Genomic DNA, 143269 nt, shown 5'->3' on the forward strand with positions numbered 1-143269 from the left:
CAGAAATTAATCATGTTCATCTCCTCCTTTCATGAACTTCATCATCGTCTCCATGAGTTCTGAAAAAATCCCAGAAATCATCAATTCTCAAACAAAATCAATCTCTTCAACACACACCCAAAATCAATCTTTTCACACAAACAATCCTCGGACCAAACATATGCAAGCACAAGTACAGTTGAATTAAGAATGAAATTAAAAGCCAGAAGACAAACAAACGAGCGAGGATGCGATCTTAGTTTTGAATTAGCAATAACATCTCAGTATCTCAGTAAAAACATAGGAATTTCAATGTTACAGTTAACGAAAAATGAACCACAAAGAATGGACATGCCCAAGGGAGAAAAAAACTTATAGAAAAGAATCAAACAAATTAAAAGATGCGTTGAGTTCTCTGATTCTCTCTCCACTCTTCATCTCCATCTCCAGATGCCCACCATCTCCACCACCATTCCCACAACTCTCTTCTCAAACCCCTCTCTTTTCTTCTTCCACCGCACCTCCCACTACAAACACAACACAACTTCTTCCTCCTCCTTCATCTTCTTCTTTCCCACTTCCCCAATTTCTGAAACCCTAAATCTTCAACATGAACGAAATCTGAAATCAAATCAATCCCTATCAGTGTTGAGGAAAAACAGAGATTTGTTTGGTTGGTTGAGATTTGGCTTTGAAGTGGGAGACTAAGAGAGAACGAGGGAGAGCAAGAGAGAGCGGCAAACAACTTCCAGCTGTTGAGAACGATGAAGTTCATGAGAGGAGAAGATGAACATGATTAATTTCTGGGTTTTTTTCCAGTCCCCGTTGAATTTTTAACGGAAATTGAACCGAGTACCAACGTTGCACACATGAGTTAACGTGGGGGACCATCCATGTAATTAAATTTAGTGGGGGACCAAAATCGTGGATCTGGTAAATGTGGGGGACCAAAGTTGTAATTAAGCCAAAGATAGAAAACATAAAGTGAGAGATAGTAAAAAAATAGAAAATATAAAGTGAGAAATAGTAAAAAAAATAGAAAAATAAGATATTTGATTAATGTAATACGAAAAAAAAAGAAGTAAGAAAAAGTGAATAAGAATGTGATGGAAGACAAACCATGGTGTGAATTATTAGATTTAGGAAGATCCAACCCTACCAAAATGTTAGGTCTAGAGTTAAAGATTGTTCTAATATTTATAAGCACTAATATGATCACATCTCTAGTCAATGTGAGCTTCTAACATGAATAAATCAAAATCGGCTTAAATATGTTGGAGGTCCCTCTAAAATAGGGGTCCTTTGGTTAAGGCCCCTACAAAATATTTTGGGTGGAATAAGCCCCTAATGTGAAAATAATATATAGTGATAAGCCCCTGCCGTGAGGTTCCGTTTAATTTTTTATGATTCTGCAAACGGCGCTACGTGGATTATATTTTGTGAAAATTATTAGGGTGCCACATAAGTAAATTAGGGTTGAAAAAAATAAAAAAATAAAAACTCAAAGTAAAAAGCCCAAGTAAAATCCCCAAACGTACTTGGGTTTTTTTACTTTGGGTTTTTATTTTATTTTTATTTTTTTCAACCCTCATTTACTTATGTGGCACCCTCTTTAATTGAATAATTTTCACAAAATATAAACCACGTCAGCGTCGTTTGCAGAATCATCAGAAATTAAACGGAACCTCACGACAAGGGCTTATCACTATATATTATTTTCACATTAGGGGCTTATTCCACCCAAAAACTTTTGTAAGGACCTTAACCAAAGGACCCCTATTTTAGAGGGACCTCCAACATATTTAAGCCATCAAAATCTTGTAATTTTTAGAGCCTTGTCTTGAACCATGTTATTGGCATATGGCACGTGGACCTAGCACAGATCAAAATCATGCATATTTTATAACTATAGGCCATGTTCTCAGTTAATCTTTATGTTTGTATGAATGGTGAAAATCAAATTGATACTATATTTTGACCCAAGAAGAGTGTTTGTCGGCAAGGGTAAATTTTAACCTTTTCAAATGAATCAAAATTTTGACTAATATTGCAGGGGACATGGTTATGGCTGGCACAAGGGCCCAAAGGTCGGCGTTCTAGGACATTTTTATTGTTCTTCCCCTCAAAGGTAAGCTTGTAATTGTTCCTGTAATTATTTTTTTGACAATTTCTTTCGCTTCCTCTTTCTTTTCATTCTTAAGATACATAATCATTTCCCTTCTTTATCTTTCATCAAAATATCCCTGGAACGGTAGCTGTGAGTAAGATTGACAAATTGATCCATGAACCTATTATCCATCCACAACTAAACCCATTCAATTCAACTCATCTAATTGCAAAATTAAAATTAAATGAATGGATAATGACCCATTCATTTAACTTGGTGGCTTAATAATGACCCCATAATATTTTAAAACATTGAATAATTTAGTTAACATAAAAAATTCGATGCATTTCAAAAAGATACATGGGTTAAATGGCTATTTTTTTACATTACTAAACCAAAATCCAAAATCTCTAAACGGGTTAGGTCGACTTGAACAGGTCGGGTTGACCTCAGCGTTAAATTCGCTTTAAAGGGGACAAGCTTACCTGAACTAGCCTAGGCAACTTAAACCCTAATCCTTAAATTCTAATCCCTATATATAATTGACACTAAACCCTAATCTTTAAACACTTAACCCTAAATATTAAACTGCCCTAAACCTTATAATATGTAAACCCTTAACCTAAGCTAGGGGGAGTATCACGTCAGGCGAGTCATCTTCGGGTCGGAGCCTAATATGATCATAAACCTAATCTCTAAACCTGGCCCTAAACCATAATCTCTAAACATTTAACCCTAAACCGACCCTATTTAAAAACCCTTAACCCTAGACACAACGTGAATGGACGAAGCGAGTTGACATAACTCATTTTTCACTTACATTCTTTCCTCTTAAAAGTTTTCCTCTTATATTATTCCCACTCATTTTCACTTCTACATTCAAATAGAGCACTAAAGTTTGGGAGGGAGAGCGAGAAATAATGGGGTCACCATCCCTTTTAACTCTGTATCTGCAGCAGATAATGAAGCTTTAACTGGAGGATTTGATTTAGAGGAAATTCAGGAAGCAGTTTTCTCTTGTGATGGTGATAGGTGCCCCGGCCCGGACAGTTACAATTTCAAGTTTCCGAAACATTTTTGGGAACTCCGGAAGTCCGACTTTAAAATGGTGTTGGATGATTTTCATGCGAATGGGGTTTGGCCAAGGGGCACTAATTCCTCTTTTATAGCTCTTGTCCCGAAGGTTGATTCCCCTCAAGGCTTGAATGATTTTCGTCCAATCTCGCTTGTGGGATGCATGTATAAGGTTGTGTCGAAGATCCTTGCTTCAAGATTGAAATTGGTGCTCCATAAGCTCATTGATGAGGCTCAATTTACTTTTGTGGGAGGTCGTAGTATGTTAAACAATGTGGTTGTTGCTAATGAGGTGGGTCATGAAGCAAAGAGGAAGAAATCCCCAACCCTTATTCTCAAAGTTGATTTTGAGAAGGTGTACGATTCGGTTAGTTGGGATTTTCTTGTGTACATGCTTAGAAGAATGAATTTCAGTGAGAAACGGATTAGGTGGATTCGTGGGTGCTTAGAGTCTTCCTCGGTTTCAGTCCTAGTGAACGGTAGCTCCACTGATGAGTTCAAAATGCAAAAGGGTCTTCGTCAAGGAGATCCTTTGGCCCCTTTTCTATTCATCATAGTTGCAGAAGGCTTGAATGGCTTAGTTATGAGGGCTATATTGTGCAACAAGTTGAAGCCAGCACGGGTGGGTATCCCAAGTTCAGTGGAGGTTTCTTGCTTATAGTTTTCCGATGATACTCTTCTTATTGGGGAGGCTACAGCTCAGATTGTGACGGTTTTCAAATGCATCCTAAGATCCTTCGAACTGGTTTCGGGACTCAAGGTGAATATCCATAAGAGCAAGTTGGCGGGAGCATCAGTGGAGAGCAATCAAATTGGAAGTTTTTCTGGCTTGGTAAATTGTAGGACGATGACGGTCCCCTTACAGTACCTTGGTCTTCCTGTTGGGGGCAACCCTCGTCGCTTGTCGTTATGGGATCCGGTGGTGTCTAGGTTGCAAAAGAAACTCTCAAGTTGGAGGAGGAATTCCCTTTCCTTTGGAGGTGGAATATATCTTTTAAAGAGTATTCTTGAGTCCATTCCGCTGTATTTTCTGTCCATGTTTAGAATGCCATTAGGCATTCTCAAGAAGTGCAAAAGTAGGATGAGGGAGTTCCTTTGGGGTGGGAAGGAGGGTGAGAACAAGGTGGCTTGGGTGAGTTGGGATTCCATTTGCAAACCGAAGGCCATAGGAGGTTTGGGTTTGAGAGAATGTGGAAAATTCAACAAACCTCTGCTCGGCGAGTGGCGATGGCGATTACTAACGGATAGGGACAGCTTGGTGTGCAGGGTATTAACAAAAAAATATAAGGGTAGAGTACCTATTTCAGCCTCTGTGTGGTGGAGATCTGAATAACATGTGTGGAATTAATTAAGAAGGTGTGTGGTTTGGGGAAGGTGTGGAGAGAAGATTAGGGGGAGGGGATTCAGTGTTGTTTTGGAGTGATACTTGGATTGTAGGGGGACCTATGTGCGATAGTTACAATGCCTTATTCAATCGCTCCACTCAGAAGAATAGGTTTGTGTGTGACTATGGTAGTTGGGTAGAAAGGACTTGGCGTTGGGAACTCAATTGGGACTGCGAGTTGTCAGTGGTAGAGGAGGACCTGCTTGCAGATTTATTGAGAGTGGTGAGTGCCTTCGTGCCTACTAGAGATAGGGCAGATCGATGGGTATGGGTGAGAGAGGAGTCGGGTACCTATACTGTGAAATCGGCTTATGAGACTCTATAAGGCCAAGGTCATTTGCTAGAGAAGATGTTTTCAGGGACCTATAGACTGTCAAGGCTCCAACTATTTGGCTCTTGCGTGGAGAGTTCTCTTGGGAAGAATCCCAACTAGAGAAAATTTGAGATTTCGCCATGTTTTGCCCGCTAGTACTGATGTTTCTTGCCCATTATGCGTACAAGAAGAGGAGAGCACCTGCCATTTGTTCTTCGCTTGCTGTGTATCGTGGAGGGTTTGGATGATGATTCTGAACTGGTGCGGAGTTGAGACATTACTACCAATGGGGTGTTCATAAAACTTTCTGCAATTTATGCAAGGTTGCGTAAATTCAAGAAGGAGGCGCGGTGCGTGGCAATTTAGGTTGCTGCAATTGGACTTATCTGGTATAGAAGGAATTATGTAATATTCAGAGGTGAGGAGTTTGATATCTCAAACGTGGTGGATATGATCCAACTCAAGTCATAGTCCTGGCTAAAAGCAAGGTTCGAGGGTTTCCTATACTTTGATTGAATGGAAACAAAACCCGTTACAATGCTTGGAGGTGCTGTGAAGGCAGTTGTGTTCTCAGTTCTGGTTTTAGGCCCAAGTGGCTCTAGTCTTTGTCTTTTTTTTTTCTCTTCTCCCCTGTGTTTCTTTTCTTCTGTTTTGTTTTGTTTTTTTCCCTCTTTGTATTAAGGGTTGAGGCACCTCTTGTGCCTCCTTTAATGCAATTCTTTGGCTTATAAGAAAAAACCATGGTAATTGAGCTTCTTACCCATTTTTACCACAACTTCTTGTTGTTGTTATAAAAGCGTTATAAATGTGAAATCTGTAGTAGTAAAGAGACAAAAGAAGTAAAGGTGTTGGCAGAATGACTGCACCTTTCAGAATATTTTTCCAAAAATATTGAATTGTAGACACAATCATGCCCATCTTTAGTTTTGAGTAGCACATATTAGAGTTAGTGGCGGAAATTTTTGAATTTAGCATATATGCCAATATGCAGAGGTGGAAAAGGGCCACCGGGGCCACATCCCTTCCATCTTTTAAATTTTCATCTTAATACTATGTATATTTTTCTTATCACACCTGTAGTCAATTAATTTAATAAAAACGTCAAGTAGTAAAGAATAGCAAACTACAAGGTGTGGTAGTAATTAGTGCTTTTACCACTCCTTTAGGCGTCGAAGGCTCACATCCTTCTTGCACTATGTTTACATTAACTTTTGTACTAAAAATGGTACTCCCCTTGTTCTTTTTATAAGAACTAAATGAGGAGTGGAGGTTGTTCCTTTTTATAAGAACAAGATAAGCCTTTGTGCCGCATTAATTATTTTTTTCACAATTTTACCCTTATTTAATTCTAGAAATATGGAAATGCATTAATGATGGAAAGAGACTAAAATGAAGTATGTTAAGAATAAAAACTTTGGAAATTTAACAACATTTGAGAACAAATTTAATGCAAAAAACTATACTAACCAACTTTCTTAAGGGATGTGCAAAGTTAGTTTGGTTCTTATAAAAAGGAACGAATGGAGTAATATAAAAGGGCAATTCTTGTCTACAAGAATCAACCTCGATTTCTTCACCAAATCCTTTAGCAGCATGAGTTACCATTGAGCTAGACACAACTTTACTGTCCAAATTGATATTTTAGTATATTTATACATATAAATAATATCAGAGGAGGCATCTAATGATTCCAGGAGTCAATTAAAAAACATACTCTTGATCAGGGGGTGAGTGACCAAAACTACCCAGGGGGTAGGTGCTGAGAAGACCGGAAAGATCATGGTTGAAAGGTCTGGAGAGCTGAGTAGGCCTGGGGTGTGGAGCATTGGTCAGAGTCAGATGGACTAGGTGGCTCGGCGTGCCCGGAGGGGGAGACCTGCAGGGACTCTGATGTCAAAGTTAGTCCAGAGACTTAGGAATATTCGGAGTGTATATGCTATTGAAACCGTACCTTCCCAATGAGAGAGAAGGGACCTTTTATACTCCATCTAGGATCAAAGGGTCCTAGGGGAATGGTCATGAGAGCCTACGTTACTAGGGGTTCCCTCACCGTTGGATCTTCCTGCAGCTTGTGCTGCGTTCAGAGATCTAAGAGCCAAAAGTTCCTAGTATCTAGCGGCTAGATCTAGGGCAGTCCTACACGCCATCGTGAGCGGGGCCTAGGGGTGGTGATGTGATAGGTGGAGACGGGGGCCAGACCCCTCGCCTGGTCGGTGGCAATCACCATCAGAGTAGCCGGGGTCTGGGTCGATCGGCATCGAGGGTGCCCGATATTGAGGGTGACCGGTATTGAGGGTAATCGTCCAAGTGGGTCTCGACCGTTTTGGCTGAGCCCCAAAACAGTAGTCCCCCCATTCAGATCCCCAAGGGTTGCGAATCTCGAACTAAGACGTTTCATGTTTATCCCCGGTCTCATCTTGGTGGGTTGGGTCGATGTAGGTCGACTACCCGATTCTTGGTTTCCACCGGTCTGATCTTGGTGGGTTCGGTTGGCGTAGGCCGATTGTATGATTCCCATAAAAACTCTCAACCTTAACCGTTGATTTCATTAAAATATAACGGCTGAGATTAAAACCTAATTAAACCCTTCCTTGCTTTGTCTGGCTGCACACCCAAGAGGAAATGTATCAGCTACGGGAACAATATTTGCACCTAACATTTCATTTTTCTTTGTGGTGAAGATCTTCCATCAAAGTAATAACCTCCGACAGAAGAGAAATATCGATTGTTTCAAAACAAATGAATAAGCACATCCCTGGAATTTTATCCCGTTCTTCTTGAAATGCCAATTCACAAGCTTAAGCCAATTCTCTATTGGGTGGAAAAGTAAACGATCGTGAAGATTTATTAATTCCCTTTCTGTGTTGTGCTCTTGTGTTGTGGCTCTCTTACAAATATCTAGGATGTTGGACCCGACCCGCCTAGAAAGAGCATGAAGAAGACGCGCTTCGTCCTTAGGCATTAAGGACTCGATGTCTTGCAGGCATGTGGACCGGACCCGCCCTATGTGGTCTTGGCGGGACCTCTGATGTATACCTCTGTGTGGGACATGAAAGATTGAGATACTTGTACGTGTGTCGAGATCATAATTGTATGGGTATCGAGACTATAACTGTACACATGTTGAGAATATGACTACTGGGTTGTTACCCTCAAGGCCCAATAGACTGAGAACAAGGCCTAAATGTAATAGGTTTAGGTCAAGAGTCAAGCTCAACTATAAAAGGCTAGGCTCCTATTGAATAAAGTAGGTTCTCTCTTATACTCAACAATGGCTACCATAAACCCTATATGAAGGTCTTCCATGTTCATGTAAGAACATTTTTGGACTGACGTCGTCAAGTTATAGTCTCAGTTCCACTCTGATTACGACGCTTTCTATGAATGCATGTAGTACCGGATCTGGAACTCGACAAACGACATTTTTCTCTCGTCGGTTTTCACTGAGTTGTACTCACGATTTGAATGCGAAGAGCAAGTACTCGCCATTTTGTATCCTCTTGAGTTTTTATCGCCATGGTTGTTTGTCGCCATCACCATTTGAATGAAATTTCCATCTCCAAACACGTGACTCTAGTCACGATGTTAGACACACGTTGTTCAAGCTGATGCATTTTCAGATGAAGAGCATGTGCCATTATTGATGGTCCAAGACCACTTACGTGACACTCGTCACAATAACGGAAACGAGTCGCCCAAGGCGCAGCTTGTCACGACAAAATACGCGTGCTCAAGCTGATGCATTTTTAGATGAAGAGCACGTGTCGTTATTGTACGTGACACTCGTCACAATAACGGAAATGAGTCGCCGAAGGCGCGGCTCGTCACGACAAAATACGCATGCTCAAGCTGAAGCATTTTCAGATGAAGAGCACGTGCCATTATTGATGGTCCAAGACCACTTACGTGACACTCGTCACAATAACAGAAACGAGTCGCCGAAGGCGCGACTCGTCACGACAAAATACGCGTGCTCAAGCTGATGCATTTTCAGATGAAGAACACACGCCATTATTGATGGTCAAAGAACCGCTTACGTGACACTTGTCACAATAACGGACGCGAGTCGCCAAAGGCGCAACGAGCTACTCAATAAAATACGCGTGTTCAAGCTGACACATTTTCATATGAAGAACACGTGCCTTTATTTATGGTCAAAGAACCACTTACGTGACACTCGTCACAATAATGAAAAGAAATCGTCAACGTGATGTTCAAGCTGACTACATGTTAGATGAAGAACATAGCATACGCAAGTTGTACAAATTAAAACGACGACATATGCACCGCTCATGTGACACGCGTCACACCAAACATGTTGGATTTTTTATGGACAAAGGATGGGTGTTGATCATAACAAAGTTTTTGCTATCTTATTTATTTTCAGAGTTTTTGGCGGCTTGATCTTGCCATCTTTATCATTGTCATCTTAGAGTAATGACGCGCTTTGTCCTCATGCTTCAGACTCGACGTCTTGCGGGCATGTGGACTGTTTAGATACTCCCCCCCACATATGATGTCGTCAGATGACCTCTTCAGGCATGGATGGTTGCAAATGTTTTCTATTCGCCTATTTCGGCGAGTCGTATGTAATAGACGGGACCTAGTGCTAAAGACACGCTTCGTCCTTCTGCATAAGGACTCGACGTCTTGCGAGCATTTGGACAGGTCTCGCCCCATAAGGGCGACTCAACCTCTACTCAGGCGGTGACGACCTTGGTGGGTCGGGACCTAGTGCTAAAGATGCGCTTCATCCTTCGGCACAAGGACTCGACGTCTTGCAGGCATGTGGACCTGACCCGCCCTAGAAAGAGCATGAAGAAGACGCGCGCGCTTCGTCCTTAGGCATTAAGGACTCGATGTCTTGCGGGCATGTGGACCGGACCCGCCCTATGTGGTCTTGGCGGGACCTCTGATGTATACCTCTGTGTGGGACATGACGGATTGAGATACTTGTACGTGTGTCGAGATCATAATTGTACGGGTGTCGAGACTATAACTGTACACATGTTGAGAATATGACTACTGGGCTGTTACCCTCAAGGCCCAATAGACTGAGAACAAGGCCCAAATGTAATAGGTTTAGGTCAAGAGTCAAGCCCCACTATAAAAGGTTAGGCTCCTATTGAATAAAGTAGGTTCTCTCTTATACTCAACAATGACTACCATAAACCCTAGATGAAAGTCGTCCATGTTCATGTAAGGACATATGTGATTTTGATTTCTTGGCAGAGGATGTTGGATGGGCTGTGAGAGAGTAGGAAAGGCGCAAGATTCTAATTGAGAATCATGTTTCTCGTGTGTGCAGCCGGTTCCAGCAATAGAGCAGGGAAGGGTCACATGAGAGATTAATTAGGTTTTAATCTCAGCCGTTATATTTTAATAAATTCAACGGTTAAGATTGGAAGTATGTTTTTTAATTGACTCCTGGAGTCCATGAATCTCTCCTCATAATATCGTCATTGATTACTATATTCCTTATTTGTTATCATGTGTTATTTTCTACTATTTTTTGAGAAGGCAAACACAGTTGTTGAATTTTTATTTATTCTAACTTTTAAGTTTCGACAAACTAATTATCAGTACTATATCAATTGATTTGCCTTTATAGAGTTCCTTTGAATTACCATTTAATAAAATAAAGTATAAAAGATTAAATTTTTGTTTGAAAAGTAAACGCAAAAGTAAGTTTTAAAAAAAAATGTTTTTTGAATTGAACAAGGAAAATTTAATTTTAGAAATGAAATTACTAAAAAGAATTCATTGGTAAGAAGAAGAAAAATATGAATAATAATGAGAGATAGATGTGAGTAATTTTGTAATTGATGTGTTCTAACGAAAAAATGAATTAGAAAAAGTATCACATATTTACTTTTCATTAATTTGATGTTCACGTTAGTATAACATATTTAATTGCATTTTTTTTCACCGGAAAGATAAATTACACCCTTAGTGATTGATCCCTGAAACTCAACCTATATGTCCCTTATCTCTTATTACTTGAGCTATCATTCGAGAACACTTAATTTCATTTGCATTTCTTTTGCCAAAAATAAGATTAAAAAAATATAAGTACATTTTGCTCCCTTAACATATTTGATGAATAATATGATTGTACATTTTGCTCCCAAACATACTCTTGTATTTATTAGAAAAAAAATTATTTTTCTTTTAAGTCATAATAAATGTTTAGATGCACAATAAAAATCACAGTGAGTCAAAATATTGTTGGAAAAAAATAAATTCACTTTACTTTCATGCAGGGGCGTATCTATGGATGGGTTGACAGGGGCCATCGCCCCCCCATAATTTTAAAATTTGTACAGACTATAGGTGTTTTTCCGAGCTAGAAAAAAGGAATTTGTCGTTCCAACTTAGACATTATCATTCAGATGTTTCTCGAAATCCTAATTTAGGAAATTTTCCAGTTTAATTTATCCGAGTTTTACCATAAATTAGTTGATACTGGAAGAGCAACAATATTTCCACTTGTTGATAGATTGATACATCTTGTTTTGACACTTTCTGTTTCAACAACTTCTACATAGCGATCTTTTTATTCAATGAAAGTTGTTAAGACTCGGCTTCGACAAAATTGAAGATGATCTTCTCAGAAATTTATTAGTTGTATATATCGAGAGAGAAATTGCTGAAAATATTTGTTAATACAATAATAGATAAACATAGTACTATGAAAGAACGAAGAGTTATATTTAAATAATTTTTTATCATTTAAAGTTTATATAATATTCAATGAAGAATTTTTTAGTCTTATATTTTACCCCCAACAAAAAAATCCTAGATACGCCTTCATGCACATATAAATACTTAATTAATTTGATTTTTTGTCTTCGGTACAAAAAAATCCTGTCTTCGCACTTCAGATATGCATACGTGAAATTGCTAAAATTTTGTGGTGGTAGATAGCTGTGGATCCGTCCCCTTATGCATGTAGTATATGATCATGCTATATATATATATATATATATATATATTGTAAATGTATTCAAACTTTAATGAACGCACTTTTTTTTCAAAGAGCATGCCATGATGTAAATGAAGAAATAACAAGATGTCACATGTCAACAAAAGTATATAGTGGTTGAAGGAGTTGTGTGGTAGGTTGATGAGAGTGTTTGCGAGTTGGGAAACAGAATGGGACCGACCTCATATATACACAACCCACCCACAGTTCATATTTCACCATTCTCTTTGTTGAAGGGTCAATCTCAAAGCCTATCTTTTAGCCCCATCAAAGCTCCAACACCACCCATCATCATTTGTCAAAGAGATGAACCAAAATTTGAACCTCTCCCAGACAAAGGAGAGAAGTGATGAATGTTAATTAAGGTGTGGACGCAGGCAGCATAAGCATGTTAATTTGTCTGCAACCCTTTTTGTCTATGTTTTGATTCCTTTCGATCTCTCCAGTGTGGAAAGTTAGATTATCAAAACTTACATTGCATGCTTGCTACTATCATTGGTTTTTCTAGATGCACACGTGTTATGGGTACATTCAGCCTTTTATCTTTCTTTAATTTCAATTTATTCCTACTGCATTTTTACCTACACATTTCAATTATATTTACTTTCTTTTTCTATTTTTTTTACTTATCAAATCATCCATGGTATCTCTTAATTATTTATATCTTATCTATCTCATAAAATGTAAATGTAATGAGTGTAAGGATAGAAATAAGTGATATATATAATATGTGATGTAATCAAAATTCATAAAAAAATATGAAAAAAGTGAAAATGATATGTGAAAAATATTAAGATGTATATGAATCATTACTGAAACTCCCTTTTCTTACAAAAGTAATTCATTCACGATTGAGCCGGCACGATTACGAATACGTTTTCTTTTTTCTGAAAAGCAGTGTTAATTATTTTTTCTACAAAGCATTTGAAGACTTTGACTCTTGACGATGGATACCTTAGCGTATACTGAATTCATCATATACAAACAAAAAGTATATATGTCAGACAATAATTTTGTATTTTGTATGTTTTCAACAACTTTTTCGATTATGGATCTCGTTTAATACTTAATTAGTACCACATGATTTTCATTCGGTGCTAATTGCTTGCTATTTTAATTTCATGTGTATCACATGTTGTTGAATATATAGATTAGCTAGGTGTCATTATATTTTTGGCGTGGCAGTAAAATTGTGCTGCTTCTTATTATGGAAGAAACACTTCCCAAAATCTTATTACAAATTGATTTCTCTTTGTTCAAATATAAAAATAACAAAATAAGGCAAAGCAGATCACGTATCTTGATGAGCGTATACAAAAAACATATCTTGATGAGCATGAGCAGTGACACTAGAGAATCTTGTCCAGTTATCTTTGTCCTTTCAGCTAATTGAAACACAAAGTTTCATTGTATTTAACTTCTTCCTTCACATAATTATGTTGAGAGTCTAGTCACATAGGCATGTTAATTAATTTTATCTATTCTAATTTTTTTTTAAAGACCAATCAATATATTATATAAAAATATAGCTTGAGATCAGCCCTCTCAATTAGTAGGTACATAACAAAGAAGAAGAAAAAAGAGAGAAGGAAGAACTACATGCATGAACACCAAAATAAACCCTTAGAAGAGGGTATTAATCAGGTTTGCCCTACAGCAGCCTAATTTGGCTAAGTAATCGGCAGTTGGCCTCTCGTATCAATCAAATTAAGAACGCTAACCGACTTCCAATCTATTTTAAAATTTGAATTGATACATGTGTATGATTTTTAAGTTTAGCATGTCTGCATTTCTATTAATTAAACTCAATTAAGATTCATGTTTGAGTTAATATGGTAAAATTTTACTTCTCAATTGATGTGCTGAGATATATATGTGTTTTTCTTGTTGCATAAACAAGAAATGATTAATGTTGCATTACACTCAATGAGTGAAAAAGGGGTGAAAAAGAAGAGATGGGAAGAAGAAAAGTAAGAGAAAAATTAAATATGAGATGGGAAGTTGATAAGGGATAAGAAATGAGGTGAGACGTTAAAACAAAATGAGTATAATAGATGTACATTTTTTTTTATCGGCAATAAGATATATATTGAAAAAAAGTACGAGGGATACTTCAACCCAATATAATAGAAAAGATTGAGAGAAAAGATAAAGATTGAGATTACAGCCTAGAGCTGCAACTTAGTTATACATAATCAAGCCCACCCAACTAAGTACCATCTCTTTGAAAACTAAGACAATAAAGAAAAATGTCTCATTAAAACTTTACTAAAAAAACTCAGTTTGGGATAAAAATCTAGTGAAGGAAAAAGAGTACAAGTTTCTTAAAGTCTATAATTAACCTCCAAAAAGATGTGAATAAGTTAAACTCTCACATTAAATGGACATTGAATAATCATACATGATGGTCATGGCACAATTTAGAATAGCAGAGACTTTTGTTGTTGCTTTCTCCCTTTTAACCATTAATTATTGCGAAAGTTGTGGCAATTAATTAAGATTTTCAGAGGTGACTTTTCTGTCACTAGTTTAGGTAACAAACCACATTTACTAGTGGTGATACTATTACAAACCACATAAGGGGGTTAAAACTAAAAGTTAGAGCGATTACTCCCTCTTGAACAACCACCCCACCCCCTGGTCCCAAACAAATTAAAGAATCTTTTTTTTGCTTCAATTCAGTGGAAAGTTGACAAAGGATAAGTTCATAGACTTTGCTTCAATTCTGTGAAGAGATGACAAAGGGGATAAGGTGATTTTTTATCAGGAAATTAGAAAGTGCAGCAAATTTGATCCACACAAATTGATTACCCCAAAAAAATTAAAGCGAAAGAAAAAGAGAAAGCTAGGAGGGCATTTGGTTTTTACTTCAGCTGTAATCTTCATTTCATGATTTGTGGTTTTACTTAATTAAGCATTATTATGCACCTTTTTATTTGTACAGAAGCATGATTATGCTCTCGGAAATTTTACCAAAAAATATCAAATCAATGTACCTGATGACACCACTGGAAAATACAGACCATTTACCGATAATTCGATATAATGGTGAACCGTGATAAAAATTGGTTCATATATTATCACTACTACTATTATTTAGTATATATTATTTATAAATATACTTCTTATGGGCTAAAATTAATTTACAAATTTTAAAAAAAATGTTTTAAGTCTGGTTAATTTTAATTACATACTTTATCTAACTAGAGAAGTACTAAGTCCACTTTTTTAGCTTTAGCTTATCCTTGTGAGAAATAGGTTATGACCCTATTTAGAAGTCATATATTTTTGAAAATGTTTGAAATATTTTATGTAAATAGTTTGAGGTTGTCTAAATGACCCATGATAAAGATTGAGTTAAATAACCCATCATCCAATCACATTGGAGATAAGTGAGTTGGAATTTCTATATTTTATTTATTAATTTATCTCCAATGTGATTGGATGATGGGTTATTTAACCCAAACTTTATCATAGGTCATTTAGTGAAAAGTGCTTAGCTTATATGAATTTCATGGCATTGAAGCTGATAATGGGCAAGGAGTGTTTGGACTATAGCTATAAGTGTTTTTTAGTCTAAAAGCTCAAAGCAATTCAACTTCCCCACTTTTTAACTGTATATTCTTTCCTTCTTCATTCCATCCATGTGAGACTTTTTTAGTTTCAACAACTAATTTTAATCGATTCATTCATTCCCACATTATTTTTCAATATTATATATTTTCACTAATTTTTTTAATCACATAACATCATATCTCACATCGAGATAGAGATACTGAATGAATTGGGTGGTTAACAAAATTGTTTCCTTCTAGAAACAACTTGTTAGATACGTCAGCTATTGCTCTAGAAGTGAAAAAAAAAAAAATCAATATATAACAAGCTATATCTATATATATGTTCCCACCCTGAAATGCTATTTGTCCTTGCAATAATAGTGTAATTTCTAAAAGCAGGCACACCACCCATGAAGGCAACACTGAGATACCTAGCTGGAGTTGCAGGCCCTAGTGGTTTTGGCTCCAATTCAACTGCTGAGCAAGTTACTCAAAATTGCTCTTGCTCCCTTCCTTCCCATCTAACTGCTCTCATCACTGGTAAGAGAAGAGAAAACAAAACAACCATATATGGAAACCTTAATTATCATCCATCCATTCAATGATCTATTTAAATTTTATGACCAAATATTTGGCCTTTCAAAAAAACAAAGACCAAATATTATGGTATATTAAAAACCCGGTTTTTTTTTTCTTCAAAACTTTGTTTGAGTAAGTCGATGATCTCTTGAAGCTGAAGGCCCGGCCATGGCTGTGCTGATAGTGATTACTTTGGTTCTACAGATTCTCGAGGATGATCTTCTATACATTTTTCAATTTTTCTTGTATTTCATATTTGTACACTTTTTCTGGGAGGAGAGGTCTCCACTTTTTTTCTGTCAATGAAAATTTAATTAGTTTAATCTTTATTCAAATTTGTGCTAACATAATTACCCAAATTTATGGAGATGTACACATATTTGGATATACAGTATAAAATTACGGCGGAACTAAAATCATGATGGACAGAAGCAATCCCTTAACTTTTGCAATTGTCGACTATGGTTTTAGTATCACTTTTGTGATTTTCCACCGTGTATCCTATACATACTAATTTCATGGCATTGAAAAGTGCTTAGCTTAATTAGTGGCTCTCGTACATGAGCCACATAAAAAGAATGGTGGTTCATTTTAGCCGCAGAAAGATAGGATTTTGTCTCTTTTTTTGTCTTCATTGGATTCAGACAAGATAATCTCATCATGTACACCAGAAACACATAATCTCATAGTCTCCCTTTTCCCACATAAAATAGATATCCTGCTCCATTTCATTTACCCTTATTTAAATATTTGTATGGTTAGCTAATTAATTAATGATGTTGTTAATTAATTATATATTGTTGTACTTGAAGGGGCCAGTTCTGGTGTTGGAGCTGAAACAGCAAGGGTATTAGCAAAGAGAGGAGTGAGAGTTGTGATTGGTGTGAGGGACTTGAGGAAGGGAAAGGAAGTGAGAGACAATATATTGAAGGAGAGTCCAAATGCTGAGGTTATTCTGTTGAAGATTGATCTTAGTTCTTTTGCTTCTGTACACAGATTTTGTTCCCAGTTTTTAGCTTTAGATCTTCCTCTCAATATTCTCATGTAAGTTTTGTTTAGTCATCATACTGTTCGATCCACCTTTTCATTTTATATAATCATTGTGGAAGAATAATGAAAATGGCATGGTGATATTTTATGATATATGCTAATGGTTAGAATAAATAAATTTTGCAGAAACAATGCAGGGATATTCTCTCAAAACTTGGAGTTCTCTGAAGACAAAATTGAGATGACATTTGCTACAAATTACTTAGGTACTGTTCTAATTCCTGTTGCTTTCTTAGAGTTTACATGGTCTGCATGATTTGGATAAATCTCCTTTTTTTTAGGTCTTAATTAAACTCAATTATGAATTAATTAAGAAAAGTCTCGGCAACACATAAGAACGATATTGTAAATAACATGTACTAAATGGTAAACCAATTTTAACATGGTCTACGATAAAATTATCCCTTTAATTAATGCAAGAAACAAGCAACCCCCAAATAAAAAGTAGCTTGGATAAAGAATGAAACAATCCTTAGTGACCATCGTTCAGTTTGGGTGAGAAGCCTCACATTAATTAGAGCAATGACCAAGATAACTATTATATATGAGAAAACAATCATCAACTCTTGAGTTAACTTTTGGGTTGAGATAGGTCTCACAAATTCTAATATGATACAAGAGTCTATTCTAAATTTGTTAAGTGAAGACTACCCATATATGAATCACCTGCATATTCCTACATATTTCACACTCCAGATGTCCAATCCTCAGCGTAAGTGCGTGAGTAGAGGTGTGTTGAGAAGACTTTACATTTGATTTCATTTTATCATATTTTTAATGAATTTAAAAATGAAACCCAGTATTATTCTATTTTGCCATATATTCTATTTTTGTTTTTGGAGAAATATCCAAACATATATTCAAGGTCCCCCACCAAAAAACAAGATAGGGTCCACGACTAGGAGATGAGGCTTCATTTTGGTCCACAGACAGAGCACTACACATGCTCTATTCTTTCTTTATGGGCTCAAACTCCAAAACCCTTCGTGGCCCATTTCTAAAAGTGCCATGCTTTTGTTTTTGACAGAATCAAAATGTCTGTTTCCATTTTTCCTTCTAAGTAAAAAATTGGGTCACACATGATTAACTAATTAATAGCAAAAAATACGAGATTTATTTTTTAATTTCATAATAATCTACAATAGACAATAACTTTTATTTCATTTAATTAATGTTTTTGCTAAGACAAAAATGGAGGTAATCATTCTTTTGAATGGAGGTAATTAAGAACTGGGAAGGTTTGAATTCTTTTTTAGAATTTTCATGTTTTCTTTCTTCAATTGTAGGTCATTTTTTGTTAACAGAAACCTTACTAGACAAAATGATAGAAACGGCAGAGAAGACAGGAGTTGAAGGAAGAATAATAAATGTTTCTTCTGTCATTCATAGCTGGGTGAAGAGAGATGGTTTTCATTTCAACGATATACTCAATGGAAAAAGGTGCACTTTTTTTTTTACTGTCTCTTCAAAACTAAATGGTAAATATTACATTAACTTTTAATACTGATGATTGCATTTCTGTTTCTGGTAACAATTGTAGTTATAATGGCACACGCGCTTATGCTCAGTCAAAATTGGCCAATATTTTGCATGCCAAGGAAATAGCCAGACAACTCAAGGTTAGAGATGGCAAATAAACCAAAACTTTCTTGTAAATGGTGATCATCATGCTAATAAGAGCAAGACTTTGTATATATATGCCCCAAGAAGATATTCATGACAAATTGGAATATAATTACAGGAAAGGAATGCAAGAGTAACTATAAATGCAGTACATCCAGGCATTGTGAAGACAGGAATTATTAGAGCTCATAAGGGCTTATTAACGGGTAAGTGACAAGTTTCATTAGTTAATCAAGCGCAACTTAAGCTTTTAAGTATCTCTCGAGCGCAACTTAAGCTTTTGAAATAGTTTATTTATAACATCACAACTTTTATGAGCGACGAGAGTTACTAAAAAGTTGAAGTGCATGAGAAAAACACTAACAATTCGTGAAATTTCCACGCAGATTCTCTATTTTTCATCGCATCAAAGTTACTCAAATCAAAATCACAGGTTGGTAACAAAGTTCATTTAGGTCAATTATGAGTAGTATAGTAGTACTATTCATATTAATCTAGAACTACGGTGTGTATGCAGGGTGCATCAACAACGTGTTATGTGGCTCTAAGCCCAAAACTAGAAGGTATAAGTGGGAAATACTTTACAGATTGCAATGAGAGTAAGTGCTCAAGCCTAGCAAATGATGAATTGGAAGCTCAAAAACTATGGAACAATACCTATGCTTTACTTCAAAAACGACTACGCCAAGCAACACTTTGATAAACTATATACTTTCTTCAAGCAGGATCAAACATCAATTGTAACTGTATATTACATAATTATACATTCCCTGTGTAGCTCCACTTTGATTTTGTTGTACATATAAGAGTGCACAAAGCATATAATCTCTCTGCTATAATAAAGATATATATAGCTGATATATACTCTACAAATCAAATATGAGAGCAAAATTAAGCTTACCCTCATTGTAATACAACTGCTCCTTCAACATGAAGGGGATTATTTTTGCACACTATTTTATTAACATTCAACTTTCACACATTTTTTCTACCTGTTTCCTTCTTATCTCACATGTCTGATGTCTGATCTCTTAGTATCACATTCACATTCAAGAAAAAAGAATGCAAACACTTATTAGCACAAAATTATATGATACAAGCTAAGTCATGGCAGAAATACAAAAACAAGTGGACATGAACCACATACCCCAACTCACATCGGACACTTCCATTAACTGTAGAGATCATCCTCTCCATCTGCGGTAACAGACGAGAAAGGATCAGAGGCTGTTGCTGTTGCAGTGTTCTCATTTCGGTCAGGAAACCGAAACTCCGTTCCGATTCCACGAGACTGTTGCAAGGTCTGAGCAAACACCTGGTATTTCCTGATGTCAGCATCACTGACACTCCGGCGAGCAAACTTCATTGACTCTTCAAAGTGAGCTGGTTTTATCTCAGCTACCTCCTCTTCAGTCTCATCTTCTTCCATGGCTTCTGGGTTCTCTCTTTTTCTTCTTTCCTGCTCTATACCCTGTTAATGCCAGAGATTAAGTACATATCAAGCAATTAAACAAATAGGGTTTATTTTATTTACGGTTAAAAAGTATGAAAACAGAAAAATAACACATTTCAATGTCTTTCTTGTTGAAGTAACAACCTGCAACTTCAACTATAAGTGTTAGGAATGAATGCGTTATTTACTCATTTTCATACTTTCTGAGAGTAAACCAATGGGCTCAAAAAAGCTCTAAGTCTCTAACTTCTACAAAGGGGAGAAAATAAAATTATCTGTAACAGAACATTTATAAAAAACTCATACTACAAATATTGCATCAAAGGGATCATGTTAATTTGTCATATGAACCATTCTTTTTGCAGCAAATTACAGAGAGTGAAAAATCATTTCCAGACATGTTTTAAGAAATTGTACTCAGACAGGAACAAAGGTTATGGATGTTATTGATGGTTTATCACATGCTTGGTTGTGAATTTGCAGTATCAAACTAAACTATGTTTGGTAGAAGTAGCTTTATCTAGCTTTTGTGCAGATAAAATCCAAATTAAAATCATTTTACTTTAAATCAAGCTGGACCAAATTAATTCTACAAAAAATTCAATCCATTCAAAACCACATTTAGCAAACTCACCAAACACATACTTAACTCTTAAGTGACTTGAACTTCAGAAAACTTAGGGACATATCCAAGATTTTTCAGAAAATAATTATGATTCATAGCATACTTCAATCCACTTTAACCAACCTAATTGTACAAAATTTCAGTTCTTTCAAATTCACATTTGACAAATGCGCACCCAAATGCATACTTAGTGACTTGGACTTTAGAAAACTTAAAAGGCATATCCAGAACTTTCAGAAAACAATTATGATCCATGACTACACAAGGTAAAGCCCTTACAACATATAGCATGTTTGGCTTCCCATGGTCTCCAAACCCCTTTTGAAAAAAGCTACTCTTGTAGCTTAAACGGTGAGAAAACCAAACATGTAAGCATTTGCACATGTGCATCCCATTCCCATCATATCATACCTTTTCAATATCTTCTCTGATGGCATATTTGCAAGCTCGTTGACAAATTTCAGTAATATCAGCACCACTAAATCCCTGAGTGTAACGGGCCAGAGCAGCCAGGTCAACATCCTTAGAGATTGGCGACTTCCTCAAACACGCCTTGAAGATTTGAAGGCGTGAACTTTCATCCGGTAAAGGAATGTAAATCAGTTGGTCCAATCGTCCCGGCCTGAGCAATGCAGGGTCTATGATGTCTGGTCTGTTTGTTGCGCCGATGATGAAAACCGTTTTCTTAGCAGTCATACCATCCATTTCTGTTAATAGTTGGTTCAACACCCTATCTGCAGCACCGCCAGCATCCCCTACAGAACTGCCTCGCTGCACAAGAATGGAAATGTTAAGTGCATGTTTGGAAATCATGGTTCTGGAGCCAGAATCAATTCTGAGAAGAAACTTTTGTGAGTAGCTTTTGAATTTAAAAATTTATTCTACGGAATAAGTAAAGACTAACAACTAGCATCCATTGAGTCATGAACAAATTAATGTTCATAGAGTTTAGTATAATTAATTAATACCTGGGTTGCAATTGAGTCAAGTTCATCAAAGAAAAGCACACATGGAGCTGATCCCCGGGCCTTATCAAATATTTCGCGAACGTTGGCCTCGCTTTCACCAAACCACATTGTCAGCAACTCAGGGCCCTTGACACTTATGAAGTTGGCTTGGCATTCATTAGCAATTGCTTTTGCTAACAGGGTTTTACCACAGCCAGGAGGTCCATAGAAGAGAACACCTTTGGAAGGTGCCATGCCGAATTTCTCAAACTTTTCAGGATGTTCCACTGGGTATTGAACAGTCTACAAGCAGCAAAACATTTCTTACTTTTGTTTGAAAATATGAAAACTTGCTAAACTAAAAGGTACATATACAAATAAAACACAATTTAAGACTCAAGATATCAAAAGCAAGTTTGAACCTCTTGAAGCTCCCTTTTGACATTCTCTAAGCCTCCAATATCATCCCATGAAACATTTGGAACCTCCACAACCTACCAAAAGCAACAACTCATGTTATGATTCTTGTAATAAATTGCTCCATGAAAGGTTAAAATAAATTTACAGAATACTTTCATTAAGTTCTGTCATTGAAATTATTGCATGAGTTTTCGGCATATATGGCAATGGGTGGGATGAAACAGAAATATGCTAAATAAGTATTTTTTGTTTTATTTTAAAGCTTATGCAACCCAAATTAGAGTAATCAAAGCCAAAACTAAAGCAGTTTGAAAGTGTTTTCGGTTAAGAATAAAGAAGCCAAACTCACTGTTTCGCGCAGGGCAGATGGGTTTGAAGAACCTAAAGCAGTTTGGAAGTGTTCGTTGGTCACAGCCATGGAACTCAACACCTCGGCATCAATTGTTTCATCCTCTAAGTCAATCACATCCATTTTCTCCCGGATACACTGCAGTGCAGCCTCTGTGCAAAGAGAAGCAAGATCTGCTCCAACATAACCATGGGTATCTCTAGCTACTCTTTCAAGATCAACCTGAAATTAACACAGCACAAAATTGCAATTGTGAAATGCAAGATACACATGTTTTATAGTGTAATAGCGAAGTTATGAGTGGAATCTTACATTATCTGAAAGTTTCATATTCTTTGTATGAATTCTAAGAACCTCCAACCTTCCAATTTCGTCCGGTGTGCCGATGTCAATCTCCCGATCAAACCTTCCGAACCTTCTGAGAGCAGGATCAATACTATTAGGCCTATTTGTGGCTCCAATTACAATAACATGCGATCGAGACTTGAGGCCATCCATTAGAGTTAAAAGCTGCGAAACAATACGCCTCTCCACTTCACCGTGTGTCTTCTCTCTCTTGGGAGCAATCGAGTCCAACTCATCAATAAAAATGATGGAAGGGGAGTTATTTTCAGCTTCTTCAAACGCCTTCCTCAGATTGCTCTCGCTCTCACCGGCCAGCTTCGACATGATTTCGGGTCCATTAATCAGAAAGAAGAATGCACCTGTCTCATTAGCCACTGCTCTTGCAATCAGAGTCTTCCCAGAACCAGGTGGTCCATAAAGCAATATCCCTTTTGGGGGCTTAACGCCAATTGATTTGAAGAGTTGCGGGTGTCTAAGTGGAAGCTCTACAAGCTCTCGAATTTGCGCCATTTGCTTCCTAACACCACCAACATCATCATAGCCAACTTCATTCAATTTCTCCTCATCTTCCCTTTTGATGGGTTCCCCCTCACAGAAGATTTCAGTATCAGGTGCCACAATACAGTATTCTCCAGGATCAGTCTCTATTACTTTGAATTCAACGCTTCGCATCCCGCCCCTAACGAGGAACAAGTCCCCTTTCCTCACTGGCCGGTATGACTCCAGAAAATATGCTGTGAAACCAGAACATTATAGTTATATATTTACATTCACTACGAATGCAATAAGGAAATGATGATATTGAACTAACTGCATGTTTGGCTTCACATTTGCAAGGGTTAGAATTGATTCTACACTGTCAAAATCAATTATGTTTTTGGTTTAGATGTTTCCTCTCACAATTTATTACAATTGAAAAATCAATTTTAGGATGAAGCTACAAATCCTAGCTTCTGCGGTAAACATAATCAATTGTGAGATTTTAAAACTGGATTTCACAGCACTACGCTATAGAGATCACTTTTTACATCCAAAAACGAATCACTTCACTTTCAACTCAACTTTACCATATTCATTTTTAACAAAATCAATTCTATTTCACAATCAGTTCTGATAAAATTATCCAACACGCACAAACTTAACTTACGCTTTAGATATGCATCAAACAAGTTGCCAGTGACACCCTCAATAGTATCATCAATTGGAAGGATGTGAACTCGACTCCCATACTTGACATCAGGACATTGATGAACAGAGACAACATCTCCAAGCCGCACTCGAAGATTAGCCCGAACAACCTTATTCATCCTTATTTTTGGCTCATCACACAGTTCATCAGTAAGAACAATGCATATTGTGTCCCTTCTCTTCTTTCCCTGTGTCATTCAATTAATTTCTTAGAATTGCATTCCACTTGCATTAAACCTATATAGAAGATGGATGCTATAGCTAGGTACCTTTATCAGAACCGTGTCACCCCGGAAAAGTTGAAGCTTTTCCATTGTAACAGGGTGCAGAGTAACCACTGAATTATCATCATTAATTGCTTCATCAACTACTAGACGGTTAGGGGACTTCTTGCGTTCTAGTATTGCAGTGGAATAATCCTTCTTGTCACTTTTCCTACACCAAACATACATTGTTAACAGTTAAGACCAATTTTTATCCCTGAAATTTTTCAAATGATATTTTAAATTAAATCAACACTACTATAAATAATAGAACCACACTACGTGATCCTAATTTAACACAATTCTATTTACAGTGACTCGAGTCAAGACCTCTACTTAATAGAAAAACCCTACATATCTATGCACTTGGTGGTTTGATTCAAAGTATATATTGATGTGCAAAATCATTCACCAGTTGAATAATATTCTTCATAACTTTAAATTAAAAGAGTGCTTACAAATTATGTATACACATCCAAATCTAAAGTTGGTTAAGAAAGCATATCAGCTGGGAAACATTAAAACAAAAACAAAAGAGGAAGTGTAAAGAAACTCACGGGCCAGCAGAGGATTGAGCCTTATCAGGGTTGGGTGAGGGTGAGGTTGGATTCGCCATGGAGTTGATATCAATGGTAAGTAGCTTAGCTTAGCATAGCTTAAGGGGAACATGGAATATCACAGGAAAATAAGAGAAAAAACAAAGAGAGATAGTTTAATTTGGGACATGATATGATGATGATATCAACTCCAATGAGCTGCATCCGAGTGTCCATGAACATTTTCGGGAGCAGCCACGTACCAGGTACCACCTCTTACGCCGCCATCCTCCATGTTTTTATGCTTCCGTGTAACACTCTCGTGATGCCACCACCTCATGCACTCACACAGTCTACTGTTGACAAGAAATGACTCGTTTTAGTGTCAAAAACTAGCATCCGTGTAATTTGCGCCCTTTAGCATTGGCTTTGAGTTAAATGATAAATTAATTACACTTACCGATATTGTACATCAGACAAACCGTTGCCATTAGCATTGGCGTGGACGGACGCTAAAATTATCGACCAACTTATTGCCCAACATCAATTAGAGGCACTTCACAATTGATACTTACTTCACCGGCCAACTTAGCATTGGAACTGGGTGATGCCAAGTTGAATTCGGCCCGACCCATCTTGTAGGTTGAAAACTTAGTGTTGGTTTAGTCGACGTAAAGCTTCGATGGTCTCTCCAACCTAATGATCTTAATTCTCTAAATCACCCAAGCTAAATAGCTAAATTCATCCTAATTTTAGGTTGTTCAATATTATTTTGACTTGTGTAATGAGTTAGAATTTTTTAAAACACACACAACAGATGATGTGTTTCACTTCCATGCCTTAGCATCAGACTTTCTGGAGATTAAGCAGCTCCTTCAGCGTCCGTGGAGTGTTCAGCTCCAGCATGCTTCCCGCAGTGCCAATGAAGTGGCGGATTGCTTAGCCGGTTTAGGTCTGCCTCAGCAGTGTGACTTTCTTCGATTAGAGGACCCCCCTCCTCAGCTTGATCCCATCTTAGCTCGGGATCTGTTAGCTTTGTAGTCTTTCTTTTGTCGTTTAACATTCCGATGTACAAAAAAAAAAAACACATGTCAAAATATTATTGACTACCTAAGCTAAGATGATTTTACCAAAACAAATATTGTGTGATTTAAAAAACACAAATAAGAATTTGGCTAAAAAGCATTTTTGGCTCGTAATGTTTCAAGTTTGTGCAAATTCTGCCCCTATCTATTTTGTCGATGTTTCTACCCCTCATGTTTTCAAACAGTGCACCGTCTACCCCTGACGGAGGGGTAGACGGTGCACTGTTTGAAAACATGAGGGGTAGACGATGCACTGTTTGAAAACATGAGGGGTAGAAACATCGACAAAAATAGAGTAGGGGCAGAATTTGCCCAAACTTGAAACATCAGGGGCTAAAAATGCTTTTTAGCCTAAGAATTTTTGAATAAAAATTGATTTATTATTGCCTTGATGATATACTGAAAAAATGATCATACTTGATAAATAGGGGATGAATTTAATGTGTGTGCATTACCAATGAAAAGTTTTTTTACACATATAAAATGATCAGTTGACAACTTGACATATCAAGAAAATAAACTTTTAACTTAATTAAAAGTGAGAGCTTGCACCGACGTGTTTGGAGCAATCTTCCATCAAATGTCTATGCTTCGCTTTATTTAGATGCATCAGGTTAGTTTTGTTTTGTCTTTACTCTTCCTCTGTAAAAAAAAAATGATACCAATAAATCATTATATATTAATACTATTATTCCTCGTTAAAAAAAATATTATTATTCCATTGAGGGTTTAATTTATCTCTGCATTGAAAACTAATTATTTAAATGCCTCATATTTAAAAGCAGAAAAAAAAAATTAACAATTAAGGTAGAATGTTTCTTACACAATGAGTGTTTGGATTGATGGTGAGTCCATATAATAGATTATTTCTCTAACGTGCTTCTCGGTTCTTCGTCTTCCTCCCTGTATGATTTAGGTTAAATAGCAGAGGAGTTTCTCAGCAGAAGCAGGTGGTTGAGAATTCTGAACTTTGTGAGAGAGAATGGGTATCAACATAAAGGGACAAGTCGAAAAGGTGAATGGAAAAGAACTGAGTTACACTGAATTTGCAGAGAAATTTATGAAGAAGAACCAGCCTGTGGTGCTCACTGGACTAATGGACCATCATTGGAAAGCTTGCACTGACTGGGTCACCCTTCATGGCCAACCCAATTTTCAGTTTTTCTCCACTCATTTTGGAGCTTCTAGAGTTCAGGTATCCATTACTTCATGTTATTGACAAGATAACATAACACCTCCAATCAATATTTTAAGTACATTAATTAGAGCAATAAAATGAAGCAAGTTGGGATTAGTTTTGGTGTGTTAAATTCCTCTCGCAATTCTAACCCGGGTGTGATGAAGGCGAAAGATCTTCCCAAGAGCGGCTCCTAGGAATCGAACTCTCGACCTAGGTTCAAACAGTCACTTTTTACCGCTGTGACCGGCACCCGTTGGGTCAAGTTGGGATATTTTGAGTTGAGTCCAATTGATTGCGAAAAAAGGAGGTTTTTTTGTTACTAACTGGATTCTGGAATGATATGTTTCTATTGTTTGGTTTTGAAATTAGGTTTGTAGGAGATACTAGATTAGTGATTTTAGGTGAATGTGCTCAAATTATGTAAGATTATGATTCATTTAGTTCGTTTGAAAGGAAAAAGAAAAAAAATGAATGGCTATGAGCTGATTAAAATTTTGGCAAATGAAGGTTGCAGATTGTGATACCAGAGATTTCACTGATCAGAAAAGGGAGGAGATGTTGGTTTCAGATTTCATAGGACGTTGCTTTCAAGTTGAGGATTCTGCAGTTCAGTGTAATAATGAAAATGATAAGAGTGATGGTCAATCTGTGTCTGTACTTTATTTGAAGGATTGGCATTTTGTGAAGGTACCCCTTTTTAGCCTTTTCATCACTTCTTCATTTATTAGTGTAGTGCCTATCATATGCTGCCTAGTGTAAATAATCTTTGAAGGGTCAATTTGAATTTGGTGTCCCCAGACAAATTTAGAGATGGACTTTGTGTGATATATTGTATGCAAAACCCATCTTTGATTTTTTTTTTCCTACTCATTTTTAAGGGGATACCAAACTTTCTATAAAATTAAAGGTTTTATGTTGTCTCCTTTACAAAGATGTCATCGTTCTAATCATCAAACCTGATGATAAATTAACTTGGGAATCAGGGGTGGAATAGATTCTAGATTACAAAAATTGTCCAATTTATCATTCTTTAAGTTTGTAAGGCTACTTGGCAAATGTGCATTGGTACTATAGCTTTGCATGAATCCAATTTTAAATAGAGCTTTTAGGTTTTTGTTTTGAAAAAATAGAAATTCTAGTGCAAGCTCCCCTTGTATATAATTAGTGAACACATGGCATTGGCATGTTTAGATAAACCCACACCATTCGCAAGAGCAAATAAAGTTAATAAATAACTAACATTGGGTCCTTTTGGCATAGAGAATTCTATTGTTTCATCAGAATTGTCATCTGTTGTATTCTTGTTTACAAAGATGACATTTTACTAAGTAATTCCCTCTTCTCTCATTATGGTAGGAGTATCCAGAATATGAAGCATACAGCACACCTATGTTCTTTTGCGATGATTGGCTCAACTTTTATCTTGACAACTTCAGATTGCATACAGATTCAGACACTGACCAGCAAAATCAGGAAATATGTTGCTCTGATTATCGATTTGTGTACATGGGGGTAAAAGGTGTGACTATAGGTGTAATTAATTCTTCATGTAGCAATTAAATCAGTTGATTATGTACTTCACTTTACAGAGAGACCCACTGGTAACTTCTTGCTTTCATTTCATCTGGCAGGATCTTGGACTCCTCTTCATGCTGATGTTTTCAGGTCATATAGCTGGTCTGCAAATGTCTGTGGAAAGAAGAGATGGCTTTTTCTAGATCCTTCCCAGTGTCATCTTGTATTTGACAGGCATGAATGCATTTGCCAAATAGCAATCATGACACTTTTTTTTCCTGAATAAGAAGTTGATACACTTGGTCTGAAAGCATATATATTGAGATGATTTATTTTTTCCAATTAATTATGATTCATGAGCTATGCTTTTGGCTTTACTTTTGACCTCTACATTGACCAAACTTTCTATTCTTTGAAGTTGGAAAATGATATTCCATCATACCTCCCTTTTCCAAAGTTCTGGCTCTATCTTTTCAAAAATTGTGTGTTTTTCTTGGAGGTGAAGGGTAGGGATGGAAAATCTTTGATCATTGTCTTTTTGCATGATTTTCAGAACTAAGTGTTTTCTGCTTCAATTCAGGAATGTCAAAAGCTGTGTATATAATATCTTTGATGAAGTATCTGACTCAAAATATCCTGGTTTTAAAAATGTAAATTTTTAGTTATCTTCTCATAAATCTTATTGATTCCAATAGCAATTTTCTGCTTAAACTTCAATGGGTTTGCATAATGCAGGCTACCTGGTTAGAATGCACGCAAGAGGCAGGTGAAATCATATTCGTTCCCAGTGGATGGTATCATCAAGTTCATAATTTGGTATATTCTGGTTCCCTATCTGGATTTCTGTTATATTTCTGCTTCACTTTGAAAGGCTATCCCCACTCTCTTTAAAGAAGGGATTTTTGATATACCAAATGAAATAATGATTGTGTTGAAGTGATACTTAATTCCCGCTTCATAGATCAAGCAGACTGCAAGAAACTTCTGTTGCTGCTGTTTATATTTTTTCTGTGTTCCAAAGGGAACTTGTGTTTGATTTATTTCATATCTGTTAAATATGTTGTTCTCAAGGAATTTTAACATGCTCATTGCTCTCTATGTTATGCGTACCTCATCATAATGTGTAAATGAATGTTGATTCTTGAGTAGAAAACCCAGCAGAACTAGTAATAAGGAATTGTGCGGCTTCCACGAGTTTGCTCTTGGGATCACTCCCATAAAGTAGCTACTTCTTTTTAATTATTAAAATGACAATGTGTAGCATATTGATTGGATTAGATGGTTAATGGTATAGGCAGGACAGTAACACAATTAGGATATAATCTGATATGACATGGATTTCCAGCACAAATTTAAAATTTTTAGTCTATTCCAGCTTTATCATTTGATAACTCTGTCCAGGATATTTGATCTGATCTGATGATTTGATGGTATCTCTTATGCTTTCAGGAGGACACAATATCTATAAACCACAACTGGTTCAATGCCTATAACCTTTCATGGGTGGTAAATTGAGCAATGCAATTGAGTACATATCTTAAAATCAAGCTCATGAACAATTATAGTTGAACTAAGTTTTCTCGTGATTTTCATGCTATGACAGTGGAATTTACTTTTAAAGGACTACAATGAGGCCAAGGAATACATAGAAGACATAAGGAATATATGTGACAATTTTGAAGGTCTCTGCCAGCGCAATCTTGCTGCTAACACAGGTGCAGTGTATTATGAAATATTCATATGCTCTTGGGGAGAATTACTGTGGGTATCTTCAGCTAAAGATCTAACTCAGATATGATATAATTAGTGGTCGTCCTATATTGATATATTCATTATTAAAGGATTTTCTGATTATCCACTATGAAATATGAAAGGAGGGTCATGACTTGCAATTTCCTACCACGTGTTATGAAATTTTCACATGCTGTTGGAGCCTCCTAATGTGGATATCTTACGTTAAAGATCTAACTCAGGAATGACTTGATCAGTGATCATTCTATAAGGGGTCATGGGTGTTTTTATATTCATGTGACTAGTCTGTTAATCTCAATTACATTTTTGTAAGTACTAATGCTAACGGAAGCAATTAACCTAATCACATACTGTGTAACATTTGTACTAACTTTAATGTAAACTGTATTTGCATAGTGTACTATATCTTAAAGATACTTTTGCCGATTACATAAGATGAACTAACTTTACTCTTAAACCAGGGATGAATTTTTATGACATCTTTGCTTTCATATCATATTTCACCTTGGCCAACCTGGTGCTGCTTTGCTATATAAATGGAAGAGGTGGAAGTACTATAGGAAGTTCATCAACAGTAGCTCAGCATTTATCTATGAATCTCGGGTCTGTAAGGAAGATTGCCTCAGATATGAAACACGTGCACGCTCTGGAAGGGAATCATGATTGCATCGTGGATATGATCAAAGCACTGGAAGATCCTAGGTTTTCCAAATTGTGCATGCAAGTGGGAAGAACATATTTAATGATACATGAACAAACTCATTTGTCCTCTGATCTTGAGAGCACTTCAATGGTTGATTTGGTGGGTCTCAATGTTTTGAAAGCATGCCTTCCTTCTCAGGTCTACACACCTGAAGATCTCATTAAATTTATAGACACTGCTGTTTCATGTTGCTACGTTGAGTCATCTGTGCTACATGTTGCTTGAAAATGCCTCATTGAAATTCATGTTTGAGTGATGTTGGGTCCAGCTACTACAGTCTTGCCATTTTTAACTCTTGCCAACTGATCCTATGAGGCAACAGTGTGATCATCAATTTGGCACCTGTCTTTGTCCTCGCCTAAATGCAAGTTTGAAAATTCTTGTACAATCGATTCTGCAACAAAAATCAATTTTCGGAAGAAGTTTCTTTGAGTAGCTTCTGAGTTTTTGAATTAATTCTGAAAAAAGAGACGGGTCCAAACATGCTATAACTAAGCTTCCCTCATCACTTGTCTTTTAATTGATCTGTACTTGTCCTGCTATCCTGCATTTTCTGTCCAATTTAATTTTTATTGACACATCTTGTAATAGTAAAGGCTTATAATCATGTATTTTCCTATGTACCAAAAAAAAAGCTTAGAATCATGTAGTTATTTTTCATTTTTGTTTCAAAGGTTTTTTATAATAGAAATGAATAACCGCAAGGACAATGATAGACGACAGTATTATACCAAATACAATGGTTTGTTTAGAGGGGGGTTGAATTTTGTTGAGGGTGTGTAGTGGTTGGTTGAGGTTTGTTGAAGATGAGGTGGATGAGAGAAGTGTTGAGAGGAGTCAACAATGTTGAGAGGGGAGCCGGCTGCCATGTGGCGGCTTTAGATTGGGGAACGCCAGGCGCGTGGGAGCCAGAAGGAGGAGAGAGAAATTGACGGAAATCTTATAGTGTGACACGTGGCTGGCTTTGATTGGGTCGCTGGATTTTTATCATCTTTATCTTTTGAACTCAATTATTTCATCGAAAAAAAATTTTAATGGAAATTTTTTTTAACTAAAATTCATGATTTTTTTTCCTCTATAAATAGAGACTTGGTTCGTTTGATTTGGACACAGAAAAAAAAAAACTAAGTTTTTCACCATCTTATTAACCTTCTCACCATCTTATTATCTTTCTATTAGCCTTTGTTTTGAAATGGATTCCAACAATTATCATTTCAACACCCAGAATTCTTCTAACTACCCATTTAACTACCAAAATCCCAACAATTATCAAGATCCAAATCAATTTCCCAACCAACGTCCTCAAAACATACATAATTTTGGTTTTGCAACAAATTTCAACTAGTCATCCTTTCATCCATCTTATGGATCTATGATTGTGTGTTTAGTTTGTTGTCTTGCATTTTAAGTTAAGAAAATAAAATAAATTATAGTCTATATTTTAAAAAAAATTAAATTGTTAAGTGTTTATTGTTTTAATTTAATTTAAATCGATAATTGTAATTTTATGTAATCATAAAAACAAAAATATAAAATTAAATAAAATATGAAATAAAAAAGTGGTGGGGTAGGGTGAGTGGTGGGGTAGGATGTTGAATGAAAAACCATTGGAGTGGGTAAAAGACTAAAAGTTGAATGAGTGTTGAATTGGAGAGAGAAAGATGATGTTGAGTGTTGGGAAGAGAAAAAGTGGTGTTGAAAGTAAAAAATTCAACAAACCATTGTATTTGGTCTTAGAATAGCACATGTCAAGGGCAGGGCCAAGACCCCAAAAATATTTTGATTTTTTTTAATTAGTCACGGATAAAATATGTTGTCAACTCTTAGTTTGATTTCTTCAAAGTATTTTGCAGATTCATAACTCTTTCACTTGATTTCTTATTTTATTTTATTATTTAATCATCATAAGTATTTTGTATTTTTTAATATTTATTTATCTTTTTATCCATTACTACATGTGTTTATCATCATAACACATGTGGTTAAGCAACTCTTTGTAGATTTGGCTTCAACCATGAGTTCTTAGTTCTTAGCACTATTCATCTAGTCTCACAATACCATTATATTAGTAATATTTTTTATTTTCATATAATTTTGATTTAAATTTAAATGCTAATTCAATACTTAAATTAAATCAGTTAATGAATGAGAGAAAAATATATTTTTTTTTATGCTAAGAACTCAAAAAGTAAAACTCCTTATATAAGAACTATTTCTTATTGTTTAGAACTAAAAATTTAACGTCGGCCCCTCCAATGGTTAAGAACTCAGTTCTTAGTTTTAGCTAACAAATAAGAATTAAGAACCTTGCATTAGAGATGCTCTAAGAGGAGTGTGTCTTTAGCCAGACATGGTGCGCGCTAGGAGAGCGTTTAATCGTCATCTTGTCCCCTCTTGAGGGTGCCAAGGAGAGCGTTTACTCAAAAATAAAATTCATTTAAATATTCATATCGTAAGGGAGACATTACTCTACCTATTCATATGTTTTTAGTTGATTCAAAATACCCTCATTGGGACACATAACTGTTTGAGCTAAAAATATTAATATAATGGTGGTGTTATGACAAAAAACATGTTTAAAACTATGATAGCGTTTGGTAGACACGTTTGAACGGAACGGAACGGGACATATTGGTTCGGTTTTATGCATTTAAGGTGGAACAGAACAGAACAAAAGGCTCATGGAGCAGGACATTTTGGTAAGGGTGGAACGGAAGGGAACACTCTTTTAAAAAGTTTAAACTTACAAAATTGGGTTTGCCTAGCGTGGGTCAGTTCGGTGGTTCAGTTCACCTTTTCACCATTGGATTTAATATTTTTTATTTGAACGGTCCAGATCAGCTAATAATAATAATAATAATTCATTAATTAAATATATATAACTTTACTAAAATACTCTTGTCTCTTGCAATGCCTCCTTCAACCCCACTACCGTCATTTCTCTCCTACCTCTGAGAACCCATAGCCGCCACCACCCCTCTCCCTCCCATGGCAGCGCCGCCACCACTTCCTTTGCGTACCGCAACCTCGCCACCACCACTCAACACAACCAGATCCGGTTTGCTTGCAGGAAACGGGTCGGAGATGCATCATCCTCTTTCAAAGCCTGAAACAGCCTCAACCTCCATGAAAACTCTCCTTCATCTTCCTCAACCTTGACCCATCCCCATTATTGCAAAGCCCAGCCACCGTAACCCCCATCCAAAGCAGAAAACCCACCATCAGAAGCCCCAAATTCAGTACTAGAAGGTGGAGAAGAAATAATGGAAACCTGAACCTCCAATCCAACACTCGAAACCGCACCGCCGCCACCTCAAGGAGGAGCGCGCAGATGGCGAATCGACGCGAACATGGCATGAGAAATTGGGTGTGTGCAGCGATTGATGAAGGATTTACATACAAGATGATTGAATTGAGGGTTGGAAAGAGGGAGGAAGAGTTATCAATCTTCACCGATCTATAAACGTCTCCATTCTTCTCCTTCTCTACTGTGAGTTCCTCCTCACAAACCCAGGAATCTCTCCTTCCTTGAGCCAGATATGGTGCCACCGTTACCCAGATCTGAACCCTCTTGCTCTAGTATGACACCACCAAATCTGTTTCAGTAATCAAGTCTTGTTCTGCTTAATTTTATCATGCAATATAAATTAATCTTCAAGTTTTGGATCTTTGTTAATATCTTACTATATCTCTAGCAAGGGTGTGCAACGTCTTCTAAATGTGAAAATTCATATTTATGGCTGCAAATATAAATATCTGCAATGATTCTATCTACAAAATATAAATATGAAAAATATGTTATGTTGATTTTCGTTTTTTATTCTCAATAAATATTACATACGAAAGGGTTATATGTGTAATTAAACTTATGGTTCTGTTCTAATGATCTGAAATTACTAAACACAGTACATGAAACATTATTGTCTTGTTTCATTTTGTTATGTTCCGTTCCATTTTGTTTGTTCCATTAACAAACGCTACCTATGAGTGATCATCACATCATCACATTGGGATAAAGAGCAAACACAAGTGTGTCGAACATTATATCTTTCACCAAAAATCTTAAGACATTAGATGTAAGAATCATCTTATAGACAACTCAAAGTTGTCATTTTCTTTCTATGTGAGACTTACTCACACTTGATAGTGTCTTTTATAATTATTTGAATAAACATAATAAAATTAACACAGTTTTTTTTTAAATTACACACGAAAAACAAAAATGAATCATCGTGCATCGCACGGGTAAAAGATACTAGTGTGTGTATATATATATATATATTATATATATATATAATATGAATAAAATAATTTATCATAGACATTATATAAGATTTTTTAAATATATGTAATTCTGAAATTTTTTGGAAGGGTCGTGGTGGCATGAAGGTGGAGGTGGCCTTTGCGGTGACTCTGAAAATGGTGTGGAACAGCATGGTAACTGTTGGTGTTCTGGGAGACGTTTAGGCACCGACCACCCCACTACCCGACCGGGCTCAAGCACCGACTTGATACTCAAACCGATCGTGCGTGACTGACCACGCAGGTCAGGTACGATTGTCACCAACTGGAGGTAAGATCCGAATCACCTCAGTCATCCCATTGCTGGCCTTTAGTAGCAGAGGACTAGGAACGAGGTTCGAGGTTTAGTTCCTACTAGGAACCCCTGACTGTCAAATCTCTAAAGATAATAGGAACTCCAGAAGGATCCAACGATGGAGGAGTTCCCAAAACCTAGGGACTCACGGCTTCACCTAGGGCTACCCTAACCCCTCAGACAGGTATATAAGGCTTTCTCACTAAGGGACTCTATCTGGTATTCAAAACTCTAAGGGCCCGTTTGGTGCGACGTATAGTATAAGGCCTGATAGTATAAGACCTGATAGTATTAGGCCTGATAGTATAAGCCCTGATAACTTTCTTATACTATCCAGCGTTTGGCCATACTCTGTATAATTTACAATATCATTTAAATTAATGCAATTTTATGTTTAGTGAAATATTGAATAATGATATAATAAAAATCAAATATGGAGATGATTATAACGGTGGTGGCGGTGGTGATGGAAGTGGTGGTAGGTTGGTGGTGGTGGTGGCAATGGTGGTAGATTGGTGTTGGTGGCGGTGGTGGTGACAGTGGAGATAAGTTGGTGGTGGTGGTGGCAGCGATGGTGGTTGTGGTGGTGGCGATGATAGGGTGGTGATGGTGGTGGTAAGACGGTGGCGGCTGCGGTAGGTGGCGGCTACGGTGGAGGGTGGACGCAATGGTGGTGGTGGTGGTGATAGGGTGGTGGTTGTGGTGTCGGTGGTGGCGACGATTATGGTGGTGGTGGTGTCGGTGGTGACAGTAGGGCGGTGGTGGCGGCGGTGGCAGCGATGGTGGTTGTGGTGTTGGCGACGATAGTGTGGTGGTGGTGATAAGGCGGTGGCGGCTGCAGTAGCGCGGCGACGACAGTGGAGGGTGGAGGCAATGGTGGTGGTGGTGGCGATAGGGTGGCGGTTGTGGTGTCGGTGGTGGCGACATTATGGTGGTGGTGGCGATAGGGTGGTGGTTGTGGTGTCGGTGGTGGTGGTGGCGGCGGCAGCGATGGTGGTTGTGGTGTTGGCGACGATAGGGGGAGGGTGGCGGCTGCAGTAGCGTGGCGGCAACAGTGGAGGGTGGAGGCAATAGTGATAATGGTGGCGATAGGGTGGTGGTTGTGGTGTCGGTGGCGGCAATAGAGTGGTGGCGGCGATTATGGTGGTGGTGGTGGTTGTGGTGTCGGTGGTGGCGGTAGGGCGGCGGTGGTGGTGGTGACGGTTGGGCGGCGGTGGTGATCAGGTGGTGGCGGCAACACCCGGTGGTGGTGCCAATGGTGGTGTAAGTTGGCAGCAATGGAGGTGGTAGTGATGGTGACTTATACGTCACAACCTTATCATGTCTTATCCATCACTCACATGATGGATTAAATAATACGTCATTTTAACGTATAAGGGGACTTTGATGGATAAGCTTATACAATACAATGTCATCACCAAACAATGGATAAACTCATAATGTATTGTATAAGCTTATACTATCATGCCTAATACGGCGTGCCAAACGAGCCCTAAGACTTGAATTCTCTACCATGGTTCGTGAGCTAACTTAGGCATCGAAGTGCCTTTCGAGGAACCCCTCATGGGCTCAACTACGATGCTCAGGTTCAACCTCTCAACCTTCCCGATCCCAGACGCTACATCCCCCTCTCTCCTCAGCTCAACATTGCACCATCCCCTTTTCCTTCAGCCCCTTCGCGAGTGTTTTGGTCGTTCCCCCGATCAGTTGCTTCGTAGATGGTTTGAAAGGTAGGGGCTTGACATGGATTATTGGGGTCCACAAATGGAGGAATGGTGAAAGAAGAAGATGAAGATTTTTACGTGAAAGGAAAAAATTGGAGGATGAAATTGTTCTCTCTCTATTGCCTGGGTGTACGAAGCTCTTTGAAGGTAAAGGAAATAGACTATTCAAGGTGGGTTCAGCGTTGACTTGGAAGACCCAAATGAAAGCCCAGGTAAAGGATCCGAACCGGCCCATTAAAAGAATGATGAACAGTTGATTAATGTTGTGTTTGTTTCTAGTGAAAATGGCGGGAAAGAGAGGAGTGTAACGATTATGGCTGGAAATGAGGTTGCTATGTGTTTGGATGAGTCTGGAAAGTGAGGGGAATGGATTAAAAAGATGTGGGCCCCATGATTTCAAAAATCACCTCTAAGATGGTGAGAAAGTTGACACATTGAGCTTAACTCAACGTCTTTCCCGTTCTGTCCTTATGATCTCAATTTCGTTATATCACATAGGTGGGTAACCCCTAATGTGCACGACTTTCAGAGTGATGCAATTATACACCACTTAATTTAACTTACTATAACATGTCAACACATATATTTTTAAAAAAAGTTTAACATATAACAATTTTTTTTAATCTGCGGTAACCGGTCAAAACAAGTAGTGTAAAATTGCACCACCCAAAAAGTGGTGCATATTAGGGACAACCTATCACATAGGCTAACTTCTGGTATCTTTATTGGAATATTGGACAAATAGCTACCTTCCAGTATCTTGATTTGCATTTGGAAAATAATGCGTTGGGGAGATTTGTTTTGTTTTGTTAAAAAACATAATTTTATTAAATTTGTAAAAAAAATTGTTTTCAAAAAGTTTAATAACCAATAATTATAATATATAATAAATTTATTTTAAAAATTGATTTAATATATATTTAAATAGTGATATAGAAATGATTTTAAATATAATAATATGTAAAAGTTAAAGTAGTTTTTTTATAAGCAAGCAATATATATTGAAAAGAAGCACAATGAGTACTTCAACCCAATACAAGTAGAGATAGAAAAGAAAAGAAGCTATGTACAAAAAATACAGGGACACAAGAACCTTCAACTATTAGCATTCTCCCCTCACCTTCTTGGAGGTAAGACTCTAGAAAATGTCTCATTAAAACCTTACTAGGAAAAACCATTGGGAAAACCTAAAATGAAAAAGAGTACAAATTCTAAAATCTAAAAGAGCCTCCAAGAAGAACAAGAACCAAAATAAGTGAAACAGAATCCAAAATTCCAACGCATCACTCCCCACCAAAATAAGTCTGGCTCGCTGACTGCAATTGAGAAATGGAAAACCTTGATTTAAAGAAGATATATATTGGTTTAAAAATATATATATATATATATATATATATTATTGATGGGTTAGTAGATTGGAGCCGGTGGAATGGGATAACCATGAAGAAAACACGAGAGCAAGAAATCCAAACAGCTTAACTCCCAATAGCAAATTTCAGAAAAGGTTCAGCTACTTCCAACAAGTTGATCGATGTCATTCCAACGTATATATACTCAATTAAGTATCATAATACTAATTTTATTTGACATTAATTTTTAATTTATTTATGGTAGTGTTGTTTCAAATAAAGAAAGATAAAGGCTATGTAACTACATTAAGTCCATAAAAAAATTAAAACTGATAGAATGATACCTTAATAATTGGGGAGGGGGGCAAACAGAATGATTTAATACCATTAAGTCTATTGATATTTTGTACTTGAAACAAGTGATTGGAAATTTTGATGAGTTAAGGAAGTTAATTTTCACAAATATTAATGTCCAGTTGATTAAATTAACATGTAGTTGAGTTAGCAGAGTGATGGAATCCCAAACAATTACATTCAAGGGGATTTTAGTTAAGCTTGCAAGTAAATAATAAAAGTAAAAGACTAATACATATATTTTTATCATTACCTTGTCTAAAAGACTAATGCATATATTTTATAAATCTAATAAATAACTTTTAAATATAAACTAGTTGGAGAATTATATTGTAAGTAATTGAATGTTTGGATTTACTTTATGTGCAAGTAAAATCGTATCTCAGCTTCCACTTATAACTTCACCCAAAATCATTTTTGTTTAGATTAGAAGTTTTCTTTTAATGGAACCTAATTGAATTACTCAAACCAAAAAGTAAAACCAAAATACATTAGCGTTTAGGAAAGCTGAAATCTTAGCAGGATAATCCTCACCCCAAATCGTTTATGGTCTATTAGAAGAACTCTTAGCTAGACAATCAACTACACAATTTCCATACCTAGTGTAAAAGAAATCACAAAGAATTCAAACCAACGTGCCACCAACTTGCAATCTTGTATGAGACCATCCAGGTAAGAAGCATCACCAACACCCCCCACCTCTTCACTATGGTTTGGGAATCAACTTCAAAGATTACCGTCGGAATCCCAAGTCACGAACAATCCTCAAAGCCCAACGCAACGCAATAGTCTCCGCCACCACCACTGAGATACCTCCTTGTTTCATTGCCTGAGCTGCCCCAAAAGCCAAAACATTCCCCTTCAGCAACCCGGATAGTGATGAAGTGGAATCTAACTAAATTAAATTATCCACGTCGTTGCAACGTCAGCAAACATTGTGAAACATTGGATGAAATATTAACTAGAAGACCAAATTAATTCAATTAAAAAACTTTGGGGGACTTGAATCAAGTTAAAAAGAGCATAGGGACCAAAATCAATCACCCAAGCATCATCATCCTAAAAATGCATTTAAGCCAAAACAAAATTAATTAGGGAGGAAGAACAAGAATTATTACTCTAGGATATAATAGATAGGGGTGCATGCCAGGTGTGTGACTAATTTGCTTTCGCTATCATCTTGTGATGCTCGTTTAAATTAGGGTTCTATGCACTTGCAATTCCCTTTTCAAAACCCCTTTCTTCCTTCGATTCCTGACACTAAATTCAACAATTTCGCTTTGCATTCCAATTCCTCATTCCAAAAATCGAAACATTTCTGCTCTTTCTTTGGATACGGTACCATGTTTCCCCCTCTTTCCCTGGGTTCTGTAGATGAACATATTCAATAATGAAATTGAAATGATGCACTCACCCTTTTTTTTCAATTTGGATTCTGGGTTATATGTATTGTTTGAGTTATGTCTAGCTTTAGTTTAAAGTTTTTATTTTTTATGTATGATTAACTTGGTTCTTGGTGCTTGTTGATTAGGTCTTATGTACTGGGTGGATTGGATAAAGGCATAGAATGGCTTTAGTAGCCCATCAACCTCAGGTACTTGGGCTGCTGCAAATTTATTCATTTCTTAGTTTTGTTTTGAATGCCTTTCACTGTATTCAGTTTCCAATTTTATCTTCTCATTGCCATGAAGTTTTATGCTTATTATTTGGAACGTGTCAAATAACCGGCTTGTAGTAATGGCAATGTCTATTTTTGCTTATTATGAGGTTGTTGTCAAATTACTGGCTAGTGTTTTCGCAGTGTCCACTGTCCAGTGATGTTTATTGTTGTCAAAAGAAAGGATGCTGGATAATATTTGCGTCATTGCTAGCCAGAAAATGGTTATGAATAAAGATTGCTTTCATTGCAGAACGATGCTCTCAAGTATCAAAATCTAGTTCCAGAACAATTTGTATACCCAGCAGTGTTAGTTGGATACGTATTCTTGTGGCAATGATTCAACTGTATTATCAATTTCAATAATTGGAGTATCAGTTTTGTCAATTGGAGCTTCAAAATGCCAACCTTAAATTTTGAAATATCCTGTGTTTTTAAGATCAAAATTTTATTGAGATATGAGGATATATAAATCACTCTCTTTTTCGAAGTCTTGCCTGATCTGATGTTTAATAAGTCTTATCGTCGTTCTTACTTGGTGTTGTCTTTTGTTATAAGATTTTGATTTTTGCAATCACTAATTCCAATGTTGACATTTCAAACACTTGGGGTATTTGAATTATGAACTTAAAGAAGTTTTGTGTTCTTGTCTTCAGGGTTTGTACATGATATCTCCCTCCAGGCATTTGTCATGGAGCGAAAGACTGAAGGTGAAGCAGCGTTTAACAAAACATCACATGATTGGAAGAGCAGACTTGCATCACCAATTAAAGCAAAATATTTGTTTAAGGTAGAGCAATTTTTGTGTCCTTGTGGTGAAAATTAAATATGGTCTTCGATGCGTGTGTCACTTTATGAAGTCCAGTTTAGAACTAGTTAACATCAAGGGGAAAATGCAATAGGGAGTGAATCATTTTTTTTTTATCATAATTGACTAAATCGCATATGTCCCAAACTTCAAGGTATGCATTTATTTCCTAACATAAATGAAAGGAGTATCTACAAGTGGCCCATATGATAAGAGACTTTACTTCTCTACTATCATACTATGAGAGATTCAATTTAGAGAGTAAAGTATGGAGTAATACCCGTTAGCGATAATAATAAAATATTGGTTGAGATTGTAATCACATCGCTTGCATGTGTATAAATGTATAAAAGTCTTGCTTAAATTCTTAGCCATTATTTTTTTCAATGAATGACTATTGCTCATTATTTTACCATCTAAAGTGAACCCCTCGTCAGTAGCTAATCCTTGTGATAAGCTCTAATTAAGATTAAAAGAATTTAAGTCTTGAGGAACCAAATATATTTATAATATGCAAGTCTGGAGTTAGCGTAATTTTTTTTGTCCTCAGTTTTTTTCTGCTTGTAGATTGAGGTTCATAATATGCAAGGAAAACAACCTTTTCTTTTAAATCAAATGTTTGACAAAGTGCTTGTGTCTAATTAGTTCTTTTCAATTTATTGATTTCAGTTAGTTTTTCAGTTGCATGCCATTGGGATTGTTGCTCATGTAGAAACATGCATGACCTGAATGCACATAACCTTTTATTTCTTCTTCTTGTAAAGAGTTTAATGTTTCCAGCGTGGGGCCTCCTTGTTTTGGCGTATCCAAGCTCAAGCCTTTAAGGATTTCAGGCTTCAAAGGCAGTACCCAAAATGATTATTCAGGAACCAGGGCTAATCGATGGAAAGCACCTAAGACTGCTATTCGACTAGAGGAGAGTGGTGAAGCTCACGATGTTCCACTATCTTATGCATCCGAAGCAAATGATAGCCTTGTGACATCATCTGCTATTCATAGACTTTTCAAGAAATGGCTGACAATGTTGGGCACACAACCATCAAGTCAAGAAGTGGAGAAAGTTTTTGCTCAACCAACTGCAGTGATTTCACCAGAAACTCTACAAGGTACTCATAGTAAGGAAAGAGTTGAGGTTTTGAAGGTGGCATGGTCTCATTTTCTGGCCATGGATGCAACAATGAAGATTCCTTTGTTGATATTGTAAGTATCATGTTTTTTCCTCCCTGCATTTATGCTATCTTTGTGAAAGGATGTGTGCATTTTTTACTGTACCATATGCATGCTTTGTTGTTTGATCTTCAAGTTAATCTACTATCTTCTTTTCCATTTAATTTCATCATGCATCAACTTGGATGTTTACTGTCTGCTTTTCACATGTAACTTCATCATGCATCAACTTCTATATCTTGTTTGAAGCAAGCTTAGGTTTTATGGAGAGAAAAACAACTGAAGGGGATCTACGACTTGGTTATTTGCTAGTCAATATAGTATTTTACTAGCTTCTTCATCACTTTCCTACTTTTCTTGCTTTTTAATGGCTGTCAACAGCATTGGTTGCTAGATAATGCTTTTGTTTTATCTTCTATCTGCAGTGTTCCTCTTTACATGGCTGTTAATGTAAAATATGGTGCTGAAGTTTCAAAGGAATTAACACCTTTATGGGTTTTGGGGCCACTAGTTGTGGCTATCTACATTATGATAATCCGTCGTCTGTGTGCACTCTATGCCTTCAGCTTCAATCAGACTGTCAAAATACTTAAGAATTCACCCTCTTACTGCATTTTGGCCTACAACTATGTTTTCTGCGGCAAGCTCAAAGAACATATTGCAGCTTATCTTTTGCAGCCTATATTGAGCATAAAAAATCTAGATTATAAACAGCTAACAAGTAGAAAATTGAAAGAGATTCAAGAATGGATATTGGAGAATTACCTTGATTATGTGGAATCAATATGGCCATATTATTGTCGGACAATCAGATTTTTGAAGAGGGCTAATCTCATTTAGGTTGGAAAGTATTTTTCAAGGGTAGTTTTCAGAAAGGTTAAAGTGGGTTGAAAGGAGGTCATATTCTTTTATCTACAAATTTTCAAATGAGATCTGCCAAACCCATTTTCTGCTGGGGTTTTGGTGTTTTGAGCAAGCTAATGGTCATGAAAAAGTAAGTTCCGAATTCATGTTATCTTGAATTTTTTTTCATTCTTAGATTAGAATGTAAATTTTTCTTGTTTCAAGATTGATTCCATTCCGCAATTGGTTATTCGGCAGAGTATACCAAGCTTCCTCATTCATCTGCTTAAACGAGCTTTGTAGCATCTACCACTACCATCTTGTTGTTTAACATGGGAATGGGCAAGGCTAGGCTGAATGTTCAACATTGTTAACCACCGCCCACCAGAATAGTCCAAAGATGGTTTCTGGGTGCTTTGTATGTTGTGGGCTTCTTTGTCCCATTGGTTGTATTGTTTTGTTGTAACATTTATCTGAGAATCTTAGACTATATTGCTTGTAGAATGACCCACCATTTTTCAAGGGAATCAGAATCACCCCGCTGTTTCAAGACGTTTTCATATTTACTCCAAAAGTAACTCTTGCAAAGCTACTCCAAATCCCCACCATCTGTTTTATTAATGATTAAATGATTCATATTAATCCTTTTATTTCCTCACGTGATCTATTTTCACAGTTCGTTCCCAAGCGCTTGCCAAAAGAAGTGTGAGTTGTTCGATCTTCCACATTCAATCACTAAAAAGAGAAAATTGCAGACTTACAATCTTGCAAGTACTCGGACGACATCATATTTGAACCCAACTCGTCAAAGCCAATGAGTCCAAGAACTTTCCATTGCAGATTCTAAATACGCCACATATGAGCATATAAAATTACAAAAAGAGAAAGATAAATATATTAATCAATAAAATGGTGATGAGAATTGTCTAAAATTAGATTAGCTAATATAAAGGGATAATGGTGTGGATAATTCTTAACATAAAATAGACAAAAAAAAAAAATGGTAGAACGGAGAAAAAACAGCTCCAGACTATCGGGCAGGGTGTCAGTGGCATTCTGGGGAGGCCAGCAGGGGTTCTCCCCGAGAAGGTTGCCAACCAACTAGGATTTTACTGACTCCAGAAGGATTCGAACCTTCGACCTATGAGAAGCTGAGAGTTAATCCCGGAACTTGAAACCAGTTGTGTCAACCCATATTGGCTTGAGCCTAACATTTTAACTAAAAATGTTTTTGAAATGACATTGACCTTAAATGTTTATTTTTAAAATAAAATAATATATATATATATATATATAAAAGAATAGAGTTGAGAAATGTCTCCTCTCAACATGGGTATTATAACCACGTCAACATAAGCCGACAACAAGCTTAGTCACTGTAGCTTAAACCTCCCAAAAACCCACATGCATAAGCACTTTCCCCTTATGTTATATCCTTACATGAGTTTGAAAATTTAAGTAAACAACACACTTCTCTTAGGTGATAAATGGAAACAATGTAGAAATAACCGCAGTCCGCAGCTAATGAGAAAGTCTGCCAAATTCATGTAGCAACCATCAAATCTCTGCGTGTCCATGGTAGCTCGGTGGACCCTCAGCACCAGACCAGCTCCCTTTTTCCTGGAATTAACATTAAATAAAAATAAGACAATTAAGAAAAAATCAAGAAATAAACGACATCAATCCTAATAAAATCTAAAATTTAAAAAGGTACTGATTAAAGATAGATAAAAACTATCAAAATCTAGCAAATCACAATAAAAACTTATAAAATCATAAATTAAATAAAAATCCGAAAATTCAATAAAGACACCATAAAAAATTGATACTCTCAAAATAAAATAAAAGACCCAAGATAAAATCAAGATATAAACAACCTAAATCATAATCAAATCTAAAATTTAAAAAGGTACTAATTAAAGATAGATAAAAACTACCAAAATCTAGCAAATCACAATAAAAACCCATAAAATCCTGAATTAAATAAACATCCGAAAATTCATTAAAAATACGATAAAAATTAATCAATACTCTAAAAATAAATCAAAAATAAAATAAAAGACCCACAGATAAAATCAAGAAATAAACAAACTAAATCATAATCAAATCTAAAATTTTAAAATGTGCTAATTAAGGATAGATAAAAACTACCAAAACCTCACAAATCAAAAATAAAAATTTATAAAATCCTGAATTAAATAAAAATAACATAAAAATTAATTAATACTCTAAAAATAAAATAAAAAACTCACAACAGAAGAGAAAAACAAACATAAATTTTTCCTTTAGATTCAATACAAAATTGTTGGATGAAAAATTAACTTTAATTTTTTGTTTGAATTAAAAAAAATTGAAAGTTATTTTTTTTATTTAAAATTATTTTTCATAGGGAAATAATGCATTCAATGTGTTGAAGAAAACGTTGTAAGAATGCAAGAAAAATATCATAAAATCATCCAAAAACACAACAATATGGTTGGTATTTCATCTATGTTCTACCAAATTACAACATCGATGTTCTACATGAAGTCTAAGCCTACAATCTGAATCAGACACCCATCATATAGTAGGACATATGTTCCTGTTGAGATTTGACTCATTATATTTTGGGCTAAAATCTTTAGTTTATTATGATTTGATTTAATGTGGATTGTAAAAGGTTTTAAGGGATTGTTATAGGATTTATTAGGATTTTATTGTAAAATAGAGATCAATAGAATCCACTATAAATAGGATAACAATGTAACCCTAAAAGTTGTACTTGGCACCACATGCTTCATGCCACAAGTAATACAAAGGAGCTATAGTTACTCTATAGCCGCAGAGGTAGGCAATTTGGCCGAACTGCGTGACCAAAGATGTTGTGTGCTTTATCTGTGATTTCTCGTTCTACTACTTCGTGCAATCGATGTGCTTGAATCCCCTACAAGCGGTATCAGAGCCGATGGTTCGTGTGACCATGGTAACAGCTGGACAACTTCCGCAGAGGGGCCGATGGTTAGTAACCATGGTAACGGTTGGGTAACTTCTGCGGAGGGGCCGATGGTTAGTAACCATAGTGACGGCTGATATCTTCCGCTGCGAAGGGAGGTCAACAAGGATTGCAGAAGTCGTTGTGAGAGGAGAAACCGACGGATCTGAAAGACACGGAACAAGGTGGAGATCTGTCTACTTTCACGAGGCGAATGCCACACCAGGGAAGAAGAAGTGGATGGATACCAAGGTGGAGGAGTGAAGCAACAGGGTGTTGAGCAAGGTGGAGTTCAATCCCAGAAATCAGAATCAGGAAACTAAAGCAGCAGATCTTCATAGGGGGAGTCCGGAATTCGCCAAGATGGAGATTGTTGAGATTTGACTCATTATATTTTGGGTTAAAATCTTTAGTTTATTAGGATTTTATTTAATGTGGATTGTAAAAGGTTTTAAGGGATTGTTATAGGATTTTTTATGATTTTATTGTAAAATAGAGATCAATAGAAACCACTATAAATAGGATAACAATGTAACCCGAAAAGTTGTACTTGGTACCACATGCTTCATGCCACAAGTAATACAAAGGAGCTATAGCTACTCTATAGCCGCAGAGGTAGGCAATTTGGCCGAACTACGTGACCAAAGATGTTGTGTGCTTTATCTGTGATTTCTCGTTCTACTACTTCGTGCAATCGAGGTGCTTGAATCCCCTACCGTTACCTTAGCACCCATAATTACTAACTAAACACTTTGCAGACTGTTTATAGAAGATGCATATAAAGGAAAAGACAATCAATCAATATAAATGGCCAGAAACATAGAATAAAAATGCCTGAATGATAAGTATCCTTCATCTCCCAACATAAGAATCAATAATAACAATTCCAATAGGAACTGAAAGATCAGATCTTTGCTACACAAATGTTAGACAATTGGACACATGAAAACATGAGACAAACAACGAAATTAAGCTATCAACTATATATTCTTCTTCTTATGTATCAAACTTTCAAATTAACTTCATTAAGAAGCTAACAATATAGACTTTTTCTACTTGATAATCATGTTATTCTTTGAGAAGCATATAAGGAGTGATAAGTTTTTCTTTTTAGATACTACAGTCAAACATATAGGGGAATGAAAAAAGGGAAACATATAAGCATAACCTTTCTCTCTCGCCCTGAAATTAGCTTCTCAAAACCCAGAAACCCAAATCAAATTCTCTCTCACATGTGCTAAGGAGATTACTACTTTTAAGGCATGACATGAATCTAAAGACTAAATAGTAAATGTCATGTAAACTCCAAACTTTTCAATGATAGCATCACATGCTCCTTCTTCTAGATATCCCCATCAACCTTGACCTGTCTTTGAGCCATCAAAAAAATTTGAAAATAGGAAGAGAAAATGATATCACTTTCAAGAACCATAAATCTAAAAAAAAGGGAAAAAGTAATAAATGATGAGAATCCATACATCAATTTTTCCATCATAGATCGTAGCACCAACCTGAGCAATATCGTGAGTCTCAAAGGTAACCACACCGCTTTGCCATGGGATTAAGCCCGTCATTACGAATACTTTCTTCAACTTACAAATCAAGGAGAAAAAATCACAAATGTTATTTAACCCAAAAGTCCTGAAAATGTATAGAAGCCAAAGATATATAAGGACTCTCTGTTGAATATATGTTAAGATTTAGTTTATTATTAATCTAACAAAGAGATAAAAAGAAAATAAATCTATCTAAACCTCTCTCTATTTAAATAGATATTATCTCTATTTAAAAAATTCAATAAAAATTAATTAATACTCTAAAAATAAATACAGATAAAATCAAGAAATAAACAACCTAAATCCTAATCAAATCTAAAATTAAATTTTTTTTATGAGAATTAACGTGAGAATGACACGTCACTAAATCAACGTGATGGAAGTTCTTCTCTTCTAAAAATATATATATATATATATATATATATATATATATATTGATAACCTCTAAACACCTCACACCAACAACAACCAACAAATGCCACAAAGCTCGAGCTAAGACCCAAATCCTTAGAGACCAAAAACAAACGGTAAAAAGCAGAAATAAACATGGATCAGACCTTATATGTTTATTAATTTGGTTTGGTCTGTCATAGGTTTAATGTATGGTAGCTCATAGGTTCTTGCGAACGCCTTGACCTATTTCCATAACATCACCCTAAATTATGACTAAAAAAAGACCTAGTACCTTGTGTAAGTTTCGGTTCAGGTATAATTTTATTTTGGCACAACTATTTATATTTAAGGCGGATGAAATTGTTGGAAAAAAACCTCATGAGTATGATCTAGTAAAGCATGACGCAGTCTCATACTTAATCATCGCAAATTGAATCCCCGCTGGTCCCCTTTTATTAAAGTAAATGTAAGTCTCATGTAAATGTTTTTTGAGTCACCATCCTAGCATCCTTTCACAGCAACACCAAAAAAGTGTGAACCCAAAAATAGGGAATAAATTTGTTCCGAGTAAATTTAATTAAATTTAATAAGAATGGAAAATGTTCCCCTCGTAGTACTACTACTACTACCTTGGCAAGAATCCACAACAAGAGCAGCGGTTTTCTGAGAGAGTCAGAGTCTGCGTTTGAGTTTCCCCAATCCCTTCCTTCCTTCCTTCTTATTCATTCTTACTAATCTATAACCCTATTCATTCTTTATTTACGATGATGCTTTGGTTCAGTTGTTGAGTTCTTCTTGCGATTATTTTTAGCTTGTTATCCCCTTCGAAAACCCCTATTGGCTATTGGCTATGGCAAATTCTCGAATTGGTTCGTCATTTTCTTGTTCAGCGGCTTCCATTTCTTCTCCTTTTCAACGCACAAGAGCTCCCGCTTCCCAGGTACGTTTTATCACCCAATAGAATAGAATAGATTGCGCTTTGTTTCATCACTTTACCTCTTTTGTTCATTCTTCTCAAGTTTCTTCCTTTTCTCTCTTTTCTAAATGAATATACAAAATAAAATTGTGGGTAATTCTCCATTTTCCAATTCCAAATAGTTCTTACCTTTTCACTTTTTGTTGGCAATAGTATAAGTTTGTCTGAATAAGTGAAAATGACCCCATTAACTAGATTATTATACATGTATTTTGTTCATGCTGTGCTGAGTTTACTATTTCATTGGTTGTGTTTGTTTTGTTTATGTTTTCGCTTGAGGCACTGCCCACTATGGCTCTTACTTGGTGGAACTTGAACTTCTCTTCATGTCAATGTTTTGTTTTTATTTTTACAAAGTTTGAAGTTCCTGGATGAGAATGTCCCTGCTATTAATTTGGCTTCCGTAAATGCGTGTTTGGAAATTCGTTTGCATTACAATTGATTCTAAGCCTGAATCGGTTCTGGGGAGAAGTTTCTGTGAGCAGCTTTGATCTCAGAATTGATTATGAAGAAAGAGAAGCCGGTCCAAACATACTATAAAATGAGTAGTTGACTTTAGAGAGAAAAGTAAGAACATCAAAGATGAAGACTTTAACAAACCCATCACGACTTATTAAGCTTTTAATATCAAGTTATCAACCATTTTTTTTTCTCATTAATAGTTGAGATTATTCACTTTTTCTTCTGACGTGGGTTGTCACTTAAGATTAGCGAAACCCCCCTGCGTGTTGGACCTAGATATAGGATAGGGGTGCAGCTGATTTTCACTTCATTAGTTAGCAGGACTTGTTATTGTTGTTGTTGTTGAGTTAGTAGGGCTTGTAGAAAAATTGGAGCTCAAGATTAACAATCATTGATGGAAAGACCGAAAACCATCTTCCTTCATTGCATTGTTTAGACTTTAGAAAGAGTAGCTAGCTCTATGACTTTTTATTCTGATTACTGAGTTCTGGTCAAACATAGAAGGCCTGCGGGAAAAAAAAATCTTGATATTCTGCTCACCTTTGACATTATTGATGCTAAAATCATCATTCTTTAACAACTTTGAAAAACCCTAATAAGTTCTATTCAAACAATTGCACCAATTGTGTATTTAATGGCTTTGGAAAGAAGAAAGAAAATTAAGGAGGAGCTGTTGAATATATATATGATAGGTAGGAGCAGAGAATTGGGGAAAAATAAAAATAGCAGAGGAAACAGAATAGGGATAGAACTGAAATGTCTTATAAAGAAAAGAGTTAGGTATAATTTGCTCCGGGTATTTGAGAGTTCAGAGAGCTCTCCACAATATGAGTTCACCCAAAAGGTACAACACATCCTAACTTCCTTCCCTTTTATGTCCCAACAGCTAATAGAGATAGACTGACAGTTGCCAGTTACAATTATCCCCCAACCAGTAAAACAACAGGTTAACTAACTAATTGGCTTCCTAGGGTTCCTAACATACACCTTAGTGACCAGTGGCCTAAAAGCCACTCTATCAATATATTTGATGCTTGGATCTTTCCTAAAAATAAGTCTTTTAAAAAGATCATAGACTCACATATGTGAACTCAGGAATTTGGCTTTTTCTTATTTATTCTACTGATAGTAATGTAATCACCAACTGAAAATTATCAATAACCATTGATGCAGTAAGCATGTGATATAAATGGAGTTGAACTTGTGTGGGATCTGCTACTGCAAAGAAAAAAGTGTTGCATTAGTTATAAGGGGCTTATGGGATGTAGAATTATTTGATATTGATCTGTTTGGGGTGCAAGTTGACTAGTTAGTTGAATCATAGTTCACTCAGTAATTCGTTTGATGAGTTTCCTAACTATGATTGGTTTGGATGAGTACCAAACTCCCGTCTCTTATTTGTATGTCTCCCTCACTTTAGCTCGTTAATTAGTTTTGGTTTATTTTAAACACAAATGGCACAGTAAGTTGCTACAGCATAGCTGCATAGGTCTAATGGAGTGCATTTACCTGAGGCTGAGAAGCAGTCAATGGGTGTATGCATCACGATATTTTTTCTTGCATTAATTTGATCAACAGATAATGTTTAACTAAAATTTCAAGTGAAATAATTTGGGAATTCATTTCATAATCACTTGCTCAAAGCCACAAATATTGTGGAGTTAGAATAAATTGCAACTATTTTCTTTTTTATATTCATTATTTTTATGAAAACTTAGTCCATGACTTATTGAAAATAATTTTTGTCAATCAATTAATTTCACATATAAATAACACATGTTACAGACTACTGTGTGCATTTTTTTCTCTCTGAAATTTGATGATGATAGGTTATAGGTGTGATATGTATAAATCTTTCCATCTTCTACTGTGGTCTTCTTCTAGATATTTAGATCTCCAATCAAGAAAATCATGCGATTTTCTATTTGAGTATAGCTATTTGATTAATTGTATGGCATTATACTGTCATCCAAAATTGTTTACTACATATATTTGGGTATAGCTTTATTTACTATTCCTCTTACTTGGTTTCTTGTCATTTAATATTCAGTTGAGCTTATCACAAGGGGTGTTTGTCAACCAGCTATCTGTTGCTCAGCTGAAGATACACACTAAAGGTATGCTTATTTATTAGTTGATTCCTCAATATCTACATTCTGTACTAAGTATCCAACTCAGTGGTTATTTGCACCCTTCAAATCTTAAGGTTTAATCTGCATATGGACCGAAGTTGAAGGGTGTGAGTTGCAATTTGCCCAATATTTAAATTCACTCCTCTGGAAATGTCTCTGTTAACATTCTTTTGATTAAGTATTACTATTGTGGTTAGACAAATCATGGCGGTTTAAATTTACAAATGGAAAGCCAAAGTTAAAAGGAAGGTTCCAGAAACAGCACAGTGCTCTTTTTGTTGTCTCTGAGGACCAGTCAGAACACAGTGAGCTTGAAATAGCTGCTACAGTGCCTGAAAACAACAATAATATTGTTCAAAACTTCTCTCCTGCAAGCAACTCTTCTTATCATTTGTCAGGGAGTGACGGAAAACCAGGTTTAATATCATTTTATAGTCGTCCATATGGAAGAGATAATGAGGTCCTTTTATCAAATCCAGAGAAGAGTCAAAATAGCATATTATGGTTTATGGGCCCTACGGTCCTCGTTGCCTCTTTCATTTTTCCTTCACTATACATGCGTAAATTGCTCTCCATCATTTTCGAGGACTCTTTATTAACAGGTAAATTTTCTTCAGATGAGAGACTCTCATGTTTGTTCATTTTATGCATTTGGTTTAATATTGCTTTATTTGCTGTAATCTGCATAACGTACTATTTCTATGTGGAGAGTTTAGTATCATTTTGATATATTCTGTAGCAAGCTGCCAGCATCTTTTATTATTATGGTTAAAGTATCTGATGATGAAAAACTGCTGCGTAAAAGGGGGAACTAATTGTATTTAGGACTGTTAGTAAAGTGTTGCTAGGGAAAACATCTTGCATGTTCAGAACATGAATATGATTCTCATTGGTTGGCTTGGAGTTATCTATATCATGACAAGATGGACGTGTCAACAATCGTCAGATGGTTGGATAGAAATGGAGATTGAACCATACTGACAGCACAATTGATGATAAGTTTTGCAATTTCAATGTCTATAATCAGTTAAACATTTACGAAAATCGAAATTGGTTTAGAAATTCAATTTGTTTATGGAGTGGCAGGGAAAAGTGTTTGTAATTAGTGAACTTTTTGTGAATTATGTGCTACAGAATTGGCAGTTGTGACTTGAACTGTACTCATACACCAGAATGTCCAATTGATTGCTCTAAATCATCTTTTTTATTATCATTCATTCTTTCTTAGCTCTGAATTGTGTTGTCTTCTGTAAAATCTAAACCCTGAAGTCTGAAGTATCTTGTTTCTTCATCTCCAGATTTCCTCATATTATTCTTCACTGAAGCAATTTTCTATTGTGGTGTTTCACTATTTCTTTTTCTACTGGACCATTTAAGGAGACCTGTACAACTGGATATTGTTGCAAATAATGGCAACACTCTGCCCCCTCAGATGGGACAGAGAATCTCTTCTGTTGCTACACTGGTACTTAGTCTTGTAATTCCTATGGTCACTATGGGTTTGGTCTGGCCATGGACAGGCCCTGCAGCCTCAGCAACTCTTGCTCCATACCTTGTTGGCATAGTTGTCCAGTTCGCGTTCGAGCAGTATGCTAGATATCGGAAATCGCCTTCATGGTGTGCTATTCCATTCATATTTCAAGTAAGGACAATCCAGCCCTTGTTGGTTAATTTTCTGTATCTTATCTTCCTGATAAAAAGTGAATATAATAAAGTAAATACATCTGGTTTTGATAGTCTAAATTAACATTGGTTTTAGCTTAGGTCTCACTGATTTATCGGATTGAATCAAACTATAATATTTCAAATATTCTTGTAATCACTTTTTCTCAATTGATTATTCATATAACAAACTAGTAAATTGTCATTAACAGGTGTATAGGCTGCACCAACTAAATAGAGCAGCACAACTGGTGACAGCTTTATCATCTACCGTAAGAGGAGCTGAGATGACCTCGCACAACATGGCCATAATCAGCTCTCTGGGTACCCTTCTAAATGTCCTCCAATCTCTTGGTGTGATTTGCATTTGGTCCCTGTCAAGCTTCCTCATGAGATTTATACCTTCTGCTTCCACAACCATGCAGTGAACTAAAGAATTTATTGTAAAGTTTGTTAACAATGTCATGTGTCCCAACCCATAGTTAATTTTTGTGGCAGAATCTGCAGATGTACTTGTTATTGTTTTATTTTGTGGTCTAAACTGTTAAGTCTAATTGGACATTTAAACACTAATCCTTTGACTCGTCTAGACTAATTTGTAATTGAGGACCTTGGATACCGAAGAAATAACAGGAATACTTGTAGTTTTACGGCATATGAAATGTGTTTTTTCTAATAGTCTGATTCTTTTAAGAGGGAAAATGTTGTTTCTACAAAATTAAGAAAAAAAAGGGACAGTTAGATTGGTATATTATGTATTATCATATATATAGAAATGTATGAATTTGATCTGATATAGAGGGGGTCTAATGATGAATGTTGTTGAAGAGGTTAAACATTATTTTAGTTAAATTTTATGTGCTAATATTAATATTTTGATATATTGAAAATTCAAAAATATTAAATGTTTTTTCTTTAAGTATTTAGATAATATTTAATGTCGTCGGTGTGAAACATTTTTACACAAACTTCAATGATTGAACCACATTTTAAAATAAAAAAGGGAGAAATATACCTATAGTACCATGAGGAACATCAATACCTCACAAATGTAGGGCGAGGAGGGAAACTTAACGCCAAGACCATGAATATGTAGGTACACGTAGAAAAAAATGGAGGTAGGGATCGCTTGAACCTTTGCTAAGACAAATGAGCTCGTCCTCACCACAAGGTTTGAGGACAAGTTGGTCGTCATATACCTATCGGGCGAAGCCGGTTGTTAGACTCTTGTAGGTGTTTAATAGAATAAAGATTGTGGTACATCTAGCAACCCTCGAGCACCTTAGAAGCAACAAGGGCGGTCTGGAGGGGGCAAGGAAGAGACTTAAAGGTGTTATGCGCAAAAGTTTGCAAATAGGGCGGTGCAGGGGGAGTGACCCCCTCCGCCTCGTCACTGGAGTTTGAGACGAGATTCAAACTGACCATGAGAAGACGAAGATTTACATGACCCATTTTATTTTAAAGCTTTTCTTATTTTTATAAGATGAGTAAATTACACTCCACTAATTTGAAGTTTCATTGTATGACACTAAACTCCAAACTTACTTAAATATTACACTCCACACCACCCACTATTAATTACCTGCAAATTTATTTACCAATTCATTTTACCAATATTTTCCTGCGAATTTTTCTTCAAATTTGAGTAATTTTTTTGCAAAACTATACCTGCAAGTAATTCCACAAATAATTAGTGCAATTCCATGCCTTCCCAAAAAAAAAATAGTGCAATTCCATTTTTCATTCTATTTTTTTTTTTTAGTCTTTCCTTCTTCTTATATTCTTTTAACATGATCCTTAAAAAAACTTTATGTGAAGCCACCTGTGATAAATAAGTTAGATAATTACGTTTTTCAATTAACGAATGCATGATATTTACTTAACTTCTCATTTTAATGGTTTAGTAGTTGTAACTCATTTTCAAGGTGGCCGAATTATTAATTGCTTAGATTTTCAAGTTGGCAATTTGAACGAATCCTCCCACCTTTTAAATTAAAATTAGTCATTCAAATTCATTGAAACAAAGCAGAAACGTTTTGAAAATAACACAATAAAATCGATTCGAAATTATAGCAATTAATAATTTTTAGTCTTCACAAAACTAATCTAAAGCAAACTAAACTTCAACTCTCAAAACACTTATTTTTTTTAAAATATCATTTTAAAAGAGAGAAAAAGGAAAGATTAAAAAAATAAATGGAAAAATTGGAGAAAATTTCACTAATTATTTGTGGAATTACCTACAAATATAATTTTACAAGAATTTTACTTAAACTTCAAAAGAAATTCACAGGAAAATATTGGTGAAATAAATTGGTAGCAAAATTTGTAGATATTACCAACAAAATTCAGTACTCAAGTTGTGTACAAGGGAATAATAATAGTAGTATAATTTTCTGTCTGAATATTTCTTTTTCAATTTTTAATTAGTTATATGTTAACTAAATTTGGTTAATTTTAAAAATGTATGACCTGTTGATATTTTGCATATTATGAACAGATTCAAATGAAAGCAGGGGTAGGGGCAAAAGGTTTCGTATTGTTTCTTTTTCGATACATCGGAAATACAATTCCTATTGTTTCTGATTCAAATTCAGTAGTTCCACATAAAGAAGGAGATACAAGTGAGTGTAAATTATAATGGTTACTTTGTTTAATTTAATTTAAATGCAATTCTATTTCTATTGAATTCCATGTCAGTTTTATGAGTTGTTTGGTTCTAGATGAGAAAATTTTAGGAGAGAATATGCTAATGGAGAAAGAGGGAAGATAAAGGAATACTATATTTTAAAGGTTTTTCCCGTTACCGAAAAAATAGAAGAAAGGGGAAAGAAACGAGAAGTAGTATGATTCATACTTACTATTTTACCCTCATATATCACCTTTTGTACTATTAATTTAGACAATAACTACTCCCTCCGTTCCAAAACTATTGTAGTTTTAACTTTTTTATTTTGTTCCAAAATCATTATTGTTTTACATATCCAAAACACTTTATCTCATTCTCTTCCATTCATGCCCTCATTCAATATTACATCACCCAAGTATCACCTCTTAATTCCACCAATCACAATTCTCACCAATTAGTTGACCAATGATTTTCATTCTCTCTCTTTCATATAACTCATATTAAATAAGGGTATTTCAGTCAAATTATAACATCAATTAATGAATTCTTAATTTTTATGCATAACCCTTAAACTACAATAGTTTTGGAACGGAGGGAGTAGTTAAGTAACCCGTGCAATGCACAGGTGACTTTTGTTATACAATATCTGTAATTTACGTAATATTATATTTTTTAAATTTTTTATATTAATTTTCAATTGCACAAATAGATAAATCTTTGTTAGAAATGTTTTTTTTTTGTGTAAATTGTTTTCATAATCTTAATCTGAGTGTGGTGAAAGTCAAAGGTATATCTAAGAGTGTAGTCCGTAGGGATCGAACTCTCTTGGATGATAAGATGTTAATGTTAATTGAGAAAAATCTCATAAATGATAATTTTATGTAAGATATTTACATTTGAAATCATGATAATAAGTGTTAGTTTAGTACACCGTATATGCATGATATTATAAGTTTATACAATATACATTATCAGTTTATTCATTATTTGATGCTAACATTGTATTCTATGGACTTATCCATCAATCTACTCTTATACATTAAAATAAGGGTGCACATGGGCCGGGTAGATCCAATGAACCCGCCCGATCCAACTCAATCCAATGACAAAAATGCGGGTTGGATTGGGCAAACGGGTCAATCAGACGGATTTTATTACGATCCAATCAACTTCGGATCGGATATCGGATTTAATAACAATCCACCCGATCCAACCCAAAATCCAAACATACAATAATAATATATTGTTTAATATATATTTTTAATAGTTTTACCTAACATACATGTAAATTCTAAAACCCTTATTTTATTTCACAGTTTCACTTTTCACATTCTTCACTTTTTGTTTCAATTTTATTTGGCATGTCGGAGAATTGAGACAATTAAATTCCAATGTCATGCCATTATCGTATTGATTAACTTGATTCCATTGCCGCAATTATTTTTCGCGGTATTTGGCTCTATGTCATTTATGTAATACTATTTCATGCTATTTTTTTTTTTGATAAAATAGAGGGCTTAAGCCCGAGAACTAACAGGAGCTAGAAGCTCTAGCATCATTTCCAAGCATAGGGAATAACCATGGAGGGGCATTCTCTCCATTGAAAACTAAGTTTTGGGCTTGATGTCCCATGTTGGCTAATTTGTCTGCACTCATATTTGCCTTCCTGTTTAATTATGTTATGGAAAGTGACCTTCACCGGTCTTGAAGCTAGATTGTGAATCCGCTCAACTATCCTGTAGCAATGGTGGTCCCTCGGGCAGTTGATAGTAATTAGTTCCACAGCTACCTTTGAATCAACTTCAATTTCCAAGTCTTTGGGCTGGAGATCCTGGACAACTTCAAGGCCTTTCACTACCCCAACCAGTTCAGTTTTGAGCGTGTTCCCTTCAGCAATTTTGCAGCAGAAGCCTCTAATCAAGCTACCATTCCAATCACGAATCAGACCCCCACATGCAGAAGTGGAGTTTTGGTGCCTGAAAGAGCCACCTGTCTTCAATTTCCAGACGCCAAAAGCCGGTTTGGACCAGGTTTCTGGGTTGTCATTGAGAGGGGAACTTAGGATGTTATCCATAAGGGATAAGTTTTTAGTTACCTCTGTTGCATAGTTAGAGATTATAATTGAGAGATTGCCCGGCATAGTAATGTGGTTGTTGAAGATAAGGTCACACCGGTCTTTCCAGATTTGCCAAGCAGTGATGCCAAAGAGAATGTTCCACTTACTACCTTCCTTGTGGACATTACTCATTTTGAGATTGGATTCAAGCCAGTTGGAGAGTCCTTGACTATAGAATCTGCTCCAATCTCTAGCTGGTAGGAAACAGTTCCATGTTTCTTGGACATAAGGGCAGTCCCTAACGGCATGCATGATTGATTCCTCTGTTTGAAGGCATCTCGGGCAGATAGAAGAATTAGTCATGTTTCGTTTCATTCTTTCATAGTTTGCCAGTAAGCGTCCATGAGCTAATTTCCAAAGGAAGCATTGGACACGGGGTGGGCCTTTATACTTCCAGACTTGTTCGAAGGTTTTTGATGGGTTCTGCAGTGTCTCATCTAGGAAGAGAGGGTAAACAATGTTGATCTTGAATTTACCATCCTCTGAGTATTTCCAGAATAGGTTATCATCACCCTTTTCTGGTTTCGGAGGCTCCAATAGAGCAATTCTGTCACAAATGTCTTGAGGAAGCCATTGCTTGATTAGTTGCCAGTTCCACTCATTATTTTCAGTGAAGTGTGCTACAGGGAGATGAAGATGCGAGGTGGGATTCTCAGTTGGAAGATACTCCATGAGGTTTGATTGGAAAGTAGCCCAATTGTCCCTCCAGAACAAAGTGGTAAGGCCGTTTCCTAATTCCCAGTGTCCTCCTTCCTCTGCATACTGCCAAGCTTGGCATAGGCCTTTCCAAGTTGGAGAGCTACTCGGTTTTGGAATGGGATAGTTTCTGTTCCTGGAGGAGAAATTGTATTTGGCACGTAGCATCTTTGCCCAGAGGCAGTGTTCATCATGCTTGATAGTCCAAGCTAGCTTCACCATGTATGCTTTGTTGATAGTTTGTAGAGTTTTGAATCCGAGACCACCTCTTTCTTTTGGAGAGCAAATAGTATCCCATCCAATAAGGTGACATTTCCTCTTGTCTGCAGTTGATCCCGAGATGAAGTTTCTACACAAGGACTCAATCTCTTTGCAAATGCCAATGGGAATGGGGGTGGTTTGCATGATATAAGCAGGAAGACTAAATAGACAGGATTGAGTGAGAGAAATTCTTCCTGCCATTGATAGTGTTTTGCTTTTCCAATTAGAGAGTCGTTTCCTTACCTTATCCACCAAGAATTTGAAGTTGTCTCTGGTCATTCTAGTGTGAAGGAGAGGGACCCCTAGGTACATGCCCAAGTTTGATGTTCTTTCAATTCCCAGGTTGGTAGAGAGTTGGTTGGCCAAAGAGTCATTGACATTCTTGGAGAAGAAAACCCTTGATTTAGCCAAACTTAGTTTCTGACCTGAAGAAGCATAGAAGTTTCCCAGTGTTTCCTGTATTAAGTGAGCCTGGTCTAGTGAAGCATCAGCCAGGATAATTACATCATCAGCAAACATTAGGTGAGAGACATTAAGGCTTGGTCTTCCTATTTTGAAAGGTCTCCATTTTCCCTCTGTACATGCATCAGTAATGGCATGTGATAGTCTTTCTATACATAGAACAAATAGATAGGGGGAAATTAGATCCCCTTGTCTAAGGCCTCTGTGGGGTTTGAAGGAATCAAGATACTCCCCACGCCAAGCAATGGCCATAGTGGAAGTTGAGACACATTTCTCTATCAGAGTTATGAAATTCTGGTCAAAACCAAAAAACTTGAGAGTATCAATAATAAATGGCCATTGGAGTCTGTCGTAAGCTTTTTCCAGATCCAATTTAATTTCCATATAGCCCTTTTTACCTTTCCTGATCCTCAAGGTATGAATGATCTCTTGGAAAATCAGCACATTATCCACAGTAGATCTTCCTTTAATAAAACTGGCTTGGTTATGAGAGATCAGGTTGGGCAGAACAACACTCAATCTGTTGGAAAGGATTTTAGTGATTATTTTGTAGTTTGTATTGCAGAAGGAGATTGGTCTAAACTGGGATACTTTTTTCGGGGCCTTTATTTTTGGGATCAAGGCTACCACTGTACCATTTACCTCTTCAATCAATTCTGGTTGGAGGAAGATCTTTTTCACAAGCATACAGAGAGAGCCTTTAATGGTTTCCCACTTCTTCTTTAAGAAGATCGCATGGAGACCATCAGGTCTTGGTGATTTCAGATTCCCTATACTGAAGAGAGCTTGCTTAATTTTTGTCTCATGTACAAATTCACTCAGCTTTGCTCTTTCCATATGATTTAGCTTTGGAAAGAGGGAAGAAGTTTGGAATTCACTCTGTTGGAAGTTTTCAGAGGAGTAGAGAGCCTTGAAGAAATTAGTAAGGAGGGCCTGGATTTCAAAGCTATCATAGATCCATTCCCCTCTATCATCCTTTAAAGCTTCCACCCTATTCTTTTGTTGTCTTGTAATGGTGCTTTGGTGGAAAAATTGTGTTTCTGTCCCCTAGTCTCAACCACTTGGTTTTTGCTTGCTGTGCCCAATAAATCTCTTCCCTCCTGAGAATGTCATCATAATCTTTCCAAAGACTCTTCCTGATTTTTTGTAAATAAGGGTTAATTGCTTCTCAATTCCATCAAGTCTTGCAAGAATTCTTTTCTTGTTGCTAAAGATATTGCCAAAGACAGTTTTGTTCCACTGCTTTAGATGTTCAGTGCATTTGTCAACATTATTGCTCCATGTCTCTGATTCTTGCCAGTGATTCCCAACTTGCTGTAAGAAATTTGGGTGCTCCAGCCATGAAACCAGGAATTTAAAGGGTTTGGGCTTCCTGAGGTCAAGGCTCATTCTGACCCAGAGGCCACAATGGTCAGAGAAGGGGAGAGGGATATTTGTGACAGAAGCCTCTGGGAATCGGTTCCTCCAGGAAGAGTTTGCAACCAGTTTGTCTAATCTCTCTCTGAGGGTACCTCTTTGCCAAGTGAAAGGTGTCCCTTTAGCTCCAATGTCTTCCAAGCTGTAAGTGTTCAGGTAGTTTTGGAATCTGGTAGCAGAAGCTCTATTCATAGGGGCTCCTCCAGTCTTCTCTATATCAAATAAGATGGAGTTGAAATCCCCTGTCACACACCAGGCTCCCTGGAAAAGGTTGCTAGCAGTGGTGAGTTCCTCCCAAAGAATCTGTCTCATTCTCTCTTGGGGGTTTGCATAGACTATGGTTAGAAACCATCCCCCTTGGACTTTTGGGTTGATGTGGAGATGGATGCATTGGCTTTTGACAGCCACAACAGTGATAGAGACTGCAGCACTGTTCCAGCAACACCAAATACCTCCTGAAAATCCAATAGGATCAAGTTTAACAACACCATCAAAATTAAATTTATTTAGAACAGCATCAGCTCTATTTCCACTAATTCTAGGCTCTAAGATAGCCAAGAACTTCAGATTGTATATCCTTGTGTAATCATTTATGAGGCTGGCAAAGTTTCTTTTACCAGCTCCCCTACAATTCCATATTAGACTATCCATAAAAACAAATAGGAAAAGGTGGTGCCCCAAGAGATCTCTATGGAGGCGGTGGCCTGTTGACCTCCATCAACACTGTCTCATTCAGAGATGCATCATACAACCTTTGTAGGGAATTCAGATCCTTCACCCCCTTCTTCTGGAGTAGGGCATACATCATTCTTAGTTCTTCCTCATGTGGGTCATAGGATTGTTCTTGTGGGTCATTTGCTTTGCAGGCCACATCATGGAACTTATCCCCTAGATTTACTTGGAGTTTCATCAGGGATTGTGGCCACTCTTTGGTTTGTGCTCCCACAGGTTCATCAGGGGTTATCTTCATTTGTTCTTTTTCTATTCTGTCTACCTGCATTGAGGTGGTCGGGGGAGAGTTTTCCTTGTTCTGCTTAGGATTGTTTGCAGATTTAGCAGTCCTTCCTTTATTTGTTGGTTTTGCTTGCTTAATTGTAGCTCCCTGTTGTTGTTTGCCTCTCCTGCTCTCCTGGTTTCCTGTGCTCTGCTTATGCTGCATATCTTGGGTTTTCTCATTACTTTCTGGTTCCCTTGAAAGAACATCAAATCTGGTCCCATTCTCCCTGAGGATTGTCCCTTGATTACTGGCCTTGGGAGGTTTCCTTTTGGGTTGTCTCTTGGCCATCATCCAAGGTCCAAAGCAGCTTTGAGTCTCTGCACTAGGGGTTTCCTCATGAACAATTCCTGGGTTTTGATTAGCATCAAGGTTTGTTGGTGTTGTCTTTGTGGCGACAGGTTCTGGGGGACAAGAAAGTGGGGCAATGAGTTCAGGGCAGTATTCCTTCTTGTGGCCATACCTACCACATTCAAAGCAAATAAAATGGAGTCCCTCGTATTCGACGTTGCATTCTGTTCCCAGAGCTGTTACAGTTGGAACAAGTTTGTAGCTAAGGTCAATTTCAACACATTCGTGCATATTGGCCTCTCGAGTGGAAGGAGGTATGAGTGTCAATCTTCAACATAGTACCAAGCATAGATCCTGCTCTCCACAGAAAGGTCTCATTATACAGTTCTTGAGGTAATTTGGGGAAGCGAACCCATACAGCAATTTTTCGGACTTCATCATCCCCCGGCTTGAACATTGGTCGCCATCTTTGAACCAAGAGATAGTGATCAGCGATTCTCCAGGGGCCTTCAAATAGGGCGTACAGGTAGTCCTTTTCAGAAACAAATCTCACCAGGAAGTAGTCATCAGTGAGGTCGATGACTTTCAGGTCGCCTTCGCGAGCCCAGAAATGGTGGATTCGCTGGTTCATCCATTTGAAGCCTATCCTCTTGCCTAGGAGCTTAATGACAAGAGAGTATTTCCAGGGCCTGCACCATTCCTCGTATTCTTCGAGAGAGATAGGCACTACTGGTTTCGGATTGAAAGCTCCTCTGTCCGTTTTTGGTTCTTCAGTTTCCGGATTTCCCACCACCAGTTCATCCCTCACCAGGTCGATGATTTCTTGCGGTGAGAAGATTGGTCTAGCTTGTTCTCCAGCAATGAGTTTCTCCTTGTATGAGAGTTTTGCTGGGTATGGCATTTCAGTATCCTTCTCTGTTTTCTCTAGCGTTTCCACATCCTCAATGTGTTGATCCATTACAGCGTCGTCTTCCTCGTTTGGGGTATCCATACGCACTTTCTTTGTGATGCGTTTTGGTTGTTCGTTCTCTAGGCGTTGAGAGCGGTGGTTTTCTCCACTTGCCATGGCCGGCTAGTGGGGAGGGAGAGCAGGTGCGGCGGCTGGTTCTAGGTTAGAAGGTTACGGAGGCAAAGTTAGAGAGAAGGCAGAGTTTCTCTCTCTAGGTGTCATGACATGCAACTTCTTCTATTTCATGCTATTTAGTACAACGTTTTGTGTCTTTTTTATGCTATTTGGTACTATAACGAATTTACCAGTTTTTTTTTTGTTTTTTTTTTAAGCTTTGATATTTTTTTCAATATTCCAGATTTATTGTTATTTTAATATAGTGATCCAATCAACCCATCCGAACCAACCCGAAGATCGTCGGATTGGGTTGGTTCGGGTTTGAAGGTGAAAACTCACAAAATCCAACCCAACCCAACCCAAACAATTTTGATTGGTTCGGATCCTGATTAGCCTATAAATTCATCCAACTCAACCCATGTGCACTCCTACATTAAAATGAATAAGATTGTGATATAAACTACTAGTCACAACCACCACCAATTCCACTTCCATAATCACCACCACTCAGTGCCACCACCACCCTTCACCACAGCTACTGCCACCTTGCAATACTGTCGCCACCACCACAACCAATTTCACCACCACCTCGACAACCTTCCACAACGATCATCGTCACTGCCATCACCACTGTGCTGCCACCACCACCACCACCACTGTCGCCACCATCACCATTACCACAACCACCCTTCGCAATCGCCGCTGTCGTTGCCGTCACTACCGCCTCTATTGCCGTCACACCCGCTCTACAACACTTTCATGATCGCTACCTCCACTACAACCACCACAACCAACTCCACCACCACCCCTTAAATTTCCTCCACCAGACCACCACCTCCCATTGCCACTACTACTGCCACCACCACTATAACGTCTCCACCTTTGCCACCACCACCTCCGTTGTCTCCAACACTGCCATTCGTCATCGCCACACCATTGCTACCACCACCGCCTTACAACACTGACACTACCACCGCCACCACTCTGTCACTTCCGCCACTACAACCAACTCCACTAACACCCGTACAATCGCCTCCACCACCATCATCGCCATTACCATCACTACCACTCTACCGTCACCACCCACCTCCAGTACAACTATTATTGTCACAACTACCACCCTCCATTGCTGCCACCGCCATCTCTACCACCACCATCCATAAAGCATATGATTGCATCAATTTATATAAACGATATGATAAGTAATACAATGTTTGACCAAACATTGTATATTATTTAATTTTGATCAGCCTAATACTATCAATCTTTATAATATATAACACATAACATACCAAACAACCCCTAAACGAAATAACATCAAAGGTTTCCTTTAGCAACGCTGTGAGGCGAGCTTCTTGTTCAGCTGACAATGCACTCCCAATTTTCAACATCTTATCCTCCACTTGAATAGATTTTGTGTCCTCAGCCGGCTGAGGTCGTAAATCTCTTGTGTCATCCCGAGGATCCAAAGTGAAGCCTTCTTGAGGGAAGATCTCAGTGATCCGATGGCTCTCCTTGGCCGTCTTTTTTCCATACAAGGCCAAACTCTATAAATAACATTCCCTCACCACTTCTTGATCCACACGCAGTACCCCAATCTTTCCATTGCACGTCGGATACTTAACAGTCAAGTGAGTAGAGGAAATTACTGCACACAACTTGTTAAGCATATCCTGACCAAGCAACGCATTACAATTCGCCTGACAGGCAATGACCAGGTATTTGACTTGAATTTTTTTCACAAATTCTCCTTCGCCAAAGGGAGTTGAGATTTCAACATACCCCCTCACGTTTACCCAATTGCTAGTGAAACCAACCAAGGTGTCAGGGCAAGGCTTCAAATAAGATTATTTAAGTCCCAACCTCTCAAATGCATCACCATAAATAATATATGCCGAGCTTACCTGATCCAGAAATACCTTCTTTGTTTTGTAATTGTCGACCCTGATAGGAGAGTGATTAAGCCAACACACCCCTTCGTACGCATTGTGCGCTGAGTTGACCGTCGCAACATGCCTTTTTCTAACCTTGCTTGATAGCTGCCCACCGCTGAATCCTCCAGCGATGGACGAGCATTTGCCTGATGGTTCTCCTAATTCCTCAACGATTTCCTTACCTTTAGAAGTAGTTGCTTGCGTCGCCTTTGCAGGTTCAACCTGGGCGAGCTCATTTCCAACAAAATTCGTTAAGTTTCCGGCCTTTATCAATCGGTCGATTTCCTTCCGCAATGTCCAACAATTATCAGTGGTGTGACCGACAGCCTTGTGAAAATCACACCACTTAGTTGTGTTAACATTGGCAGGAAGTCGCCTGAGAGGTCTTGGGTATTGCACAACATTTGTTTGTCCAACGGCGCGCAAAATCGCACTTAACGAGGCGTTCAGTTTTGCTTGCTGCCCGGAAGTGGGTACATTTGGTCCCTCGAGCGCCTGAGCTGGCATAGTAGCTTGTGCATTTCTATGACAAGTGATACTTTGTGGTCCTTGTCTTGCATGCTGATAAGGCGCTGGCCGCGGTTGGCGATGCGTTTGGGCTGGTCTTGAATCTTTGCCTGAGCGAGTCTTATCAGAGGGCGTGACGTCTGGCTGAAAGTCCTTGCGCCAATCCTCTCTTTCCTTCTTTGTCCGATCGTCCTGCTCTACCAAAATAAACTCTTGGACTCTAGCCCGCAGATCCATCATATCACGCGCTGGGCGCCTAGTTAGATAACTGTTTAACGATCCCCCCGAAGACCATTTTTGAAGGCCGCCATGCATACCTCGGGACTGTCATCTTTCAATAGCACTAAGACTTTACTGAAACGTGCCATGTAGGTTTTTATTCTCTCGCTCAGTTGCTGACGAATGTTGAATAAGTCAGCATTGGTCACCTTTTGAGTTTGATTGGCAGAGAAATGAGTCAAAAATTTAGTGGATAAATATGTGAAGGTACAAACAGAGTAAGGCGGTTGTTTAATGAACCACGTCATCGCCATGCCCTTAAACGTAGAGGGCAATAAAAAGCAACAAAACACCAGTATAGAAGCCAACTTGACTGTAACAAAATTATCCCATGATTGATCTTATTCACCCACCATTACACATGTACATATATAAGCTTTCCCCCTCCATCGAGCCAATATAAAAAATTGAATTTATTTACAATTAGTTATAAATATAAAAAATATCAATAACTAATTAATATTATTATTAATGTAAAGGCGGAAAATTTAATTATTATTATTATTTAAAAAATTCCCTCAAGTTGTAAGTAATAATTAAAATTAAAAATCAACTAATATTAAAAATAAATATGAGAAATTGAAAAGTTTAACAAAGGTAGTCAATTATAGTTATTTATTATTATTGAAGAAATTTCCTCCGTTGTGATTAATAGTTAAAGTTTAAATTTAAATATTATTACTCAATGAGACTAACATAGCAGATGCATGCAGTTTTTTCTTTAATTTTTTGATTTAATTTTTTTAATGTATTACATAAAAGAAATTTTTTTACTATTGCTTTTTTTTGGTAGATATATATATTTTTTACTATTTCTAAACGTATTTAATGCAATGGTTGAAGAAACTTTTACACACATATTGATGAGTACTAATTGATTGATATTGATTTTGCAATCAGAAATCTAAAAACGGCAACTAATGACTAATGAGCATCTGAAGAACACGAAATGTACCAATACATTTAAGTTTTTTCTTTGGTCAATCCAAATACATTAAGTGAAAAAATAATGAATATTAAACATGTATCAAGATGCAAAGTAAGACTTGATACATTCACTTTCAAAAAAATGACTTGATACATTGCAATTATTTTTTAAGAAAATACATGAAAAGACAAACTAGGTAATAGATGAAATTACTTATTTTATCCTTATTTTAACCTAATTGTCGTCATTCTCAGGTCAGCTCTTGTTCAATTTTGTAATCTTTGTCTCTCTGACAAGGGGAGGAGCGGCAGCCATGGAACCACCGTCCTCCGCCGCCACCACCACCACCACCACCACCACCAAGTCCCGAAGCTACTGGCGGTGGAGCAAGCAAGACTTCTTCCCTGAGCCCTCCTTCCAGTCCGGCGAATCCTACCGGACCGCCCTTGCCAACACCTGCCCCCGCCTGAAAGACCGCCTCCTGAACCGCTCCACCGACTCCCACGAGCTTCTCGTCCTCCCCCGCGCCAGCGAGAATCCCTTAACCCCCTGCCTCACCTGGTGGGACCTCATCTGGCTCGCCTTCGGCTCTGTCGTCGGCTCCGGCATCTTCGTCGTCACCGGCCTGGAAGCCCGCTCCACCGCCGGCCCCTCCGTCGTCCTCTCCTACGCCATCTCCGGCTTGTCCGCGCTCCTCTCCGCCTTCATCTATACCGAATTCGCCACCGACGTCCCCGTCGCCGGCGGATCGTTTTCCTTCCTCCGCATCGAGCTCGGCGATTTTCTCGCCTTCGTCGCCGCCGGGAACATACTCCTTGAAGCCCTCGTCGGCGCCGCTGGCCTTGGCCGGTCATGGTCCTCCTACTTCGCCTCCATGGTGAAAAACGACCCGGATTTCTTCCGGATCAAAATCGGATCCTTCAAACATGGATTCAACCTCCTCGACCCCATCGCCGTCGCGGTCCTCCTCATCACCAACGGCATCGCCGCCAGCGGCACCCGCAAAACCTCCGTGTTAACATGGCTGAGCTCCATCCTCACAACCCTCATCATCGCGTTCATCATCGTCGTCGGTTTCATCCATGGCAAACCCTCAAACCTGGTGCCGTTCTTCCCTTACGGCGGAAAGGGCGTTTTCAGCGCCGCCGCGGTGGTTTACTGGTCTTACACCGGTTTCGACATGGTTGCAACCATGGCTGAAGAAACCAAGAAACCTTCAAGAGATATTCCAATTGGGCTAATTGGTTCAATGACCATGATCACTGTTATCTACTGTTTGATGGCTTTGTCTCTTGTTTCTATGGTGAATTACACTATGATTGATCCTGATGCTGCTTATTCTGTTGCATTTGTTCAAATTGGAATGGGTTGGGCTAAGTACCTTGTGAGTGTTTGTGCATTGAAGGGAATGACTACTAGTTTGCTTGTTGGATCAATGGGTCAAGCTAGGTACACGACGCAGATCGCAAGAGCTCACATGATTCCTCCATTTTTCGCGCTTGTTCACCCGAAAACCGGAACACCGGTAAATGCTACATTGTTAACCACTCTTTCTAGCTGTGTGATTGCTTTGTTCTCGAGTTTAGATGTTTTGTCTAGTGTTTTCTCTGTTAGCACACTCTTCATTTTCATGCTCATGGCTGTTGCATTGCTTGTGAGAAGGTACTATGTGAGAGAGGAAACTTCATTGAGTGATTTGAGGAAGTTTCTTTTGTGCTTGATTGTGATTATTGCTGCTTCTGTTGCTGCTTCTGCGCTTTGGGGATATGGTGTGGTTGGTCCGGTTGGTTACGCGGTGGCGGGTTCTGTTTGGTTTTTGGCTACATTGGTGTTGAGTTTCCTTCCCAAGCAGAGGGCTGCGAAGGTTTGGGGTGTGCCTCTTGTTCCATGGCTGCCTTCGTTGTCGATTGGGACTAACCTTTTTCTGATGGGGTCGTTGGGTTCTGAGGCTTTCTGGAGGTTCTTGGTCTGCACTGGTGTGATGCTTCTGTATTATTTCTTTGTGGGTGTTCATGCTACTTATGATGTGGATCATCAAAGTGGTCAAGAAGCAAAGAATGGTGAGGGAATGGGAGATAACAATCAGGGGGCACAGCATGTTTCCTAGTTTGATCTATTTCGATTTCTTTTTTTTTCTTTTTTTTTTTCTTGATAGACATCTATTGAGATTTGGTATATATTCTTTCAATTGCTGGGTTAGGAAGTTGGTTTAGCTTTTCCTGTTGTGGTTGAATCTATATGAGAATACAATCCTTGTGTTTGATGGGAAGCAACTACGCAGGGGTAGTCAATTGTAGAGTTACCTTGCCCATTCATAAAATGTGATGGTATACGATTAAGAAAAAGCTCTCGAGTGAAAGTTTATGTTTTCCCCATTATTTGCAAGTTTCTGGATGAGAAAGTTTGTGTATACCCTTGCTGATCCATCAAGTTGGTCTTGGTATTGCTAAAGCCTAAAGCTCAGTCTCAGAACACACAACAACTTGTTTGGTTTCTAATAAGTTTGACGGGAAAAAGTTCAATTTAGAAGGAACCAGGAGAGAAAGAAACCCATTTTGATTGAAAAACAAACTGACTCTCTCTTTATGAGGTCCAATGGTTGGTCATTATTAGTATATGTTAATATGATCCACTCATTTCTCAATGTTAGCAAATAATAGCAATATTCTATTTTCCCATGTGCCAAAAAAATGCTAGCAGTATTATGCATCGAGTCAAATTCTTTGTATTTTAAATTGTGTAAGTAATGAGGTGCAAAGGACAAAATAATTTTACTTGTTGAAAAAGGCAAAAACCTATAATGTATTGCACTTTTGAATACAAAGTGAGTCAAAATTATAGTAGATACAATTAACTTTTGTGGTGGTTTACCATGATTTTGGTTTTATCATGATTTTCCCATCTTATATCAAAACATGCATGTAGTGACTAGTGACACTCACCAAAGCCTTCTTGTACCCATTCCTTCTTGTTGGTACTTATTTTCTATTGGTGTCGCATAAATCTAAATTTAAGGATTTTGATTCATTAACACCATTTTTCTCTTTCATTTCATTTTCATTTACTTTATCGTCTTCTTTTTCTATCTTATTTTCACTTACTTTCTCTTCATAACTTTCTCATTTCCATACTACGTCACCTACAATACATTAAAATGATGAATTATTTAAACATTCCACTAAAATTCTATTGTATAAACTTGGCGAAAAAAGAGTATAGACCAAGTTATGCTTGGTCTAGTATTTTGAAGGCAGGTGGAAAGATTGAGGGGGGTTTGAGGTGGCGGGTGGGGGATGGTTCCCATATCAATTTGCTTAATGATAAGTGGCTTCCAGATGGTTCATTTTTGGTGTACAGGCATGACGCAATTGCAGATCTGAGATTGGAAAAGGTGTCGGATTTGTTGGTAAATGGGCGTTGGAACTTAGAGCTTTTAGAGGAGGTCTTTAGTCCTTCCACAATTCAGAAAATTGTGGCCATTCCACTTTCCAATCAAGGTGATACTGATGCTCTCTATTGGTATGACACCTCTGATGGTGTTTATGTGTGCAAATCAGGTTATAAATATCTCAGGGATATGGTTATCCGTGAAGAGGCGTCGTCCTCTTCCGCACCACTCTTGCATGCTTCTCTTTGGCGGAAGTTTTGGGCTAGCCCAGCTCTTCCTCGGTGTAAAGAGTTGGCTTGGAGAGCAGTTCAAGGTTTCATTCCGGTAAGAGGTGCCCTTGCAAGGAGAGGTATGCTTCTAGACCCTTGTTGTATTTTTTGTGAAGCAGAGGTGGAGACATGTGAGCATGTTTTCCTCAAGTGCCCAGCTGTGGAGAGAGTTTGGTTTGCCTCTGAATTGGCAATACGGATGGAGAATTTCACTTCCATGGTTGCGTTTATGGTGGTGGTATTGCATGAAGATGAACCTGAGTTCACAGCTGCTGTTCAAACTCTCTTGTATGCGACATGGGAAGCTCGAAACTCAATGGTTTTTAGGGGGAGACGCTTGGATGTGGGGGAGGTGCTTCGCAGATGCTCTACTCTCCATCCTAGGGACGACGCACAGCCCATTAACCGTCCAGAGGTAGGGGCTCGCGCAGCAACATGGAAGCGGCCAGATGTGGGTTTGATCAAGGTTAATGTGGATGCATCCATCAAGGATGGGGTGTGTGGTTATGGTATGGTGGCGCGAGATTCAAATGGAGAGGTTTTGGGAGCTGCTGCTTATTATCCAGTTAATGTTATTTCCCCCTTGCTTGGAGAAGCTTCGAGTCTCCGTTGGGCGATGCAATTGGCTGTGGATTTTGGATTTCGTTCGGTGTGCTTTGAGACGGATTGTCTTCAGCTCTTTACTTGGTGGAAGAAGGAGACAACAGGTTTATCTTATTTAGATGCTATTGTTCGAGATTGTCGTACTTTAATTCCTGCTTTTAGTTTTTTTGATTTTTCTTTTGTAAGACGCTCTGGCAATTATGTTGCGGATTTTTTAGCGAGGAATGCTTCTGATTTCCCCGACTCTGTTTGGGTGGAGGAGGTTCCTCATGCTGCTGATCCTTTGGTGATCAATGATGTAATGGCGTCATCGCCTGCTTTGAGTTAATTTTTTTATTTGAAGCCAACTTCAAAAAAAAAAAAAAAAACTTATCAATATCAATCCCTCTTGTACAGTAAAATAATGTATTATCTAATCCACCCTATAGATGATGGATAATGCCGTATAAGATTATGACATATAAGTTATTCGAAATTATTTAATCCACGACCACCACCACCACCACCGCTGTTGCTGCCATTGTTATCGCCACCACATTGCAACCATCACCACCACCACCACCCTATGTCACGCCATTCTCACCCTATAACACTGCAGCCACCACCAGCACCACAACCACCACCACAACAACCAACCCCACCACCACCATCCACCACCACTGCCGCCACCACGACTACATCCACAACCACTACTATTGTCACCACCAACATTGCCACCACTACCGCTCTACAACAGTACCACCACCACAACCAACTCTACCACCGCCTCACAATCCCCTCCACCATCCTCCACCAACATTGTTACCACTACCACCACACCACTCTACCGCCACCATTGTCACTGCCGCATAGGGATGGCAATGGGTAGGGTTTGGGTAGGGTACTATAGTACCCATCCCCATACCCGCGTTTTCAAAAATTACCCGTACCCGTCCCCATACCCGCGTGGGTAGCAACTTGAATGCCCGTCCCCGTACCCTCTGGGTACCTATATGCCCGTACCCGTACCCATTACCCGCAATTTAGCTAACCAAAATATATTTTTTCACTATTTTTGTTAATAGAAAACAAAAAATACAACTAACTTTTTAAATCAAATAAAATCATTCAACTAAGAATATTTTTTTTTTAGAACGAATAAGCAAGAAAGATATAACTTAATTTTTAATTTTGGATTTATAATATAATCCTAAAGTTGTAGGTTATTAACTTACTAATTAAAAAAATAAGTGGGAGTAAATTAACAATGATTATGAATACTTTAAATAGTCACATATTTTTTAAAATAAGTAAGTTTGAAAGCTATAGCTCAAGTTAATTTGTTCATATAATACTAAATAATAATAATAATAATAATAATAATAATAATATGTGTGTGCGGGTGTGGGGCGGGTTGGGTACTATAGTACCCACACCCGCACCCATACTCATGATTTTTTGCGGGTAATTACCCATACCCAACCCCATACCCATCTAGCGGGTTTTTACCCTACCCATAGTTGGTATTTTTTGCGGGTACCCTATGGGTCCGAGACCCATTGCCATCCCTACTGCCGCAGTACTACTACTGCCACAACTACCACAACTACCACCGTCCACCACCACCACCATCATCGCCATCTCTACACCACCACCACCACCACTATCCACTATTACCATCGTCGACCAAATATATGATTATACCAATGATATAATAAGTTATATAATATATGACCAAACATTGTATAACATTAAATTTGTATCGGACTTTATTCTATTAGGTCTAATACTATGAGACCTTATACTATACAACATGGCAAACGAGCCGTAAAATAAAACTTATAAATCCTCTTAAAAATTAAAAGCCATTATTCTTGAGATATGTACCACATGTTCATTTCAACAGCCATATCAATACTTAATGAAAAGCTTTGAAGTTAACCAACTATAAATGGTTAAATTTATTTCTAAACTTGCAATGATGAAACTACAAGTTAGTCTCTCAAAGGCACTGGTTTAGCAAAATGTGAACCACTTTATTTTATATTCAAGATGGCCAAACACCCTAGGCTACATGCTATCTAGAAGTAGTGATTGGTTCTTGTCTGGTGGTACATTTCACATAGCATGATGCAGATCATTTTCAACATCAAACAAGAACCATATTTCATTCACCCTGTTATCATATTCAAAAGGGGCATTGTACTGAGCCACAGAGTAAACAGAAGCATGACCAGCTCTGTGGCTTTTCTCAATGGCAGCAGCCCACTTGGTACCAGCAATACTTGCCTTCAATGCTGCGGCTTCCTCCCCAACACTTGCATCACTGACAAATCCACCGAACTGCCTAACTGCTACATTCACAGGCTTCCATCTTTGAACATGGAGGCCCTTTGCAGGAGGCGGGTTCGCTTGGTTCACTTTTGGCACAAAGAAGCTCACAACAAATGAGGACTCACAGAAGGGTCCATCACTTGGTGAGACTTCACTGAGCACAGGTGCTGTCATCTCAATTTTCTGACTGTAGTCGTTCTTTCCTTGAATATAATTGAATAGCCTGAGGAAAACAAAAAGGTTACTCAAGCATGATTAACTCCTTGGATAGAACTATCCAGCTCAATAAGCAGTAACTAAACTATGTGCAGTGCAGATGAACTTGTGATATATCAGAGTTTTAGTTAAACTATATAGTAATTTAATGTGTCTTTGAATGCCACTTGAGTGCAACAGACATTCATCCCAATTCATAACAAGAGTCTCATTCACTTTTACATCCTTAATCAGTTTATTCTATGAGACATTGTTTAAGGGGAATCACACATGTACCACTTGAAACAATCACCCCTGGTAATCAATTAATTCTATAAAAGATATGAAATCAGCTTATGAAATAGAAAATTATTTTCATCCTACAAGATAAAGAAGGTGTTCAATTTGTAGAAAGTAAAAGCACTAAATTGATGAAACTAAAATTTAGTTGAATGCATTTTATCTCTATCGATTGGCCAAACTCATGTATTCAAACTACCATATAATCTTTAGTTTATTGAACCAAACATGCAATTCAAAGTTTAAATACCAAGCTAAATTCAAATGTTGTAGCCCAAATTATGGTGAAATTCTAATTTTACCAAACAAAAAGGCACTTAACCTAAATCGTAAAGCAAAGATTTATTAATAACAAAGAAATCCAAAGAATACCCTGAAAGTAATAATATTGTATCAATGAAAAGCATGACTGTAAAATACTTGACAATTACACATAAATTAGGCAAAAAAGAAGAAGATAAGTTACCTCAAGAAACCAGTTCTTGTAGCTTCAACAAGAGAAATGTCTTGAATGGGGGAATTTGAGATCCACACAGTTGAATTATAGCGACGGATTTCATAGCCATTGCCCACTTGTATAACATCATAGCTGGGACACTCTATGCGCTTGCATGTTGGGGGAATTGACCCTGCATTCTTAAGCGTAAGTGACCCTGACCTGACAACACACAAGGATGAAACTGAGAGGAGGATCAACAACAAGGAGAGCTTAGATATGCAGGTGATAGCAGCCATGGCTGAAGTTGCTGAATAGAATGCTACAGAGTTAACAAAAGGTTAAGCTAATAAGATGTTACATTCTATGGCTACCATGAAACTGAGTTTAATATCCACACATTGAGAAGCGTGCAGATAATATTTACTTGATTTATTTTTCTGGGGTTAAAAGTTCTTCTTGTTTTGGGTCAATAAAAATTGCAATTTTAGGTCCAAATCAGAATTCATATATGCCAGTCAAAAGACCATCTAGGTTTTTTTTTGGTTGAACAAGGCCCAATTATTTTAAGTGTATTAAGTTTAGGGTAAAACTTTTGCTGACATTTTGTCCAAATTTTTGCCACCATCCACTTCTTTTATCTCCATCATCTCATTCCTTTGGAAATTTTAAATATACCCTCCGTGATGCACAACACTTTTATCAAAACATGTAATTTTACAAGGTTCAGGAGGTTAATTTCCGGAATGCAAAAATTACATTATGGAAAACATAAATTACATTTCAGAAACTAGTTTCTTAAATGTACAAATTGGATTTTGATTAGTAATGCAATGTAGTTTTTTTTCATTCTGAAAATTAATTTGCAAAACTTAAAAAATGAGCATATTCTAGAAACCAACAATGATATATACACACCTCATTTTTTAAACACTTCATTTCCACCAATTTTTGTTTCTATCTCTCTCATTTTATCATCTATCACATATCATATTTTCTCTCTCTTATTTTTTCTATCTCTTTCCTCATTCCACCTCTTCCCCATAAAAAAAAAGTGTGTAAGTAACATTATTGTCTGGCAACTATATTTGTAGCACATCTTTCAAAGTGACAGAAGAGTAATGTGTTTTTTTTTTCTTTGGATATTATTTTTGGAGAGCTAAATTGGAGATGTTGGTAATAAAATATATGTGGATCACCCTTAAATATATGAGGGCGAGTATGTTTACTCAGCAACATACTTGTCTGGATTGCATTGATTTACGACTAGATTTGATTGACGGACAATTGAAGCAACTAAAGGATACTCGCGTAGAGGAGCGACAGTGGGATGGTAGCTCGTGAGAGAGGGCAAGTAGGGGGAGCGGCTCGTAGAGGAATGACAATGAGGCAACGACTCACGAGAAGGTGGGGGTGGGGGTGCGGCGGAGCAACAATGGGGATGTGGTGCGACAATGAAATCAGATGGCGAAGGTGGAAGAAGTGAATTTGCTAGACAAAGGAGAGGGTGAGGGTGGGAGAGGAGGAGGTACAAGGGAGGAATATGTAGCTCCGTTGAGGGAGTGTGAGGATCAGTTAGGGAGAGTGGCAATCACAGAGACGAGATGATGACTCATAGTCTGGAGGATGCGTGTGAGGAGTGGCGGTAAGGGTGAGTGTGATGCTAAGGAGCAGTGGAGGAGGGTGATTGGTGAAGGGTGACATAGGGTGAGCACCAACGGGTGATAGAGAAGGGTGACGAGGAGGAGCGGAGGAGCAAGGAAAGAGGCGGGGTGTAGCAAACAAGGGAGAGGGAGAAGGAGGGTTATATGGAAGTCTGAGCAGAGAAATCTATGGTTGTTTGTGTTGGTTGGGCCGAGGCTAATGTTCTCGCTCCTCGAAGCGAGTCGTACATACACGGAGTTAGCTTCGATGTAAGTCGACACTAATAGGGCCAGTGATCGTAGTGTCGGCTTGTAGGTGCCACTATTTACCTGAGGGCGGATATGACGTTGGGCAGTGATTTAGAGTTGGTCGTAACTAACACTAAAGATGTAAAATTGACACAAACTTGAAGTGATGTATTTTTATTATATTTTTTTTCCTTTTTTTTTGGGTTTGCATCGGTTTCATAGACGCAAAAGAGTCAAATTCAGCATTGGAGTCGTGGCTGATGCTAAATTTAGACGCTAAATCAACATGTTCTTTTATTCAACTACTACCAAAACTATGCTACCATTGGATCGTTAATCATCAAAACTTAGAGGGTGATCCTTAGGTTTCAATAGAGAGACTATGGTCTAAGCTATGTATTGAATTCTTTAAAATTGTATACAAATCTCATTGCAATTTTGGAATTGGACATAACTTTCTGGTGGTGCGAATATTAATCATTTTTAAATCGAATGTGTTATCTTCTCAAACCATGTTCTTTTAATTTATGAATTTACATATTATTTGATTTGAGTATTTTGAAATTTGGAGTTCTCTATTTAATCACATTTATATATCAAGATTCACATGATTTGAGTTGTAATCATTAATTCTTAATTAGTTAATCATGGCTTGATTATTGGTTAATTTCATTTCTGTTGTTGTAGTATCCGTTAATTCTTTGCTAATTACTAGGGAATCAGTAAATGGAGGGAAGGGTAGCTCACTTGGTGAGCTAAGGGAATGAAGGGTGAAGGGCCAGGGTTCGAATCCTGGCGAATTAATTAATTTACTAACAATTAACAACTAACATTTGACCTATGAAAAAAAAAACTAAGGAATCAGTAACAAATTACCTCAAGTTGATCTCAAGTTTTTAAAATATGTTATAATTTGTGAATAACTAGGTAGCTTTTGGTGACAGAACGGAACAGGACAGAACATGATGGAACATGACAATAATATTCTGTGTGTTGTATTTGGTAACTTCAAATCTTTAGAAGAGAATCATAAATTAATTTACACATATAACCCTCTTATGTTTTGGATTTAATTCCCCATAAAAATACTATATTGATCAAAAGTTGTTGGACGTAATCCATCTTTTGTAACAAAACATATACTTGTAAAATGAATATTTTTTCATCAAAGATATCCTTTGGTATTGTTGAGTATGGCTCTCATAGGCTGTGTCATTGGGGCAATGGGTCGGGGTCTGCGTAGCAGACTCATGTGGTACAAGGCAGTCTCCAAGGTAGTGGAGACTGTATAGTTTGAAGCAGTCTCCAAGGCAGTGGTACAAGCGCTTTGATTCATACATGCTCTGGATTGGCTATAGAAGGTGTGTGTGACTATGATTGCTGTGTTTATGTGAGGAGCCTTGATGATGTCTCTTTTATTTATCTGTTACTTTCTGTTGATGATATGCTGATTGCTGCCAACCATTTACATGATGTAAATGAGTTGAAAACCAAGTTGGGTAAGGAGTTTGACATGAAGAATCTGGGTGCTGCAAAGAAGATTCTTGGGATGGAAATTCATAGGGACAGAGGAGCCAAGAAATAATGGTTGTCTCAGAAAAGCCATGTTGAAGGTGTTTTGAGCAGATTTGACATGAGCAAGGCAAATCCTGTGAAGCAAGGCAAATCCTGTGAGTACTCCACTGGCGAACCACTTTAAGCTCTCTTTGGAACAGTGTCCGAAGACAGACTCAGAGATTGAAGGTATGTCTAAGATTCCTTATGCCAGTGCAGTTGGTTGTTGGATGTATGCTATTGTTTGCACTAGACCGGATTTGACACAAGCAGTTAATCAAGTGTGCAAGTTCATGTCCAAGCCAGGGAAGCAGTCAAGTGGATCCTAAGGTACTTGAAAGGTATAGGGGATCGCGGTATCATGTTCAGCAGGGAGCAAGGTGCTGTTCCATCAGTTGTGGGATATGTGGATTCTGACTATGCAGGTGATCTGGATGATAGGAGGTCTACAACAGGATATGTCTTTACTCTTGCAGGAGGACCTATATGTTGGAAGTCATCAGTTCAATCCATAGTAGCTATGTCTACAACTGAAGTAGAATACATGCGTTTGGCCCAACTGTTGTTGGGGGGGGGGGCGATTAGGGTTTGGGGGGTGCGAGGGGCTTGCCTCCCGCGGTACGGTTTAGGGGTATTGTTGTAAACTGGATTGTTAGTATCCCTATATAAGCTTGTAACATTGTAATCATAATTATTGTATTCAGAAGAGAATCAATAAACGGAACTATAACTGCTCTATAGTCGCAGAGGTAGGCAATTTGGCCGAACTGTGTGAACAAAGATTTCGTGTGTTTCTCTCTACTCTTGTTCTGTATTCGTGTTGCTGTTCCAACAGTCTATTGGAGGATGTAGGATTTAGTTTTTTTTTAATCGCTGAAACTCCATAAATTGTTGAGCGGTGGTCTAAAATTGCAAAAACATCTTTAATTTGAAAAGAAAATATAAACAATTTTTATTTCCCTTCATTTTACTCGGTTCAAGATCAACTCCATTTTGTGGCTAAGAAAATTGATTTTTAATGTGTGTCTGCAACAAAGTATAAAATAGAGTGTAGAGACAATGGAAGAATACCAGTAAAGTTGAAGTTGCACCGCTAATTTTGGACAGAAGTTTGGTAGAGGAAGGGAAAAAAAACAAAAAAAACTCAGGAAGTGCGATGGAAGTTTGGCTACGGCGTTGTTGGTGGCTGCGGGCTCCAATTTTAGTTCTGTGAAGATGAACGAGGAATCAGGGGAGGGGTGATGTGAGATTTCATAGTATAAATTAATGATATTTTTGTCTCTAAAAGTTTTTAATGAGGGTCGGTAATTTCTTGTTGTCTTTGGTTCCACCCTTTTTAAGGGAACCAAAATGTACTGTTGGAACAATCTTTTGTCCTGCTCCGTTCTATTTTAAAAATACACCAAACAAGGAACATAACAGATATATCTCGTTCCGTCCCGTTTCAGACACATCTACCAAATGCTACCCTAGTGTAAATAGCATCACAAAGGGGAAGGGCATGAAGAGATAACAAATATATGAAGGTATTTGTGCTAGGATTTCATTGAAAGTAAAGATATAAGGAAAAATCTAAACTACCCTTCTATAAACTATATAAAGGGAGAGTTTTTGCAACCTTGAGGGTAAAATTGTAATTTAATATTTTAATGCATATGGGTGGAAAACTTTCCATGGTCAAATAGGTAAATTTGTGAGTAACTCAATATGAAATCAATCTTGACCATTCATTTTTTCTAATTCTAACCGTTGATCATTTTCTTATGAAATTCTTTTTACAACCTTTTCATATTCTTGGCTGTTTTATTTATTGCTTTTGTAACTCATGATCATGGATTATGGTTACAAAATCACCAAGAGTCTCTTCCTTCTTCTCTCATTTATAAAACATCTTTCCATTCCTCTTTTAACTTATTTTTATCTCTCTCATTTTGATATTCAACATCTCCATTCATGTGCAGGAAATCTCTATAATTTAGATTCTCTAACAGCATCATTTCAGTACAAGAATATCTTCCATCAGGTTAGAAAATCTTCTTTTGCATCTTTTTCCTCTCCACCGGTCACTTCTTCTTAACCACTTTTCATTCTCAGGCATTGAGTTTTACTTCATCATCATCTTCCATCCGGTAAGTGCCCTTCTTTATTCGCCTTATTTATCCCTTTTGATTTATTTGTTATGATTTCGCCATCATTTCTTCTTCAGATTTTATTCTCATGCTACGGTTCTTCCCAAACGGTCTTAATTTTTTCTCATTCTTCATCCCCCACTCCTGTAAGATTAGTCTTTATTCGCAATATGCATTTTATTATCACTTATTCAATAGATGAAAGTTACACATTATATTTTACTTTTGTAATTTATGCATGTTTTTGTTCTTTCCTATTGATTATCAATATTATTATGATATGTTCATAACTTCTATTTCGTTTCAAAAATATTTTTTCTACATAAACCGTTAAAGTCATCTTCTTGGTTATTTCTCTAATTGTGTTTCATTATTTTTTTTGAACAATTTTATGATGTTTGCTTCCATTTTTTTGATGATTTAAGCTTCAACCAATGTAAGTTTCTTGCTTTTTTTTTTTAATTTTGATTAATTTATTATGAACTTAGTTGACCAAATGACAATCTTTTCTTCTAATGTGGTACAATGAAGCTTTTTTTCTCCTTTTACATTTCATTGATTTAGTTTCAATTTGTTTTTTCTTTCAGGTTTTTTTCAATGTTGTTTTCCATTCTTCCAATGTTACATCTTGAAAATATGTAAGTTTCTTGCATTTTTCGTAATCTTTATTGTTTCATTATGAACATAATCGACTAAATGAGAGTCACCTTTATTTTATTTTACAACTTGGTGTGGTGTTGTTATCTTCATCGTCTACCTTAAGTTTAACTCAATTTATATCATTTTATTTATTTCATATGAGTTATGAAATTCGAAAAGTTGTTTATATTTATATTTATTTATATTTATATTTATATTTATATTTATATTTATATATAATATAAAGGAGAAGTTTAGCAACCTCGAGGGTAAAATAGTCTATCAATAAACAATGTTTCATATATTTATTTTTATCTATGAGCTTTTAAGTAATTATACATATTATTTCATATGTGATTTTTAAGAACCGTTCGATATTCAGCAGACTTTTAATCTCAATTGTTTGATATTCCTCTTGAATTTCCTCTATCAATGTAAGTATATAACTTTCTAGTATTAAGCTCAAAATTATGTTAAATAAATTTATTATTATTTAATTTATATGAGTTATGGAATGTCATAGGTCAAAATTAATATTAAATATGATATAAGTTATGAATTTCATAAGACACTTATTATTAATTTAAGTTTGTTGAAGTATTAATCAATTAATAATTAATATTAATAATAAATCTTGAAAGTTAAAGGTCACTCAATAAAAAAAACTCCTATCTCTTCCTCTTGAACTTCATTCATCAATGTCATTTTATAGACTTCTACTATTAATTTTTTTAGAAAATAACTTATACTATTAATTGAAAATTACTTAAAAAAAATATTATTATTTATTTTGTATGAGTTATGAAATTCAAAAATTTATGCTTAATACTAAATAAAATCTTACCAAAAGAAAAAAAAGACTATCTCTAACCCTTTTTTCTACAACTATATAAAGTAATAAGTGTCAATACTCATTTAACATATGCACTTCACATAAGCTTTGTTGAGGTATTTGCCTTTTTCTTTTCAAAGGCTCACGCTTCAAGATATTTTTTTAAGGTACATATATCCAACGACTAACTATTGATGGACTAGCCTATAATGTTTACGTGTGTTTTAACATGGTTTTTATTTCATGATGATCTTCAACTTGATTTCATCATGTCAAATTGAAACACCTAAAAAATTATTTTCTTTTTAATTTTCTCAACTTTTTATTTTGTAGGATGACTCAAATAGTTTGTGTACTTCATGTGTGGAAAACAAGAGATTTCAAAAAATCTCAAATTGTGAATAGTATTGAACGGCTCTTAATCGTTGAAAATGTATTAAATTTCTTTGTTTTTCCCACTTTCATGGTACCTAAACCAAACTATTTATTGTTACCATAACTAAGTGAATTTTTAAAATTGTAGTTTTTCAAATGCTACAGTTTAGTGACACACTTTATGTATGACAAGTTTATGCGATTCAACATTTTAAGGTTCAAGCATCTGCTATAAAATATAGAGTCACAAAGCACAAATATAAGATTACTGGAATGAGCATCTCAAAAACTGAAGAGGTTGCAAGTGACACTGCTCCTACTGCAAAATACGATTTTGTACAATTTAATATAGTTGACATCATTTTCATGTAATCGATCATCTCTGAAGAAATCAAGGTTTATAGTGATAATTTAATATGGACTTATACTGTTAACTTCAAATTATTTTAAATAAATTTATTATTATTTATTTCGTATGAGTTATGAATCTCAAAAAGACAAATTTAATATTAAATAAGATCTTACAACAAAATTATTTTTTCACCTTTTCATATAAATAAATAATTTTAAAAAAACCATAAAAAAACACAATACAAAATAAAATAGAAGCCCCGTGCGGGTAAAAAATACTAGTACGACATAAATAATTAAACCAAGTTATATAATCTGACTTTAGCGACCAATATTTAGCGGCAATGACTCTATTGTCGGTAACTTGATTAACAAAATAAAAAATTTGGGACAAATAGAGATTGGTCCTTATTAATGATAATTGCCACCAAAAGCTCCACTTCACAGTTCGCGCCCCATTGCGTTTTTCCTTCTCTTTCCGATTCTTATTTTTTACCCATACCATATGTCCATATCTGACTGCGAAGGTGACAGATTCTTCTTCCCTTTGAAATTGGGAAGCAATGGTGAGAGAAGCGGAGACGGCGGTGAAGGCCAGCAGAGGCGGTGGCGTCGAATTCCGACGGTGCCGTCCAGAGGAAGCGGAGCTGCCTGTTCACCGCGACGGTGTGATTCGATCCCGTGGTTAATTGAGATGAAATTAGGTTGATTCGTTCCTAAACCTAGCTCCAAGGTATGCATTTCTGTCAATTTACTGTATCTCTCTAGCTTTCCGCATACCCTATTCTCTCGCTTACAGAGGAGTTGAAGGAGCATGTGGTGGAAAATGAAGTCACAACTTTGAATGATGGCGACTCCCAGGATGAAGTAGACGATGAATATGATGACGACAATGAAGTTGCGCGAAGAAGAGGTAATTGACTTGTATTCGATTAATCAAATTCTAATTTGATGAATTGTTATTGTTTTCATGTGTTTGAAAATCTGAATTCTGTATTGTTTATCTTTTATTCATCAATTTCATTGTCTCCTTTGAATTTGTTTTTATTTTTCAATGTTGAATATGATTATTGTTAGACCTGACAGATTTCTCTTCTATTTTTCTAGCTTGATACATTTTTTCTTGGTAATGTTACTACTTTTCCTTCCTATTGTGGCGGGAACTTTGTTAGTGCCGATATAAAAAAGAGAGCCAGAAAGAGGAGATTCATTTTTCTGTTTTCCTCCAGGTGGGTGAATCTAAGTTTGTATTTGAAGTTAAAACACTACAAATGATGGAGCTTCTTATATTTGGTATACTGAGGTGTGCAAATAATTAAGCAGATAGAAACTAGTTTGGATAGTTTGGATTAGATAGAAATAGTTTGGATAGAAATAATTAAGAAATAGTTTGGATAGAAAGATTTTAAGCAGATAGAAACTATTTGTGGTAAATTGTTATGAATAATAAATTTTAGTAATATTGGCTTTGCAAAATTTATGAAATAAGTTTATACGTCTGCTGTCAGCATCCTAGTATATAATCAAATATAAAAATAGCTTGGTTCTGATTAGCCCATCACTAGCTGATATATGCAGGGACGGAACTAGAAAATTTTAGTAAGGGGGGTAAAAATTCAACACATATACACTTCTATATAAATGAAAATACAGTAGAAAAAAATATAAAAAGAAAAGAGAGAAAGTAAAAGAATCAACATATAATATAATTGAAAAAGAAAAGAGATAAATCAAAAATAAAGTAAAAATAAGATAGATGTATTTCAACTCCTTCTATTTCAAAATATAAGTTGTTTAAGTTTATGCACGGATTTAAAGAACTCATCATTTGATAAATATTTTGACTGAAATACCCATATTTAAAGTAGTTATATTAAGGGGAGAGAAATATGATTATTGATTAAGTGCATAGTTTGTCATAAGTGAAAAATGAAGGTGGTAGGTAAGAAATATAATATTAAATAAAGGTATATATGGAAGAAAATGGGAAAAAATACTTTAGATTTACAAAATAACATATATTTTAGAACATAGTATGAATATGTTAAAACAACTTATATTTAGACATAGAGATAATACCTACTAATGAATGTTTGTTAATTAAAGCTAAGAAGAAAACCTGTTTTTTTTTTTACATCGGTAGAACTAGAAGTGTGGCTCTCCCAAATAGAGTTATGATATATAAACACATCTCAACTTCTTTTCCACCTTCATTTATATCTATTTCTCTTTTCTCTATCAATCAAATCATTTATCACATCTTTACTTTTTCTCTCATTTCTTCCTATCTCTCTCTTCCTCCACCTCTCCACACATCGAAAATGATGTGTGTACATATAATTATTCCTCCCATATACTATATTAATATACCTTAGTTTTTTTCAAGTTAATATAACAAGAGTAAGTCCCCGTCAAAAAAAAATACAAGAGTAAGCATTCATGAATATCAATAAAAAAGCATGAGTAACCTATGACTTTTCTTATCATATCAGTCACTAGGGGCAGCTTTTTCTGAAATTTACTTTCCTTTAACATAGTATAATGATATAAAAATGGAAGAGGTTGTGTAGATTCAATTAGTAACTAGCCATAGGTTTTTATACAGGGGGCGAATCCATGATATATAGTACTACTATAAAAGAAATTTTTTTTGAAGAAGGGGGCGGGCGCCCCATATGAGATGTACCTGGGTCCGTCCCTGGATATTATTGGGGGAGACAGGGGAGCCCATGGACCGAGGAGCAAGACACCAAGAGATCTCGACGCCACATCTTAACCCAAAACCTTAAGGCAGTAAGTTTATGGGTCACATCTCTTATAAAGTCTTCTCCTCACCCAAACTTAACCAATGTGAGACTCCAACTCCGCACTTGAATTCTCAACAATCTCCCCCTCAAGTGCGAGTCACCTCCACATTATCATGGCCCTCCTCCGCGGAAGCTTATCCACTCTTGCACCGCCGTTCACTTGCCAACGGAACCCGCCACCTAGCCACACTGCTAGGAAGACTTTCGACACAAGGAGCCGTCATGGTCCCACGAACCATCGGCTCTGACACCACTTGTTGGGGGAGACAGGGGAGCCCATGGGTCGAGGAGCAAGACACCAAGAGATCTCGACGCCACATCTTAACCCAAAACCTTAAGGCAGTAGGTTTATGGGTCACATCTCTTATAAAGTCTTCTCCTCACCCAAACTTAACCAATGTGGGACTCCAACTCCGCACTTGAATTCTCAACAGATATATGCAAGGCTTGGTTTAGATGAGTTCTAACGCTTATCTTATTCATGCCAGTAGTATACAGGTAAGGATATGATGACCATCCATGACCATGACATGGGCAAGGCTTGATTTGGTATCAGATTATCAAGTGAGTATTTTAACTATTCGAAATGGAGATTAAGAAGCATTGCTTTGTGGTATTTTTGGCTTGTGGGAGTGTCTGTTAGATTTAATTTTTCCATGGTTCATTTATTATATGATAAGAACCTTGGGAGAACCACACCACAAAAGCTAGCTGTTGTAGTTGGAGAGCCCAAGGCCTTATAAACCCCACATTAGAATCCCATACTTCCTATGTGGGACTCAAATCCCATACCTTGCAATGGGGTCCTAACATTATATTTCCATCTGATGGCTTGTCATGTTTAGTGATGCATCTGACTTTTTTGATGAATTTTCATACACAGATTAGGTTTGCAATTGAAAATAGAACTTCTGATTATGACAAGGAAAAGTTACTGGAAAGGTTAGCCAAGATTTATGGTGGTGTTGCAGTGCTAAAGGTATGCTTACCTGTTTTCATCTTGGTTGTTACTGGTTTTTTTCGTCCTAGGTGTACATCGTAATGAGGTTCGTAATATTTAATAACACGTTTCCTATTTCATAGCTTATAAAAAAAACGTTTACTATTTCATTCTGTAATTTCTGTTTTTTTGTTTTTCTTGTGCCATGTAGTTCAGGATTGGTGATTTCGATATATTATTCTGATACACGGATTTTATTTTATTCTATTTGTGCAGCTTAGAAGAGCCATCTCCCCTTTGTATTTTTCATCATCTGCATTTATTTTCTAAATTTTGGACTACTAGAATATATCCTGAATTTTGTAGTTTCACATGGTAGTTGATTTGAGTTAAGTTTGAAGGAAAAGGGCTTTGGTTCTTGCAATCTTGGACTATTGCAGCAATGCTCTATTACTATTAGTTTTGGATTTCATCTTATTTCTTTCCCATAATTGTTGGTGTTTAGGGAGGGCTGAACTGACCTGAACATGATCATACGAGCATTGTATACTACTGTTATTTTTGTTGGAATTAACAACTACCAAACTATTCAAACAGTTGTGGCCATTGAAAGAACAAAATTCTATAGAGAAAGGGCTGCTGGAATTTATGCTCCTTTGCCTTATTCCATAGCACAGGTTAGAGGATTGATTCACTTCAGAAAACTATAATGTCTCCTTGTATTACATGTTTCTTGTTATGATGTCATTACCTTGTTACCTTGTGTCATTACATTTTCAATTACAGGTTGTTACTAGTTACTACCATTTCTTCGATTCTCCACCGGCCAAAGGAGAAGCATGATTCACCCTGGCAAGCCTCTTTCCGCCATATATCACTCTTCGTCATTGGTTGTTGGTACTCTCTTTCTCTATTTCCATATCATTGTTTCAGCTCTTGTTCTTTGTTGTCAAGAGCCTTCTATGTTTGATATTTATTTATACTGTTCTGTTACTTATTGTAGATCCAATTGTAAATTTTGATTTTTGGCAGCATTGGGAGCGATTTCTGGCGGCCTAGCATCGACACGAAGTGTTTTACAAAGCAGCTATTGCAAACTCTATAGAATATGTTTCAGCGGAAATAATAAAAGCCGCCGCTACAAGGTGATATTTTTTTCGGCGGTTCAAAAGGTCTTTACTGGCGGCCGGTTTAATTTCCAGCACAGTCTTTACTGACCCCCAATGCGCCGGCGGAGATGGAATTACCGGTAAGTCATAGCTTAAACTCACATGCATCAACATGAAAATGTACATGCATGTCTCTTACTCTCATATACCAAGAATCATAGTCAATCATGTCTCTTTCTCTAATGAAATCTTTTCTATTAATGCATTCTTTAAAGTTTAAACCCCTGTTTATTTTTAATTTCTTAAGCTGAGAGTAGTATTCAATATTCATGTGCTAGGTAGACGATATCTGGAAACAAAACTTCAACAATACAGCAGCTAAAATTTGTCTAAAAGCCTTGTAATTTTTATCAATTGGCAGGACATATATAGTAGCATGGGAGAGTTACCCTAGCAAAAAATTCAATCAGATATTGATACGGAAAATACTTAATCGTACTAAACAAAATGAAAAAAATTTAAAATACTTCATCTCAAATTTTCACCAACTACTAGTTTTTTCTGCCACCAAATCTTCTCCTACGTTTCGAACTTCTTTCATTGTTCAGTGTGGCTGGATCCACAAGAGGATGGAGCACCTGCCCAATAAATAAAATTGTTCCAGTCAAATCTTCTCTGATCATGAAGAGAAAGGGGTGATCGGCTACAAAGTCAATACCACTCGGTCTTGTAATACCCATCGCAGCAAGAGTCACCATGAAGGACGCTGCAGCTTCAGTGCCTTCCTCGTTAACCTCAATGAAAGCTTTCTGAAACATGCTTTCAATATACAGTTTATCTAAAGGAGATTCCACCATTTTTCCAAAATCAGCACTACCTTGAGAGAAAGGTGAAACCATTCCCAGCTCCTTCAACACCTCAGAAGCTTCAAGGGAAAAAGAAATCTTGAATTTTGGAATTCTAAAGTCATTCACTTTCACTTTTTTCCTTGGAAGCTTGTCATCCAAGAACCCAGGCTCAGAAGCCGCCCTTTCAATTAAGGCTGGTAGTCCATCTATTGCATCAGGAAGAAAAATGTACATGGAGAATTTGCGATTTTCATAGCTACCTTGTTTATAAGAAAGCCGAAGGACTTTGAAACCGTCAAAAGCACTAATATACCTCTTCCTCTCCATATACTCTCTTCTCTCCATGAAAGGAACCTTGATTGAGGTGCCATTAAGAAGATGGAAATCATAGTTGCCTGTTATAGAAGCATCAAACTTGTGTTTCCACTCACCTTTAAAGTATAGTGCATTTGCAAAGATAAGTCTGGTTGAGTTGGATATTGACTGGCTAGGAAGAAGTTCTGTAATAAGGCCATTTGTCTCTTTTTCAACCCATGAATTCACTTCATGGCACACTTCACCACCCTTGGTTTGAAAATCAAGGGAAGCTAGAGAGGCCTTGTAATGAGTGGTGACAAGTTGTTTGAACGAATGGGAAAGAGAAAGGGATTTATCAGCCCATGCTCCATTGACAAAAGACAGGCTAGGACTAGGTAAAGGAGCAGCAGCGCCATCGGAGACTACAGCAGAGATGATCTGAGACGTGAAGGAGTTGAGATGGTCGATGGAGTCGGATCGGAGCAAGGAAAGAATCTCGTCAAGTGTGGAGCCATCTGAACCGGCGGCGACGATGCTAAGAGCAGCATGGAGGGACAATGGAGAAAATATGAGGTTCTTGTCATGATATTTTTCTTTTGAGAATACAGTCTTCGTGATGAGGAGGGCAACATCGGTGTGGCAACCCGTTGATTTTTTGAGGTCCATGGTTGTTATGCAATTCTGATTTTCTAATTTGAGAGGAATGGCAAATCCTTTTGATACTTATAGGCCACCGAACCCTATAAGAGTTTTATTTGGAGTGTAACTTAAGAACTATATAAAAAACCTAAATAAAAACATAATCAAAAACATATTTTTAAAATTGTTTTCGCTTTTCCAAAATAATTGAGTGAATCTAAAATATTTTACTGTAACCAACAAGAATATATATCTTTTTTTTTAGTTTCATGATCTAGATTTCAAAAAAAAAAAGTTTCATGATCTAATCTTCTTTCTTGAAATGATGATCAAATATTAAAATTTAAACTCAAAATAAGAAAAGATATTTTTTTGGATTTTTAACTTTTTTTTATCTAATCCAGTAAATAATCAAATTAAGAAAAAATCTTTTTATAATATTTTACTTTTATATTATGATGATGCTAAATCTTTTATTAAAAAAGTAATATATGAGAAAATATTTCTTTTATCATTAAATCTTTTACGATCTAATATTAAAAGTAAAATTAGAAAATATTTTGACGTTTTCCAAAGAAAAAAAATTAGAGTCAGAGTGGGGGTCACGTGATTATTTTTAAGTATTAATCTTAGCTTTTAATTTATAATAATATCAAGGGCCATGATTTGGTGTAAGTTGGAGTCCATGGATCCTTTATCTTCAAATTAACAGTGCCCTTTTTTTATTTTTTCAAGGGGTTGAGAATGGAAGAAGAGGTTAGGAATTTTTTTGGGATTTATTTTATTACTAGTACTTTTACCCGTTGGTTGCATGGGGATATTCATTTTTTGTATAAGGTAAAACTGTTTAAAATCTACGTAATGTTTGTTAATGTATATAAAAAAGTTTATGAATCAAAAGAATAAACTTATTTTAGACATAAAAAATATAAATTTGAATTTTTTTTTGATGAATGTGTCTGAATTTGTTTTGTAGAAGTGTAAAATTTTTATATGTTTGTATTTTTTTCTATATTTCGCGATATTTAATTTAGTTTTTCATAAAATAATTTAATAAGTTATTGCATTGAATGGAAGTAACATATTTGAGCTAATAAAAGCTATTGAGTAAATACTCATATATTTTTTGCATGTGAAATAATTATTAATTACATTCAGAATAACACTGATTATTTTCTTGAAATAAAAGAAAAACAAATAGGAAAAATAATAATTAATTTAATGGAATAATTTTTTTCGCTTTTTCATTGATGGTTTATATTAAATCAAATTTGAGAACCAAGTGGGTTGAGATGATTCGAAACTTCATACCTTAAGTAAATCATTGGAGGTTCAAATCCTAACACTTGTTAATGGAAAAAAAACTAATTAGACGAAAGTTCCCTACTACTTAGTGCGTCAACAGTGGGACGGGAATTAATCTCTCAACTAACGGTTATGGGGATACCTTGGTCAAGAATAAAAAAAAATCCTATTTGAGAGGTAACTCAAAATTTAATAACTGTTATATGTGTATTCAGAACACTTTATTTTGGAACTTAAATATGATTATATAGAATTTTATTTTAAAAAAATGAGTGGAAAGACCAAATAGCCAAGAAAGACACAAAAGAGGAACGTATTTTATGAACAAATTAATTAATAACCTCTCTCTAACTTTCTCTCTCTGGTTCACGCTCCCGTTTCATCTGCTAGGGTTGCCGCCGTGCCCCTCCCTTCGGCGCGGCGGTAACCCCTCCCTTTTCTTCCTTTTGTTTTTCTTCTTCTCCATGGCTGAATAACTGAGCTTCCTCTCTCCCTTATCCCGCTGTCTCCTCTCCTCTCAGTTCAGTGCCTTTGTCTTTGCCCCGCCGCCGCCTCGCCTTGCTTTCGTGGTCGTCGCCGGTGAGTTGTTTGGCAGATCTGTACTTGCCTATTGGGCCAGATCTGCCCAGATCCTTGCCTTCCTATCTCAGTTCGGCGATCCCTTCGTTGATGGGTTTCGGTATTCTTGCGGCGTTGTGTGGTGGCGTAGGGCCCTGCTCGGTTTGGAGTTCTAGAGCCGTCTCTTTGGAGCTCACTTTGCCTCCGCCGGAACCTCGCCGTTCCTCGGCCGCGGATATGTGATTGCCTGTTGAGGCCAGTTCTGGGTTTGTTCCGGCGGCGTCTCCTTTTCCTGTTCGGCTTCTCCTCGTCCTCGTGTGTTCTCGCCCCTCCAGTTCCCGTCGTCGGTGCCTTTTGTCTCTTCGGTGACCCACCTCGTTCCCGACAGATCTGAGGTTGTTGGTTTGCGGCCCTGTGGGTTTTCAGATCTGTTTCGGTGCTTTTGGCGCGCCGCCATGGGGTTTCCTCGTGGTTTTTGGCCTGTGGGTTACCGTTGGGCTCAGTCTCCATCAGCGTGGCAGGAGTGGTGTTCGAGGGGTTGTGGGTGATTGTTTTGTGGCTGGTTGGCTTGAAGAGTGTGGCTTTCTTTGTGCAGTGATGGTTGTTTGCGTTTTTTCTTGCTTGAAGATGCCTTGGATTTTTGCTATATTGGTATGTCGATCAGCCTGCCTTTCGAGACATTTTGTTATGGAAGGAGCTCTGGCTGTGTTTATGTTTTATTCCAAGTGATTTTTAAGCGCGGCTTTGGACCTTGACTTGAAACCTTGGTGGCGTGGGTGTTGGTTGATTATTTTGCTTCTAGTTCGTTTGTTTTGATCGTCTAGGATGAATCTCGTTGTTGTAGGTGTCGAACAGCTTCATTTGACTTGTTGCTGTTTTTCGACTTTATTGGTCTTTTCTAGTGGGGTTTATTCTATGACTTTAGGGGTTTAAAGCACCTTTGCTTGCTTGCTAGCTTTTGCTAGTTAGATTATTTTACCCATGTTGAGAGGGGTTGTTTCTCAACATTATATATATATATATATATATATATATATATATTATTCTCTTTTCAAAAAAAAAAGGAACGTATTTTATGATTATCTATGTTTGTATTTTTATAGTAAAAGTAAAAGAGGAATTGGAAACAGTAGAGTAAAGAAGAGCATCCTAATAGGCAAAAAACAAAGTCAAATAAAAAAACAGAAGTATATATATTCAGCATCAGACATAACGCACAAAAGATAAAAACCTCAATACATATATATTGAAGAAGAGAATTAAACTGTAACGTAGAAATAAAGGGAAAAAATGACTGCTAACGCCAATCCTCAACGGTTTCGTTCAAAAAAATGTGCGTAAGCGTGACTTTTTTTAACTAAATAAGTTTTTTAAAAGCCGAAACCTTGTTTGTTTATTACTGTGGTTTACTCTAACTTGATGTAGCCTAAGTCATAACCCTCTATAAACGGTGTGACATATTCATATTCTCAGTCTTATCCTCGACGTTCAAATATGTCCAATTTTTAGGGCCATGATTTAAAGTAGATAGAGCATGCTGGAGTGTTCAATCCACCATTCTTAACCTCAAATCAGTGCTTCAACAGTGAAATTAGTGTTGGACCATTTTATAAGATACATCAATATTGGGTATGTTGTAGACCACTAAACAGCTTAATGGGAAGCATCATGAAGAGGAATGACCAAAGGAAAAGTTACTCATTTTATCGATCTCAGTACTCTTTATTAAGGTGAAAGAGTCCCATAAAAAAAAAGCTGAAAGAGGAGAATTGATCATGAACTCTATCACTTTGGCACACAGGATATACGGAAGGATAGTCTTATATTTATATATTTAGGGGGGTCTTAGCCTATCATTCATCATTTGATCCACTATAGCATTTAAGTGCTTAGTGAGGATAAAATTTTAAATTTTGTTTTTGGAAGAAAACAGGCGATATATAAATAAGCTGGGAATGCAAAACCCAGCAAAAGTATAACATCAAAGAAACAGAACAGGGACGAGGTGGCACTAAAAGAACGAATTCCTTAATATCTAAGGAACTAAATGCTTAGTGAAATTCAGTATCATGACTTTTCATTTTATCAAAATGAATACACGATAGTTCAAAACCTTTCAGAGAAGTCAAAAAGTATTTTATTCATGTTTTAGACCATACAATGTCTTGTTCAATTTGAAGACATTTTCTTCTTGTTATTTGGTTGTAAAGCCAATCGGTGCTCAATACGACATCTTCCTATGTAAATGCTAATTTTACATGAATTTTGGAAACACTCCACTTTCATTTGAGCCGTCAAAGAAATTAATAAGACAAATTGTCTTCATACGGTGAAATGGTGGAAACACATCTTTATAATCAACTTCATGTTGATTTTTATAGCAATGTATATTTAATTGGAAGCAATGTATATTTTTTTCTTCCCCCTAACACCATCCCCCAGCAACCTGTACCGGATCTCTTTTGCAAAAGGCCTGCAATCTTGAATCGTATGGCCAACCATAATCTCCATTTCCTTATTTAATGACACATTCAAGTCGCCGCCTTCATTTGAATTTTTCTTATTAACATCAGTAATTGCCACCAAATTTGCCTTATGATGATTAGTAATTGTCACATCAATTGCCTCATCCAAGGAATTAGATGTGATGAGCAACGGTTGTATAAGAGCATCTAAGATATGCTCCACAAAAACAACACCAGATTGATCTCTAGCCAAAACCAAGCCCCAATTTGCATCAGTATAGCCAAAGAAAACAGAATGTTAACCACCAAGATAGTACCTGCTATGACACAAAGAGGAACAATCCTAAGACCCATCCAACACTGTAATCTTTCAAGTCTGATGTCAAAAAATGTGTGGTTGCATTTGCATTGATTCTGCATGGCAGAAGAATAACTACCTCAAAAGTTATTGGAAGTGATGACAAAAAGAATACATCTAAAGTCAGAGAGAGAAGTGTCTAAAGAGGAAATCACACATGAAATAAAAAGCTTTTAAAATTTTAGCTAGAAGAAATGACCCGCTCCTCAAATAGCTTTGGCATCTGCAAATGAAGAAATAACACAGCCAAAATTTGCATCGGTCTAGCCAAGAGAAACATAATGCTTACCTCCAAGATAGTACATGCTATGACACAAATATGAACAATCCTGAGACTCATCCATCACGAAAATCTTTCAAGTCTGCTGTTAAAAAATATCAGGCTACTTTTGCTTTGATTCTCCAAGGCAAAAACAACATGCTCCTAAGTTATTGGAAGTGATGACAGAAAGAACACATCTAAAGTCATAGGAGTGTTATCATGCAAGTGTGATGTAAAAATAATGAAAAAAAATATTTTTGAGCAATAAACAATATATTAATACTTGACTTCAATTACGAAAAGATAAGTTCATGAATTAGAAAGAAACAAATTGTGGCTCAGTACAAAATTGTGAAAATTTTAAAATGGTATGGAATGGGGCGAAATTTGAAAGAGAAAATAAAACTGCAAAAAAAAGTGAAATAAAATAAAAAATGGATGATTTATACCTTCGTGAGAGAGAACAATGACGCTACATAGTACACACTATAAGAGAAAAGAAATTGGAGTTAATAAGGGAATGAAGATGCCAAAAAGTGGAAAACCAAAACCATAAAAAAGGTTCTGAAGGCCATAAAACTAATTTATTCAATAGTTTTAGGTATTGTACAATATTCGACGCCGTGATGTTCTCTCTGATTCAGGTTTAGTTTCTATGGCCTGCGCCCTTGAAATCGTGGCCGAAACTCATCTTGAGCAGTCACCTTCCACACCATCTTTGCCTCCGTCTTCAAGAAAACTGGCCAGCTATCTCTTAGAAATGGGATTGAGAGCTTTGGCCTTGTTTTAGATAGAAACGACATGGCAGAGATAGAAAGTCAGATAACAAAAACAAAATAAAGAAGAGAAATATAGAAAAGAGTGACAAAAACAGTGAATTATCACAGATCATACTCAACTAAAGCTACCTCATCCAATATGTCAACAATTCCCTTAATCAGGAAAAAAAAAAAAATAGATGACAATGCAAATGAAGGCAAAAGTTGTATGTCAGCAAGAGTGAAAATTATAACAAGATATCAATATGTAAAAAAGGGTTGAGTAACACTCACTGAAAAATGGTGTTGCTTGAGGTAGGGTGTGTTATCATCTCTATGCCATCCAATGTTTCTCCTCTCCTCCAGATGATTCATAATCATACAAAATAGTATCAAAGAGATGGTAAAAAATGCTAGTCACATAAGCCAAACATTGGAGTGGAGTGAGGCAACCGACCTGATTAAACCGGTCAATTCATCAAACAGCTCATACTCACATTTGCAAAATAAATAGATAAAGCAAACAAATCAGAGTGTAGATTTAATCAGGTCGGATTTAACAATGGACAGAATACCAAATTGGAGCCAAAATCATAACCATTTCCATTAGCGTGATTTGGTGTTGTCGAGGGCCGGTGGAAATCGTGTTTCTAACTTGCATGCTTACTTTGATTCCAGAGTGTCCATGTGAGGAAGCTTGTTAAAGAGAATTGATAGGGGGATAATTGAAGCTGAAGAGGTGAGTGATGAGGTCGAACTTGAATGTAGGTGGAAGAGGAAGAAGAAGAAACATTGCATGCTTGTCTTAAGAAGTAAGGAGTGTTAAATTGGGTTTAGTGGCCGTTTAGGGAGATTGTTGCATCCAAAGAGATAGATGAGAAGGTGTAACTGGTGAAGGTGGAAGAGGAAGAGGCCACAAATTTATGCTTCACAGTAGAGTGGAGTAACCTACGGAACCCAAAGAATTTTAAGCGACAGTCACAGTTACAAACTAAAACACTGAGGGAGAGTGGAGCATGCTTAACGGTTCTGATTAAAACAAAGCAACGGTCAAGATTGACTTGGTTTAAAATTATTGAGAAATTTACAAATATAACCATACAAAAAATTCCAACCATGTGCAATGATATATAGAATTACCATTTTACCCTCCCAGCTGCCAAAACTTTGTTTTTATATTGATTATAGATTATAGATATAGATAGATAGATAGATAGATAGATAGATATAGATATAGATAGATAGATAGATATAGATATATTATAGATAGATAGATTATAGATAGATTTGTAACATAGATTATTTTTGTAAGATATTTATTTATGTGGATACTTTGTTGCGGTGCTAGGCTTATATATTGAAACTAGTGTAATGACCCGTGCGTTGCACAGAGATTTTAGATTGTTCATTTTTTTAATATATGAATGACTTAAGTTAAATTCATTTAAATTGTGATAGTATATATCTTTTTTTTGTTGTTGGAAAAAAAAGATAATATGTATATATTTTTTTGACGGGCAATAATATGTATCTTACATGTTAGTTATGTTGTTTAATAGTAAAAAATTTCAATACGTAGGCTGGCTAATGTACTTAGTAAAAAAGAATAAGTAAGTACATGTTCATTCAATACAACGTTAATTTTCCTATGCACAAAAAAATACAACAAACATTACCAAAAACTTCCGTATACACTACATCAAGGTAGAAGTCTGTATGTTTCTTGGATCATATATAGTGAGTGCTACGTACAACTGACCGTGAAGAATAGAAAGAAAAGAGTTTACAAATTTTAAGACCCCTCTTTGATCGTACTCTAGAGAGTGCTACACTCAAGGAAACCACTGCTATCTGTCCGACCACATGAAAAACATAAAAAATGTTACCTTATTATAGTACCAATAACCATAAACTCGAATTAGCTATTAATAGCAAAGTGAACAACATTAATATAGATCTTCAGTATAAGTTCCCTGCAAGGAAGATGATGAAAACTAAATAATTAGAAGAGCATTATTCTATATAAGAAAAAAAAATCTGAGAGTAAAACTACATTCTAGGTAAGAAAAGATTATATTTTTGAAAATTGCGGCATGCCTTTGAATGTCATCTTGCATCAGTCCATTAGGTTTCTTTAATTTCTATTTCAAATTACCTCTTTCATTTTGATTAGGTTTGAAATTCAACTTAAAATGACCTTTCAAAGAAAAAAAATCAACACACATTAAGAAAGGAAAGTGAATGAGAAACGTAACAATAGGAGGCGACCACCAAGTTATATCTTCTATAATTAGTGAAAGGAAACAAATTGAAAGAGAATCGTATGTATCCACAAAATCAACCATATGCACATATCAATACTATCGATCAAGTAGTCAATTAATAACAATACTATCAGCTATTCAAATGGAAGATGAATCCAACGGTTTGTATTAATCTTAGCTTTTAATTTATAATAATGTCAAGGGCCATGATTTGGTGTAAGTTGGAGTCAATGGATCCTTTATCTTCAAATTAACAGTGCCCTTTTTTTTTCAAGAGTTTATACTTATGCTTATGGTGGGGTTGAGAATGGAAGAAGAGGTTAGGAATTTTTTTGGGATTTATTTTATTATTTGTAACATAGATTCATTTTGTAAGATATTTATTTATGTGGATACTTTGTTGCGGTTCTAGGCTTATATATTGAAATTTACATCACCTACTTGCGTCACAATTTAGATGGAACATTGAATGATCAAAATTGCTAACATCACCATTGCTAACGTCACATACATCTAATCTAAATAATTCGTTTTGAAAATCGAGGATTCACACAATCACCATAGATGAGTGACAAAAAGTGAAATGAGTTTTTTAATTAAAAATAAAAGCTTTTGATTAAAATAAAATGATACTTCCTCCCTCCTTTTTTATAAGACCATTTTTGATCTCTCAGTAAAGGGTCTTAATGTCTTATAATAAGGGACGGAGAGAGTATTTTCTAATTGAATCTTTCTTATTTGGTGAAAACCTGTTAGAAGTATCACATTGGCTAAAGATGTGGTCAACTAAATACTTATAATAGATAGAGCAACCTTCAACTCTTGAGCTAGCTTTTGGATTGAGTTAGTCCTCCCTAATTCTAATATAGTATCAGAGGCTGTTCTAAATCCATGGGGTGACATTGGTGGAGGCTTTGGGTATTAAAATGGGTTTGAACCTGCTCGCTTTGAACATGAAATTTACTCACATCTTAGTAGAATCAGATGCCTTAGTAGAATCATATTGCTACGTCGTGATAAAGGGCTGAAGGCTATTTTGAAGAAGGAGTTCCACAACCTTATCTTCTTTTTGCTTTAGATGACATTTGTCAAATTCACAATTGAATTTGGTTCGGTTGTGTTCTTACACGGCCAAGAGCCACTCAGACCGAGGGTTTATGGTCCTAGGGTTCCGAGTCTCAGACACAATAAATGTATGAAGAAATGAGAACATGTTTATTCAATGAATCTTAGCCTTTTACAGTGGGGCTATTACATTTACTATAGTCTATTACATTTGGGCCTCGTCCATAGTCTATTGGGCCTTAATACTAACCCATATGCCTAACTAAGCCTATCTGGATATTTGTATGGCTTCCGTATACTCGCCAAATCCATGCAGTCCTAACCTTAAGGTCACGCCAATTCCTCACTTGGAGGGACCTGTCCACATGCCCACAAGATGCCAAACCTTTTGCAGGAAGGGTGAAGTGCATCTTTGTTATTGTAGCAGTCTCGCTCCTGGACACCTCCTGATGACGTGCCCACATGCCCGCAAGATGCTCAAACCCTTTGTAGGAAGGGTGAAGTGCATCTTTGTCTTTGCTATAGTCACGCCCCTAGCGTGTCCACATGTCCACTAGTTGTCGAGACCTCAAAAAGACGTTAGCGATTTCCCCTTCAGATCTTTCATCCATGCCCGAAATGTCGTTTGCGCTTCACAGGGTGTGTCCTCATGTCCACTAGTTGTCGAGACCTCAAAAAGACGTTAGCGATTTCCCCTTCAGATCTTTTATCCATGCCCGAAATGCTGTTTGCGCTTCACAGCTGTCAACAACTGCTCTTTTTTGAAAATCAAATCATGTCTTATCACCTTCGACATGTCACATCAACTAACAACTTTACACTCGTTGAAGGAGATCAAAGATCTCACTCTCTTCGAGAAGTTTCAATGTTTTCTCGAGATACGTGGGTAATGTGGTTGATCAGTATTAACTCCACTCCCCAAGCAATCATTATGCCCCTCCATTATGTGATAAGCCTTTAACGCACCGTTTCGAGGGCCAATTGGATCAACGCGTGAATCGGCGCGTCCGCTGCCTTCTGTGCCCTCTTTCCCTATAAATAAGAGCCTTTGAACCAGGTTCAAAACTTTCCCCCAAATTTCAAATTTTTTCTCCTCCATTTCTCCCTTCATCTCACAGAAACTTCACCTCTTACAACACTGCTCACATGGCCTCCAACGACTTCAGCGCCGACGACGCACTCGCTGGGAACTCACCGGCCCCAAACTCCGTTCATGTTTCCGGTGGCTCTTCCACACAGGGCAACCCTCGCCCTGCTCCATCACTATCTCTGGTAAGTGCCTCTTCCTTTTGTTTATCTTTTTCTTCCCCTCTTGTGTGATTATCCTGGTTCTTTCCCCCTCGGTTCTTCTGTCGTCGACATTCTAAATAGCCACTGTGAATGCTCTTAGTTTTTTCTTTTTCCTTTGGTGACATTGTTTCTTCTACGACCACCGCGTTATGACTTTCCCCCCTTTTTCCAGATTCCGACAACACTACCCCTGCAGTGTACCACCATGCCACCGCTGTTGTGTCTGAGGCCTCTATCGTTTCGTCTGCTCCTGATGACGAGTCAGATTCTGATCCCGACGTCTCGCCTCTATCCCTAAAACCCTTATCTCCGGTGGCGAGGTCTCAACTGCTTGACATCTCGCTACCAAAACCTCTTGATCCATTGTGGCAACTCAACAAAGATTTCTGGACCCCATCCATCTATATGTCTATCGAAGATGTCGAGGCGATTGTAAGTGCCTGTGGCGGTCTCTGTTGCGACGGTTACGATCATCTTCTTCTGCTTGGCGTGCCCGATCCAAAAGAAGTCATCACCACTCACAAGCCCACTGGCATGGCCAGATCTCATAATTTCTATATGTATGACACACTTTTTGTGGACCTTGGTTTCAAACTCCCTTTTCCAATTTTGTTTGCGAGACCCTTAGCGTTGTGAATGTCGCCCCAAGACAACTGCACCCAAATAGCTGGGGTTTCCTCCGTTGCTTCAAGATACTGTGCAACCACTTGGGGATCACACCTTCTTATGTCTTGCTCTTTGCCTTCTACTGGGTGAAAGGCGTTGCCTCAGTTGCCGCCAACCTCATTTCCTTCACCGCATATAACAATTATGCCCGCTTCTACGCCTTCGAAAACAACTATCACAAAGCCTTCCATGGACGCTGGTTTAAAGTATTTGACAATCCCGACTTTGCCCAACTGACTACATACGCTGATTGTTCGTACAAGTTTCCACTGTATTGGACCGACTCGCTCCAGGCTTCAATCAAGATAGTTGATGAGATGTTAACTTCGGATCAAGTTCATGCTTTTGAATTTCTTGGAAGCATCCCTACTCTTCCCTGCGCCTAAACTATCAAGGTTGCTGCAAAAAATAAGTTGGACTAGTACTTGTGCAGTGGCGAGTGTCGCGTTCTTTATTTCCTTTTTCTCTTGTTTAGTTCAGTTCTTCCCTTTTAACTCTGTCTTTGTCTAACTTTTTGTTGTTTCACATGCAGTGGAGGAAGCCAACTTAACGCTTGACGGGATGGCAGCTTTCCGCAAACGCCAGCGTGCCCTTGAAAAGGAGCAAAGACTGTGGAAGCAATCCGAAGCTGGTGCCAAGAGAAAAACAAAGGCGGAGAAAAAGACCAAAACTAATGTCGCTGTGAAGATCCCTTCATCTGATGCTGAGAAGGGAAAAAGTAAAATAGGCGCCTCTGTAGAGATTCACGCCCCACCGCTGAAGAAATTTCTCGATGGGTCGGCGAAGAAAACGGTCGGGGTCGAAGAAACGGAAACTCCTGGCGGGTCGTCCAAACTTGCTCCAGTTCTGTCGTTGAATGACCAGTGGAGGAGCTTGTTGAGAGACTTTGAAGATTTAACCCTCGAGCACGCAGCTTCACCGTGGGATTCTCGACTGAACTGCCGCCAATTCGTTGCAGAGAAGGTGTCACTAGACCTGCAGACTCCCGTTGTCCGCCGCTTGGGAATGGGCGAGATATGTGAGGCCATTGCCAATTATGGCCTCAAAGTTGCTACTCTCTCCACTTCGTTGGAGCAAGTATACAAAGTGCATGACGCTGGGCGGGAACGACTGGAGTCTGATGTGTCCCACCTGAAGCTGCTACTTGAAAAGTCCTGCACAGATCTAGCCGCTGTGAAGAGGGCTAAAAAGATTGTTGACGAAAACCAGGATAAGTTGGAAAAACAAGTGTCCAAACTACAGAATGATCTGGAAGCCAGTCAAACCGCCTTAGAGAAAAGGTTACAAGACAAGGACGATGAACTCGCCACGATCAAATTTCGACATCAGGCATAGATTGGGAACCTCCAAGGGCTCCTCGCCAAATCCAATCATAGCATCCACTTTTTGATAGAAAAGGTCATACTGAAGTATGAGGAGGGCTTCAAGCATGCGAAACGCCAAATTCGTTTCCTTGACCCTGATTTCGATTTGAAAAATTTGGGCCCCTATAAGCAAATTGTCAACGACGACTTGGTCGGATCGGATGCTGACTCAGACTCTGAAGATTCTGAGGAAGAAGCTGACAATAAAAATGAAAAATAAAGTAAAAATAAAAATAAATATTTATTAGTTATTCAAAATTGTAAAATATTAAAAAAAAATATATTTATATCATCAAATAAAAATATTCAAAATATATTCTCTTTGCACTTTTAATTAAAAATTTTAATATGTAAAAAATATTAGTTAGCGTGACCACAACCAACGAGTTAAGCAAAGTAACCCATATAGGGTCGTATCAAAATGAACAATGTATTATAAAGTTGGTGCCTTAATTTCCCCAAAACTAAATATTCAAATTGGGACGGAATATAAAAGTTGTCCCCATATTGTGAAGGATTATATAACTTTGTTACTAAATTGTGACAGAATACAAACTCCGTCCCAAAAAGAGATAATATTTTTAAATAATATTTTGCGACGACAAATTATTCCTAACTCTGTCACAAATTGGGACGTAATAATGTAATTATTGTGTCCCTAATGTTGGCGCCTTAATTTCCCCACAAAACTAAATATTCAAATTGGGACAGAATATAAATGTCGTCCCCATATTGCGACGGTTTATGTAATTTAGTCACTAAATTGTGACGGAGTACAAACTCCGTCCCCACAAAAGATTATATTTTTATATACATTTTTGACGGAACATTATTGCTAACTCTGTCACAAATTGGGACAGAATAATTAAATTATTGTGTCCCTAATGTTGGCGCCTTAATTTTCCCCCAAGACTAATTATTCAAATTGGGACGGAATATAAAAGTTGTCCCCATATTGGGACGGATTATACAACTTCGTCACTAAATTGTGACATAATACAAACATCGTCCCAAAAAAAGATAATATTTTTACATAAACTTTTGCGACGACAAATTATTGCTAACCCCGTCACAAATTGGGACAGAATAATTAAATTATTGCATCTCCAATGTTGACGCACTGATTTCCTCCCAAAACTAAATAAATGTTGTCCCAATATAGGGACATTTTATATAACTTCGTCACTTTATTGTGACCGATTACAAACTCTGTCATAAGGAAAAAATTATATTTTTAAATATCATTGGTGACCGAATATTATTGCTAACTTCGTCACAAATTGGGGCGGAATATTGAAATTATTGCGTCCCCAAAGTTGGCGTCATGCTTCCCTTCAAAATAAATCTTTTAATTGAGACGGAATTTTATTATTCGCCGCACCTTTGCGACGTTTTAAATAATTTTGTCCCTGACTTGTGACAAAAGTGAAATTTTGTCCCGAAATGTTTAATTAATGTTTTGTAAAATCTTTGTGACGAGAAAATGTCGCTAAATCTATCACAAACTAGTTATTTTGGGATGGTAATATTTTCCGTCGCAAAATTCTGTCGCAATTTGAGCATTTTCTAGTAGTGAATGAGGTTCAAGCTGTGGTGGAGGACCCTCCAATCAATGCTGATCCTGTTGAAGCCAACCTTGAAGTGCAGGCTCCTGTCGAAGTAAATGAAGAGGTCGCGGTTGATGGTCCCGCCTCGCCTCCTGTGGATGCACATGACTCCGGCGTGCCCACTCAACCTGATATTGGAGAGCAGACGTCGGTGGTTCAAGAGGCGATTGGAGATGAGCCCGTTGAATAGTCCATTTGACTTTATTGTGTTGTAATATGACAATTTCTATTCCTTTTCCCTTTCCTTTGCATCCCGATATTGCTATGGTTTCAATACATTTGGCTGGATTTTATGTTTGAAATGCATTTTGATTCTTAGAAAACTACTTTTATTGTCTTGAAGAAAAAGACCATATATTCTTATTGAGATTTGTAGGACTCGAAACTCATTTTTAACAAACTTCACATGAGTTTTTTCGAAATTAAAATAACTAAAAATTTACAATCTTAAAGAAACAACTATGACAAAGGTTTGTGAAAAGAAATGACATCAAAACGGAAAACAACATTTGGGGATGCAAACGTCTTGAATACCTTGTTACGACTCTTAGCCAATGTTTCCTGTTTAACGACTTTTAACCATTTTTTAAAAAGTCACTTTGCTCGTGCTAAAGAGAGTTGACCAAAGTCACTCAGCGGTTCTTAACGCGCTAAACCGTGCGACCTCTATCCAACGTGTAGTCAACGAGACCGGCCCAGGTTTGGAGGTGTGATCAACTAAGTCACACGGAGAGGCTCCTAGCTCGTTGAACCGTGTGGTCTCTATCCAACGTGTAGTCGGCGAGACCAACCCAGGTTTGGAGGTGTGATCAACCAAGTCACACAAAGCGACTCTTAGCTCGCTGAACCGTGTGGCCTCTATCCAACCATTCTTACAGCATTGCAACATGTTCTCTATCCTACATGTAGCCAGCGAGAACTACGCGCGTTTTGGAGATGTTAAATTGCAGAATCATATTTCTGTGTAACTTCTGAACTTAAACATAAATTCAATTACAAAGTCATTGTTGGGACATAATGGGAAAACAAAATTGGGTGCCTCGTTAAAAAACTTCCTTGGCGGGAAGGAAAAAGAGTACGCCGCTTGTTAAGGTCCCGTCATTATTTCTTGTTGGAACTCTGCTGTAGTAAAACCGAAGGTTGGCTGCATTCCACGAATCTGGGATGGCCGCCCCTCCAAAGTTTCCAAGTGATAAGCTCCTTTGCCAACCTTTCACAGAATTCTAAAAGGTCCTTCCCAATTCGGTGTCAGCTTGTTGTCATCAATTGACCTTGTCTTTCTTCGCAGAACCAAATCCCCCTCCTCAATTTTCCGCGGGACTACCTTGGTATTGTATTTTCTGGTTGCTCGTTGTTTCACCACAGCCTCTCTTAAGTGAGCGGTCTCGCGAACCTCTGGAAGATGGTCTAGACTCGCCCTCATGTTGGCTCCATTTTCTTCCTCGTTAGAAACGACCACTCGCTATCACATTCTTCGGAATGCTTGAATCTATATTGTTGATTTTGTCGATATCTAATTTGATTCTATATTGTTAATTTTGTTGATATCTGCTTTGAATCTATGTTGTTGATTTTGTTGATATCTGATTTGAATCTATATTGTTGATTTCTGATTTAATTCTAGGTTGCTAATATTGTTGATATCTACTTTGAATCTATGTTGTTGATTTTGTTGATATCGGATTTGAATCTATATTGTTGATTTTGTTGATATCTGATTTGATTTCATGTAGTTGGATATATGTTGTTTTCTATCTTGAATTAAATTGGTAGCTTACTTACCAGGGCATGTATTGAATTAGAATAATATGCTCTCTCTTTTATGTGAAGTGATTTTATGGAGTTATCCCTTTCTGTTTTGCTACTTGTTGTTTGGGCGCTTAACGCTATTAGGCGATGGAGAATCTTCGATGAAGCTCAACCTATGTACGAGTAGGAGATGAGAACTTGAAGAACAGTGGAAGACTCGAAGAGTAGAGTCGGCATGTAAGGCTAGAGCCTTGGGATAGAGAGCTTGCCATTATTGGTTAAAGCTTGCATAATTATTTTATGTATTTATATTTGAAGTTTCGGGTAGGTTCCGGTGCATTGCTTTCCTGCGGTTCCACGATGTGGAAATCTTAGGGAGTTTATCGGATTTATGGTGCAAATTGCTTTCCTTAGGTTTTGTAAATTGTATTTTTTCGTCCTTACCTTCGGGTACTTGCCTTGTTCAAGGCTGGACGTGAATCTATTTGTAGTTGGGAGTATGCATGACATACTTTGAAAATACTTCGAAAAGAAAAATATATATTCTCGATTTTATGAATCCTTTTGGAAATCTTTGCATATTTACTTTAGCAGGTTACTATTTGTGACCCCTAAAAGTTGGGGTGTTACATATACAAAGTAGGGTCTGGCAAAGGCACACCATCAAAAGAGATATACCGAGCATTAAGCTCGAGAAATGCGTCAGCGTCAGCTGTTCGAGTATTAGAGAGATGAGCTTGTGAATGAATTTGTGAATGAATAGTGTCAATATACTTAAGAGTCATAAAAAAGATGATCCCGATGAGAGTTTGCAACCTCAATCCCCAAAAAGTAACGAAAAGTACCCAAAGCTTTATCTCAAATTGTCTGGCTTACTCGAGTTTCAACTATGTAATCCTGTCAATATCACCCTCAGTAATAATCTGAGTATATATTTAGAGGGACCATGATCGCTGGAAACATTTTCAGACTCTGAGCACGCATCAGTAAAACTTAGTATAAAAAAATATCTAAGAATACAACAACAAAAAATAACATGGTGCTCCTAATTTGCATTGCTGTGCGCACAACCACCCCACATGCCACCTTTTCTTTCTTCACTTTTCCATCAGGATCTGCTTCCTTTTGATACAACTAGACTGCAAGCACTTTCATTTCAGTTCTGTCACTGCTTTGCATGCTGAACACTTGATTGTAGTTGTAGGCATATTCATCTACCATTACTTATTATAGTTGCTTTCATTATACTTTTAGCTTAGATAATCCTGCTTCATCCTAACAATAACACACAACGCAGGGTTGTAGATGCATATCTTTTATGAGAACCATGAAATTTGAAGTTTTAGCTAAAATTTTCTACCTGAATTGATTAATAATAATATTAACACATGCAGAAAAACAAAATTTAATCTTGGACCAAATAAACTACGATATATCATGACAGCCACCTAAGTTGTGACATTTTGACCAAAATCTCACATGTCAGCACAAAATCCATTTCCAATTCATCACAAACACTTGTCAGCACTAATCCTAGTCAAGCATGTCTCTTAAATCTTTTCTATTCATGCATTCTTTAAAGTTTAAACCCCATGTGTATTTTTTCTTAAGCTGAGAGTGTAGTATTCATGTGCAAGGTAGATGACATCTGTGGAAGCAAAACTTCAACAATACAACAGCTAAAATTTATCTAAAAGCCTTCTAATTCTTAATTTTTTATCAACTGGCACGACATATATAGTAGCATGGGAGAGTTAAGTACAAAATTCAATGAGACAAAATACCTAATCGTACTAAACGAAATGCAAAAATTAAAAAACGATGAAACTTAATCTCAAACTTTCACTAACTACCAATAGTTTCCTTAATTCCCTCCTAATCTTTAATTTCTTGCGTTTCTAACTTCCAATGGCTGCTCCATCAACAGGATTGAGCATCTGCCCAATAAATAGAACTGTTCCAGTCAAATCTTCCCTGATCAAGAAGAGAAAAGGGTGATCAGCTACAAAATCTATACCAGAGGGTTTTTTTAGACCCCTCATTGCACGACTCACAGTGACAGCTGCAGCTTCGGTGCCTGCTTCAGTGACCTTAATGAAAGCTTTCTGAAACATGCTTTCAATATGTAGTTTATCTAAAGGAGACTCCACCATTTTTCCAAAATCAGCAACACCTTGAGAGAAATTAAGGTGAAACCACTCCCAATTCCTTCAGCACCTTAGAAGCTTCGAAGGTAAAAGAAATATTGAATTTTGGAATTCTGAAGTCATTCACTTTCACTTTTTTCCTAGGAAGCTTTCCTTCCAAGAACTCAGGTTCTGAAGCTGCCGTTTCGATTAAAGTTGGTAGTCCATCTTTTGCATCAGGAAGAAAAATGTACATGGAGAATTTCCGATTTTTATCCATACCTTGTTTATAAGAAAGACAAGGACTTTGAAACCATCAAAAGCACTAACAAACCTGTCCTTCTCATCATGCTTTCTTCTCTTCATGAAGGGAGCCTTGACTGAGGTGCTTGTTATAAAATATTTTAGGAGATAGAAATCACAGCTGTGTATAAGCATCAAACTTGTGTTTCCACTCACCTTTAAGATGAAACCACTCCCAATTCCATTAAGGAGATAGAAATCATAGCTGCTTGTTATATAAGCATCAAACTTGTGTTTCCACTCACCTTTGAAGTATAGTGCATTTGCCAAGATAAGTGTGGTTAAGTTGGATACTGACTCGGGAGGAAGAAGCTCTGCAATAAGGCTACTAGTCTCTTTTTCAACCCATGAATCTACATCTACTTAATGGGGAGTTTGAAAAGCATTATTCATAAGAGAAGTTGCAATCCTGGCCATCCATTTCTTTCAGTTGTGGGCCCACTCTCATTCATTTAATCGTGGCCATTGATATATCCTGTATAGAGGTGGGCCGACCCAAAGAGAAAAGGCTGACCCGAAAAGCCTCAGCCCATTACTTCCTCTGGCATGGGTCATCTGGTGCGTTGACGATGGAAATGGCGTATGGGAATAGTGCATGGTGCGTCTTCCCTTCTTGTCATGACGTTCTCTTCTGCACTGCTTCACGGGTTAGTTTGATAGTAGGTGATGTGTGTAAGTGAAGTGGGTCGAATTTTGAAGGAAGCGTGTTGAATTTGAATGGGGTAAGGGTAGTCTGAAGGAGAAGAGAAGCGTGTCGAGTCTTTCTTTGATCAGGAGTGATGCAGAATTTCATCAAAGTGCATCACAATGACCTATGTTTCTTGCTTGGGTTAGGTGATAGTGAGATGGATCAGGCTGAAAATTAGAAAGAGTTGTTGTTCCTTCGTCAGATGAAGCTTCCCCAGATGTCAGGTTAGTACAAGGGAGTTGGTATCCAGTTTGATCCAGCCTGTATGTATGTTTTATTCATTTCAATTTCAATTGTTGCTGGTTCTCCTTTCCAGATGTCTATAAATACTCCCTTTGTTAGGTGTATATTTGTCCTTGCTTATTCATTCTCCCTGTTGCTCTTTGGCATTCTATCTGAGAATCCAAAAGGGCGATGGTGAAATAGAATAGATTGTTGAAGGAGATAGTGGAAGTGGTCACTATTTGTTGTCAAGATATCATTCAAGTCCAAGAGATATTTGAACCTGTGTTTTAATTTACTTAGCGTGTATATTTGAACCTGTGTTTTAACTCGCTAGCCTGTGCTTTAATTCACTTAGGTTTGTTCTTTAGGCTATTGAATGCAGATTTTCAAGTGGCACTTTAAACTTGAAGCTACGATTGGAGCTGTTACTTATTGTGAAAATGTAGTTGTTTACTATTTGTGCATATTCAAGTGAACAGATGCTCATTACTATAGGTGTTAACAAATTCCATGCTATGAACTATGAAGACCTGATTTGAATCATTTTGTTTTCAGGAGAAAGAATAAGAAGCAACCATCTTCTTTGTGGGTTCAAATCATTAACTTAGAGTTGCAAATGTTAGTTTAGCAGGTGCTGCATTGATATCTCTAGTTTTTCATGTCTAAAAAGTTAATTATCTTGATTTAGTTTTGCTTTTCTTTCCTTAACAAAGCTAAATTGTTCTTATCTTCATGGAAGAACCATTCTCCACCAGTCTGCAAGAATTCTGTTTTGGTTTTGATTTTGTTCTTTAGTTGCTCACTTGCTTTATAACGGTTTGCATTTTGTTTTGGTTTTGGTTTTTTGAACTTATCCTTGCTCTGTTTGATCCTTTCAATTTTCTGCATGCCTAAATGATTTTGCACATGCCAAGGTTGCAAGCGAAAAGACTGCCAGCTAAGAACATAGAGATGCATGCACTATTGTTGGACAAATTCAAGATGTTGATGAGTGGAAGAAATCTGGATAGTTGTTCTTATAGATAGATAAAAAAATTGATGGCTTTTTCATTTAGGCATTTCAACTTTAAGATAACATATAAATTGTAGTGACATAAAATACATGTAAATGCAACTACCTTTTCATCTTTAACAGTTACTATTTTACTACTGCAGGTGGTAAATTACTTCTGGAGCTAAATAGAGTATTGCGACCTGGAGGTTTTTTTTGTGTGGTCTACCACTCCTGTTTATCATAAGCTTCCTGAAGATGTTGAAATATGTAATGGTATGTCTTCTCTTTTATGCATCTTAATAATTGGGGGAGTGAGAGAGATTCATGTGATTTGTGTCTAAGAGTTTGCCTCATGTTATTCTGCATGTTTGTTTAGGTGTTTGGATGTATAGATAAATAATCACATCCTAATTGAGATTCTGAAAATTCAGTGTGTTTTGATTTCCATTGTACTCAACCCAGCCAAGTTGACTTCAATGTGGCATTATCTTGCTTCTCCATTTGTGCCTTGGCATCTTTGTTTTCCCTTTTTCATTGTGGTGAAAGGGAAACCAAACATACAATTAGTAAATGTTATAGTGGCTGGTTACTTTTGACTTTAGAGGAATGATATGGCTTCTCTTGATTACTTATGATCCATGCCTGAATGAATTTCTAATGACGAGGAAGGTTGTATGTTAAGTGTTTCATGTAGTTCGTGTGTAAGAGTTGGCCTTATTTTGCTGATGTTAAATTGTTTTTAAGTTGTTGTCATTCTGTCAATTTTTAGTGAGATTTTTTTTTATCTTAAGGGTGCCCAATGCAAAGCCTGGCAGAGAGAGTACATATATTGAAATATGTGGGATGCAAGGAATTCCACCAGATGAGTTGGCTGCTCATTATGGAGAGGAAGGTCATACCTTGTGTTCTGCAACATTCTGTTCTTAGTTTTAAATTTTTAATGACAGAAAGTGTCTTTGTTCGATTAAGATAAATGCTTCTTACAAATATTGTTAGTATTGATAAAGATGTTGAACCAGACATGAAATGTTTAATCTTCTTATGATTTCTTGGTTAATGCAGAGGATGATGTTCCATCAAAGGCAGCCAAGGTGGATGTCCCATCAGCCCAGCTTGTAGGTGGAATGGTGCCGCCTCCTTTGGGTCCAGGATGTCCTCCTCGATCAACCTTGGGCCCTATGCCACGAATGTATGTTTGTTAAAATTGTTGTTATTTTAATTGTCCTATTATTCATGTTCTATATAGCATATAGTGCAAGTGTTATAAGAGACCATTTTTTCCCAGGACTCATTTCTGGGCTCTGCCAGTACTAGACAACTACAGCCCATTCACTTTAGTACTTTACCTCATTTTTAGGGTGGCCAATCACTTTACTACTTCACCCCATTTTTAGGGATCTCCCTGGATCTCTGGTACGAACGTGAGCTCCAGCCAACACTGCAAAGCTATTCTGAATCTCTCATTATTTTTCTCTCACTTTCCTTCCTCTGTCATTCTTGCAGGGAAAATATATGAGACTATGGACAAGGCATCCACAGTTGTGGCAGTGAACTGCTGAAAGAGGATGAGGTTATATAGCGTCATGGTCACTTGTGTGGGGAGGTTGGGTCACTATGCTTGCAGAGAATGAATTAGAGGGAGAAAGGGAGAGTGTGCGAGGTAGTGCACTCCCCTGAGGGAAAAAGATGGGGAGGAAAATCCCAATATAGTGAGACAGTGGGAAACAACTTTATATCAGGTTATTTTAGATTTTATGAGGTATTCTCTTTTTCCTTTTATTCATTAACAACTTTTCTCTTGATTTAGACTATTTTAGAAGGCGTTTTTAATTTCACTGGTTCTAATTCTTGTGTTATCTATAAGATTTCCCTATCCTTCCCCTTTTATCCATCTATATTGGAGAAAAATGAATTTGCAGCTGTTTGTTAATATATATTGGGTAATGTATCCATGTAGTAATTTTAACTTGCTATTATTGCAACCAGTTTCAATTATCTGCTGGCATCTCCAATTAACAGTTTGGTTGAGTGGATCTGTTTTGCTTTTTCCTCACTTATGCTTGATGACAAGTGAATTTGATTTGTAACCTTTCATGTTATATGTTTGTTTGAGGGTTGTTTTTAGTCAAATTAGTAATTAAAATATATATAACATCATTTATTTTAGTTCATGAAAAATGTAAACCATGTTAAAGGTTGTGTTTTGTCCATCAAATCAGTTCCTGAATTTGAACTTCACCGGTCTAACTAGTCCTGGAGTAATTGACACTTGGACTAACATAATATGATTTTTATTGTTTAGCCTTGGCTTAATCCTTAACTTTCTTCTTAATGTTTATTTCAGCTGTAGTAGATGTGTCCTGGTGATTCCTCCAAACCAGATGCTAGCATCTCGTCTTAATCAATGCAGAGGTTGTATTGCTCACTGAAATTTCTGGCATGGAATATTTCCTAAAGGTATTTTTATTTTAAAAGTTTTTCTTCTTTCTGATTTCTATTTGAAATTTATGAAGTTTACCCATGATGAGCTAGGATCCACTTTCTTTCAGTTTTTGTTTTATTCTAAGTTGGGGAATTGATTTGATTTCACAATTTTGTTAAGTGATGTGTGCTTGGGTAGTGCGTGTCTGCTTGATTTATATTGAACCCCTTATTTTTGTAAATATAATATTGATTAACTTTTACGAATGGTTGGATTAGTATAGGTGAATGCATGGAGGGAACTGTTATGGACCACATTTACTTTTCTTTTCAAGTTCCTTGTTGATTCCTTCATAATTTTGGTGTGTATTTGAATGAAAAAGTTTTGTTCCCTGAATTGAAGAAGGCATGAGACATTTTACCTTCGACACCACAACTTTTAATATTAGCTAACTGGACAATTATGGAATCAAATTATAATGTAGTGACATGGAATGTAAGATTATCAGCGACATATAGCTTCAAATTTCCACAGAATCTAAATGATTCACTTCCCAAAGAAAATCTAAATTATCTTCTTTCGTAGTTTTAATTTCATTTTGATTCTTTGTTTGATTGAATGGATTTTGGTTCTTTCTCGGAGATTCAATGTGACCTCAGATCATTGATTTTCGAAATGAGATTAGTTTGGTGTGTCTATGTCAGTGGTTTGATGTGTAAATGACTCTTTTGTGGTGCATATGCCAGTTGTGGCTGTGGTCCTGTTTTGGCTTCCATGAACCTTCCTCTTCTTCTATATAAGCCAAATTTTGATATTCTGCACTCTCCTATCATGTTCTCAATCAATCTTATATATGCCAAGTGTCATAATAATTATCTTTATGTATGAAGACAGTGGTTAAACAGTTATTTTCAATGTATATGCACTCTTCTTGCAAGAAGACAAAGGTTTGGTGTGTGTATAAGACTTTTTGTGGTGCTTGATAGAGGGTATCTATTTATCAAATTGGAGCTGTAGGGTGCTCACCAGTTCTTAGTCGATTCAGTTTCCCTGTTTATTTTTTGTTTTCTCTACATTGCCCTGTCTTTCTAAGTCAAGTATGTGTGAGAGGTACATGTATTTCACAGAAAAAACACAGTGCCAAGATTGATTTCCCTGTCCAATTAATGATCCTCTAATTGAGCTTGTGATGTGTTAATCCTGTTAGGAGCATGTGTTGTGGTAGAGATACTTGGAAACAGTCTGATGCCTATCTGGAAGGTTGAATGTAGGTTAAACTAGCAACAGTCTGATACCTATTTAATTCTAACATTAAAGAAGTTGATGCATATAGTTAAAAATGTAATCGTCTTTACTGCCTTTCTCAATCTATTTTCCTTTTTTGATCATAGAGGTTGTAACTAAAAAAAATCAAGGTCATAGCACCAATCCTGTTTTCTTTTATTTGTGTTACATATTTCCTAGCAAATCTTGCTTTCATAGTTAGGATGCTTTTTAAGGCCATAGCAAATCTCTACTATTTAATTCTTTCTATTTTCTCTTTGATCATGCATGCATTGTAATTTTAAAATCAGGATGAAGTTGAAGTGGTTTTAGTTATAATCTGACTATTTGAGTTAGTTGCAGTATTAAGGACTAATGTTGTTTCAATTCAAAGAATTGACAAATTGATGTGTGTTTAGGTTGGGACAAAATCTATATAATTAGACACCATGTGGACACGCATTTCATGGGTCCTGCATCCGAACATGTTAGGCTGTTAGTCTCATAATGTTATAGTAGTAAGCAAAATGAAGTTTTTTCTATTGATATATACTAACAATGGGTGAAAATTGATCAGCAGGTACCTTCTGAGTCATCTTTATTTTCTTATTTATATGAGGAGCAAACAGAATTGGCATAAGCACAATAGAGAATGGGTCCTGCATCCTAACATGTTAGGCTGTTAGTCTCATAATGTTATAGTAGTAAGCAAAATGAAGTTTTTCTATTGATATATACTAACAATGGGTGAAAATTGATTTGTCGGAGCTGAGAAATCTCAGTTCCTTTCTCATTTTCTTATATTCCTTATTTTGCTTTCATCTTCTGTAAGTAATTTTAAAAACGAACACGTACTAAGGTATCAATGGTTATTGATTTATGTTTTTTTATTGATAGTACAAACTCTGCCAATTGTTTATCATAAAAGCTGGCCCTTACTGTTGGTTGTTGTGGAACACTGTCAAGTCTTTTCATGATCTTAAAAGAGCTTCAAATATTCATGGATGTTAATTAGTTACTTATTTACTTGATTTGTTTAATGTTCATACCATTATGTGTTAATCATGTATTCTTTATGAGCTTCTTCTAAGATAACTTCTGATGATGACACCGCTTTAAGTGGTGGGTGGAGTTATATTAGGTGCGGGTTACAAGTTGTGTGGACACCAACACAATTTCAGAATGATTTTTCTTCAAGTGGTAAAATACCAAATCTCTATGTCCTTAAGTGTTTCTTTCATTGGAAGCTAACTTTTGGCTCTAGATGGCTCTAGATGGTGCTTATTGGGATTATGGTCATGTTGGGTAAATGATCATGGCATCACCACATATACCATGCGCTTCATGATTTCCTTAAAAAAAAATTACACCTACTTGCTTAATCATTATGAAGGTTTTTCCCCTTTTTTATGTCTTTTACCTTTATTCTTTTGGCTCTGATATGTATGGTTGTGCTTGATCATGTGCTAACTTTGACTAACACCTTGGAAGTATTGTTTTTTGATAAAGGTTTTACACTTTCACTTCTTCTATGTCCTTTTTGATATTTTAACTGGAGCCATAACCGCATCCTTTTCTTTCCCAAAGGATTTTATTGTTGTTGGCATTGCTAGAAGTAGAACTTTTCCCAAAGATTTTCCTCAAGATATTGAATATGACAACTGTCTTGCACTCCAACTTGAGTGGTCAAGTTTGAATTTGGGCACACCTGCTTCAAGCATTCAGCCAACTAAATTGAAGTTTTCTCTACCATTAAGGAAAGAGTTATATTTGTTTCTTATTGTTGACTACTATTTTCCCCTAATGAGCTAGCTATATGTCAGTGTTGTTATTGAGGTTTCCATGACCCTGCTTTTTCTGTCATGTGTATTCTTTTTGTTATGCTCCTGTGCCTATGTTAGTTGCTTCTCATATTAATTCTAAATTTGGTTTTTGTTTAGTTTGTGAATAATTATTTGTTGGCTCACTGCATCTCCTTGTGCGTTCCTTTCTGTTTTTGTTTCTATTTTGGTTTCATTACAGATAATTGTTGAGTTAATTTTCTTTAGAATTGAAGTCTGGTACCCATCTATTGGAACATACTATTACATGTTGAATTTCTTATTTTTCAATATTTATTTCACTATTTTTATCTATATTTATTTTACTACTTTTTTGGAAAAGTTATATCCAATATGTGATTATGGAGGAGTGTAAGAAGGCTTTTGACGTGGACGAATGAGGAGAAAACTGTTGTATATGATGACCAATGTCAAAGCAATATATCAAGACCGAAGTCACAATTGTGGGTTGCAACTGCTAAATAACCAGCTACTTTGTTAAAGTGGCGTTGAACATTATGGAACATTAAAAATTCAATATAATATCTCTTTATCAACGTGTTATCATTTTCTACTTACAAATAAAAGATGAATACTGCTGTCTTCACATCTTTTTTGTAAATTATTTATTTAATTTTTTTTAAAGGAAAAAAAAGTTTAAGTTAATAATTTATAAAAAAAAATAGATAGTTAAATTGAATCTTCGTGCATCTCAATGAACCAATAAAATTATAAATAAATAAAATATAAAAATGATATTTCACTTGTCTTAAATGTGATTGGTCCACCTAGGATATGGATTATTTAACCCAAATTTTTTTAATGGTCATTTAAACTATATATAATTGAAAAAATTACAAATTATTAGTATATAAATTAATTTGTTTATTTTTTTTATAGGTAAATGTTAGTGGTTAGTAATTACAAATGCTCATCATCAGGGTTCGAACCCTGGACCTCCATCTCCAACACCTATTTCTATCACACCCATTAATTTGTTTATCTTAATAAATTAAAGAATTAATTGTATTAAATTGTAAAATCGCTCGTCCGTGCATCGCACGGAAACGGGCAACTATCCTAGTTCCCTTCATGGCGCACTTCATCACCCTATAAAACCACACCAAAATTAATATTTTTTTTCATAAAAATTCTAATAGGATGAATTTTTCAATTTTGTAAAAAGTAAGATACTGAAAAAGTGATAGTATACTTTGGTTTGAAAATCAACTGAAGCTAGAGTGGACTTGTAATGAGTGGTTACGAGCTGTTTGAAGGAATGAGAAAGAGAAAGGGATTTACCAGCCCACGCTCCATTGACAAAAGACAGACGAGGTGAAGGAGCAGCAGCGTCGAAGAGTACAACTGAGATGAGCTAACATGAAGGAGTTGACATGGTCGATGGAGTCGGACCGGAGGAAGGAAAGAAGCTCGTGGAGTGTGGAGCCGTCTGAACCAGCGACAATGATGCTAAGAGCAGCATGGAAGGACAATGGAGAGAAGATGAGGTTCTTGTGTTTATATTCTTCTTTTGAGAATAAATGCTTTGTCATGAAGAGGGCAACGTCAGTGTGGCAACTCGTTGATTTTTTGAGGTGCATTGTTGTTTCTGATTTGCACTTCTGATGAGAATGCTTTTGATATTTATAGGCCACCCATCCCTATTAGAGTTTTATTTGAATTGTATCTCAAGACTCAAGAACTGTATTAAAAGACTAAATAATAAACGCTAAATCAAAAACATATTTTTAAAATTGTTTTCGTTTTTTCTAAAATAACTGAGCTATTACTCTAACTAACATCTAAAATATTTTACTGTAAACAAAAAGAATATCTTTTTTGGGTTGTCTAAATGACCCATGGTAATATTTGGGTTAAATAACCCTTGATCTAGGTAGACCAATCATATTCAAGATAATTAATTAAAAATTTTATATTTTATTAATCAATTAATTTAGGGTTAAATATGTTTTTGTCCTTAACTTATACACATAAATATAAAATGGTACCTGAAAAAACTATAAAGATTTTAGCCTTTGAAAATTTTATTTTTGATCTAAAATGGTTCCATGTGAATTTTTTTACTTCTAGTTCAGCCCCTCAAAAATTTATTCCAACAAATTAAGTCATTCTCCCCTCATAATTATTTCAAAACCTAGAAATTCATACCTTCATCTCTAAAACTCCTCCATCTTCAAAACCCAGAAATTCCGTTCATCTTCCTCCTCCTCCTTCCTCTCCCACCAAAACCATCATCACCACCCAAACCCCCACCCAGAACCATCAACACCGAAATCTCCAATTGAGAAATTGGTTGAGTTGGTCGTCTGATGGGAGCTCTTGGAATTGTTATATTAGACTTGGGCACCCCTGCTTTCTTGCGTTTTTCCATTGTTGCTGCGGGTTCAAGGTGGCTCGGTGGGAGGCTTTATTTGTTTATTTGTCCTGCACCTTTCTTTGGTGGGCTTTATCGATCATGTTTGTTTCCTAGTCTTGTGTCTTCCTCTTTTTTTCCTGTCAGTTGAACTCATTGAAATTGACCATGCTATCTCCATCCATATCAACCTTCTTAATCATCTCTCTGCACTCTTCAATCTTCTTCCCTTCCCTTAATCCCAACGAAGTAAGAACCAGAGCCAGCTCCTCCACTGAAATTAACCCATCTTCATCTTTATCAAATACATCAAATGCCTCCTTCAAATTCCCCTCTACTTCATCTTCTCCACCACCCTCTTTCTCATCCCCTCCACTCATTGCCATAGTCAACAAGCAAAACTCATCAAAATCGAGCAACCCATCTCCATTAGAATCGAACTTGACAACAACATCATCAACCTCTTTTCTGTCCTGGAGATTCTCATGTTGTTTGTTATGAACCTGTCACCCTTCTTGTCGAAGGGGAGAAGGACTTAATTTGCTGGAATAAATTTTTGAGGGACTGAACTAGAAGTAAAAAAATTCACATGGAACCATTTTAGATCAAAAAATAAAATTTCTAAAGACTAAAATCTTTATAGTTTTTTCAGGTACCATTTTATATTTATGTGTATAAGTTAAGGACAAAAACATATTTAACCCTAAATTAATTGATTAATAAAATATAAAAATTTCAATTAATTATCTTGAATGTGATGGTCCACCTAGATCATGGGTTATTTAACCCAAATATTACCATGAGTCATTTAGACATCTAATTTTCCTTCTTGAAATGGTGATCAAATCATCAAATTTAAACTCAAATTAAGGAAAGATATTTTTTGGATTTTAACTTTTTTTTATCTAATCCTTTAAATAATTAAATTAAGAAAAATTATTTTTATAATATTTTAATTTTATGTTATGATACTAAAATCCAAATTTAGATTATGAGAAAATAGTTTAAAAAATTATGAGAAAATATTTCTTTTACTTTTAAATCTTATACGATCTTATCTTAAAAATAAATTTATAATAACAAATTAAAAAATATGTTGACATTTTACATTTATGATGTCACTCTTAAATTCAAATCAATAGTTCCCATTTTTATTTTTTCAAGAGTTTATGCTTTATTTTATAGACTCACTTATGGGAAGAAGAAAAGGTTGAGAATTTAATTATTTTGGATTATATTTTATTATTTGTAAAATAGATTAATGTTGTAAGATAATTATTTATGTGATACTTTAATTTGGATTATATAGAGGATGCATCTTATGAGTATGATATATATTTTTTTTGAAAATGAAATGTATATTGTTAATAGAAGCGCTTGAGCCAATAGCAACTCAAGGCGAGAACCAAGTACACCCTAAACTGAACTCGAACGACCTATGAACAAGCTGGTCAAACCAAAATAAACCCACCACCATCCCACAGAATGACATAAACCAATTCCCAAGATAGAACCTCATTAAAACCTTGTCAGGCAAAACTCAGTGGGAAAAAAGCCTAGCAAGGAAAAAAAGTACTACAATCTTGAGATAGTCATTCTGTACCTGAGTTCAATGATATTACAACCTTTAGCTCAATGTATAAAATCAAAGACTCAAAAACTAAAACGTCCACTAGAAGCAGAAACACCAACAGGTTCATCTCCGTGTATCCATTACAACATCAACCTTATTAATCAACAAAACCAACAACAACATCTGTAAAAAACCTTCCATTTTCGCACCAGCATTAGCTGTTTTATTTTAACAGCAACAACATCTAGATTATGACAGCAGCAGCCGCATATTTCTGTTGACAACAACAGTAAGCATCTACACCAGCACTCAATAACAGCTTCAGCAACAGCATATCAGCACAACAGCAAACACTTGCACATCAACAACATCCAAAATCTTTGTTTTTACATAACAGCAAACGCAGCAGGCACCAGGATCCATAACAGACCTGCCTCAGCAACATTAAAACTCCACAACAGTACCAGCAGCAACAGCAGCAGCTATGCATAGCAGCAATCACCCCTAGCTTTCAGCCAGGCCACTATAATTAAAAGCACCATCTTGTGACGGTTTCCAAGTCACAACTGGGCGAGCACCAGACTTACCATCAACATCAATCTTTGTAAAGCCTCTTGCAAATTGTAAACCGTATCTCCTGCATCAAGAGCTCCACCTGAAGACCGTTATGATCCCAAAAGCACCGCATTAAAATCACTACCAAGAAACACCAAACCCAAAACATGTACTTTCAAGGCCTCAAAAAATTGATATATATATATATATATATATATATATATATATATATATATATGATGCTTCGCTCTTTTTCCTCCAAGCTTTCTTTCAAATCTTCCCAACCCTCTTCTTCTTCTATAGATCATCCTCATCAATCCAACCAATTATCCAAATCTGTCTTCAGAACCAACGCTTGAAATCTGCTAGAAAAGGAAAAGGAAAGGTCAAGACTGAACCCTCTTCCCCAGATCTTGACACCCTTTAGGGATATCAAGATCTGGGGAAGAGGGTTCAGTCTTGACCTTTCCTTTTCCTTTTCTAGCAGATTCATCATGAGTCTGAGATTCTCCAAGAGTTTGAAGATACTTATTGGTATAATTGGCCTGTTCCATGAGGTCTTTGATGTCCTTACTGGTGACCTCACCTTCTTCTTCTCTAGTCTTGAAGGGAGAAGCCAAAACAGGTGTAGATTGAGCTCCTTTAAGAAGGAAAGGAGTTTTAGGTGGCAGTTAAGAAAGGGTTTCTTTTCCATCTTTATGCTGCCATTTAACCATGTCAATTTGGAAGGGGTAAGATTTCCAATTCTTGTTGGCATAATCTTGAAACCATTCAAAAAAGAAGATGTTCTGCCGAGTTTTTTCAAGGAACCCGTAGAATTTTTCTTGGATCTTCTTTCTCTTTTCACCCTGATATTTTGCAAGGAACCATTTTCTTTGCTTAGTCCATCGGTCAGAGTAGAAATCTGCCTTGATACTTCCTTTGTCGATGACAAATTCAGTAGTGATTGCTCCAATGAAATCAGAAGTTTCTCCAGGGGTTTCTAGAGAAGAATACGTTGGAGATAAAGTGGATTGATGTTCTTCATCTCCCTTGTCATAGGTAGTCTTGACAGGAGTGGTATTGACATATCCAGCTAAATGGATAGTAGATCCGTCATGAGAGAGGGAAGGTCGAGCACTAGACTCAGGCTGGTTCCTTCTAGTCATAGAAAAAGATCTTCTAGACATGGCGGATTGGAAATCATTTGAGGACGTCCTAATAGATCTAGGGATAGAGAAGGAATTTCTCCTATCAAAGATGAGATCTACTTGGCCAGATTGGTGTTGGACAATTTCACGAAACTCAGGAGTTTCAACAGGTTGGGCTGGAGTAGCCATTTCCAAAGACCATTTCTCTGGAAGGGTGATATCACTCCATTGGATGGTTTTGGGCACAATAACATTGGCCTTATCATAATCCGTGAGGAAGAGGGTAGTTTCTCCAGATTTCTCACAATTGGTTCGCAAGAAATAAGATTTGATAGAGTTCATTACCTTGTATTGAACCCTGTAGATCAAAGAGATAGGAATGGAATCTTCTTTCATATCAAGGCCGTGAAGCTTGATATTTAGGAAGAGGACATCAAGGGCCGCTGTCCTCTTCCTAAATATCAAGCTTCACGGCCTTGATATGAAAGAAGATTCCATTCCTATCTCTTTGATCTACAGGGTTCAATACAAGGTAATGAACTCTATCAAATCTTATTTCTTGCGAACCAATTGTGAGAAATCTGGAGAAACTACCCTCTTCCTCACGGATTATGATAAGGCCAATGTTATTGTGCCCAAAACCATCCAATGGAGTGATATCACCCTTCCAGAGAAATGGTCTTTGGAAAAGGCTACTCCAGCCCAACCTGTTGAAACTCCTGAGTTTCGTGAAATTGTCCAACACCAATCTGGCCAAGTAGATCTCATCTTTGATAGGAGAAATTCCTTCTCTATCCCTAGATCTATTAGGACGTCCTCAAATGATTTCCAATCCGCCATGTCTAGAAGATCTTTTTCTATGACTAGAAGGAACCAGCCTGAGTCTAGTGCTCGACCTTCCCTCTCTCATGACGGATCTACTATCCATTTAGCTGGATATGTCAATACCACTCCTGTCAAGACTACCTATGACAAGGGAGATGAAGAACATCAATCCACTTTATCTCCAACGTATTCTTCTCTAGAAACCCCTGGAGAAACTTCTGATTTCATTGGAGCAATCACTACTGAATTTGTCATCGACAAAGGAAGTATCAAGGCAGATTTCTACTCTGACCGATGGACTAAGCAAAGAAAATGGTTCCTTGCAAAATATCAGGGTGAAAAGAGAAAGAAGATCCAAGAAAAATTCTACGGGTTCCTTGAAAAAACCCGGCAGAACATCTTCTTTTTTGAATGGTTTCAAGATTATGCCAACAAGAATTGGAAATCTTACCCCTTCCAAATTGACATGGTTAAATGGCAGCATAAAGATGGAAAAGAAACCCTTTCTAAACTGCCACCTAAAACTCCTTTCCTTCTTAAAGGAGCTCAATCTACACCTGTTTTGGCTTCTCCCTTCAAGACTAGAGAAGAAGAAGGTGAGGTCACCAGTAAGGACATCAAAGACCTCATGGAACAGGCCAATTATACCAATAAGTATCTTCAAACTCTTGGAGAATCTCAGACTCATGATGAATCTGCTAGAAAAGGAAAAGGAAAGGTCAAGACTGAACCCTCTTCCCCAGATCTTGATATCCCTAAAGGGTGTCAACTGGAAAAACCTTTATTCAAACCTTTCCAAATCAGTAATCGATCTAGGCACTCAGCTCAATCCCTTCGTGCCAAGAATGAATCTGATAATGAGCTTCTTCAGAAAGTTGTGGAACAACTGAAGCTTCTCAATCAAGTGATCCCTGAAACCCCGACTGAGGAAATTCCTACTCCGGAGGCAGTTTCTAATCCTGCTGTCTCTGCTCCTGCTCCTCCAAAAACTCGGACTTCTACTCGTAATGCCTCTACTTCTTTAAACAATATTGAAGATGGTAAGGCTGAGTCTGATTCTGATATCCAATCTGTCAAGAGTATTCCTATCAACGCTGTTAATCACAATTCTAGGAATCAGTGGAGAAAAGAAACCAAACTCTATTATCCTAGAGCTACTGCTCCTGATCTTCTTTTAGAAGAATCTTCAAACTTCAAAAGCTTCAGTGCCAACAATGTCTATGAATGGAATATTGATGGTGAAAACGAGTATGGCATCACCAAAATCCTCCAAAATATGACTATGGTAGCCACTGCCTATGTTACCGCCAATAGTTGTCCTGAATCTCTTATTGTCGAAGTCTTGGTTGCTGGTTTCTGTGGCCAGCTCAAAGGTTGGTGGGATAATTATCTCACTGAAGACGAGAAGAATCAGATCTTGACTGCTATCAAGACTGATGAAGAAGGTAATCCTATCATTGAAGATGGCAAATTCATTCCTGATGCTGTCAACTCCTTAATCTTCACTATAGCTCAACATTTTGTTGGAGATCCTTCCCTTGTCAAGGATAGATCTGGTGATCTTTTGTCCAATCTTAAGTGTAAATCTTTGGGTGATTTTAGATGGTATAAGGATACCTTCTTGACCAGAGTCTACACCCGGGAAGACAGCCAACAAGCCTTCTGGAAAGAGAAATTCCTGGCAGGCCTCCCTAAATCTTTTGGCGACAAAGTTCGGGAAAAACTTAGAAGCCAAAATCCGGGGGGAGAAATCCCGTATCACACCCTTAGTTATGGACAGCTTATTGCTATCATTCAAAGAGTTGCTCTCAAAATCTGTCAGGATGACAAAATCCAACAGCAACTCACTAAGGAGAAGTCTCAAAATCGCAGGGATTTGGGTACTTTCTGCGAACAATTTGGAATTCAAGGTTGTCCCAAGAAACCTAAACCTAGAAAGCAAGATCCTCCTCCCAAACAACAGTGGAGAAAGAGATCAAGCAGAAATGATCAAAGGAAACCTAGATCTAAACCTCATTCTGCTCAAACTTCCAAAAACCCTCCTGAGACTAAAACCTCTCAAGGAAAAGATGTCACCTGCTATACCTGCGGCAAGCCTGGCCATATTAGCAGATATTGCAGACTCAAAAGAAGAATCTCTGAGCTTCAGCTTGAACCTGAGATTGAGGATAAGATCAACAATCTTCTCATTCAAACCTCTGATGAAGAAAAATCCAATCCTTCGGACTCCGAGGTCTCCGAAGACCTAAATCAAATCCAGAATGATGATTCTCAATCATCATCCTCTGTCAATACCTTGACCATTAACACTTTGACTAATGAGCAAGATCTTCTCTTTAGGGCCATCAATTCTATCCCTGATCCTGAAGAAAAGAAAATCTACTTGGAACGCCTCAGATCTACTCTTGAAGACAGGCCTCCCAGAAGTCCTATTACTACCAATAAGTTCAATCTTAGGGATACCTTCAAGCGTCTTGAAAAATCTGCTGTCAAACCTGTCACTATTCAAGACCTCCAATCGGAAGTTAGTACCCTTAAAATCGAGGTTAAGGGTCTCAAACAAATCCAAAGAAGTCAGCAGCTTATCTTAGACAAACTGACTAGAAATTATGAAGAAGACAGTTCTTCTTCTATACCTGATTCCAATCCTGCTCCTAACAACAATTGCGATGATTTTCTGGAAGTTATCAATCATGTCACCATCCAGAAATTCTACATCCACATCAAAATCCTTATAGGAGATTTTATCTTGGAAACTCCAGCTCTCTTTGATACTGGGGCTGATTCCAGTTGTATTTCTGAGGGACTCATTCCCACCAGATATTTTGAAAAAACAACTGAGAAACTCAGTGCTGCTGAAGGATCTAGGTTAATAATCAAATATAAGATCCCCTCGGCTATCATCAAAAATGGTAGTCTTGAAATTGAAACCCCTTTTCTGCTCGTCAGAAATCTTAGTCAAAAAGTCATAATAGGGACTCCTTTCATTAAGAAACTCTTCCCTTATGATACTGACGTTGATGGCATCACTGTCCAGCACCTTGGACAACCTATTCTGTTCAAATTCTCGGAACCTCCCTTTGACAAAACCCTGAATGTTATATCTTACAAGGAAAAGCAAATCAATTTCCTCAAGGAAGAGATCTCCTTCAAGAACATTGAAGTTCAATTACAACAACCTTCAGTCAAAACAAGGATTGAGAATATTTTGGGGAATATTCAATCTAGCATCTGTTCTGACCTACCCAATGCCTTTTGGGAAAGGAAGAGCCATATGGTGGAACTTCCTTATGATAAGGATTTTTCAGACAAACAGATCCCAACCAAGGCTAGACCTATTCAAATGAATGAAGAACTTCTTCATTTTTGCCGAAAGGAAATCGATGATCTTCTTAAGAAGAAACTAATCCGCAGGAGTAAAAGTCCTTGGTCCTGTGCAGCCTTCTATGTCAACAAACAAGCTGAGATAGAACGGGGAACCCCTAGATTGGTCATCAACTACAAACCTCTCAATCAAGCCCTTTGTTGGATTAGATATCCTATTCCCAACAAGAAAGATCTTCTTGCCAGACTGCATGATGCTAAGATCTTTTCGAAGTTCGACATGAAATCTGGATTTTGGCAAATCCAATTACAAGAAAAGGATAGGTATAAAACTGCTTTTACTGTCCCTTTTGGACAATATGAGTGGAATGTTATGCCTTTTGGGCTAAAGAACGCCCCATCTGAATTTCAAAGGATCATGAATGAAATCTTCAATCCCTATTCCAAATTCACTATTGTCTACATCGATGATGTGCTGGTCTTCTCTCAAACCGTGGATCAACACTTCAAACACCTCAATACTTTCATCTCTGTAATCAAAAGGAATGGTCTGGCAGTATCCAAAACAAAAGTCAGCTTGTTCCAAACCAAAATCAGATTCCTTGGCCATAATATTCACCAAGGAACTATCATTCCCATCAATAGAGCCATCGAGTTCACCGACAAATTCCCTGATCAAATCATAGACAAAACCCAATTGCAAAGATTCTTGGGATGTCTCAATTATGTTGCAGACTTCTGTCCTCAACTCAGCACAATAATTAAACCCCTTCATGATAGACTCAAGAAGGATCCTCCACCCTGGTCTGATATTCATACCAACGTGGTCAAACAAATCAAACTGCGTGTCAAAAATCTTCCTTGTCTTTATCTCCCTAATCCTCAAGCTTTCAAGATTATTGAAACTGATGCCTCTGATATTGGCTTTGGTGGTATTTTGAAACAAAAAATTCTTGATAAAGAACAAATTATTGCTTTTACTTCAAAACATTGGAATCCTGCTCAACAGAATTATTCTACTGTTAAAAAAGAAGTTTTAGCAATCGTTTTATCTATTTCAAAATTTCAATCTGATTTGATTAATAAAAAATTCTTAGTCCGAGTAGACTGCAAATCTGCGAAAGAAATCTTACAAAAAGATGTCAAAAACTTAGCTTCAAAACATATCTTTGCCAGATGGCAAGCTATTTTAAGCGTTTTTGACTTCGATATTGAATATATAAAAGGTTCTAACAATTCTCTCCCTGATTTCCTCACTCGTGAATATTTGCAGGGAAGATCATAAGATGTCCTCCAGAGGAGGATCCTCCTCCTCCTCCCGAGGAAGAGGAAGAAACAAAGAAAAGAGCAAAGGTATTATAATCTCTGACTCTTTAATCTTATCTGGGCCCACTGCCCATCAATCTGGACCCACTGTCCAAAAATCTGAGCCCACTGCTCAAAGCCAATCTTCACAACCAAAACAAACCAAAGCTGATTATGCTTTATCTATTCCAACTCTCCTTGCCTTCAAACAAGCAGGCCTGGACAATGTTCCTCAGGGACTCACCAATTTACCAAATAAATCTTGGGCCAGCATCGCTGATAAAGATGATGACCTAGATCTCCAATCCCTCCAATCTTTTATTGAAAGAACAAAAAGCTTAGCAACTCATGATGGAAAGAAACCAGTTGTTCTTGCCCAATCTAGCCCAGTTGCTCAATCTAGCCCAGTTACCCAATCTAACCCAAAATCGGAATATTTGACCAAATCTATCTCCAAATTCCAAACCATGATTGAACCAGAATGGTGGGACCATTCAGGAGGGAACCTCGCCAATAAAATTGGTACTAAACTTTTCCCTGGTTATCTTGATCCAATCCACCCAAACAAAACCCAGAGATTCTATGAGTTTATCTTGGTTGATACAAACAGTGTGGATATTAAGCATTTTAGGGATAAAAATGACAACTCCCTAATTACCCACTCTACACTCCAAATTCTCCGTGTCCTTCGTCCCACTGACTTTGGACCCAATCCAAACACCTATAGAAAATTTTCCCAGAATTTTGACCCTATAGGTTTTAATTATTGGGATTACATCAAAGCTTGGGATTTTACAATCCTTGGCCTGCAAAACCAAAATTTCAAGCATTCTTGGCTCATTTACTTCAAGTGGACCAACAAATATTCCTTTCCAATTTGGTTCCATTCTTGGTGGAGCTTCTTTGGTCCAACTACTGAAATTTTTCCCCCTGAAGTTCTGGAGGGATACAATCTTTTCCTGAAACATTGGGACAAAGAGTTTAACAATTATCCTGATTGTTTAAACTTTTATACAATCTTTTCCCTTTCTTGGGTATTCTCTTGGAGGTACGGTCTTAAAGCCAAACCCCAACCAATTCTCAACAAACTTGCCCTTATCAAGTGGTGGAAGGCTTTTGATGCTTCCAAAGCTCACAAGGATAAAGTAATCCAATGGTTCAAAAACAACCAGAAATATCTCAAGCATGCAAGTCCGCAAACCAGCCTCTTGCTAAATCAAAAGGCCCACATCACAGCGGCCCTTGCAGGAGCTTCAACAGAAGAAGACCTGCTTAGAAATCTCGAATCTGCTCTTCAATTATTAAAGGAGCCAATTGAGCAGGCCTCATCTTCAAAGGCCCCTCAACACAAAGTCTCCGAGCCATCCTCTCTTGGGTCGTCAGATTTTGCCCAAACCACAGAATCAGATGATGATGACTTCTGCTAAGTTTTTCGTCTTGTAATCATTTTTATTCTGTAATAATTCAATTTTTGTACTGTAGCAAATAGTAAAATTGACTTTTTACTGTAACAAATAGTGCCAGTCAAATAGTACCGTCTACCGGAACTATTCAAACAGTGCCCAATCTTTTCTTTAAATAGGCTCATTCTGAACCTTGTGGATCAGAGTTTGGTAAGAGCTTAGACAGAGAGTTTAGAGAGATAAACACTAGAGAGAGAACCTCTTGTAAGTTCTCCTTCAGTTTTTCTTTCTTCAATCTTTCAATTCTGTAAAAGTTTTCCCTCAGTTTTTAATCTATCTATGTAATATTTTGTTTTATATTTCCGTTCATGGAAGGCTGAGCCTCCTGTTTTAATTCCTGTTTTAATTAATTTTCTGCAATTTAATTTTCTGCAAAAAGCCCCTCCGTGGTGGCGTCCTACTTCTCTTAATCCTCTTCTCATCCCCCTCCTTCTGCTTCCGACCCCCTCTTGGTATCAGAGCCTGATGGGGAAGTAGGAACATGCTAAATATGTTAGATATAAGTTATTTCTCTGTTCTGTTCTTATATAATTAAGCACTATGGTCGGGATCTGGACTGGTAGTACACTTTGAACTAAACTAAAATGAAAGCTCTTCTGTAAAACCTTCTAGGATTATTACTATTCAGACTTATGATCATCTCTGCAGCGGAGGCGTTGAAGGCAGTAAGTCCCTGTGTGGCAGTAAGTCCCTGTGTGGCAGTAAGTCTATATTGGCAGTGTTAATGGTCAAGGTATTGACAGAGGATGATGATTGAGAATCATCATTCTGGATTTGATTTAGGTCTTCGGAGACCTCGGAGTCCGAAGGATTGGATTCTTCTTCATCAGAGGTTTGAATGAGAAGACTGTTGATCTTATCCTCAATCTCAGGTTCAAGCTGAAGCTCAGAGATTCTTCTTTTGAGTCTGCAATATCTGCTAATATGGCCAGGCTTGCCGCAGGTATAGCAGGTGACATCTTTTCCTTGAGAGGTTTTAGTCTCAGGAGGGTTTTTGGAAGTTTGAGCAGAATGAGGTTTAGATCTAGGTTTCCTTTGATCATTTCTGCTTGATCTCTTTCTCCACTGTTGTTTGGGAGGAGGATCTTGCTTTCTAGGTTTAGGTTTCTTGGGACAACCTTGAATTCCAAATTGTTCGCAGAAAGTACCCAAATCCCTGCGATTTTGAGACTTCTCCTTAGTGAGTTGTTGTTGGATTTTGTCATCCTGACAGATTTTGAGAGCAACTCTTTGAATGATAGCAATAAGCTGTCCATAACTAAGGGTGTGATACGGGATTTCTCCCCCCGGATTTTGGCTTCTAAGTTTTTCCCGAACTTTGTCGCCAAAAGATTTAGGGAGGCCTGCCAGGAATTTCTCTTTCCAGAAGGCTTGTTGGCTGTCTTCCCGGGTGTAGACTCTGGTCAAGAAGGTATCCTTATACCATCTAAAATCACCCAAAGATTTACACTTAAGATTGGACAAAAGATCACCAGATCTATCCTTGACAAGGGAAGGATCTCCAACAAAATGTTGAGCTATAGTGAAGATTAAGGAGTTGACAGCATCAGGAATGAATTTGCCATCTTCAATGATAGGATTACCTTCTTCATCAGTCTTGATAGCAGTCAAGATCTGATTCTTCTCGTCTTCAGTGAGATAATTATCCCACCAACCTTTGAGCTGGCCACAGAAACCAGCAACCAAGACTTCGACAATAAGAGATTCAGGACAACTATTGGCGGTAACATAGGCAGTGGCTACCATAGTCATATTTTGGAGGATTTTGGTGATGCCATACTCGTTTTCACCATCAATATTCCATTCATAGACATTGTTGGCACTGAAGCTTTTGAAGTTTGAAGATTCTTCTAAAAGAAGATCAGGAGCAGTAGCTCTAGGATAATAGAGTTTGGTTTCTTTTCTCCACTGATTCCTAGAATTGTGATTAACAGCGTTGATAGGAATACTCTTGACAGATTGGATATCAGAATCAGACTCAGCCTTACCATCTTCAATATTGTTTAAAGAAGTAGAGGCATTACGAGTAGAAGTCCGAGTTTTTGGAGGAGCAGGAGCAGAGACAGCAGGATTAGAAACTGCCTCCGGAGTAGGAATTTCCTCAGTCGGGGTTTCAGGGATCACTTGATTGAGAAGCTTCAGTTGTTCCACAACTTTCTGAAGAAGCTCATTATCAGATTCATTCTTGGCACGAAGGGATTGAGCTGAGTGCCTAGATCGATTACTGATTTGGAAAGGTTTGAATAAAGGTTTTTCCAGTTGACACCCTTTAGGGATATCAAGATCTGGGGAAGAGGGTTCAGTCTTGACCTTTCCTTTTCCTTTTCTAGCAGATTCATCATGAGTCTGAGATTCTCCAAGAGTTTGAAGATACTTATTGGTATAATTGACCTGTTCCATGAGGTCTTTGATGTCCTTACTGGTGACCTCACCTTCTTCTTCTCTAGTCTTGAAGGGAGAAGCCAAAACAGGTGTAGATTGAGCTCCTTTAAGAAGGAAAGGAGTTTTAGGTGGCAGTTTAGAAAGGGTTTCTTTTCCATCTTTATGCTGCCATTTAACCATGTCAATTTGGAAGGGGTAAGATTTCCAATTCTTGTTGGCATAATCTTGAAACCATTCAAAAAAGAAGATGTTCTGCCGGGTTTTTTCAAGGAACCCGTAGAATTTTTCTTGGATCTTCTTTCTCTTTTCACCCTGATATTTTGCAAGGAACCATTTTCTTTGCTTAGTCCATCGGTCAGAGTAGAAATCTGCCTTGATACTTCCTTTGTCGATGACAAATTCAGTAGTGATTGCTCCAATGAAATCAGAAGTTTCTCCAGGGGTTTCTAGAGAAGAATACGTTGGAGATAAAGTGGATTGATGTTCTTCATCTCCCTTGTCATAGGTAGTCTTGACAGGAGTGGTATTGACATATCCAGCTAAATGGATAGTAGATCCGTCATGAGAGAGGGAAGGTCGAGCACTAGACTCAGGCTGGTTCCTAGGAGCTCAATCTACACCTGTTTTGGCTTCTCCCTTCAAGACTAGAGAAGAAGAAGGTGAGGTCACCAGTAAGGACATCAAAGACCTCATGGAACAGGCCAATTATACCAATAAGTATCTTCAAACTCTTGGAGAATCTCAGACTCATGATGAATCTGCTAGAAAAGGAAAAGGAAAGGTCAAGACTGAACCCTCTTCCCCAGATCTTGATATCCCTAAAGGGTGTCAACTGGAAAAACCTTTATTCAAACCTTTCCAAATCAGTAATCGATCTACAGATCCCAACCATAGTGCTTAATTATATAAGAACAGAACAGAGAAATAACTTATATCTAACATATTTAGCATGTTCCTACTTCCCCATCAGGCTCTGATACCAAGAGGGGGTCGGAAGCAGAAGGAGGGGGATGAGAAGAGGATTAAGAGAAGTAGGACGCCACCACGGAGGGGCTTTTTGTAGAAAATTAAATTGCAGAAAATTAATTAAAACAGGAATTAAAACAGGAGGCTCAGCCTTCCATGAACGGAAATATAAAACAAAATATTACATAGATAGATTAAAAACTGAGGGAAAACTTTTACAGAATTGAAAGATTGAAGAAAGAAAAACTGAAGGAGAACTTACAAGAGGTTCTCTCTCTAGTGTTTATCTCTCTAAACTCTCTGTCTAAGCTCTTACCAAACTCTGATCCACAAGGTTCAGAATGAGCCTATTTAAAGAAAAGATTGGGCACTGTTTGAATAGTTCCGGTAGACGGTACTATTTGACTGGCACTATTTGTTACAGTAAAAAGTCAATTTTACTATTTGCTACAGTACAAAAATTGAATTATTACAGAATAAAAATGATTACAAGACGAAAAACTTAGCAGAAGTCATCATCATCTGATTCTGTGGTTTGGGCAAAATCTGACGACCCAAGAGAGGATGGCTCGGAGACTTTGTGTTGAGGGGCCTTTGAAGATGAGGCCTGCTCAATTGGCTCCTTTAATAATTGAAGAGCAGATTCGAGATTTCTAAGCAGGTCTTCTTCTGTTGAAGCTCCTGCAAGGGCCGCTGTGATGTGGGCCTTTTGATTTAGCAAGAGGCTGGTTTGCGGACTTGCATGCTTGAGATATTTCTGGTTGTTTTTGAACCATTGGATTACTTTATCCTTGTGAGCTTTGGAAGCATCAAAAGCCTTCCACCACTTGATAAGGGCAAGTTTGTTGAGAATTGGTTGGGGTTTGGCTTTAAGACCGTACCTCCAAGAGAATACCCAAGAAAGGGAAAAGATTGTATAAAAGTTTAAACAATCAGGATAATTGTTAAACTCTTTGTCCCAATGTTTCAGGAAAAGATTGTATCCCTCCAGAACTTCAGGGGGAAAAATTTCAGTAGTTGGACCAAAGAAGCTCCACCAAGAATGGAACCAAATTGGAAAGGAATATTTGTTGGTCCACTTGAAGTAAATGAGCCAAGAATGCTTGAAATTTTGGTTTTGCAGGCCAAGGATTGTAAAATCCCAAGCTTTGATGTAATCCCAATAATTAAAACCTATAGGGTCAAAATTCTGGGAAAATTTTCTGTAGGTGTTTGGATTGGGTCCAAAGTCAGTGGGACGAAGGACACGGAGAATTTGGAGTGTAGAGTGGGTAATTAGGGAGTTGTCATTTTTATCCCTAAAATGCTTAATATCCACACTGTTTGTATCAACCAAGATAAACTCATAGAATCTCTGGGTTTTGTTTGGGTGGATTGGATCAAGATAACCAGGGAAAAGTTTAGTACCAATTTTATTGGCGAGGTTCCCTCCTGAATGGTCCCACCATTCTGGTTCAATCATGGTTTGGAATTTGGAGATAGATTTGGTCAAATATTCCGATTTTGGGTTAGATTGGGTAACTGGGCTAGATTGAGCAACTGGGCTAGATTGGGCAAGAACAACTGGTTTCTTTCCATCATGAGTTGCTAAGCTTTTTGTTCTTTCAATAAAAGATTGGAGGGATTGGAGATCTAGGTCATCATCTTTATCAGCGATGCTGGCCCAAGATTTATTTGGTAAATTGGTGAGTCCCTGAGGAACATTGTCCAGGCCTGCTTGTTTGAAGGCAAGGAGAGTTGGAATAGATAAAGCATAATCAGCTTTGGTTTGTTTTGGTTGTGAAGATTGGCTTTGAGCAGTGGGCTCAGATTTTTGGACAGTGGGTCCAGATTGATGGGCAGTGGGCCCAGATAAGATTAAAGAGTCAGAGATTATAATACCTTTGCTCTTTTCTTTGTTTCTTCCTCTTCCTCGGGAGGAGGAGGAGGATCCTCCTCTGGAGGACATCTTATGATCTTCCCTGCAAATATTCACGAGTGAGGAAATCAGGGAGAGAATTGTTAGAACCTTTTATATATTCAATATCGAAGTCAAAAACGCTTAAAATAGCTTGCCATCTGGCAAAGATATGTTTTGAAGCTAAGTTTTTGACATCTTTTTGTAAGATTTCTTTCGCAGATTTGCAGTCTACTCGGACTAAGAATTTTTTATTAATCAAATCAGATTGAAATTTTGAAATAGATAAAACGATTGCTAAAACTTCTTTTTTAACAGTAGAATAATTCTGTTGAGCAGGATTCCAATGTTTTGAAGTAAAAGCAATAATTTGTTCTTTATCAAGAATTTTTTGTTTCAAAATACCACCAAAGCCAATATCAGAGGCATCAGTTTCAATAATCTTGAAAGCTTGAGGATTAGGGAGATAAAGACAAGGAAGATTTTTGACACGCAGTTTGATTTGTTTGACCACGTTGGTATGAATATCAGACCAGGGTGGAGGATCCTTCTTGAGTCTATCATGAAGGGGTTTAATTATTGTGCTGAGTTGAGGACAGAAGTCTGCAACATAATTGAGACATCCCAAGAATCTTTGCAATTGGGTTTTGTCTATGATTTGATCAGGGAATTTGTCGGTGAACTCGATGGCTCTATTGATGGGAATGATAGTTCCTTGGTGAATATTATGGCCAAGGAATCTGATTTTGGTTTGGAACAAGCTGACTTTTGTTTTGGATACTGCCAGACCATTCCTTTTGATTACAGAGATGAAAGTATTGAGGTGTTTGAAGTGTTGATCCACGGTTTGAGAGAAGACCAGCACATCATCGATGTAGACAATAGTGAATTTGGAATAGGGATTGAAGATTTCATTCATGATCCTTTGAAATTCAGATGGGGCGTTCTTTAGCCCAAAAGGCATAACATTCCACTCATATTGTCCAAAAGGGACAGTAAAAGCAGTTTTATACCTATCCTTTTCTTGTAATTGGATTTGCCAAAATCCAGATTTCATGTCGAACTTCGAAAAGATCTTAGCATCATGCAGTCTGGCAAGAAGATCTTTCTTGTTGGGAATAGGATATCTAATCCAACAAAGGGCTTGATTGAGAGGTTTGTAGTTGATGACCAATCTAGGGGTTCCCCGTTCTATCTCAGCTTGTTTGTTGACATAGAAGGCTGCACAGGACCAAGGACTTTTACTCCTGCGGATTAGTTTCTTCTTAAGAAGATCATCGATTTCCTTTCGGCAAAAATGAAGAAGTTCTTCATTCATTTGAATAGGTCTAGCCTTGGTTGGGATCTGTTTGTCTGAAAAATCCTTATCATAAGGAAGTTCCACCATATGGCTCTTCCTTTCCCAAAAGGCATTGGGTAGGTCAGAACAGATGCTAGATTGAATATTCCCCAAAATATTCTCAATCCTTGTTTTGACTGAAGGTTGTTGTAATTGAACTTCAATGTTCTTGAAGGAGATCTCTTCCTTGAGGAAATTGATTTGCTTTTCCTTGTAAGATATAACATTCAGGGTTTTGTCAAAGGGAGGTTCCGAGAATTTGAACAGAATAGGTTGTCCAAGGTGCTGGACAGTGATGCCATCAACGTCAGTATCATAAGGGAAGAGTTTCTTAATGAAAGGAGTCCCTATTATGACTTTTTGACTAAGATTTCTGACGAGCAGAAAAGGGGTTTCAATTTCAAGACTACCATTTTTGATGATAGCCGAGGGGATCTTATATTTGATTATTAACCTAGATCCTTCAGCAGCACTGAGTTTCTCAGTTGTTTTTTCAAAATATCTGGTGGGAATGAGTCCCTCAGAAATACAACTGGAATCAGCCCCAGTATCAAAGAGAGCTGGAGTTTCCAAGATAAAATCTCCTATAAGGATTTTGATGTGGATGTAGAATTTCTGGATGGTGACATGATTGATAACTTCCAGAAAATCATCGCAATTGTTGTTAGGAGCAGGATTGGAATCAGGTATAGAAGAAGAACTGTCTTCTTCATAATTTCTAGTCAGTTTGTCTAAGATAAGCTGCTGACTTCTTTGGATTTGTTTGAGACCCTTAACCTCGATTTTAAGGGTACTAACTTCCGATTGGAGGTCTTGAATAGTGACAGGTTTGACAGCAGATTTTTCAAGACGCTTGAAGGTATCCCTAAGATTGAACTTATTGGTAGTAATAGGACTTCTGGGAGGCCTGTCTTCAAGAGTAGATCTGAGGCGTTCCAAGTAGATTTTCTTTTCTTCAGGATCAGGGATAGAATTGATGGCCCTAAAGAGAAGATCTTGCTCATTAGTCAAAGTGTTAATGGTCAAGGTATTGACAGAGGATGATGATTGAGAATCATCATTCTGGATTTGATTTAGGTCTTCGGAGACCTCGGAGTCCGAAGGATTGGATTCTTCTTCATCAGAGGTTTGAATGAGAAGATTGTTGATCTTATCCTCAATCTCAGGTTCAAGCTGAAGCTCAGAGATTCTTCTTTTGAGTCTGCAATATCTGCTAATATGGCCAGGCTTGCCGCAGGTATAGCAGGTGACATCTTTTCCTTGAGAGGTTTTAGTCTCAGGAGGGTTTTTGGAAGTTTGAGCAGAATGAGGTTTAGATCTAGGTTTCCTTTGATCATTTCTGCTTGATCTCTTTCTCCACTGTTGTTTGGGAGGAGGATCTTGCTTTCTAGGTTTAGGTTTCTTGGGACAACCTTGAATTCCAAATTGTTCGCAGAAAGTACCCAAATCCCTGCGATTTTGAGACTTCTCCTTAGTGAGTTGTTGTTGGATTTTGTCATCCTGACAGATTTTGAGAGCAACTCTTTGAATGATAGCAATAAGCTGTCCATAACTAAGGGTGTGATACGGGATTTCTCCCCCCGGATTTTGGCTTCTAAGTTTTTCCCGAACTTTGTCGCCAAAAGATTTAGGGAGGCCTGCCAGGAATTTCTCTTTCCAGAAGGCTTGTTGGCTGTCTTCCCGGGTGTAGACTCTGGTCAAGAAGGTATCCTTATACCATCTAAAATCACCCAAAGATTTACACTTAAGATTGGACAAAAGATCACCAGATCTATCCTTGACAAGGGAAGGATCTCCAACAAAATGTTGAGCTATAGTGAAGATTAAGGAGTTGACAGCATCAGGAATGAATTTGCCATCTTCAATGATAGGATTACCTTCTTCATCAGTCTTGATAGCAGTCAAGATCTGATTCTTCTCGTCTTCAGTGAGATAATTATCCCACCAACCTTTGAGCTGGCCACAGAAACCAGCAACCAAGACTTCGACAATAAGAGATTCAGGACAACTATTGGCGGTAACATAGGCAGTGGCTACCATAGTCATATTTTGGAGGATTTTGGTGATGCCATACTCGTTTTCACCATCAATATTCCATTCATAGACATTGTTGGCACTGAAGCTTTTGAAGTTTGAAGATTCTTCTAAAAGAAGATCAGGAGCAGTAGCTCTAGGATAATAGAGTTTGGTTTCTTTTCTCCACTGATTCCTAGAATTGTGATTAACAGCGTTGATAGGAATACTCTTGACAGATTGGATATCAGAATCAGACTCAGCCTTACCATCTTCAATATTGTTTAAAGAAGTAGAGGCATTACGAGTAGAAGTCCGAGTTTTTGGAGGAGCAGGAGCAGAGACAGCAGGATTAGAAACTGCCTCCGGAGTAGGAATTTCCTCAGTCGGGGTTTCAGGGATCACTTGATTGAGAAGCTTCAGTTGTTCCACAACTTTCTGAAGAAGCTCATTATCAGATTCATTCTTGGCACGAAGGGATTGAGCTGAGTGCCTAGATCGATTACTGATTTGGAAAGGTTTGAATAAAGGTTTTTCCAGTTGACACCCTTTAGGGATATCAAGATCTGGGGAAGAGGGTTCAGTCTTGACCTTTCCTTTTCCTTTTCTAGCAGATTCATCATGAGTCTGAGATTCTCCAAGAGTTTGAAGATACTTATTGGTATAATTGGCCTGTTCCATGAGGTCTTTGATGTCCTTACTGGTGACCTCACCTTCTTCTTCTCTAGTCTTGAAGGGAGAAGCCAAAACAGGTGTAGATTGAGCTCCTTTAAGAAGGAAAGGAGTTTTAGGTGGCAGTTTAGAAAGGGTTTCTTTTCCATCTTTATGCTGCCATTTAACCATGTCAATTTGGAAGGGGTAAGATTTCCAATTCTTGTTGGCATAATCTTGAAACCATTCAAAAAAGAAGATGTTCTGCCGGGTTTTTTCAAGGAACCCGTAGAATTTTTCTTGGATCTTCTTTCTCTTTTCACCCTGATATTTTGCAAGGAACCATTTTCTTTGCTTAGTCCATCGGTCAGAGTAGAAATCTGCCTTGATACTTCCTTTGTCGATGACAAATTCAGTAGTGATTGCTCCAATGAAATCAGAAGTTTCTCCAGGGGTTTCTAGAGAAGAATACGTTGGAGATAAAGTGGATTGATGTTCTTCATCTCCCTTGTCATAGGTAGTCTTGACAGGAGTGGTATTGACATATCCAGCTAAATGGATAGTAGATCCATCATGAGAGAGGGAAGGTCGAGCACTAGACTCAGGCTGGTTCCTTCTAGTCATAGAAAAAGATCTTCTAGACATGGCGGATTGGAAATCATTTGAGGACGTCCTAATAGATCTAGGGATAGAGAAGGAATTTCTCCTATCAAAGATGAGATCTACTTGGCCAGATTGGTGTTGGACAATTTCACGAAACTCAGGAGTTTCAACAGGTTGGGCTGGAGTAGCCTTTTCCAAAGACCATTTCTCTGGAAGGGTGATATCACTCCATTGGATGGTTTTGGGCACAATAACATTGGCCTTATCATAATCCGTGAGGAAGAGGGTAGTTTCTCCAGATTTCTCACAATTGGTTCGCAAGAAATAAGATTTGATAGAGTTCATTACCTTGTATTGAACCCTGTAGATCAAAGAGATAGGAATGGAATCTTCTTTCATATCAAGGCCGTGAAGCTTGATATTTAGGAAGAGGACATCAAGGATGTTTTTATCTTCCAGACTAACAGTTAGATCTGGGAAGCAATTGAAAAAGATTGGTCCATTACTCAGGCTGGATTCAACCGTTCCTAAGAGGGAGTCATGGAATTGATTATGTCTAACATCCCTAAGACAAAGGAGTACAGCGATGTCAAGAGATTTCCTGGTTAGGGGTTTAAGACCAACTTGAACACTACCTATATGAAGATAGTTGAAGTTTTTGCTGATATGTTCTTTGATGCTTTTCTCGGAAAGCAGATGGATTTCTTCATCATCAGATCTGAGCTTGTAGGTTTGCTCAACGGTTTTGATAATGAAATCTGATCGTTTGAAAAAGGATCCGTTTGGTTTGTAGATCTCAGCATGAGAGATTTTAGGGATTTCCCAGTTGTCGAGATCTTGATTGATATCTTCAAAATGAATTTCTTCTTTGAAGACAGATTTGGATAATTGGTTGGATTGATGAGGATGATCTATAGAAGAAGAAGAGGGTTGGGAAGATTTGAAAGAAAGCTTGGAGGAAAAAGAGCGAAGCATCATAAAAGACAAATCTTCCTCACCCGTAAGTATCATCGCCATCACCTGGTTCTATAGAAACAGATAAATAAATTAGAAATATAAGTTACGTTCTGTGTTGTTCTTAATAGTTGAGCAGTATAGATCTGGATCAGACTTAAGCCACCACAAAAAGAAACTAAACAAGGACATTAAAAATATTCAGAACTTAATAACATGTCTGTAGTATGGCCAATATAGACTTACTGCCACACAGGGACTTACTGCCTTCAACGCCTCCGCTGCAGAGATGATCATAAGTCTGAATAGTAATAATCCTAGAAGGTTCTACAGAAGAGCTTTCATTTTAGTTTAGTTCAAAGTGTACTACCAGTCCAGATCCCGACCATAGTGCTTAATTATATAAGAACAGAACAGAGAAATAACTTATATCTAACATATTTAGCATGTTCCTACTTCCCCATCAGGCTCTGATACCAAGAGGGGGTCGAAAGCAGAAGGAGGGGGATGAGAAGAGGATTAAGAACAGAACAAAAGTCAGCTTGTTCCAAACCAAAATCAGATTCCTTGGCCATAATATTCACCAAGGAACTATCATTCCCATCAATAGAGCCATCGAGTTCACCGACAAATTCCCTGATCAAATCATAGACAAAACCCAATTGCAAAGATTCTTGGGATGTCTCAATTATGTTGCAGACTTCTGTCCTCAACTCAGCACAATAATTAAACCCCTTCATGATAGACTCAAGAAGGATCCTCCACCCTGGTCTGATATTCATACCAACGTGGTCAAACAAATCAAACTGCGTGTCAAAAATCTTCCTTGTCTTTATCTCCCTAATCCTCAAGCTTTCAAGATTATTGAAACTGATGCCTCTGATATTGGCTTTGGTGGTATTTTGAAACAAAAAATTCTTGATAAAGAACAAATTATTGCTTTTACTTCAAAACATTGGAATCCTGCTCAACAGAATTATTCTACTGTTAAAAAAGAAGTTTTAGCAATCGTTTTATCTATTTCAAAATTTCAATCTGATTTGATTAATCAAAAATTCTTAGTCCGAGTAGACTGCAAATCTGCGAAAGAAATCTTACAAAAAGATGTCAAAAACTTAGCTTCAAAACATATCTTTGCCAGATGGCAAGCTATTTTAAGCGTTTTTGACTTCGATATTGAATATATAAAAGGTTCTAACAATTCTCTCCCTGATTTCCTCACTCGTGAATATTTGCAGGGAAGATCATAAGATGTCCTCCAGAGGAGGATCCTCCTCCTCCCGAGGAAGAGGAAGAAACAAAGAAAAGAGCAAAGGTATTATAATCTCTGACTCTTTAATCTTATCTGGGCCCACTGCCCATCAATCTGGACCCACTGTCCAAAAATCTGAGCCCACTGCTCAAAGCCAATCTTCACAACCAAAACAAACCAAAGCTGATTATGCTTTATCTATTCCAACTCTCCTTGCCTTCAAACAAGCAGGCCTGGACAATGTTCCTCAGGGACTCACCAATTTACCAAATAAATCTTGGGCCAGCATCGCTGATAAAGATGATGACCTAGATCTCCAATCCCTCCAATCTTTTATTGAAAGAACAAAAAGCTTAGCAACTCATGATGGAAAGAAACCAGTTGTTCTTGCCCAATCTAGCCCAGTTGCTCAATCTAGCCCAGTTACCCAATCTAACCCAAAATCGGAATATTTGACCAAATCTATCTCCAAATTCAGCATCTTGCTTAATTCAACCGTTCCTAAGTCTGGAAGATATATATTAAACAACACTTGCCAATTTTCATTCTTCTTTCCCCCTATAGCAAATTTTCACCAAGACCATCTCTCTACTGTGCGTTAGTTTAGCATATGGGGGTGCAAGAAATTTGTTGTGTTTTGAAGGAAAAATCTCCTCATTTTTTTTATAAGCCCAAGATGAATTTAAGGGCAGTAGAAGGGTACTTCAACTCAAACAATGACATTCTGATAGGAGGTAATCCTAGACGGGCAACCTTGTGGCAACCCATCCTAGCAAAAATGAGAAGACGCTGTCTGTTGGAGGGAGATTGTGCCTGATAAACAGTGTCCTTACTGCATTGCCCCTGTTCTTCCTCTCCTTCTTCCGCATTCCCAACGATGTGTTGAAAACTGCAAAGAGGATTATGCAGAACTTCTTATGGGGTGGCTCCGAGTCAGAGACTAAGTTTGCATGGGTTAAGGGGGGTCATGTCTGCAGACCCCGGGAGGCGGGTGGGCTAGGGGTGAAGAATTGGGATTTGTTCAATTTGGCTATGTTGGGCAAGTGGATATGGCAGGTCATGGCGGGGAACAATGATATCTGCAGTAGAGTTATATGGGCTCAGTACGGTATTAGAATGGCGGAGGGGGTACTGAACGCTACAGATCGAGATTCTATTTGGTGTTGTGACATATACAAGTTGTGCCTTGAGCTTGGGGGTGGTACTTGATGGTTCGATACTGGTGTGTAGTAGAAAGTGGGGTGCGAGAATGTGACCCGCTTTTAGAAGCAAGCTTGGTGTGGGGAGGAACAATTGAAAACTAGGTTCAAAAAAATCTTCCATCTCTCTTTCCAAAAGAACGATGCTATTGTAGACTTGGGCGAGTGGTGGAATGGGGCGTGGTCTTGGTCTTTTAGGTGGAGGAGAAACTTCAGTGATTGGGAACGAAGTTTAGTGGACGATCTTCGTAGGCTACTGAGTGGGGTTCACTTGAAAAGAGGTGTGTCTGACTCATGGGTTTGGACAATAGATCCAGAGGGGTATTATTTGGTTCACTCAGCATACAAGATGATTCAGGTCCCCTCTTGGGAGTTGCAGACTCCATCTTCCACCTTGTTTGGATTCCGGAGGTGCCTTCAAACGTGTGTGTGCTCATCTGGAAGGTAGTGCAAGAATGATTTCCAACACGTAAGAATCTCCGGAGGAGGAAGATTATCCATACCATTAAGGAAGTTTGTTGTCCTTTGTGTTTACAAGAAGAGGAGACGGTCGATCACCTTCTAGGCGCGTGCCTGCTTGCTGGTCATGTGTGGGGGCTTTACTATCGATGGCTTGGGTTGAGCATTGTACTGCCGGAGGATTGTAGAAGTCACCTACAACAGCATGCTCATAGTGCTTTGACTGCAAAGTAAAATGTGTTGTATCAGGATATTTGGTTTGCAGTGGCGTGGGCTCTTTGGCAACATCGGAACTGCATAATTTTCAATAAGGGGAGTAGTCAGGGCGTATCGGTCTTCGAAGGCGCTGAACTTAGAGTTTCGCATTGGTTCTCAGGAAGGGTGAATGACTTCAATTGTTCAACCTATGAGTGGATAGCTCAACCTTTGTTATGCATCAAGGCCTCGTGCTAGTTGCTCTTGGCTGGAATAGTGGGTAACCAGATGGTCCTACTGGTTGCTTTTTGTGCGTTTTCTGCTGCAGTGGGGTGCCTAGCTTGTCAATGTTGGTGTAGATGGGTCTGGTGGAGCGGTCCTTTTTTTTTTCTGCTGTGTTTTGAGGCATCTTGGTTGTGTGGGAAAAGGAAGCCACCCCTTGATCGTTTTCCCCTTCCTTTGTGGTGTACCATGAGTCTGTCTCTATTTTTACCCTTCCCTTATTTTCTCTACTGGTTCTGTTTTTCCATCTGTTGCCCCTATTTTTCTTTTTCTTTCTTGAGTATGTACTTATCTTCTTTCTAGCACTTCTTGTGCATTTTAATACAAATTTGGCTTACCTAAAAAAACAAATGGGAAAATACAAGACAAAAGATAATAAAAGCAGACGCAGTCACACAACTGCTAAAGGGCCCGAAACCTGTAGGAAAATTAGGCCAAACAACCCCACCCCTCAAGGTAATCATATTAAGAAAATATACTAAACGGCAGCCCCCACCCCATGATAAAGGGTTTTTCCTTGATTGTACTGCTTTGGAACCAAACTCTTATGATTCAATCGTAGTAAAACAGATACGGGTTTATCGTCCTCATGGATTGTGTGAACGTTAGTGCCATCAGCTAAATATTGATTCAAGCGGATTGATTAGAGAGGTAACAAAGAAGAAAGTGTATTCAGAATGCACTCACCTAATCCTGTAATTGTTTTCAACTCAAACATATTTGTAAAGGTTCATTTCGCTCACGATGCAGAGAGCTATCTACCTAGCTATCCCTAGCCTAGGTGAATAGCAGTTGGAAATCCTAGACGTAATCCCTTACCATCTAGAAAACCCAAAAGAAACGATACAACTCAAATTATCTCTTGAAAACATTCCCAATGACAAATTACCTTAAGACAAGGTACCCTAGACTTGCGAATCCTCATTGTCACCCGGAAACTCCTGTTAGAACTCAGAACCTCGCCTATCACGTGGAAGTCAACTATTGTTCCTACCTAAGATAATCTCACCCTAAGACAACTAGGTCATTGAGTGGTTTCTCTCTTGAACTTGATCTGCAATTATCTCCTGATCTCATGCTAGTCCGTAGAAATCTAACACAAATCATTGATACTTGAAGTGAAGAAAGTGAAACATTAACACATGACGTGACCTAAGACATAGGCGTTCTACTTTCATTGAACTAAGCACACACCAATTCATATCAACCTCCCGATCAATTTATAAATTATTGAAGCTATATGATTATCAATTAATTGGTTAAAAACATTAAGTACAAAGAGAAACACAATGGATGAAAGATTTCCATTTACACCAATGAATGAATTTACAAAAATCAAAGAATCAAGCTATAGAATCTAAATACACAAATAGAAAACAACATATACAAAGGATAGAGATAGAAAAGATGAAACCCATAAGAAAGACGAAGGAACCACAGCCATAGAAACCTTCCCAAGTCGTCCATGGCCTCCGAGAGGTTATCACGGTCCTCTCATGGTTTCGCCCGTGCTCCAAAGCTCCACTCCATCAATCCTAGCCCAGGACCCTTCCTCCATGAAGCCCAACCTCCTCTGAATGTTTTTCGGAGGAAAAATGGTGAAGAATGGAAGAGTTTCCTGAAAAAAATCATGTTCTGACCTTTTATAAGGGTCTAAGGCGGTTTGACTCGCTTCTCGCTTAAGTCTGAAGCGAGAGCCTTTTCTTAACACTGAAGTACTCTGCTCGCTTAAGCGAGCAAGACTTCACTTTCCTTCCCTTCTAATGAATTTCGCTTAAGCAAGCCAGAATTTGGCTTAAGCTATATTGTCTTCCAGAA

At 37.3% G+C, this 143269-nt stretch overlaps 11 protein-coding genes, 1 long non-coding RNA gene and 1 pseudogene across 17 annotated transcripts; 7 read left to right on the forward strand and 6 right to left on the reverse strand.

Moving 5' to 3' along the window:
* The first annotated feature begins 15750 nt into the window (after positions 1-15750).
* LOC130734487 (short-chain dehydrogenase TIC 32 B, chloroplastic-like) lies at positions 15751-19551 on the forward strand. Of its 2 annotated transcripts, none has more exons than XM_057586933.1 (8): positions 15751-15939; positions 16791-17022; positions 17155-17234; positions 18333-18468; positions 18569-18647; positions 18770-18857; positions 19038-19084; positions 19169-19551. In XM_057586933.1, the coding sequence occupies exons 1-8, from the start codon at positions 15810-15812 to the stop codon at positions 19349-19351; spliced, it is 975 nt and encodes a 324-aa protein (XP_057442916.1). In that variant the 5' UTR covers positions 15751-15809; the 3' UTR covers positions 19352-19551. The 2 variants fall into 2 exon arrangements, with proteins under 2 accessions (XP_057442916.1, XP_057442915.1); XM_057586932.1 differs by having other exon boundaries at positions 15752-15939; positions 18315-18468.
* On the reverse strand, positions 19461-25468 carry LOC130734485 (cell division cycle protein 48 homolog). Of its 2 annotated transcripts, none has more exons than XM_057586931.1 (10): positions 25238-25468; positions 24799-25130; positions 24248-24413; positions 23938-24166; positions 22758-23524; positions 22446-22667; positions 22099-22170; positions 21698-21979; positions 21141-21500; positions 19461-20122 (listed from the first exon to the last, which is right to left on the reverse strand). In XM_057586931.1, exons 2-10 carry the CDS (start codon positions 24855-24857, stop codon positions 19823-19825), a joined length of 2457 nt encoding a protein of 818 aa, XP_057442914.1. In that variant the 5' UTR covers positions 24858-25130; positions 25238-25468; the 3' UTR covers positions 19461-19822. The 2 variants fall into 2 exon arrangements, with proteins under 2 accessions (XP_057442914.1, XP_057442913.1); XM_057586930.1 differs by having other exon boundaries at positions 24799-25133.
* A 1220-nt stretch (positions 25469-26688) lies between these two features.
* Positions 26689-31654, forward strand: LOC130734488 (arginine-specific demethylase JMJ20). The gene is made up of 9 exons (XM_057586934.1): positions 26689-27057; positions 27550-27729; positions 28399-28561; positions 28674-28791; positions 29138-29207; positions 29293-29373; positions 30007-30063; positions 30161-30272; positions 30771-31654. Exons 1-9 carry the CDS (start codon positions 26845-26847, stop codon positions 31235-31237), a joined length of 1461 nt encoding a protein of 486 aa, XP_057442917.1. The 5' UTR covers positions 26689-26844; the 3' UTR covers positions 31238-31654.
* Positions 31655-40091: 8437 nt separating this feature from the next.
* Positions 40092-44063, forward strand: LOC130734489 (uncharacterized). Of its 3 annotated transcripts, XR_009017963.1 has the most exons (6): positions 40194-40374; positions 40568-40630; positions 41350-41483; positions 42282-42701; positions 43094-43662; positions 43770-44063. XR_009017963.1 is itself a non-coding variant. In XM_057586937.1 (5 exons), exons 2-5 carry the CDS (start codon positions 40604-40606, stop codon positions 43506-43508), a joined length of 996 nt encoding a protein of 331 aa, XP_057442920.1. In that variant the 5' UTR covers positions 40092-40186; positions 40568-40603; the 3' UTR covers positions 43509-44063. The 3 variants fall into 3 exon arrangements, 2 of the variants coding, with proteins under 2 accessions (XP_057442920.1, XP_057442919.1); XM_057586937.1 differs by lacking the exon at positions 40194-40374 and adding an exon at positions 40092-40186 and having other exon boundaries at positions 43094-44063; XM_057586936.1 differs by having other exon boundaries at positions 43094-44063.
* Positions 44064-49041: 4978 nt separating this feature from the next.
* On the forward strand, positions 49042-54318 carry LOC130734490 (uncharacterized). Its single transcript, XM_057586938.1, has 5 exons — positions 49042-49371; positions 51920-51986; positions 52199-52603; positions 53300-53643; positions 53876-54318. The coding sequence occupies exons 1-5, from the start codon at positions 49282-49284 to the stop codon at positions 54089-54091; spliced, it is 1122 nt and encodes a 373-aa protein (XP_057442921.1). The 5' UTR covers positions 49042-49281; the 3' UTR covers positions 54092-54318.
* A 6562-nt stretch (positions 54319-60880) lies between these two features.
* Positions 60881-61894, reverse strand: LOC130733648 (uncharacterized). Its single transcript, XM_057585879.1, has one exon. The coding sequence runs from the start codon at positions 61892-61894 to the stop codon at positions 60881-60883; it is 1014 nt and encodes a 337-aa protein (XP_057441862.1).
* A 37-nt stretch (positions 61895-61931) lies between these two features.
* LOC130733658 (uncharacterized) lies at positions 61932-63594 on the reverse strand. Its single transcript, XM_057585885.1, has 2 exons — positions 62871-63594; positions 61932-62764 (listed from the first exon to the last, which is right to left on the reverse strand). The coding sequence occupies exons 1-2, from the start codon at positions 63592-63594 to the stop codon at positions 61932-61934; spliced, it is 1557 nt and encodes a 518-aa protein (XP_057441868.1).
* Positions 63595-67472: 3878 nt separating this feature from the next.
* LOC130734491 (cationic amino acid transporter 8, vacuolar) lies at positions 67473-69886 on the forward strand. Its single transcript, XM_057586939.1, has one exon. The coding sequence runs from the start codon at positions 67556-67558 to the stop codon at positions 69347-69349; it is 1794 nt and encodes a 597-aa protein (XP_057442922.1). The 5' UTR covers positions 67473-67555; the 3' UTR covers positions 69350-69886.
* Positions 69887-70396: 510 nt separating this feature from the next.
* Positions 70397-71830, forward strand: LOC130733664 (uncharacterized). Its single transcript, XM_057585889.1, has one exon. It carries the CDS (start codon positions 70397-70399, stop codon positions 71828-71830), a length of 1434 nt encoding a protein of 477 aa, XP_057441872.1.
* A 1588-nt stretch (positions 71831-73418) lies between these two features.
* On the reverse strand, positions 73419-75114 carry LOC130734492 (uncharacterized). The gene is made up of 2 exons (XM_057586940.1): positions 74777-75114; positions 73419-74038 (listed from the first exon to the last, which is right to left on the reverse strand). Exons 1-2 carry the CDS (start codon positions 75043-75045, stop codon positions 73600-73602), a joined length of 708 nt encoding a protein of 235 aa, XP_057442923.1. The 5' UTR covers positions 75046-75114; the 3' UTR covers positions 73419-73599.
* A 7681-nt stretch (positions 75115-82795) lies between these two features.
* Positions 82796-113810, forward strand: LOC130734494 (uncharacterized). Of its 2 annotated transcripts, XR_009017964.1 has the most exons (14): positions 82796-83431; positions 83626-85889; positions 86209-86304; positions 86863-86942; positions 87052-87162; positions 87298-87514; positions 108767-108842; positions 109367-109478; positions 109997-110097; positions 110268-110394; positions 110491-110618; positions 110709-110964; positions 111550-111662; positions 113471-113810. It is a non-coding gene; the product is annotated as an uncharacterized LOC130734494 (long non-coding RNA). The 2 variants fall into 2 exon arrangements; XR_009017965.1 differs by lacking the exons at positions 108767-108842; positions 110491-110618 and having other exon boundaries at positions 82798-83431.
* Positions 87799-89389, reverse strand: LOC130734493 (serpin-ZX-like). The gene has a single exon (XM_057586941.1). It carries the CDS (start codon positions 89183-89185, stop codon positions 87926-87928), a length of 1260 nt encoding a protein of 419 aa, XP_057442924.1. The 5' UTR covers positions 89186-89389; the 3' UTR covers positions 87799-87925.
* A 3417-nt stretch (positions 113811-117227) lies between the features above and the next one.
* LOC130733670 (calmodulin-like protein 7) lies at positions 117228-117571 on the reverse strand (annotated as a pseudogene).
* Positions 117572-143269: the final 25698 nt, after the last annotated feature.

The sequence above is a fragment of the Lotus japonicus genome, chromosome 1, assembly GCF_012489685.1.
Source record: "Lotus japonicus ecotype B-129 chromosome 1, LjGifu_v1.2".
Taxonomy (NCBI): Eukaryota; Viridiplantae; Streptophyta; class Magnoliopsida; order Fabales; family Fabaceae; genus Lotus; species Lotus japonicus.

Excerpts from the sequence above, each read along its gene's own strand:
- LOC130734485 (XM_057586931.1), bottom strand. The coding sequence starts at position 24,857 with ATGGCGAATCCAACCTCACCCTCACCCAACCCTGATAAGGCTCAATCC. Across the intron at positions 23,525-23,937 it reads GTTTGATGCATATCTAAAGC|CATATTTTCTGGAGTCATAC; the intron begins GTAAGTTAAGTT and ends CTGGTTTCACAG. Across the intron at positions 21,980-22,098 it reads TCAAAAGGGAGCTTCAAGAG|ACTGTTCAATACCCAGTGGA; the intron begins GTTCAAACTTGC and ends TGCTGCTTGTAG.
- LOC130734487 (XM_057586932.1), top strand. The coding sequence starts at position 15,810 with ATGAAGGCAACACTGAGATACCTAGCTGGAGTTGCAGGCCCTAGTGGT. Across the intron at positions 15,940-16,790 it reads TCTAACTGCTCTCATCACTG|GGGCCAGTTCTGGTGTTGGA; the intron begins GTAAGAGAAGAG and ends TTGTACTTGAAG. Across the intron at positions 18,858-19,037 it reads TCATAAGGGCTTATTAACGG|ATTCTCTATTTTTCATCGCA; the intron begins GTAAGTGACAAG and ends ATTTCCACGCAG.
- LOC130734491 (XM_057586939.1), top strand. The coding sequence starts at position 67,556 with ATGGAACCACCGTCCTCCGCCGCCACCACCACCACCACCACCACCACC.
- LOC130734489 (XM_057586937.1), top strand. The coding sequence starts at position 40,604 with ATGGCTTTAGTAGCCCATCAACCTCAG. Across the intron at positions 40,631-41,349 it reads TAGTAGCCCATCAACCTCAG|GGTTTGTACATGATATCTCC; the intron begins GTACTTGGGCTG and ends TCTTGTCTTCAG. Across the intron at positions 41,484-42,281 it reads AAGCAAAATATTTGTTTAAG|CGTGGGGCCTCCTTGTTTTG; the intron begins GTAGAGCAATTT and ends TAATGTTTCCAG.
- LOC130734488 (XM_057586934.1), top strand. The coding sequence starts at position 26,845 with ATGGGTATCAACATAAAGGGACAAGTCGAAAAGGTGAATGGAAAAGAA. Across the intron at positions 27,730-28,398 it reads AGGATTGGCATTTTGTGAAG|GAGTATCCAGAATATGAAGC; the intron begins GTACCCCTTTTT and ends TCATTATGGTAG. Across the intron at positions 29,374-30,006 it reads ATCATCAAGTTCATAATTTG|GAGGACACAATATCTATAAA; the intron begins GTATATTCTGGT and ends TTATGCTTTCAG.
- LOC130734493 (XM_057586941.1), bottom strand. The coding sequence starts at position 89,185 with ATGGACCTCAAAAAATCAACGGGTTGCCACACCGATGTTGCCCTCCTC.
- LOC130733658 (XM_057585885.1), bottom strand. The coding sequence starts at position 63,594 with ATGGCAAGTGGAGAAAACCACCGCTCTCAACGCCTAGAGAACGAACAA. Across the intron at positions 62,765-62,870 it reads GAGAGCAGGATCTATGCTTG|CTCTGGGAACAGAATGCAAC; the intron begins GTACTATGTTGA and ends CAACTGTAACAG.
- LOC130734490 (XM_057586938.1), top strand. The coding sequence starts at position 49,282 with ATGGCAAATTCTCGAATTGGTTCGTCATTTTCTTGTTCAGCGGCTTCC. Across the intron at positions 49,372-51,919 it reads CAAGAGCTCCCGCTTCCCAG|TTGAGCTTATCACAAGGGGT; the intron begins GTACGTTTTATC and ends TTTAATATTCAG. Across the intron at positions 52,604-53,299 it reads CGAGGACTCTTTATTAACAG|ATTTCCTCATATTATTCTTC; the intron begins GTAAATTTTCTT and ends CTTCATCTCCAG.
- LOC130734492 (XM_057586940.1), bottom strand. The coding sequence starts at position 75,045 with ATGGCTGCTATCACCTGCATATCTAAGCTCTCCTTGTTGTTGATCCTC. Across the intron at positions 74,039-74,776 it reads ACAAGAACTGGTTTCTTGAG|GCTATTCAATTATATTCAAG; the intron begins GTAACTTATCTT and ends TGTTTTCCTCAG.
- LOC130733664 (XM_057585889.1), top strand. The coding sequence starts at position 70,397 with ATGATGAATTATTTAAACATTCCACTAAAATTCTATTGTATAAACTTG.
- LOC130733648 (XM_057585879.1), bottom strand. The coding sequence starts at position 61,894 with ATGGATAGTCTAATATGGAATTGTAGGGGAGCTGGTAAAAGAAACTTT.